At 41.4% G+C, this 144,179-nt stretch overlaps 3 protein-coding genes across 7 annotated transcripts; 2 read left to right on the top strand and 1 right to left on the bottom strand.

Annotated features, from left to right (window-relative positions):
* Positions 1–21,129: 21,129 nt before the first annotated feature.
* Positions 21,130–27,385, top strand: PSMD6 (proteasome 26S subunit, non-ATPase 6). Of its 2 annotated transcripts, none has more exons than XR_013775704.1 (8): positions 21,130–21,366; positions 22,262–22,467; positions 22,981–23,126; positions 24,092–24,311; positions 24,419–24,527; positions 25,536–25,708; positions 26,877–26,950; positions 27,082–27,145. XR_013775704.1 is itself a non-coding variant. In XM_079316823.1 (8 exons), exons 1-8 carry the CDS (start codon positions 21,222–21,224, stop codon positions 27,176–27,178), a joined length of 1,170 nt encoding a protein of 389 aa, XP_079172949.1. In that variant the 5' UTR covers positions 21,130–21,221; the 3' UTR covers positions 27,179–27,385. The 2 variants fall into 2 exon arrangements, 1 of the variants encoding a protein (XP_079172949.1); XM_079316823.1 differs by having other exon boundaries at positions 25,536–25,704; positions 26,873–26,950; positions 27,082–27,385.
* A 9,222-nt stretch (positions 27,386–36,607) lies between these two features.
* On the bottom strand, positions 36,608–93,025 carry ATXN7 (ataxin 7). 4 transcript variants are annotated; one of them, XM_079316652.1, is made up of 12 exons: positions 92,748–93,024; positions 92,351–92,605; positions 91,830–91,898; positions 68,711–68,815; positions 44,660–44,912; positions 43,763–44,025; positions 42,942–43,024; positions 40,979–41,244; positions 40,354–40,552; positions 39,360–39,481; positions 38,131–39,082; positions 36,608–37,008 (listed from the first exon to the last, which is right to left on the bottom strand). In XM_079316652.1, exons 2-12 carry the CDS (start codon positions 92,592–92,594, stop codon positions 36,991–36,993), a joined length of 2,574 nt encoding a protein of 857 aa, XP_079172778.1. In that variant the 5' UTR covers positions 92,595–92,605; positions 92,748–93,024; the 3' UTR covers positions 36,608–36,990. The 4 variants fall into 4 exon arrangements, with proteins under 4 accessions (XP_079172778.1, XP_079172779.1, XP_079172780.1 ...); XM_079316653.1 differs by having other exon boundaries at positions 92,351–92,602; XM_079316654.1 differs by lacking the exon at positions 68,711–68,815 and having other exon boundaries at positions 92,748–93,025.
* Positions 93,026–118,743: 25,718 nt separating this feature from the next.
* Positions 118,744–127,855, top strand: THOC7 (THO complex subunit 7). Its single transcript, XM_079316664.1, has 8 exons — positions 118,744–118,877; positions 119,191–119,308; positions 120,121–120,248; positions 120,606–120,692; positions 121,655–121,712; positions 124,638–124,704; positions 124,829–124,898; positions 126,092–127,855. Exons 1-8 carry the CDS (start codon positions 118,859–118,861, stop codon positions 126,157–126,159), a joined length of 615 nt encoding a protein of 204 aa, XP_079172790.1. The 5' UTR covers positions 118,744–118,858; the 3' UTR covers positions 126,160–127,855.
* Positions 127,856–144,179: the final 16,324 nt, after the last annotated feature.

Raw genomic sequence — 144,179 nt, 5'->3', positions numbered from 1 at the left:
AGGGGAGTCACTGGAGAGCTGGGGCCTCTTTCCTAAAGCATATCAGTGCAGGGAAGAGGAAGGGAGGGAAGGAAGGAAGGAAGGAAGGAAGGAAGGAAGGAAGGAAGGAAGGAAGGAAGGAAGGAAGGAAGGAAGGAAGGAAGGAAGGAAGGAAGGAAGGAAGGAAGGAAGGAAGGAAGGAAGGAAGGAAGGAAGGAGGAAGGAAGGAAGGAAGGAAGGAAGGAAGGAAGGAAGGAAGGAAGGAAGGAAGGAAGGAAGAAGGAAGGAGGAAGGAAGAAGGAAGGAAGGAAGGAAGGAAAGGAAGGAAGGAAGGAAGGAAGGAAGGAAGGAAGGAAGGAAGGAAGGAAGGAAGGAAGGAAGGAAGGAAGGAAGGAAGGAAGGAAGGAAGGAAGGAAGGAAGGAAGGAAGGAAGGAAGGAAGGAAGGAAGGAGGAAGGAAGGAAGAAGGAAGGAAGGAAGGAAGGAAGGAAGGAAGGAGGAAGGAAGGAAGGAAGGAAGGAAGGAAGGAGGAAGGAAGGAAGAGGAAGGAAGGAAGGAAGGAAGGAAGGAAGGAAGGAGGAAAGGAAGGAAGGAAGGAAGGAAGGAAGGAAGGAAGGAAGGAAGGAAGGAAGGAAGGAAGGAAGGAAAGGAAGGAGGAAGGAAGGAAGGAAGGAAGGAAGGAAGGAAGGAAGGAAGGAAGGAAGGAAGGAAGGAAGGAAGGAAGGAAGGAAGGAAGGAAGGAAGGAAGGAAGGAAGGAAGGAAGGAAGGAACTACTATAGTAATTTCTAATGGCAAGAATGGTTATCTGAATCTCTGAAGAGGGAAAAAAATTAAAAAGTTCAAATGATTTGAATTTTCTGCCTCTACCCATCAACAATGGACTCCAGTGTTGTGCTGTGTGTTCCCTCCCTGTTAAAGCAGCAGCTTCCTCTGCATCCAGGCTTCATCCTCAGCTGGAAGGAGCAGAGGAAGCCAGGTCACAGGCTTTATCCACCTATGGGACACTGGCCCTTAGGTCAGTGACCAAAGGCAGCTCCACCTTTCTGCTTCTTCACTTCTTATTAAGCACTCAGCAAATTACCAGTTTTCCCATTCTAGGAAAACTCAGTCAGTTGCTAAAGCATTCTCAGGAGAATTTTCCCCTTGTAAAAGCAAATATTTATATCTGCTATGCTCTTAGAGGCTCTGGATATGATCAACTCTTAAGGCAAGATTTAGCTGAAAGAGATGATTTATTAAAATGGATAAACAAAGCCCTGTGAAGCAAGTTAATTCAGTCTAAATAAAGCATTAAACTCTGAAGAGCACACATCAGATCACAGTATATATGTATATTATATATATCCCATGTAATTCCTGCAGTCAAAAGCTCAGCCCTCTGGCCTGGGATCCCATGTCAGCACCCAGGATAAGCCAGCCCTGAGCCAGGCTGGGTGTGTGTTAGGCCAGGGATGTATCAGCACATGCCCTGCTCTTTAACAAACCCAGTCAGGCAATCCACTGCCCCCAAACACAGGGATCCTTTCAGCTGCCAGCCCTGTCTGTGCTTTGTGCCTCAGCTTCCCCATCTCCAAACTTCCACCACAACGATGCTTTTAACAACAAGGAACTTAAAAATCTGGGATGAAGGAGGCTGGCAAAAGAATTCTGATTTAAACCAGTGGCCCTGGGTTTGAGCCAGCTTTGTTGGCACTGCATGCTAGCAATTTCTATCAGAGTTGTTTCCTCCCTTAGATCCTTGCTGCTATAGAGCTTGAACTCTATGCAACTTGGGATTTTTTTCTTCTTTTCTGTAAGTTGTGCCTTAATTGTCAATTACTTGCTCATGAGAACGCTTTCATGGCTGATGCTGGAGCAGACTCAAGCAGTTTTTATTTTGGTACTTGGATTAATTAGCTTTATTGGAAGAGGGAGGCAGGGCAGGGATTCATTCTTGCTGCTCATCACATATTCATTATTTACATTTTTCGGTATCCCAAGTAACTCGGCACAGAAAACAAGTAAATGAAGACTGAAAAATACACAAAACATCTGGAGCTGCTGCAATTCTGTAATTATCACTGCTGTTCACAATGCACTGAGTGCCTCTTGGAAAGGCCACTCATGTATTGGCCCAATGGAGATTTTTCCTGTCAGATGCTTCCAATGAGCCCTCTCCCATCCTCCTGCCCCATCTGCCTGGCTTAGGTCTGACCTTGACTCCCCACCAAAAGCCAAAGCAGCAAAATTGCTCCTTGTTGGAGCAGCAGCCTCTGGGGCTCCTGGCCCAGGACAGTAAACACAGCTGGGCACTTCAGGGCTGCTGAATAATTTATGTGATGACTCTTCAAAATAGTAAATCCTGCTCCCTCAATCCGCTCCATCCTTCATGTGCCTGCTGAGCAGTTTGTGAATATTTAGGAAGTTTTACTAAATTCATAGACTTGCAGCAAACAGTTTTAAAATGCTGAGTGAAACACTTGCATCTCACACTGCTCACTGTTCATGTGGCCACAGGGGAGGAAAGGGGAACCAGGGAGAGTCACTGCAAGATCCTTGTGGCTTAGATGAAAATTTTCAAGATTTTGGTCCAGCAGATGCAATGCTGCTCTGTGTCCCCCGTGCAGCTGTATGCCACACCCACCACTGAGGAGTTAAATTCAAACTTCTTCCTTGGGTAACACATAGGTGAAATGGCAGATTTTTTTATATTCCAGGAAGGCCAGGCTTCAGCACAGCAGGATTTGAGTGTGAGGAACCTCAATGAGACCCTCCAAAATTGCTGGTGTGGCCCCAGCCTGGGGTGGAGATGGCTCAGCACTGTGGGGTCTGCCAGCCTGAAGAAAAAGGAAACAGGGCTTAGGAAAGGGAAAAGAAATGGAAAGGGGAAAGGTAAATAAGGGTAAATGCAAAGGGAAAAGGGCAAAAGGGAAAAATAAATGGGAAAAGGAAAAGCAGAAAGGCAAAGGAGAAGAGGAAGGGGAGGTTTCTGCTCGCTGGGCACAGTGGGCACCCCCTGGGCAGGCACACCAGAGCAGCCTCCTCTCCCAACACTTGGTCTTCTGGCAGCTTATTTTGGAATCCAAAATGCTGGGAAATAAGTGTGTCTGGCTTCACCACCTGGCCCAGTTGTGACAGTAGAGAGTTTTACTCAGAGAAAGCGAATCTTCACATATTTAGGAACATAATTGCTCAAGGCAGAAGATAACAAAGAGGAGAAGTTGATTTGGGATGCACAGAGAACTGGAGCAAACAAGCCTGGCTCCCCACAGGGCTTCAGTGCAGCCCCAGAGATCCCTGCCTTTAATGCTCCTGAATAGTTAACAGTGGGAGACAGTGGGGAGAGCCTGTCTAGGGGGGAAAAGCAAAAATCTCCCAGTTTCACTTTCATAATTTGGAGTTTCAAACCAATGTTTATGACAATGTCATTATTGCTGAGCATCCACTGGGCTCAGGGAATAAAATTCCTTTTATTCCTCTCCAATGTCAGGATTTGCAAGTGCAAGAGATTTTCGAGAGCTTGTCTCAGTCTCTGCTTGTATGCTAATCATGTTGTAACATTTCTCAGAGTACAAGACCTGATTTTTGCTATCATCAGTCAAAGCATCTGTCAGCCTTGTCAGAAAAGAAAGACTTTGATTCTTTCAGGTGAAAACAACCCAAAATTATTGCTAGAATGTTGAGATGGGTTTAAGACACAAAGATTACAACGAAAATTGCTCAAACCTCATTTTTCCTTTCAATGAAATTTAAATTTTGATTTTATTTCCACACATAATGCTTTTTTTTTTCACAGCGGACATTTTTAAAATCAGAGTTAAATGCAATATTCCAGATCACCATAATCACCTTCAACTGACCACTGCTCACTGTGACCACCAGAGCAAGCAGCCTCTGCCCAGCACTGAGCATCTGCCTCAGAAAACAGAAAACAAATGGATTTTCATTTACAGAGGCACAAGGCTCTCTCTCTCTCCTGCACATACACACACAGACATCACACCCCCACCATTTATATGAGGAACTGTAAGAATTAAATGTTATAATAACAGCATGGATATATCCCTCAAGCTCTGAAGGATAAGGCAGAGTAATCATTTCACCAACGTGAAGAAAGATTTCCCAGGACTCTTTCCTAAAGATAAGTATGGGACCAGCATGATACCCTCTCCCCACCAGCATGCACAGTTTTCCAGAGAAGTGATGTTCCCAAAAACCACTGCATTAACCTACAGGCAGAATAGCCAGTCCAAATCAGCTCCAGATGTGCTCCCATCACAGCCCTGATAAACACCTTGCCTGTATTTTCACACTGTGTTCTTTATTCATAGCACCTTGGGAAATGAGGAGCCTCGGGAGCAGTGGGAAGACACTACAAACTCACAAAGTAATAATTCCCTCTCACTGATGCATTGCCATCACTTTCCCAGCACAGGACTGTGCAAATAGATGCCCACCAGCATCTTCCCAGGGCTCTGCCCACCTGCAGAGTGCACACTTCTTATTCTTCTCACAGACAACACAAGGGATGGGGGGCATTTTATCAACTCAACCTTAATGTGAATGCTAATTTCCTCCCTCAGACTGTGTGTCTCTGTATTTCAGAAGCCTGAATTTCTGAGGTTTGTGGCTGGCTGACCCTTCTATCCTGCCAAATGCCACTTGTACCAGCAAGTTTGAACCTTTGGATGGGCAAGGACTTGAGCAGAATGTGAACAGTCACTCCTGGGCTCTGCAAACACAGAAACTTAGAATGGTTTGGGCTGTAAAGGACCTCAAAGATTATCCAGTTCCACTTCCCCTGCCATGGAACACCTCCCACCAGAGGCCCACATGGTCCTTCCCACACACAGGATGAACTGACTGCTGCAATCATGGTATAATATTTTGATGCCACAGAATTTTGCCCTTCTTAAATTAAGAACACAAAGTGAGTAGATGATATAAAGTACAAATGGATCTTTGGTGGTGATAATTAAAAACTCTAATTTAAAATGGTAGGAAAAAAGTCCAATGGCTTTCCTTGACTTCCCCCACATTTTCAAGGTTAGTCACCCAGTCCTGAATACCAGGAGGGAAATGTGAACATCTCTCCAACTGTTTTTGGACAACTGAAAGATTTAATGCCAAGGCCATTTGGTCCTTGTCTTCAACTCTGAGCTAAAAATATACTGATTTCTAAAAGGCTTGGGTGAGAAAAGAGAATTTAAAGTTCTTTGCAAAAAAAAAAAAAAAAAAAAAAAAAGGAGATACAAATTCCTGTGAGATTTTTACCTTTTTCATGCCATAGCTTCAATCCCATAATTAGGTCTCCTGTCACTTCACTTGATGCTCTGTCCCATTTATCTGCAGCTTTTTGACCCTGTTTTAATATCAGGTAATATTTTTTTTCCATTACCATTCTCAAAAGAAGACAGAAAAAAAAAAAAAGATTCTTGACCTTCACTGTGATGACTGAAATATGTAAGAACTATTTTAACTTTCAAAAGAGGTGATCATAGAGTCAGAGTGGGACATTATAAAGTAGGAGATATATATATATATATACACAGATATATAAATAGATATAGATATATATATATAGATATATAGATAGATAGAGAGATATATAAAAAGTGGGATGTATATAAAGTGAAGGCATCCATAGAGCAGGTACATCCCAGTCAGTGCCCCAGAGGTCTGATGGACTCTCCTGAAACTGGACCCTGAAAGGAGAGGGCAGCACTTGGTGCAAGAAGTCTGATTTTTTGGGTAAACCACAAATGCAGGCAGTGGCTGCAGAGAAAAGCTGGGACACAGAGGACACCTGCTTATCTTGCAATTAAATCTCAGTCAAAATGTATTAACAGTGAAGGACCCTCCTGCCTGTGAAATGGCACACGCTTCCAGGCAAATCCAGGCAGAAACCACGTTCCCAAATGCCAAATCTCAGAATAGATGAGCCTGATGTCAACTGCCTCACCCTTTTATCAGTTTATTAAGTGAAGACAGGATATCTATTGCATAAAAGCAAGCCAAGCCACCTGCTGCCAAAGAGCCACCTTCCCTCTGCCACAGACAAATGTGTTCACAGCTAATTTATGCTCAGACTGTACTACAAGTCACACTGTGCTTGCCAGATTTTGAAAGACCAGATTTCTCAATGCTACAACACAACCCCAGAAGGAGTCACCTCCTCCTTCTCCTCTGGGTATAAACACTCAGTGACAGCCACAGCTCCCTTGGAGCAACTCCTGGCCAGGCCAGTGAGACCAACCTGCTAAAGGCTGGACCCAGGTTATTTGGGACAGAGATCTGGTGTAGCAAACCCCTCCTGTGGCCAATCTCTTTTTGCAAATGTAGATGTTAGATTTGTCTACATCACTCCCAACAGCTTCACCACTCTGGTGATGGTCCTGCTCCAGCCACCAGCACCTCTGATCCCTGCCTGCAGCACAATGTCCCAGGCTGAGGCTGCTGTTCCTCCAGCCCCAGTGTCAGGCTGTGTGGCCATGTCCCCCAGGAGGGATGAGCCAGCAGCAGCACGAGCACTTCACCTGGCTTACAATCAGTCTTGGCATCTCCATGGCAACTCCAGCAGATGCTGTATCCCTAATGGCTCCCAAGGAACTGCTGCACTCTCACAAGCAGCAGTTGCAATCAACTTATGTCTTGGTCATCTCCAAGGGAGCACGAGGATAATGCAGAAGAAATTAATAAGAGGCACTGAAACCACTTTGAACAGTGTAATTGCCTCAACAATTCCTCTGGATTGCAATTAGTCTGTTCCTTAAAATGCGGAGTATTTCTTGTGTCTCTCAGCTTTTGTTCTGCTGCTGCTCACTGCTGCCCTGTGCATATCCATGGAGGAGGCTGACGGGGACTGTATTGGTTTCAAAATAAATTTCAGGAGAAAATGTCCTGGAATTAGCATTTCCTCTAAGGATTAGGATTTCAAGGAAAGCAAATTGCACTGGTTTTAGGGTTAACTTGTTTGCATTCATATTCCAAGCCTTGCTTTCACATCTATAACTCATTTTCCAGCATCTTCAAGCAAATTTCACACTGTTGGAAAAATGTCAAGGGTTTAATCTGATATGTGTGATACTTACTGATGCCACTAGGGAGGGAGATGATCGTATCTTCCACTTCCCATCATATTTCTTGCAGGAGTGAAAACATGTCAGGAGAATTCACTGGGTTTCACTATACTTGGTACATGCAAATGAACACAAATCAAACTCTCTGAGGAGCACAGACAAATAACTTTGCATATGAGAGACCCAAGCTTATATGACTGAAAGCTTATCTGTTTTTTCCAGTTGCCTGAGATGCTCTGAGGGAATGGGAATGAGGATTTGCCAATGAGCCTTGCCATGGCTGTGACCCGCATCAGAGAGCAGGACCTGGAGCCCAGGACCAACCTCCTGCAAGGCTCATGCCTGGCTTCAACTGGATTAAGAGTGGAATAAAGACAGCAGGAAAATGATGAAAACTAATGAATGCATCAATACTGGGATTTTTGCTCAGATTAGTGTATTCCCTGCAATATCAACAGGAAAAGATTCCTGCAAGGATTCCAGAGAGAGTTTCCACATGCAGCACAGAAGTCAGTGGTAATCTCGTGCCACAAAACAAAGCAAGCAGAAGAAAGCAAGTGGGAACATTCTCTCTGCTCTGGATTGGTTTGAAACCCAGAGTTTAAAACTAAGTGGCTGCAGACTGGAAGTTAATGGTTTGCAGAGCTGTGGTGGGGCTGGGGCTCCTGGGGGGTGTCAGTGAGGGGGTGGCAGGGCTGGTTTGGGCACAGCTGCCCCGTGTTCTGGGCATGGTTACAGGAGGAGCAGCCAGTCTGCAGAGCCATGCAGGAGAGCTTGAGCTCTCCTTTGTGCCACAGAAACAGCTGAAGGATCTCAGTGTGCCCAGTGCCAGAGGGAGCAGGGATGTGCTGCAGGCTGGAGCCCTGGCTGCCCACACTGTGCTCAGGCAGCCAGGCTTGCACCACCTCACATCCCAGCAGAATGAAACAGCTCCAGTTAAGCCCTGTGCTGTGGGAAGCCTTTTCTCTACTGAGAATTTTTTTTTTATTATTTTCTCAGCTCTATTTTAAACGTGGGATGTGGCAAGCAGAGAAAAAAAAAAATCAATATTTGAGTTTTGGTTTTAGCCTGACCACCTGCAAACTCAGGGCAGGGCTGGAGGCAGGGACAGGCATCAGTACCAAATGGTGCAGAGGATGGATGGAGGAGACCAGGCATGTCAAATGTCACCCTGCCTGACCAATCCAATACCCACATTGCTGCTGGCAGCCCTCGTGGCATGTGGATTAAATTCAGCTATCACTAATGCATGGCATTACGCTGATACCCAAATATCAATCAATATTATTGACTGCAGTAAATTTTCCTCTGAGCTTATAACTGTAATTTAATTTTGCCCAGACCAAATTAGAAAAAGCAGGCTGCATGAAAGCAATATTCCTAAGGCTTCATTTCAGAAAGACATTTGGATCTCAGAAATAGGACTTGAAGTGTTTGTAGCAAGGAATATGCTTAATTAGATTCATGTCTGAGAAGTCCCCAGCTGTTCTGCAGACAAACAGAAATATCTGAAATTTCTTCCAGCTCTATGGAGACACAGAGATTGGCTCTTCTCCCTGTTGCCCCAGTCTGAGAGATTTGCACTTATGATTATTATCTTGTGCTGTTTCAGACAATACAAGATGCCACACAATCTCTGAGCACAGAGCAAATATTCCAGCATTTTGTTTCATGATTACTTCCACCCCGTTCACTTCAGCATCTGAAATATTCTTTGCTATTTTTTTCATGTGAAAGGCTTTCTGGAAGTTGGACGCAACATACATTCATTATGAAATGAAAATACCTCATGTGTTCAGGATGGAAAAAAATCCCTAGCTTTCAAGAAAGCTTTGTGAACTTATTAAAAACAAGAGTGCTCGCTATGCATGCTATTCTGCCAAATGAAAAATTCCCTCCTTGCTTCTCAGGCTTGTAATCTGCTTTGTGTGCTCAAGACATCTCCTTCCAGTGTCCAGCACATTTTCATCATTACTCCAACTTAGAATAAAATATTAGCTGCCTTGTACCAACAGAAAGGACTGCAGGGCAGCCACACCTTGGCTCCATCTTCATTGGAAAGAGATTGTGGAAAAGTCACCAGTGACAATGCCCATGCAGCCCTCAGACTTTGGAGCAGACCCCTGTGCCACAGGGAATCTTCACCCCCAAATCATACATCTGGGGAGAAGCTGAAACAGGAACTGTGTGCCAAAACCACAGCAGGTCAAAAAACACCACAGCTCAAGAAGAAGCAAGCCATGTCTGCCTCCAAAATCCACATCCCTGGGGCACTGAGGCAACTCCAGCCACACAGGGAAAGAGGCAGACTGGGAGCTTCAGTTCCAGATGAAATTTCCAGGCCCACTTCACCAGCCTGGCTACCTTCCCCTTCTCTTCGTTATTTCTATATTACTCATCCTGGCTTTTTTTTTTGGGTCCCAACTCCACTCCTGGCTAATGCTTCGAGACAAATCAGTGGTGCATGGTGGGGGCTGGTGAATGCACAGGTTGTTCCTCCACTGCCTTCTTTCCTCTAAATTCTTCTGCCATCACTTGTACTTCCCCACAGCCCATCCAACAACCCAGGATGGGCTGGGAAGAGGTGTGGATGGACACTGCCAAAACAGGGAAGCAGCCACTCACAGCCCATGCAGGAGTCCAGCTGGGCATCCTGGCACAAGCAGCTGCTGTGCTGCTGGGTACAGCCCTGGGCATGGGGCATTTTGGAAATGGAGCTCTTACCATGGTTGTACCAAGGAGCTGGGGCTGGATACACAGCAGAGCATGGGGTCAGGAAAACATCAAACATGAGTGGTCCTCAGGGAAGGAAGGTTAACCCCTTCCTGCCAAAGGTACCCACAAGGTCTCTGGTGAGGCAATCAGACAAGGAGCAGTGCCCCAAACCCTGCTGTATCTGGGCTGGATCTCATGGTGAGCAATACACAGTGCAAGGATCAGACTGACAAAGTGCATCCATGCAGATCACCTCCAGCAGCCAGTGGAACAAGTCAAGGAACTCACCCAGCAATTCACCCCACGTGACTGCAAAACCCTGCATTTCATCTGACTGGGGTGAGTAACAGCAAGTACAGGATGAGCAAACCTTTCAAGAGCTTTGAAGAGCTGCTCTCAGTAACCAGCAGACATATTCATTATCCCAAAGCCACCTGAAATGGGAGCTCTCAGTCTCTCTTGCCAACTACAAGCCAAGTCAGTGCATTGGTCAGTGGTGCCATTTGGGTGGGCAGGTTGGTAATTTTGGGTTGTTCATTACTGAGTCACAGCTCATGTGTTGTGGCAGATCACACTCTCTCTGCAAGAGCTCTCTTTCCCCTAGTTCTTCATTCCTATTTATCTTACAAACAATTAAAACACTTTAAGAAGATAATCAGTTTAGACTTTGAAGCTTTTTTCTCTGATCTGTGTTGTTTCCCTAAAATATAACTTCAAATATTGTGGCGTTCTGGATGTTTTCTGTTTCAGTAACAAGCTGCTAATTGTAATTAGTTTTATCATGTGGAAATTAAAAAATCTGCTCTGAATACATTCCTTTGAAATTAGTTAAAAGGTACTTTTTGAGAATCACTTTGACTGTAGCTTGTGAGAAAGAATCAAATTTTAAATTTACAGGAAAAGCTCATTTTACTGCAGGGCTGAGAATCCACTGTCCCAGAGCTCACTGGCATTGAGAGGTGCTAGTCAGAGCCAGAGCAAATATTTCTCTGGGCTTCCACTTTCAAGCAGTATGTTTTAGATTACACATAAGTGGATTCAGGAGAGGAAACTGGGGGTGGTGAGTGGAAAGGATGCAAGTAGGTAAGAATGAAAGGAGGCAGCACATGGAAAATTGGAAGGAAACAGTCAACTAAAGAAAAAAAAGATGAACAGAAAGGGTGAGGAGGTACTGGCAGGATTGAGAGTAGATCATACAGAAAGCTCAGTTTCATGTACCAGACTGAATAGATAAGGATAATAAGGAAATGTATAAGATAATATATCAAAGGATTGCTGCTGGGCACTTCAAAAATTGCTGTGAGTCACTAGAGGTGGGATGGAGAAAACAGGAAAGGGGAAATGAACAACAGGAAAACACCAAGATGATAATAACATTAAAAGATATTGAAATATATATTGAACAGTATACAATTCAAAATATTAAAAATACATTATTTTCATGTTTGAACAAGTGTGCAGAAAACAAGTGGCATCCTGTGCCCAGGAGGGAGGATGTGGGCAAATAGAGGCTGTGCCCAGTGGGGAGCTGGTGTTGGGGGATGGGGTTCTGCCCAAACCAGCACCACACATGGCACAAACCTGCTGTGCCCACCCTCCTCTTCCATCCTACCAGGAACCAAACCTGGCTGCACTGCACTGTGGGGAATTCCTCTTGGGCAGTGGGTTACCTGCACCTAATCTTAATCCTTTGTGTGTGTCCTGTGGAGAATGTCCTCCTCCACCAGCCAGAATCTGCTTCTCTTTTTAAGGATGGGCTGTCTCTGCCCTTCAGATCTTTCCCATGGCAATAGGCAGGATGCAATATATATTACAGCAACCTGCAGAAACCAAGCAGTGCCAGTGGGATACAGAGGAGCTATGAAAATAAAAACTTGTATTAGACATGAACTTCTGCACTCAGATTTTCAGATGGGCAAGAGTAATGGCTGCTTTGCAAAACAGCAACTGAGGGCAATGCTGCCTCTAACTCTGGGGATAATTGTCATGGAAACTACAAGTAAAGTAGCACAAAACACAAGTAGGTATGAAAAAGGTAGCTGAAAATAGCTGCTCTGGAATATTTCCTTTCAAAGGTTCTAGACATTAAAAGGCAACAGAATAAACAGCTCAGTAATTTTAGATGTTCTTGGAAAATGTATTTTAAAGGGAAAATTGGGGCAAACCACAAAACTGTGGCTCAGGGAACACTCCAGGAGAAAAAAAACCTCTGAGAGAAAAATGAGTGCAAGTATGACTCCTACAAGATTTCCAATACACATATATACAGATGTATAGACAGACAGATGAACTTTTGCACGTGTGTGTGATTACAGAGAGCACAGAGAGCATATTTCTAACTACATAGAGTGTGCATACATATATAGGTGTATACACAATATATGTACACATTTGTGAAGACAGCACAAATGAAATCCTTCCTGCATCCAACTGAAGATGAGAGGGTTTCTCAGAGGTTAACTTGACTGAAGTCCAAGGCCTTGAGCAGGAAAGCAAGTTGTCTGATGAGTTGGATCAGTGTCTAAATGGCATCTGCCCAAGGATGGCTGTGACCAGCAAACACACAGAGAGGGTGAGATCCAGCACCAACAGCAGAATGGATTTGTGCCAGAGAGCCACAGGGAGGCAATCAGCAATTCCCAGCAAGCAGAGATGGCCACAAACCAGACACCCTCATCTCTGCTCAAAAAAGCAGCAAACTGCATTTCACAAAGTGTTTTTCCTTGCTCCAAGGAACACCTCCCTGTGCCAGACGGATGGTGGCACATCCAGGGATATTATTCCAGCCAGAATTGCTGGTACAAGGAGCTGCAAGCACAGGGGAAGGAGCAGGGGTGCCAGTCCAGAAAGTGGAGCAGCTGGTCCAACCTCCATGTAATGGTGCTGGGTATGACAGGGCAGGATTCAGCATGAGCACAGAGGAAAGCAGGTGAGATGTGGAGGCACTGTCATGCAGGCCACACTAGGAAAACATTACAGGGTGGTTTATGCACTTGGAGAGGAATAAATTGTGTTGTAACAGAGAAAAATATTAGCTGGAAGATGCAAGAAGCAACAGAATATATGTTACATCCCTCAGCAGCACTTGCTGCTGTCTGGGACCAGGATAATCCCACCCCAATTCTTATGCCATGCTGGAATAAACAGTGAATTAACCATGAACAATCCTGCAACAGGAAATTGTATATATGCCTTAGTAAGTGCCAAGCAGTGGCATATAATTATCAGTAACTCAAATAACACCCCAAAAGAAGGCAAAAGCAGAAGAACCATTTCATTCACCAGAAGAGATTGCCACTCACAAGTGCAAGGAACCAGGAAAAAACAACGGTCCAGAGAGCAAAAGATGAGGAGGGGAAGGTCAAGGGAGAGGTGAAAGGAAAATGGAAATGGAGAGAAAGTAATCCTAGCTAAGAGGCAATTCTAATCAGCTACAGGGGGAGAGAGTTCAACACAGCCCCAGCTGCAGAGCAGTGTGCCACAGAGACAGGAGGAAAACTGACACAGCAGCAGAGACTGGATGCTGCAGCCAGTCAGGGCTTTACAGGGCATGAGCCAGGTATTTATGAAATACCATGAGGCATAGGTTTCTTTACTTCTGAGAGGTTACAACATAGAAAGATACCAAAAGGAATTAATTACATGGGATTTTTTACTCAGTAATGTCAAGCTGCAGCTCAGGAAGATTAAATATGCAACCAGAAGTCACCTACATTGACGTAATGCCTCTAATAACAGTAGCATTTATAGAGGGCTAAATCACACTTTCCTTGCTTAAGGCCTTTCTCTCTGACCTTTGAAGGTTTGATCTCAAGATGTGATGTAAATCATCTGGAGAGTTTTCTTCAGCTCTAATGGGTGAAAGATATTCCTACTCTGTGAAAGCAGAATTAGTTTTGCAAATAAAACAAAGAAATATACTGGAGGTATTTATCTTTCAGGGCACCTGGGTTCTCTGCTACCCCAAGTCACTCTGTGCAATGGCAGAGCTCTTTCAGCTGAGGAGGATCCTCTAGCACTGCACAGAGATAGACTCTCAATTCCAGATGGTTTGAATTTTCTGCTCACTTATTAAAACCAACATAAAACCCCCTAAACTAACAATCCAGCTATTTTCACCAAAACTGAAGTTTCTCAGGCTAGCAACTTGCCCATTAGTAAAAGCAAAACATTGAGGGAGATCAGTGCCTGGGCACAAGGGCACAGCACTGTGTGTACCCTGAAATCCCCCTCATTCTGGGACTCAAAGTGCACTCAGGAGAAGGAAACAAGAGCATCTTCCTCAGTTAAATGGGTGTTCAAGCCAATGGGCATTTTGCAGGTGCTCACCAGGTACTGCAACAGCCTGCAGAAACAGCCAGAGCTAAATTCCCACATATTTTAGAGAAATGCCTTGTCCTGTCAACTTACCAGGATGTTCAGACTGTGGTCACTTCAACACTGGGTTTATTTTAGAAAACAACACAATATTAAATCGCCACACTATTGTTTGTGTCAAACACCCTTTGCCTTAATTAATAAATGTGTGTCTGGTTTGCTGTGAGATCTCAGTAGAAGTTACACAACACTTCTCAGCCAAGTGCTTTTCCTTGCATGATGTGAAAATCACTTGTGTTATAAAGAGTGAAAAAAAACCCCAAACAAAAAACCCCAGGCTGTGTGTTTGAAAAGAAGCTGTGGAAAATACATCAATATTTGCAATTACAGTGGCAGCTGCTGCTATGTGAGCAGTCAGGGATGAAGGCTGCTTTTTCCATGGATCCCTTTTCCCCACTCTTCCCCATCCTCATTATGGTGAGGCTCCTAGCTCTTCCTTCCTCTGCTCCTCACTCCTATGTATTTCCCATCCCTTCATGCATCCTGCAATGGCCACACAGCAATCTTCACTGCTGGCCACATTCCCTAAACACCAGCTGAGCAAAAGGCACAGGAATCCACTCACTGCAGGGCAGGATGGTGTGGGTTAGCTAATCCTCCCAGTTTGGATCTGCCCTCCCTGATCTCATGAAACTTCGAGGAATTGGATGTTATTAAGAGCTCATGACATCTATCAGATTTGGCTCAAGCTGACCAAGAGGTTCAAAGGCATTAGAGCACAGAAACACAGGCTGATGGCAGAGGGTGTAATTGCATGAGACTATTGCTTGAGAAAAAGAGGCTTAAAAAAATCATCAAAGGACAAAAGTCACCCTGGAACCACAGGGAAGGCTGACAGGGCTGAGGTAAGGAGGAAGAAAATGGAGTAGCTTCCCAAGGAACTGAAAGATTATAAATTCCTTGCTCTTCATTTCAAGTAATCTTAGTAAACTGATAACTATCACATCAACCTGCCAACAACCTGAGGATTTAAATAAGCTTTTTTGCCACCAGCAGATATAAACCCTAATGTATTCCAAACAGATGGTTTATTTAAAGATCACATTATATGTACTACAATCAATATCCAGATTATGCCAGGGCTGCTGGAAGGAAAATGATATCATTTTAGGCATGTAAAACCCCTCCAGTTTGGACAGAGGCTGGGCAAGAGTAATCAGCACTTCTTAAAGTCTTAGAAATGTAGTGAAAGAGCTGAAGTGCATGTAATTACCAGTGAGAGGCATTGTAGCAAAGCAGATAAAGTTAATTATACAGTACAGGAGCGTTTTCAGTTGATGTGGTAGTAATCATAGTCAACAGAGAAGTGCCCAACAGAAGGATCCATACACAATAAAAGCAATCATGGGGTGAAAGTGTATAGCACAAATTACCTAGAAAACAAAGGAAGACACTGACACATAGCTGGAGCTGCCAAATTAATGCAGATTTGTGGATTTCTACATGCAATGGGATACCTTAAACAGCAGCACACCTTACCCTGTGCATGGTACCCCCTAAAACTGTCACATCAGTTTGGAGGAGGTATCAATATTTGTGCTCCATGTGGGTCAGATCCAGCACCAGCCTGTAATAATATTGACACCATTTATCATGGAAAACACTGGGTGCTGTTGCTGTGTATGAAACAAATACATCAGTGGGTTGGCCTAGAGTATCTGTTTTCTGAAACTAAATCGATACTTAGGAGACAAGATGCAACAAACAGACCTCACTTTGATTTCAGGCTCACAGGCTACATCTCCCATGGACCCTCCTTACTGAATTTTAACAGGCAAGCTGGAACACAGTGTCTGAAACAAAAGGATCAAGCATAAAACACTTGTGTGTGTGTGTATACATTTATTTACACATCTCCATAAATGTCATTTCAGTGTCTGTTGGTTTGATGGTGGGACAGACACTGAGCAGGATTCAATTCCTGTGCCAGCAGAGTCTCTCCCTCTCACCATTCCAGCCATTCCAGCCAGGAGCTGCCACTTGCTGCATGTCTGCATGGCCCCAAACCCACTGGGTTCTCACCTGCTCAGAAACAGCTTCTCCCCCGAGATTCCTGAGGCAATAGTGTTAAATATATCCAGCAGTAGTGTGTCCCACCCTTCCCTGCACTCGGGGCTGCCAGAGGTGTGGAGCAAAGGAGAGGCTCCTCCACTGCCCCTACCTGTCAGTTTGATTTCTCATGGCCATTACACATTAATGGCTTTTCAGATCTCTAAGTAATGATGCAGGAGTCCTCTCTTCCCAGGGTAATAAACTCCCCCAACATGTCTGTTTGTTTGAACACCCTGATTCTAATGCTGCAAAAGGCTTAATTTGGGAACTAGGTAAAATGTTGTCTTTCAAGACATGGATTTACTGATCTGAAAATATGCAAGGGAATAAAAGACACTAATTGATGTGAAACAAATACTTGGCTGATCAGATGCAATTAGTGACATGGAAAGGCTGACAAAAGAATATCAGGGAGGTCAAGAGATGCAGAAATCCCACTCCAAGGGCATTTTCTAGCTGCTCTTACACTGGTGCCAGGGCTTATTTAGCAGCAGCCAGCCTGTAGAGCTGCACTAGCAGAGGGCTCAGCCCTGAGCTTTTCACTCCTTGCTTTCACAGACTGTAGTTTCTGAGAGACTTCCTGATACAACAGCCATACCTATGCCAACAATAATTACCTAGGAAAACAGGCAGCTTCTAGGAGCTTATTCAGAAGAAATCAATGCCTAACACTTGTATGCTTATACAGTGCCACTGTGAGTATTGCTGTCAACACTTCCACTACTGAAGGGTGAAGAATGAAGCCAGATGTGATTCAAGTGCCATCTTTTCCCAAGTTCAGTTAAACCAGCCCTACAAATGAAACAAATGCACTGGCCTTGAAGATGCCTGAGGATGACAGCAAGGTATGAAAGCATAATTGGTATTGCTGAGGTGAGCCTGCAGCTCACAGCATGGTGGCTGTGCACAAAGAGCTTTTTGTTACAGCATGGACAGGTCCAACAGCTCCCAGGGCCCTTCCTGCCTTCTGCAATGGGAATTAAATTCACTCAGCAGCACCTGGGTCCAGTTCTGGGTCCTGGTGCACATTCTGATCTGCTGGCAGAGGATGCTCACAGTGCCAGGGTGGTCTCTGTCTCTGAAGCCTGGTAGGGCTGCAGGAACTCCTTGGAGAGGAAAGGGGAGCACTCAGTGACCTGCTGCTGGAAAGTGCCACATACCCTGAGTGATGGGAGCTTTTCCTTTGTGTGCTGGGAGAGAGGAGCCCCTGCACCCAGCAGGGCTGGACAAGCAGAGGGATTAGTGACAGACCCAGTCCTTGGCTCCTTTGATGGCACTGACAGGCAAAATACTCAGCTCCTGACACCACTTTAACAGATATGTTATACATCCCTGCCAGCAGCAAAGTGGTGTCTGGCTGGACACAGGGGTCTGCAAACCAGGCAGTGGCACACAGCAGGTTTTGTGTGGTCTGTGCTCCTGCAGAAGGCTGGCAGTTCCCAAAGATTTCAGCCATAGCAGAGCACCACTTGTGACCCTGAGGGGGGAAAACAGCCCAGCAAAGCACTCAGAAGGCAGAGACAGCGTGCAGTTACTGCTCTGAAACACTGGCACCTTGTGGCAGCTCAGCCCCAGCCAGACACGCTGTGTCTGCCTGTCCTGCTGGACTTTGAGGTGGCCTGGGCACAGCTCCAAGAGCCAGGACACAAGCAGCAGCAACATCACACAGACACATAAAAAAAACACCTTGCTCTGGGTAGCATTTAGTAACTAACAGCTGCTGCTGGGCAAGGAGGAGAAATGGAAATCTGTAGTTGTACTTCCAGCCCTGTTTGTGGCCTCCCACAGCTACAGAAATGATGATGAGGAGGGTGGCATTACTGGGATGCCCATGATCACTGTCTGGGGCACTGACCACACAAGGTGTGTCCAACCCAGGAAACTGCAAGGAGTAATCAAACCTCTTGATGTGTGAGCATCAGCAGGGCAGCAGCAGGTCTGGACCCCTCCTGCAGCACATCCACACTCAAGAAAGAGATACTAGGGGCCATCACAGGGCTCCTCACTGCCCTGGTGCATCTTGTTAGAAAAGAAACAATCATTTGATATCCCTTTAAAAAAAAATTTAAAAATTATTTGTATATTTTTGAAGGCTGTAAGACCACATTAAATTATGGTCACCCCAAGGCCTTATTTAACCATGTAAATAATTAAGATATAAGTACTTTCCCTAAATTTCTTTTTCACATTTAGATGTGAATATCACATGTGCATACCCAGCTCCTTTTCTCCCTGTTACTGCTGAAATACACATAAATACGAAAATGTGGGCAAATATTTACAGGCAATAAATGCTGTGTGGGGTAATTAACTAGTGTTTCATATGGTTACAAACTAAAACACGACATTTCAATAATAACTAAACCCAGGAAAATTAAAACTCAGTTCCCTTACTCTTCTCACACCTAACAGCTTATTTTTTAGCCAATTAAAAAGTGGCAAATCCAGAAATGGGAGAATGAAGAAATTTTTCTCTCACAGTACATAATGAATCTGTGGCTTTTACTGCCACAATGAGCTGAGGATACCAAACCCAGAGAGGCTGACAGGGTGTGGGTGTTTCTGTGGACAGTGAGAATGGCCAGAACTATAATGGTTATGAATGATGTGAATTTTGGAACAGGGCAGACCTCCAGCTGTGGCTGCAAACCAATCTTTATTAGGGATTAGGAAAAGAGCTGTGGTGACAGCCAGGTTATCTGCTTACAAGGGAGCTGCACATACTTTCCACCTTCTACCCGTTGCTGGAGGGACTGTCTGCAATAACTGTGTGTTGGAGCTGGTTCAATTTTTTTCGTCTTCAATTTTTGTGAGCTAATCCCAGCTCAGCCACTCACATAAGCAACATTCAGCCATGTGTGCAATGCCTGAAACATCAGCCTTACTTAGCAGTAAAAACCCCAACCATCCTTTTCTTCCCAAACAAGGCATGCAAAGAATAAACAGCATTCCTTAGCTCCAGAGCACACTGCCTAAGGAATAGAGCTGGGGACAAAATGTAAAAAAAAAAACCACCCAAAACCCAGAACATGCAAGATGCCTAAAAGTGTCTGTCATACATAAAACTAATTAATAGGCCTCTGAGCAAATGAAAAGGGCAACAGGCAAATAACATAAACAATGCTGCAAAAGATATGTGTGCATCAAAGCCACTGCTCCTTGTGCAATCGATACAAAAGTGATTGCAGCTCAAAAAGAGAAACAGAAGACAAAGAAAAAAATGACTGCTCTGAAAGAAACAAAGGAACTAGCCAACTTAAAACACAGTTTTTCCTTGATTTTATTCTAAAATACTATAACTACAAGCCAATAAATGAAGGGGGGGGGGGAAGTCAGAATCAAGGTAAAAAATACTAGCACGTATCAAAAACACAGCAGGCAACTGTTTCTTCCAGCAATCTCCTAAATAATTCATGCTCAATATACAGAAGCCAATCTTGGGAATGCACAGTGCCAAAACAGTCAAGGAAACTGTTTCTGCCATCACCCAGATGCAAAGCACATCTCCAAAATAGAGGCACTGGCCAAAAGTGTTGTACTTAAACCCCAACTCCAACAAATAGCACCAAAATGTGTCTGGAGGAGCTCAGCTATACAGCAAGTGTGGTCCAGGAGTCTGGGTGAGATCCTGCATCCTACAGGACAGCCCTGGGCACTCAAAAATGCCCTTTGCAAAATCCAAGCACCCTGTGCCAGCCAAACCACCCAGCTGTGTTCCATTCCAAAAGCACCAACTATGTTTTTATCTTGTTGTCAGTTTCCAAGGGAATACAGTGGCTGACAGAGAGTCATAAAGATAAAAAAAAGGGCTTGACTTCAGGTATCAACTGGGGATGAACCTCAAGGACTCCACACACAGGGCTGTGGAGGCACAGGCTGTGTCCCATCTGTAACATGTGGCACAATTTGTGGTAAGGAGGGAGAGTGCAGCAGGACTGGGGCAGTGGGCTGGGGTGACACTTGGGGACCACCCAGCCCTTCTGCCACCATCTCCACCTGATGTTCCCAAGGGAGGAACACACTCCAGCACTGGCAGTGTGAAGTCAGGAAAGACAAAAGCAACGATATTTAATGAACAGATGGAGAAACACCAAGAAAAGCTAAACGAGAAGTAGATGAACACAGGCTAGAGTCGGGTATGACTTCCCCACCATCCTGGATGAAAATACAACCAAAACCAGGGCTGTTTAGAGCCTCCTTTATTTCCTCCTACTTGTTTTGAGCCACAAGCTCAATGTAACACATTCAAGCTCCTTGCTGAAACTACAAAGGCCACAAACCCATTTTTTCCCGTGACCCCTTGTAGGCCTGCGTCCTTCCCCTGTGCTGCAGCAGCAGACAGGCTGTTCCAGGGCCGTTCCAGGGCTGTTCCAGGGCTGTTCCAGGGCCGTTCCAGGGCCGTTCCAGGGCCGTTCCGTTCCAGAGCCGTTCCAGGGCCGTTCCAGGGCCGTTCCAGGGCCGTTCAGCCGTGAGGAGAGGCCCCGGCCCTGTGTGTGTGTGAGGGGCTGTGCTCAGCTGACACCGGGCACCAAGCGATGCGCAGCAGCTCCGCCTGAGGGGGAGGAAAAACCTTCCTGCGCACAGCAACATTGTCCAGAGGGGCCGTGGAGAAAGCAGAAACACTCACTAGAAATACTGCAGAACTGTCTAACACCCCGCTGGGCGATGTGCTCTGCGATCATAGAATGGTTTTGGTTGGAAGGGGATTTTGAACATCACCCAGTTCCAAGCCCTTGCTATGGGAAGGAAGCCGTCACTAGACCACTAGACGCTTCCAGGGATGGGGCAGCCACTTTCGCGCTGCAGGCTGTGGCCGTGGCTGTGATTTTTTGCTGTTTTTGTGCCCCGTGCCCAGGCCCCGCCGCCGCCAGGGGCCGCCCCGCGCCGCGCCGCCCGCCGCGGACCTCCGCTCCGCCAGGGGGCGCCGCGCGGCGGAAGCGCTCGGCCGCTTCCGGCCGTCGCGGCTGAGTCACTGCGCCGCGCCGCCCGCCGCTGCCCGAGCCCCCCGTCCCGGCCCGCGGCCCCCGTCCCGCCGCCGCCATGCCGCTGGAGAACCTGGAGGAGGAGGGGCTGCCCAAGAACCCCGACCTGCGCATCGCCCAGCTCCGCTTCCTGCTCAGCCTGCGGCCCCGCGCGCCCGACCCCGCCGCGCGCGACGAGCTGATGGCGGCGGTGCGGCTGCACAGTGAGTGGGGCCTGGGGGAGGCTGTGTGTGTGTGTGGGTGGTCTGTCTGTCTGTCTGTCTGTCTGTGGGGATCGATCAGGCAGGGCTGTGTACACATCCCCCCGCAGTTCGGTATCTCTTTTCCCCCGGGTCTGACCCCCTCAGGGCATGGACAGCCCGAGCGCAGCGGGGCAGGGCGAGGCTCGCACCTTCCCGGGCCGTGCCCTGTCCCCAGCTCCGAACACTCTTACATCGTGCTGGGCACTAAGAGCTGTGAGTTGGGCACCGCGGGCTGCTGCAATCACAGTGGGATAAAGAGATAAACAGAACATCCTGAGCCGCAAGGATCATCAAAGTCCAGCTCTTGGTCTTGCACAGGGCACTCCCAACAATACCACTGAGAGCATTGTCCAAGTGCTCCAGGAGCTCTGCTTTGGTTAGCCTGTTCAGTGCCCAGTCACCCTCTGGGGGAAGAACCTTCTCCTGATATCCAACCAAAACCTCTCCTGACACAGCTCCATGCTGTTTACTCAGTTTCTGGCTTTTAGAGAGCAGGGATCAGTGCCTGACCCTCCACTTTGTCTCATGAGGAAGCTTTTAGGTCAGTCACCTCTTCTCTAGGCTGAACACACCAAGTGACTTCAGCTACTCCTTATACATCCCCTCCAAAACTGCCCCCAGAACTCGAGGTGAGGCCACCCCAGTGCAAGGTAGGGAAAGTGCAAATTGGGAGCAGTGTAAAGAGCAGTGATGAAAGGAAGCATGAGGGGCAAGGCCTGCAGAAACAGTGGCTGTGCTGTGTCTGGTACCTGGTCACAGAAGAGACATCTCTGGTGTTGACAGTCACCTTGTCCTTTTTGGAACAAACACATTCTTATTGCAATGAGCAGCAGAACCCTTCCTGCTTCTCTTTCAGACATGGCTCCATACTATGAAGCCCTGTGCAAGTCTCTTGAGTGGCAGATGGACACGGATCTGCTGAACAAAATGAAGAAAGCCAACGAGGAGGAACTGAAACGTCTCGACAACGAATTAGAGGATGCAGAAAAGATCCTGGGGGAGAGCGAAATCCGGGATGCAATGATGGCCAAGGCTGAGTACCTGTGCAGGATTGGGGACAAGGTTGGTGACACAGAGGCTTTATGGGCTCGTAGAAAACACTGCATGGGAACCCTGTTAACTGGGAAGGTCCCAGTAAGCACTGGGGGACTTGCAGAGTATTTTCTCTCTGGCACAGCTCACCATGGCTGGCAGAGAGAGGAGGGTCTTACTGAAATATAAATTATCTAGAAAAAAGCAGTCCTTGTAAGAAAACAACCTTTTTCTTGGCAAGGGGAAAAGTTTGCAGATATCATTATTCGCTTTCCTTGCATCTTTAGACTCATCCAAGCTATTTAGATCATGCAGCTGAATTTCAAGTTACAGAGTAAATTTTTATAGTCTTCAGCTTTAAAAGATACATGAGGAACAGCTTTTCTAACTTGATTTAAACTTGGAAAAGTTAAGATTATTCAAAATGCATAATGTGAAAGTCACAACTACTAGTGGGAAACAACACATGTTCTTACAACAGGTATTTTATGAATGATCTGGATGCTTTTAACATTCTTACAGTAGCAAATCCTGTTTTGCCAGGAGGGAGCTCTGAGTGCGTTCCGCAAGACTTACGACAAAACCGTGGCCCTGGGGCATCGCCTGGACATCGTGTTCTATCTGCTGAGGATTGGCTTGTTTTATATGGACAATGACCTCATCACACGGAACATTGAAAAGGCAAAAAGGTACTGCTTGGCTTGTCTGAGTGCACTAAAGCACTTTTGAAACAAGCTGGAACAAAAGAAATAGAAGATAAAGGCCTTTCTGTCCAGAAATGACTGGGACTGGTTGTGAATGAGAAGCAGAGTGATCTGGATTTTTTTATGGTGGGGGCAGAGAAAAGTTAAGATTTTGTGGTAGGTGTTTTCTAGCAGCTGGCTCAATTTGTATTTGTAGCCCAGCTCCCACTTCTATTTTGGGTGTGACTGTACTGTGCCTCTGCCAGCTAAGTCCAGCTGCTCCCAGTGGCAGCCAGCTGACTCTGTAAAGAGGGAGCTTTTCCTCTAGAAGCAAGAGCAGCCATGGTGTTTTGGTGCCACTGTCATTCTTGTGTTCCCATTACTTCAGTGTTTCTATGCTCCCAGTGTTTTGAACCTCAGCAGTTCCTGTAGAAAACTGTGGTTCAGTCTCTGCTGCTGCCATGAGACACCAAGGCAGAGGAGGTTCCTTCTTCCCTTGTTCTTTGGGCAGGGATATTTTGTGTTGCCTTCTCAGCAGTTTGGTCTCTTTCCTGCCCTTCTTACAGCCACACCAGTTTTGTGCCGATCCTTAAAAAGTGGCAACTTGTATCTTTTTTCTATGTTGCTGGTTAGACAGCTTTGATTTTAGCAGCAAATCTGTTGCCACAGTCTAGGCTGACAGTAATATTTATCTGCACATCCACAGAGACTGTTGTCACAGCTGAAGAGGCTGTAAACTTTTCCTTTCAGCTGAAATTTGCACTGTGTAAAAGGCTCTGGCCTCTCCTGTCCCAAGGAAGCCACTTCCCTAGCCAACAGGTGTAACAAAGCCTGGACTCTTACAACAAGCTATAACAATAAACCAAGTTTTTCTTTCTCTAATCTCATGGTATCAGTTGATTTGTAGTTGTTTTGTATAACTTCCTACATTACACACTTACATAAGTAAATATTCTTTGTTCTATTTTAAGTCTAATAGAAGAAGGAGGAGACTGGGACAGAAGAAACCGTCTCAAGGTGTACCAAGGCCTTTACTGTGTAGCCATTCGAGACTTTAAACAAGCAGCAGAGCTCTTCCTTGATACAGTTTCCACGTTTACATCCTATGAACTGATGGATTACAAAACCTTTGTAACATACACTGTCTATGTCAGCATGATTGCCCTGGACAGGCCTGACCTGAGGGAGAAGGTAAGGAGAGCACGTGGAAACACTGGTGCAAACTGTCAGAGCCTTTCCTTAACCTGTTCATGTGGAGGCTGCAAGGGATGGAGTTAAAGATGTGTGTTTGCTTTCAGGTGATTAAAGGAGCAGAGATCCTGGAAGCCTTGCACAGCTTGCCAGCTGTACGGCAGTATCTCTTCTCTCTTTACGAATGTCGTTATGCAGCCTTTTTCCAGTCCCTAGGTAAGGCTGGCTTGTGTCCCACAACTCTGTTCCAGGTGTTCCAGTTATTTGTTTCAGATCATACACAACTTTGGTGTAGTAGCTACAGTAGAGCTACAGCTATGTGCAGAAAAAATAAACTATAGGGATTTTTTTAACAGTGACCTTAAATTTTATGCTTTGATTTTTCAAACAAAGACAGGCAAATTTCTCATCTAATGAGCCTTCTCAAAGGTCACATCTGATTAGGTGAAAAAGCACTTTGGAAATGGCTATGAAACACCATCTTACCTGAGGAGTCAGATCAGGAAAGATTTGAAAGTTTTCTGTGTAAAAAGACACCAAAGAAAAGCTTTTCAGAAAACCCTCATTCTTGCCAGTTCTCAGACTGCTTGTTTTTCTTCTGTGAGATTTAGAATACAAGAAAGTAAGATACTTAGAAAAAGCAAGGAAAAACCCTTGATTTCAAGAAAAGACTAGGCCTGATGAGACTGAATTAAAGGGGAGCATCTTCCTATTGCCAGCCTCATCCCAAGCCAAGAACTTGTCGGGGGGGGGGGGAAAAAAATCAATTTCAGTGCCTGGATATTCTTGTAACTAATGTAAGAGCTAGTAGCAGAAAATTATTGTAATGTCCTTATACAGGTATGGGTAACAGTGTTTCTTCAAGAAGTTACATACCGAGCTGTGCGTGTTACCCAGCTCCAGGCTGCGCCTGCAGGCGGCAGATCCAGCTCTTGCCTTCAGCGAGGTGGTCCCTCTCCTTTTGAAAGATGCTGTGTTAATTACAGACTTTGCCACAATATTGTTTGCATGTTCTTACTGCTCATGATTCCATAACTGATACATACAGATTTCATGAATTTACTTTTCCTTAGTGCAGAATCCCTTTCATATCTTGAGGAGTGCAAGAATACAATGTAGTTATGGTCACACTTACTAACTCTGTCTGCTCTTATGTTTTATTTACATAACTGATATCTGACATTTCTTAGCAATTACTGACTTCTTTTTTTTTTTTCATTTCAGCTATTGTAGAGCAAGAGATGAAGAAAGACTGGCTGTTTGCACCTCACTACCGATACTACGTGCGGGAGATGCGAATCCACGCCTACAGCCAGCTGCTGGAGTCCTACCGCTCCCTGACGCTGGGCTACATGGCAGAAGCCTTTGGAGTCAGTGTGGAATTCATAGACCAGTAAGTTCTTTGGCTTTTTCAGTTCATAGAGATCTGCCTTTATGCCTTTTAAATATTGGTGATGATCTCATTTATGAGTGAAAATCTTTGTTCGCTTGTATTCTAAATATGCCAAGTTACGTTTCTATGGAAGAGTGTGACGAGCTGGTGTTTTAGTAATGACTTTGTTCTTTGTATTGCTGTATTTATTGACCTCCATGTACTATGAAATTTTAGATTTTAGGTAGGTTAGTTCACAGCTAGGCAAAAACTGAGCTCTTCCAACTTTGGGGATCTGCACATTTTTTGTACTCTGCCAGTCTCCCTCTCTCATTTTGCTTGGTTTCTGTTATGTGGACAGGATCTGATGTTTTTCACTTAATTCCATACCCTGCAGTCCCAATTTGAAATTCTTTTCTAGAATAAAACCAACATATTTAGATCATGATAAGAATTAAGCAGTGAGTGAAGTAAGAAACTGACTTTTACTCATGTACATGAAGCACATTATTTCAAATGCCTTCACAAGTTATTTTTATTTCAGATTTTCTAACATAGAAAACTTACAGAAATACAAAACTGCTTGAAATATTCAGAAATTAAGAAGTGTTTCAAGAGAAACCAAATACTATTTCATTCAGAAGTAATTTTTTTAAAGTCATACTAATTCTTACGCTTTCCAATATTTTATTATGAGTTGTAACTTACTGTTGAGTACAGGAATATTTTCTTCTACCATCAGTGCTATAGACCACCACTGATTAAACAAAATAATAACATTTTAAAAAGCATTTTTAAAAATTAAATATTATTGATATACTTTCCTAATTAATTGCCTGTCATGAAGATATTTACCTCAGGGTAAATTCCAAATAGCCACACTGCATTACTTCTGCATATGGATTTGAAAAGTATTTGATACAAAGCTCAGTGATAAATTTCACTAACTCAAGTACAACACTTTGGCCTGAGAAGAAGGAACTAAGAGGTTTTGTGTTCAGGTCATTAAAATTATTATTTTTGGGTGCAATATCCAAGCCTTAATAAGATGAGGATGTGTAAGACACCTTATGAAGATCCATAGGCTGTTGCTTCAGAAATAGAGTGTGGTGAAACAGCATTTTCAGTGCTCTTAGGTCTAAAAGTCCCTGGTGAAACAGGATTTAACCAACTTTTGTTCTTCATTTAGGGAGCTTTCAAGATTTATTGCAGCTGGACGGTTGCACTGCAAAATAGACAAAGTAAATGAGATTGTAGAAACTAACAGGTATGTAACAATTCCTAGAGGTTGATTTTGGAGTCTGTATAGTTTGATGACATTACTACAGAAATGTTTAATGCTTTGGTATCAATCATATTCTTAGTTCTAACCCCTTTTCTTTCCCCCATGATTCCTAGGCCTGATAGCAAGAATTGGCAGTACCAAGAAACCATCAAGAAAGGAGATTTGCTGCTAAACAGAATTCAGAAACTTTCCCGAGTAATTAATATGTAATTTTTTAATGCAAGGGAATGCAAAATTTAGAAGTTTAAAACATTTTGGAAGTAACCTATAAATATATTGCATAACTTGGTATACTGTAGGGAAAAAAATAACTAGCAAGAAAAGGTAGTGTTTTTACTTTCCACTTCATTATGTACACACTGTTCTGTTCTGGTGTATGGAACCCAGTTCATTTATTAAATGTATGATACCGTTGGTCATCTCTTGTAAAAGACTTTGTTCCTTTCCTTGCCTGTATATCCAGTGTTCCATATTGAACAGCAAAGCAGGCTCATGACCTGTGAACACAGAACTCAATGGCCATTTTATGCTTGCTGTTTTATGACTTTCACATTGGAATCAGAGGTGAAAACAATCACTTGCATAATAGTAAAGTAGCCAAAATGTTAGTGAATCCTGTTCAGTCAGGAGAGTCTTGCAATGAAGGGATTACAGCTTAAGGGAGAAGGAATAAGGATGCAAGTGTTTGGGGTGAAGCAATAATATAACCACAGAAACTGTGAGACTGAAACTTTGGGAACAGCTGTAACAGAAGTAGCCTCTCTTGTTTTGCAAACTGTTGAAAAGGAAGTCAGCATGTGAGCAAAGCATTACATTTGTAATTATTGCCTGAGGTAGATTTGCAGATGTCAGTGATGGTGGGAGCTGTGGAAGGGACTACTGCAGTCTGACAGAGCTGGTCAGGTGCTGCAGGGGTTACAGTTCCTTGCTTCACAGCTACTGAGGAGTGAATGTCTCACTAGGCTGCTGCCATGCTGATGACACGTGGTTTCTGGCTGGCAGAGCCTCCAGCAGCAGCTGTTTACCCTGCTGGCCTGCCTTGAGGGGTTTTTTCCCTCCTCCCAAAGAAGGTCTGTGAGTGAATTCTGTGAGCTTTTGATGCCACTGCATTTGGAACATTTACAGCCTGTATGCATTTCCCTTCAGTGCTGGAAGGAACCCCAGCAGGCAGGTGTACCCAAAGAGCAATCCTGGCATTTGGAAACTATTGTGCCACAGACAGGACAGCTTGGAATTTCCCCTGCCCACCTCTCAGTTCATAGAGGGTCTCCTGTCCTGGAACTGCTGCTGCCTGCCTGAGGTTGGACCCCTTGGTGCTGAGGGGTCATTACTGTTCTCTGATGAGCTTTTCTGAAACCCAGAATACAACCTCACGAGTTTGGGGGTTTTTTACTACTTACTGGAAGCTGTTTTGGGTGTTTGCCCCTCCAAGAAGCAGGTATTTAGCCAGTTTTTAAAGATTTACATTTCAGACAGTACTAATTAGAAGAAATTTCTGATCTTTTTTCAGAATAAGCAGAGTAATAAACAAGAACCCTAGTTCACTATGTGGTCAGCTATGACTCTGTTTTGTGTGTTTACACACATGCCATTTTCTATAAAGCTTTAATGGATAAAACCCAATATTCAGACTTTTCAGACCTGCAATAACCTCTCTTGTTCTTCTACATCTGTTCCATGCCAGGTAAGTAGAGGAAAGGTTTAATCAGTCTGGCTTTTGGGAACATCTCCACCTTCCATAGGTGCAGGTGTGAAGCCTGTCAGAAAATCATACTGATTTCATATCTCCACTGACTTGAGGAATTTCTGTTTGGTGCACAAATAAATTTTACTTTCCAGCAAATTTATACATGAACTGACCTTAATTAGCTACATCAAAGCTTCCATTCAGCATATCTATTACCATGTACTTTTTTAACTGTAAAGAGCAAAGAAACCTACTCAAGAAAAATTAGGTTAACAGGGGCTTCATGCTTTCCAGAGAAATCTTTCTGCTCTCTTAGTGTAGGTAGGAGCAGCAGAAAAAAAATGGAAATCTCTACTCTGTGGAAAATAAGAGCATTTCTAGGAGTTTTAGTGCTCTAAGATATTTGCACAGCTATCAACCATTTTATCCTAACCATGGCTGTCATCCTGTGGGAGCCAAGCATTTCAGAATCCAGTGTTCTCTGCTCAGGTGAGTGAAAATAATGCTCCAAACAGAAGTGTACAATCCTACTACAGCAAAGACCCCCCCTTTAAAGATCCCAATGTGCCTTCACGTTTCCTGATCTCAGCCTACATCCTGCAAAAGAGGATCCAGGGAAAGCCTGGATATCTTCTGGACAAAGACTTTTGTGCCAAGGCCTGGCAGGAAAGTCACAGCAATTTTAGCTGGACCTTTTAAGGCTTTGTGCAGCAGTTCAGCCTCTCAGCCATGCCAAATAGTGATGGGATAAAATTCTGTGAAAGGCAGCACCTCCTGAAGCCCACAGCTGGAGGCACACAGTTTAGCCAGTGCTTCTGTTCTGCTCTCCTGAATAAAAAAAAACCAATCTGATACACAAGTTTTCCAAAGAGTAGGAATGCCAAGGGCTCCAGAGTGGTCAAGCCTTAAGCTGATCAAGGGCATAATATTGTGTATTCTGGTTTTTTGTAACTGCCTTCTTCCATCTCCATGTCAAATCAGAAACATTAGGATTTCTACTTCCTGAAGTAATTTCAAGTTTTTGCTGTCCCATAATCATGTCACTTTTATGTTCTGTTTATCTGATCTCCTTATTTAACTCTGATTGTGAGCAGCACTCCAGGTGCAGGTCTTCATGCCTGGATTTTTGACACCTTTCCATGGATTTATAGTCCACATGCCAAAGTTGTACATTCTCTCTTGTAATTTAAGCTTGGGCAGTTCCTTGAGCTAATGCCATTCTCCAATTTCGCTTTGCAAGGCTGACTTCACCCTCGCTACAAGGTAACCAGAACCAGACTGAGATTTCACGCCACAGCTTGAACTTCTCTCTGCAATTCATTCCCTGCATTAATGGTGGGAAAGCAGGTGGGAAGGGCAGCACATGGGGTGGTTAAGATTTGTAGCAGAGCAGTGAAGCTTTGCTACAAAACAGTTGAAATGTTTCTGTGCAGTTTCTGGCTCACCTGCCAACACCTCTGGTGCTTCTCTCTCTGAACACAAGGTCCAGCCCTGCAGGCAAGGGACAAGGCACTGGATTTAGAAAAAAATCATGGACAGGAAAGGTGAAAGGACCTAAACTGCAAAATGAAGGACAAAAAAAGCTTCCAGCATTTTCAGAGACTACCAAGCCCAAGCAGCAACACAGTCGCTGCTGATGCTGAAAAAATGTATCAATTTGGGCACAATTATCAACACCAACTATTTCTAATAGGCTTGGAGAAAGCTTTTTTAGTGCATTTCTCAGGCTGCTTTTTCCTCTTTGGCAATAAAGTTTCAACCCACATTAGTTTGAACAAGTTCCCTAAAGGTTTTTGGAGTTTGTTGGGTCAGAAAAAGACCAAGCATATGCCACTTTTCCATGACAAAGCTCCCATGCTGTTTGTTAGGAACAAATCCAGCAGCTAACACAGCTCTGAGCCAAAACACTGAAAAAAGCATCCAGTCAAAATAAAAAGTCCCACGGTGGATCCTACAAGCCACATGTGTTTGATTATTTGTTGCAGCAGAACGTGATAATAATGAACCAACAGGAATTTGCATTTCAATAAAGGCAGGGCAAGCCCTGCTTTGGGTTGTTTGGGTGCTCGGTGTAAACAAGGCGCCCACGGAGCGGCGCTCCGGCCCTCGCAGAGCCCCGGGCGCCCGGACAATCGCCACCCCTGGGGGCTGCCAGAGCTCCTGCAAAGGCAGCCTGGAGCCTCTGAGCCCAGCACTGAGCCCAGCACTGCCCTGCAAAGGCAGCCTGCAGCCTCTGAGCCCAGCACTGAGCCCAGCACTGCCCTGCAAAGGCAGCCTGGAGCCTCTGAGCCCAGCACTGAGCCCAGCACTGCCCTGCAAAGGCAGCCTGGAGCCTCTGAGCCCAGCACTGAGCCCAGCACTGCCCTGCAAAGGCAGCCTGCAGCCTCTGAGCCCAGCACTGAGCCCAGCACTGAGCCCAGCACTGCCCTGCAAAGGCAGCCTGCAGCCTCTGAGCCCAGCACTGAGCCCAGCACTGAGCCCAGCACTGCCCTGCAAAGGCAGCCTGCAGCCTCTGAGCCCAGCACTGAGCCCAGCACTGCTCCTGCAAAGGCAGCCTGCAGCCTCTGAGCCCAGCACTGAGCCCAGCACTGAGCCCAGCACTGCTCCTGCAAAGGCAGCCTGCAGCCTCTGAGCCCAGCACTGAGCCCAGCTCTGAGCCCAGCACTGCCCTGCAAAGGCAGCCTGCAGCCTCTGAGCCCAGCACTGAGCCCAGCACTGCCCTGCAAAGGCAGCCTGCAGCCTCTGAGCCCAGCACTGCTCCGCCAGGGAAAGCCAACAGCTTTGGCTGCCAGGACACAGCTCCTCCCAGCTTTGGTGCTAAATGCAAAGGGCACTAAGATGCACAAATACACAAACCCTACACACAGGGAACCTCTGACTCTGGGGTTTCATTGAGGGCATTGGCAGTCTCCTACATCACCAAATACTGTCTCAAATATAAACTGGAGTATTTTCCTATGTGACGGTCACTGATGGGAGGGTTTTCCACCCAGTTCAGGGACATCTGTGCTTACTGTGTTCCACTTCAGCACCTGGTCAGAACCATTTTTCATCACAAACTCCTTTAGTGAACAGAGTCCCCAGAAGAGAGAGCCCAAGGAAGGAGCAGCTCTGCTCTGCCCCAGCATCAGGGCTCCCTGGCACTGCACTGCACCAAAGCTGCAAAGGAAGGGAAGAGGGGGATGCTCCAATTCCACAGAGCTCCAAGAGCTCAGGGTTACACATGGTTAATGCACCTTTTTTTCCTTTTCTTAGCCTTGCCAGTTTTAGAGGACACTGAGCCCTGTATTAAATGCAGTTACTCCTTCAGAGTCAGGAACCTGCCTGAACAGGATGCCAAGCACAGAGCCCTGCTCGACTCCCACACACTCCGGGCTGTGGTCACTTGCACAGCTCTGCAAAACCAGCTGCAGCTCATGCAGGAAGGCACAGGTGCTAGGAATTGCTACTAGGAAGGAAAAGGATTTACAAGAAGGCAAGACAAAAAAAAAAAAAAAATACTGAGTAACACAAAAAGTAAAAGTAGAACTACTCAAGGTGCTTACTATGAAAAGACAAAACAGAACTTGCCTGTTATCTGAACCCCATTTGTATCCTGTATTCCAAATTTTAAGAAAACCTTGTTATAAGAGGGAAAAAAAATCCAAATCAAAACAAAATAGAGACAGAATAAAGGAAGTTTTGCCACAGATGTCACTCTGAAGTCCTGTCCCACTAACAGCAGGTTTACTGGTTTTACAAGTGGCTCCAAAATTGCCCACTACACGAGTCCCAAGTCCCATGCAGAGAAAAGCTCTGCAGGAGTGTTTAACCTGCTGAATTCACACACTGCATCTTCAAACTCTGAAAACACAGAAGACACATTTTTTGGGAGGAAAAACAAATTCAAAAACCTCAACGTAAGCACATCTGGGGCTGTAAAGGCTGCTGCTCATTATTCTGATTAGAAATTAATATCAAGTGTGAAGTTTAAGTAAGAGAAGGTCCTTGCACAGGAAAATGCTGCAGAGGTGACACAGGCACTGCCCAAAACCAGGCACCAACCCCCTGTAGGATGGAAAGCTCTGAACTTACTGGGCTGACTCATGATGCCAAGGGACAGTGACAGAATTTGACCACATCCAATTCTCTGAAATTAGTTCACATAGGCACCGATACAGGTAATGTTTTCCTTTAATAGCGAAGGATTTTATAATGAAGCAGAAACATATAATATATTCCATGCAACCAACCTCATTTATTGAAAAGTCCTAATTTTATTGCCTTGTTTAGTAACATGTTTGTTCAACAAACTAATCTTTTTCATGAAGCAAAGCACAACTTTTTCTTATAAATAGTATAAATTATTTTATTTACAGAAACTTGTTACAAAACAAATAGACTATATATTTATTTTTCTTTTAAATATCCAAAGTAATTTTTCTATCCCATGACATTTGTTCATGTACTATACAGCAGCCAACACAGAGTTCAGCTGATCAGATGCTCTTGATTATGTATACAAATTATCAAACTATTCACACATTTTACACAGGAGATTGCTTTTAGAACCAGGCTCAACACCGAGCAAGATGCTTCCAAGGCCTACATTCACATTGACATTATGTAGTGCTCATTTCAAAAATTATCTTTAAAACATAAAATATCTCGCACAAAAGGTAAAAATGATTATTTTCTGCTGAACAGTGAAACATTTAAGAATCTTTCTAAGCCCAATTCCCTCCTCCAGGACAGAATGAGTAAAAGACAAGAGATTCCTTGGCAAGAGAACTCTTACAGGAAGACAACTGCCTTAGAAATGTCATTTGGATATCACATCTCAATTTTTTTCATGGTCTTCAGAGGTACTTACTTGGGGTTTTTTCTTCATTTTGGAATACCAACAATTTTGAACATTTTCTAAATTATTTAATTAATGAATATTGCTCTCCCCCCTTACCAAAATGAGACAGTTAAATAAACTGCTGGTTAAAACCATATTTCAAACCCTTGGCATTATCCTAAATATGAGTTATCAATGGGATTGTTCCAACACAAGGTATTCAAATTAAAAGATTTTACAAAAGCTACCAGCAAAATTTGCTTTCTTTTGTCAACCCATCTCATTAATTTCAGAAATATAGATATATGCATGTGTGCATATATATATATACACACACACATATATATTATATAGAGGTGGAAAAAGCAAGCTCCAAAATTTCAACTGAACATTCAAGTCTTTTAAGGAGAAGCTGTCTAAACAGTCCAAGCTTAAAACTAGTTATATCAGGCACTTTCAGTTTTTCCGTTAGTTGGAAACCACGCGAGACGCTCACGGATGCGCACGCACACACACCAACACTACAAAAGGAGAAGCAGAGTGTCACTTAGCTAATGGATCTGCTGGGAGTCAGGCAACTGATCAGCAATGCCACATCCAGCACGTGGGCTCCAGGCTCCCAGGAGGGGAGCTGGCCATCCTTGGCCTGGATCCACCCACTCCCCAGGCAGGGAAAAGGGACACGGCTTTCACAAAACGGAGGCATCCCTTACATTGCAAAGTAGGCATGTTAACTATTGGCTTGGCAGTGAACCACTTCAAATTATAAAAAGGTATTTGCTTTTTTTTTTTTTTTCTCTTTTTTTTTCTTTAATTAATTAATAAATAAATACTAGATGATCTCAATTGTACCAAAACTGGATATAAGAAAAAAAGACCTGTGCAAAAATACATATTTAAATATGTACAATCAATTAACAAAATATGTCTTCTGAAATAGGGATACTTCAATATTTATAATAGAACAAGAAATTCCAAAATAAAGATACAAAAGTATGTTTTTTTTTTCTTGTATAATTCTTTGTTCATCATTGCAGCAATTTTTTAGGTTAAGAAAACTGCAGGAGTCATAACGAGAAGTTGGAAAGACTATAAAAACTGTATCTCTTAAATTAATACCAAAATCTGTCTAGAAACAACCCAGCCACTGCAAATTCAATTTTGCAAGGAAAATTAATTGTAAGCTTCCTTAATTATTTACAGTAAGAACTATGTGACAATAAAAGCTTCAGGAACAATGTTCTGCTTATAACCAAGATCTAAAACATAGTATTGAGAGCAGGTCTAGGGCAGGCAGAATTTATGCTTGGGCTTTGCTCCAGTGGCTCAAGCCCACATGGTGCAGGTGGCTGCACACACAGGCTCTGGAGGAGCAGCCATCAGGAATTCACTTTGTACACATCTGCATGCTGCTGGAGGAGCACAGATTTGCCATCTTGCTTTCAGATCAACAGAACCTTAAAAACCAGAGGACAGTTCAATCACAAACTCGCCAGCATCCAATCTTGCCGAATTTTTGTTTCCTTTACCTTTGTTTCTACCAAGAGTCAAATTGCACTTGTGACTGATGCTATCCTGAAGTGGAAGCTCTGCCCCAGGGACTCCATCAGAGCATGGATTTCTCTCCAAACGTGCAGGATTTATTACACTTGGATTTCTTTTTGTGGCATTTCGCTTTGGTTCCTTTTACGTTAAACCAATTGCAGTTCTAACAAACCTTTCAACAGGGCATCCTATTAAATACAAATCCTTTTGTTCCTGAAAAGTTGTCTACTGGTTTTTTTTTTTTAAAGTTTGCATAATAAGAGTCTCTAGTACATTGCTTTCTCAGTGTGATCTTTTGTATCAATTCAAAGCTAAAGTGTCTGCATAGAGGCTTCTTGTTGTTTTGCTGTATAACAATGATTTCATAGGAAGTTCAGGAGAAACTGAAAGCATCGTTAGGTAAACAACTAAGCAACTGCTACTCAGAGTGGCTTTGGATTCCCTGATGTACTTACTACTTGCCACCAGAATGGGGAGAAGGCTGGGCTATGTCAACAGTTGGACAGGCTCAGATTGTCTCTTCTCAGCAATAGCTGATGCCCCTTTAAGGCAGAAAATAAAAATCTTCTTTGTTAGGATTTCATCTTCCTTTGCTTTGCCCCCTTAATAAAAGTTTAGTCAGCTTTGAGCCTTGTTTAAAAAACTTAAAACATCCAGATGAGTCAAACCATAATACAATGAGCCCTTTGGCGGAATTAATTTTTGAGGCGTTTTGAAGCAAGACAAAATACTTCATAAAAATTGGCTGGATTATACAAAAATCTAAAGCTCCCCATGCTCAGAAAGCCTGGGTGGGCCTGGGATGACTGTGATGCACAAACCAGTGCTTCACAGAGAACTCTGCTGTCAAATTGGCATTTATTCCAGAATTTTGATTTAAAAATAAATAAATCTGAGTGTAAAGGTGTCACACATCAACAATTTTGTTACACAAACAAAGCAGAAAGAAACTGACTTTTATGGTTGCTATAAAATATTTAAATATTTTAAAAACTCAGTTTTAAAAGGGCTAATTTTATCCGCTGGAAGAGGAAGACAAATCCAGCCTAATTTCACCATTACAGGTATTTTTTTTTAAAAAAAAACAAAGGCCTGTGGTATACAGTATAGGTCAATAAATACGTTCTTTGGGCACAGAGTTTTAGAGGTTATTTGCCTTTGTCTGTTTGATATTTTTGGAATTTTTAAGGAACAAAATTAACTTTTCTTCCACAATAAAATGTCATCCAAAAGAATAGAAAATAGGTTTTGTATCACACAAATACGGCATTTTTATACTTGTTTTCTGAGCAGTGGCCTCAAACAAGTTTTTCTGGTTTTGTTTGGTTTGTTTTGTTTTAAACTCCTGATAGCTTCTTATCCCAAATTACCTGCAAAAGGCTGGGCAAAACAGACTATTTTTTTGAATTGTGCTATTTTTTATATTCCATTAAAGGAACGTTGCTATAAAAACACTAAAGCCATATTCCCTTCTTTGAGGGCTTCTTTCCATTGTGCCTCACACATTTTTTCCCCTTGTCACGGGGTCCTCTCCATTGAGGGTGTCTGTCTGGTTAGCTATCACCTACAAAAGACACCATCAGTATAAAAATAAGTCCACAGTAATGTTTATTTCCCCCCAGAAAACATTCGTTTGCCCAGCCAAACTATGTCAAATAGTGGCAAGATGATGTACTCCTGTAAGGAAAATCTCACAGATTTGTAGCAAACAGTCCAGACCACTGTTAACACTGATAAGAGCAATTATGTGGCTGAACTTCATCCAGTGTCCATTTCTAGAATATTCACTGCTACAGACATGGCTTCAGGGAAATTCCTTGTTTAAGTGACAGTCCAGTAGATATCCACACCTGAGGACCATGGGAAGTTGGGAAAACTCAAGGCATCTTGGAGTCCAGAAATCCAGATGGAGGTTTTGCTTGTAGTGAAAACTGTCCAGTTTGTTTCTCACCGTGGTGCCTTCAGCTATCAGGGACGGGCCTTTGGCTTGGGGCAAGAAAAGAGACAAAGATCAGTGAGCCAGGCCCTCAGAGGCACTGAAAACAAACATTTTGTGGCTAACAAGGACATATTTGAGGGGAAATCTCAGGCACAAAGCATCCTTGATAACATGAGGCTGGTCTCTCTGACACCTGAAAATCCTTAACTAAACTCTTCAAAGCTATAATGGTTTCAAGCATGGTTTCCTTCTTAGTTCACTCAAATTAATATTTCTCTTTTACTAATAATGCATACTTGAAACAGTAATTATTAGGTAAGTCCAAAAATAAATTCAGCCATCTGAAGGGTTTTTTTTTTGGTTAAGTAAACACACATAAAGGTGAATCCTCCTCTGTGGCTGAAACTGAAAATTAAGAAACCACTCTCAAAAAATTCTTACTGACCTCCTGGCTCTCTAGCTACAGAGATTTCAGTTTCCAGCAGCAGAGAAAACAAAGTTTCTTGGATTTGTCATCCTGAATGCAGTGAGATCTACTTTTCCAGTGAGATTTGTTTTAAAAAAATCAAAACTCCAAACTAATTTTTAAAATGGGATCTTACATACTCCTGAGATCTGCTTCTTTTATAGCATATCTGTTTGCCTTACCAACTAAAAAGGTTTATTATCTGATTCATTATATTTAATCTCATTATTACTAAGAAGTTAGTCAATGACACCTTGGGATAATAGGCTTATTTTATCACAGTATCACAGTTCTGTTATCAGCATCATTATGTTCCACTTTGTAGAATGACACAGAAACAAGGAGTCAGGCTGGGGCACACAGCTCAGTTCCACGGCAGGCTGGCAAGATTCACTTTTAAAATAATAGTTTAAAAATAAGAGGAATTAATTTTATCTGAAAGCAATTCACAGGCTACAGCATCTAAGAAATTTTAAATACCCCATTTAAGGTTTCTTTCCTAAAGTGTAACTTTTTTATTTAGAATGTTTTTATAAAAGTCTTGCATAAATGTACCGTAAGAACACTCAAAATGAGTACTGGACAAAGAGAACTCCTTTTGCTTGAGCAGGATCTGGAGCTGGCTATCTATTTAATTCTTAACACAGAATAAGCACATGAGGAGGCATTTCATGCTGGCTTAGTTTGAGACAGGATTTCCTACCTGATGAAACAGAGAATTGTTCATCAGTCCTTGTGTCCCTGGGATTGCACCAGTGTGTTTTGCATGAACATTGTTCACCGATGTCAATTTGGCAACTTTGTTTGATTTGCTGCTGCTGCTGTTGATGCTGCTTGAACCAGGTGAGCACTTTCTTTTCTTTCCTATTAATTTGTCGAGGGAAGTGTGTGAATGTGAAAAACTGCTGTGTGAATTTACAGTCAGCTCACTGGACTGATGAACAAACGGCCCTAAGGAGAGCGTGGAGTCGCTGCTGTTCATCATCACACTCATTCTCTTTATGGATTCTGCAGGGCTCCCGGTTGGAGGCCCCCTCCCTGATTGGTCATGTTTGAGGCTAACAGAGTTAGCTTTGCTAGTCATACAGTTGAGGCCAACGCTGTGGGACGAAGCTGTCACTGAGGGATGATAGGAGGCCCCAGAGTTTCCAGAGTTAACCACACAGTTTTTTCTAAAGGACTCTGTGGAATGAGAAGGTGCGAGCAGTGCGGAACTGTTTTTACGCTTCTTTCCTGAGCCGCCGCTGCTACTGACGCTGCCGCTGCTGTTACAGGTGCCACTGCCAGCAGAAGATTCCTTAGGTTTAAAAGATTTGCTGGATTTCATTTTCTGAGGTTTGCTGGGCATAGGTGAAGGTACAGAGGAAAGCACTGTAGGTGTTGAAGGGGAAGAAGACACTTGTCTTGATTGCATACTGCAGACAGGATCCAGCGCACCCAGAGCGGCGGGGTTGGCGCTCAGCGTCGTCCCGTGGGACGGGACTGATCTGCTGTTCAGAGACAGGCAGGAAGGAGAGACCAGCGCTGGCGATGACATAACCGTGGTGGGCAAGAGGAACCCTGCTGCACTGACACCCTGCTGGGAAGCAGCAATCAGGTTTGTCCGATGGGGGGCACGGACTGATGCTGTGTTACTGGATGCTGGAGGAATTTTCCTGCAGGTGAACAGAAAAACAAAGATAAAACCCCACATAGCCACCATTCTTCAGACTAACACCCAGGCTAATAATGCTACCTTAAAATGATCCTGGAGTTGATTAATGCCTCCAAAAGATTTTATTAAAATGATAGCCAATTGTTGCAAAAAATGTAAAGCACAGACCATCAACCTTCAGTCTGAGCACAAAATTACTGTTCTTGAACTAGAATCACACATTTCCATGAACTTTTACAAACAACAAGAAGAATAAGAACTCTTTCACTTCTACTCACTTCCACATCTGTGAATTAAGATGCTTCTCCAACATGAAGTCAAGTGCACATCGAATATGGTTCCACCGCTTGTCGAACACGTAATAACCTCTTCCAATTTGCTGACTACCAAATGTGCAAAACTGAAAAGACATGATGTTTATTGGTGTTTTCTACTTTCAATGAAAATTCTCTGAACAACAATTTTTAAAGTATAAACATGCTTTTAGATGCTTAAATAGAGGATAAAAAAATATAAATTAGAGTTTTTATGTCTATGGCCCCAACAACTATTTAAAATTTTTGGCCTTGGTATACTGAAATAATTTTCTTGTCTTCTGATACTCCCATACTTAATAGAAGTCAAATTTGAACTCCTCTGATTAAACAGAGAAGGTTAGGAGTATGTCTGTTTATGTATCAATGTTATACACACACACATATTTATGTAGCATCTCCTTCTGAGGACTTATAAGCTAGAAGTCTGTTTTTAAAAAAAAGGGATATAATTTGACATCCAGGCTGGGTAATAAATTTGCTTTTAGTTATACTAACTTTTGTCAAAATTTAAATGTTAAAATACCTTACTGCTAACTTTAATGTGATGTTGGTAAGTTGAGTAAAAAAATCTGTGTAGGTGTGGAAGGGGGAGTCCAATAAGAAAATTGCACCAAAAAGGTACTGTTTACATGTCCTTATTCCAAAACCACAGTCCTTTAGAGCAGTTACTAATTTCACCTTCAGTATTCTGGCATTTTGGTTTCATTTGGATTGGGGAAGTGAGCAATGAATACATTTTTTTTAGCATGTTTATTTTGCAACTAGTTAAACCTTTACTGCCTACTAGGCCACTAAGTAATTTTTTCAAAATATAGAGAGGAGAAGAAAAAAAAGGCAAAAAAAAAAGAAAAAAAATAAATCACATGCCCTACAGAAAACCACCTGTAAAACCCCAAAGTAACTTGTTTACACAATTAGAGCCAGAGAGAGACTGAGGTTAACTTAGAGAACGTACAGCGGCTGGTTGGGGATGATGACCTGAATAATGACAATCCAGTTTTTCAACAGGCTCTTCTTTTTCATCACATTCTCCCTCATCACTGGATAACCGAGATGCTGGCTCAGCTGCAGGCAAGGGAGGGTGTGGGGACTCGTGGACAGAAGGAGACTCACTGGGGACATTTCCACTGTGCTGGGCTGGACAGCCTGGAGGCCTGGGCAAGGCAAGCAATAACCAAATATTGAACTAATCCCAGTTAAAAATCCCACTCTTTTAAGTGCTGCTACTACTGAGAGAAAGAAATCTACAGATTAACAGATTAATTAACAGATCCCTGATGTTGTCCAGTCTTGTAACCTGCCAAGGGGAAGGACAGAGGATGGTGGTACCCCTGGAAAAGCAGCGCTGCCCAGTTGTTGCTCAATCACTTCCACTGATTGCAAGTCAGCTTTTACTACAGCAAACACCAACCCTCCTCAGCAGGAGTTACCCTCAGAAGGTAATTGCTAATTGCAGACAGGCACCAGGCCTGGAGCAAACACACTGCCCCATCCAACAGATGTCTATCATTCCCTCAAAATCCACCTCACCAAGCTCCCAGTATTCATTTCACACCACTGCATCTGCAGATTTTCCTTACCTTGGAAGACTGGGGGGATGAGGTTTGGGTTTATTAGGTAATAAAGGCTTTGATTCTGTAAGAGTAACTCCATGAGAATTTTGGTGCAGCTCCTGGGAAGTTTTAGTAGGTGAGGGATGTGGTTCCCTGAGAGGGGGCATCTGCTGATGATGATCCGAATGTCGAAGAAGTTCCTTTTCCCTGGTTTTGCTTTTGTGCTCAGCTAATAACACATCAAATCGTTTTCTTCGACCCTGTACAGCCCTCCGCTGGGTTAAGGAATGTGTCTGCAGAACCAGGAATAAATCATTAATCCCAGGCTATGACATTTCTGCAAGTCAAACATTCAATATGTGTATCTAGAGCTCCAAAACAGAAAATCATCACAGTCCTGGTTTAGTAAACAAATGGAAATATGACTTAGAAAACAAATTTTAAAATTGCTTGGTGGGTAATTATATTCTTGTCTGATATAAAGTAATAAACCCATCAATTTGGTTAAAAGCTTCTTTCAAACTGTATTTTAAAAACCAAACTGCCAAACTTTTAGTAAGGTTAAGACTAGAACCAAAAACCTGTTTTTACATTGATATTTCAATTGCCAACTCCTACAAAACCAAAAAGAGAAAATATTTACTTTCACTTTAAAAAGTATTCAACAATATAACGTTTAAAATCAGACTTCTAATGGGAAAACTGAAAAATATTTATAAAAGTACTGTGCTGCCTTCTATAAACTAATATATTCATTGAAAACAAATGTAATCAAATAGATATTGAGGAATTCAAAACATCCAGCAGAATCCAGAGTCAGTCAGGACTCAAAGTTCTTTGAGTGCCCTGAACACTGCAGAGAGTAAGATGTGTATGTGTAAAAATGGCACCAGTTCTAAGGTGAAGTAAATGGAAGCTATTTTTCTGAATTGTTAAAGTCACACACAATACCTTTTTAATATGGCACAAAGGGTTTGATTTAGTTCTTTTTAGTAGGTATACATTTTTATCACATAATTCAGTTACAAACAGCAATTCCAAAAATTATTTTATGAGTGGTATGTTCTAAAGAATTGCTGAGAAATGTTTTTACTCTTTCACTTTTGATTTGCCCATTTCTCTTGTAAAATCCTGCAGCTTTTCCCTCCTCTATTAGCAAAAGTTTCCTCCCCTCTGCAATTCCAAAAGGGCAATGTGTTCAAGTTCAGTTCCTCTGGGTCATTACTGCCAGCTTCATTTACCTTTGTTCTGTAGGTGGTTTATTTACCAGATGTTTCCCAAACTGAGGGTAGAGCTGCTTTGCAGGAAAGCAGCAAAATATTACACAAGTGCTGGGGATCTGGATTCTTGGTTCCTTGGAGCAAGTGACAGCCCTCTGTCCCCCAGGCTTTTGGAGCCAGAGGATACAATTTGTCTGACTGAAAGTTTTTATGACTGTTTAATTTAGAGTTTGACCTCTAGGTGTGTTCCATGGCTCTTTCAGGAGCTGGCTGCAGCAGGTCATCCAGGAGCATTAGCATTTACACAAATTCTTACCAAGAACCTGCTGCAGACTCTGCTGGGGGGAAAGGGTGTGAGACAGGGAGAGCCTGAATTATTGAAATCCCTCAAAAGCAATATTTTCAATGCTTATGAGGAATTTTTAAATTTATGATCTGCATCCCAAAGGTTACCCCCCAAAGAGAGGGACATGCTGGCCCCTTGCTACCTACATGTGGAGTAACAGTTTGTCCCATGTCAACATCTGTGTTTAAAGGTTTACACGAAAATACAAATCTCCAGGTTACTTTGAGAAATACTTTCTGAATAAATAATTAACTGAACTTCAGAAAAAATTTCTTCCTGCTTCTAGGCAACATGTTTTGAGATGTACCACTTACAGTGGTAATTACCAACAGCACAACAGAAAACAGTTCTCTGTTTTCTATCATGTTCCTCAAGAATTTGAATAAAAACTTCAGATAATCTTATCCTGATTCAGATATCCTACCTTGCATGTTAAAGACCTAGTACAAGGTTTCCTGGTTTCCACATCAATGACACCACAGTAGATATCAGGATCAAATTCTCTCTCTGTCAAAGACACAGTATTGAAGTTATCAAAAGACATTTTTAAATACTAACATTTAATTTCATCATAAATATTAATCATATTGGAAACTTTTCAAATATGACACAGGCAAATGTACAAATAAAAATGCACAAGAAAATTGTACAAATGAATTTTTTTACACTCTCAGCAAGCTTATGGTGTGCTGGAATACAGATCTCAGATCTACAAACACCTATGAGTGACTTCAAAGGAGGATTTGATGCTGCCTGTTAGAAGTAGAGATTACCATTATGGATTGTGACAAATGGTGGGTTTTTGCTTGTTGGCATTGGTGTCAAGAACTTTTCTATATCCTACTAACACTCAAAATAATTGTGTTAAAAGGTCTGAAGAGCAGACTGGGTTTCCATTTTTGAGTTTATGAGGTGCTAGTTGTTCTGCTTTCTGTGTACATTTGGACATTCCACATAGAAAGAAGGAAACTAGAATCTTTAGAGATAGAAGAGTGTAATTTTAAAACTGTCAGAAGTGACAGGCATTTGAGATCTGTACTTTCTGAAAGGAAAAGGCAATTTCAAGGTATTTGCATCCTTAAAGTGTATGTCAAATTCAAATTATAGACTTAAATTATAATATTTAAAAACTCTTACTACAAGTTACAGTATAATAGGAATTTTAATTTACTTCTGGAACTTATTTCCATATATATATATTTCTACTAAGAGGAATATAGCTAATAATAATTTTTAAAAGATTACCTGACAATCTTTTATGTAAAAATTTCCTATTATTCGTATTTTCTTCAGGTTTCTTTTCCAAAAATGGAGGCACAGAGAGAAGACCTTTACCATTCAGTATCTGTCCAGGGGAAGGCAAGGGTGGCTTTGGTATTGAGGGACAATTAAGGCCAGTCTTTATTGAGGAACTCACAGTAGTAGAACAAGTTGGACCAACAGCAGCTTTCAGTTGGGCACCATCTATCTTTGGATGAATCTTTTCCACTTTGACAGATGGAGTCATACTGTTATTTATGAAAAAGAGAGAAAAATTGAAAAAAATAGCTAAAATATGCTATTGTTCAACAATACTTTGATCTAATATAAATGCAGACCGTCACCCTATTTTCAATTTTCACATTCTTTATGATATCCATAATCTCTTCTCTTCTGTTTTCCTTGACACTGCAGAGTGTCCAGGGACTCAAACTCTTATTTGCACTCATGGACAGAGAGTATCACTGCAAACTGTCCAAAGCAACTGCAATGGGCCCATTACATCCAGTGAGAAATGCACCATTCTTTAGCAGTAAATTTTATCAGCAGTGCTGTTATCTCACATGTGCAGGACAAAAATCACCTGAATCAGAGCTAAAATCCCCTTATGATCAAAGTATGCAGATTACATCAAAGAATTAGGAGCCTGAAGTAAAACGACCTTTATCCATGGTGATTTAAGATGCAGCTTTGATTCTTCTTCTTTAACACAGATGTGAGAATTAACTATAATCTTTGATTAGGCTGTGGGGAAAGATCTGGAGGAGTTTAAAATTATTATCTCCTAAACCAAAAATGCTCTGAAACAAAAGGAAACTTTCTTGACATAGCAGTGTCTATGGAAGTAATGACATGAAACTCTCTTTCAAAAGCCATACTCACATTTTGTCATGGGGAACTTTGCTGTGCTGTACCGAATGCATTAACCTGTTGTTTCCGCTGATCTGCAGCTTGTCTTTGGGTGATTTCAACAACTTGGAATTTGATGATGATGCACTAGTACCTCCACTGGATGAACGATTGCTCCCACTTCCACTGCTACCTTTGTTTTTTGATGGGAAAGATGAAATGAGGGAAAATACTGAAGAGGAGGGAGGAGTCAAAGGCGGCTTGCTGGAGGAGCTGTGTCTTCTTTCTGAAAGAGTGAAAAGGGGTTTTAAGCTCCCACATGGAAGCAATTTGTAAATACTTCATGTCATTTACTCCATTAACACTTTTCCTTTATTGGCTTGGGAGGTTCCCTGACACACTCAGAGCAGAGGATTCAAGCCACTCTGTAATCCCTGAGGTTCCACTCAATGCTGGTCTCCAGAGTGTCACTGGAATCTCTCTGAGCTTTGGGAGCTACATATCTCAGCCACTAAAGCTTAACTCTCCCTCCATCTCAAACAATCACCTCTGGACCTCAGAAAGCCAAGAGACTCCTATCCTCAGGCCAGGCAAGCTTAAATATCATATTCTCCTAGGTGATAAGAATTATCTGTAAGTATGTCTCCTAATTAACAAAATTATATTGAATCCAACATTTTCACTTTTAATTCATGACAAACTTTTGGAATGATCGATCCAGTATGGAACACCTCTGAGAACATGAGCTCAAATATTGACCTACACGGGTTTTTTGAGCACTGGTTGGGCTTTTTCCTTCTTGTTTCTATTTAGCAGCAGCATCAAAAGTAGCAACATATATTATATAAAAACTTGAGTATCTGAATTAAAAGAGGTCAGAGTCTGTCACTGGATGAGATTTTAAATTAACACCAAACCATGAAAACTTCTAAGGTGCTGGCACCATTTCAGGTAAAACAGTGTCTATTGTAAAGGCAGTTCTTCAGAAGCATGAATCCCTAAAACACCTGGCAGCTTCCAGCTCTGCCTGCACAGACCTGATACTGCTCACTGACACAGGGACACCTCGAGGGTCTGTGTAATCAACACCTACTTCAGAGACACTTCTGGCAATCAGGGAAATGAAAACCACATTTCTAAGAGGCACAAGAAAGAGGTGTGTCAGGGGACAGCAAAGGCAGTGCTAACACATCTTTAGCAGCCAAGTATTGTTAGAGGTGCCCAAATCCACCACCGATCAATCTCGGGATCACCTTACAGATTTTGACTTAAGTGAACCGTAAAAGCAGCAGGGTACTCGTGAAGCTACAACTACAGCCAAGACTGACAGCCAAGTCCAGTGCAGAAGCCTGTAATGCTCTGGGAAATGTAAATTAGTCCTGCTTATATGACCTATTTGGAAGGAGCACTTGAAATGTGTTCATCAGCTCCGAAAAATAAAAATAATGAATGAATATAGAGCGTGGACTAAGAAAGAAACTGAACCAACTCCTGTGTGTTTCCCAGTTTAACTGTGAAAATAGGTGCAAACTACCTTCTGCAAAACTTTGTAAAATACTCAGCACTTTGGAATGGGTAATTATAGTCGAGAAGTGAAGTGTGAAATGCCCAACAAAAATACCAAACAAATTCAGTAAGTTATCACCTATCCCAAGAACAATTGCTTTAAAACTGTAATATTTAAAACGATTAGCTACCAAAATCATCCACATAGTTTTCTAGAACCAGCTGCCACTGAAGAGTCTGTAAATGAAATATTTTAGCATATTTATGTTCTAGTAAATGCCTGAGCTTCTAATATGACTCAGTGCTTATTGCCAAATGGCTTTTTATAGCAATGGCAAGAATCCCTGAGCTCTGTTCAGTTACTATTTGAGGGCCATTAGAGTCCAGTGATGCTACACCCTGTGAGGTAATGAGAAACATTACTCAACACTCTTCCACATTCTGTGTATTTAGAAAATTCAAAATCCAAGTGGTTATCACAGTTACAAATAATCTCCAATAAACCAGTGGAGGACTATGCAATTTTTGGGAGTTTATGATGACTTTTGCTTTTTGAAGCAAGAGAGAATATTACTTTCTTGAAAAAAAACTAGTAGATGAAAAGAAGGGACTAGAATAAAACTGACAACCTCCTTGCATTCCATCATTAGGAAGAAACCAGACAGAACAGTAATCTCAGCAATTTATCTGGATGATAGGAATATTTCTCTTCTGGCAACTGTAACTGCACTGTTCTGCTACCAAACTGAGATGCTACTGCTATTTGCATCAATGTTCAGCAGCACCAGGCTCAACCCAGTGAGTTTAATAGAAAGTATTTTAAATTGGCAATAACAAAAATTACTTAAGAAAACTAAGGTTAATGGCTGATCACACACAAGTTTACAGTCTGCCTGTCAGAGAGGATTTCCATACACAGACACACACACACCCAGGAAAAAACTCCACCAAGCAAACTTTTTCTAGAATTCTGGGACAATTTCTGAAAGAGATATTGTAACAATGCAGGGCTGTGAAATCTTCACTTGCCACTTCTGTGCATACCCATGACTTATGTTGTCTATCAACAAATCAAGAATTTTCAGCTCATTTTTCATAACCTCCCCAGACCTATATTTTTTTTTGGTGACATAAGTACAAATTGAGGTAGGGCTGCTACTATAATTTGCTTATATTTGATGTTTCAGTCTTCTTATAACATTCATGACCTTAAGTGAAATCTACTTAAGAACTGTTTTGCAAACCATGTGAAAAGCATTGAAGTCTCATCTTAATAGACAAAGTTAATATTATTTTTGAAAGCAGACACGTTAAGAATTACATATTTGATCTAATGAATATAGTTACTGACTGACACAGTTTTTACTGGAATAATTACTACACAAACTGTCACTGAATAATCAAGACTACCATGCTTTTTCTGTTAAGCATATTACAATAATAAATTCTACTAATCATCTGCCAAATTAATGTAGATCTCATTTGTCATTAACTCTTGTCTCAGCCCAAAAACACAACTATCTCCAAGTGTTCAGTTTTCAAATTTTATAAGTTGACACATCCCTTCCCTTCACATAACTATTGAGAGGAAAAAAATGCTTCCATGTTGTGATTGCTCATATAGCATATCAAAGTGATATTTCCATTTCAGCAACTAAGTATGATGATTCTTAACTCTAAAATTTAAGGGAAGGAGGGGTTTTATTGTTGTTCCTTGGGGTTTTCTGTTGATTTTTCTGTTGGTTTGTTTTGCTTTTTAAATATCAGAAAAATCTAAGTTTTGGCTTTGGATAAAGAACCAGAAGGTTTTCCTTCATGTCACAGCACTGGAAAGAATCTGATCTAAAATGAAAGCTGTGTTCAACACTAAACTTTAACAGGTAAACTCCTCCTTAAATACCTTTGCATTTATACAACAGGTTTGTGACACTGTGAAGAAGAAATCTGTGAAAAGAGATGGCATCCCAGCAAACAATGTCTCTGCTCCAAACAATCAAGTTGGAAAAACAGCATCTCTGTGCTATAGCTGAGCAAGTATTATATATGCATCAGGCCAAAGGACACAGGACTTCCTGATAAAATAGATAATGATAATATAAATCTCTTCCAGAGCTTAAAAAAAAAGCTTCACCTGGCCCTTAGTCTGGCTGTCAATTTTCTTGGGTTTAAAAATCCTATTTTCCATTGTCTATTTCCTACTAAACATGCAGCAATCTCTGACAAAATGCAAAAAAGTAACCTGGAAGGGGCAGGGGAAAAAAGAAGAAAAAAAAAAAAAAAAAAGAGAAAGCTTTTCATTGTGTTTGGCTACTACTGCTTATTCTTCTATCAATGAGTAAACAGTTGGATGTACTATGATTCATAACTCATTGCTATATTAAAAGATGATACCCTTTTGTAGAAAAAAAAATTTGATTTTTCACAAAATGCTGCTTTCTTTGCTTCATGCTTAAAAACTAAGAAAAATATTAATTTAAGAGCAAAATTTTTCAAGACATTCCTCCCAGGTCTATGCTTATTTCCCAAAAGCTAGCAAGTATTTTGTGCTGTTCATTCTCTCTGGGCATCAATTAATAGCTTTGGGCAGCAAATACAAGATGTACAGATCAAGTTTCATAAACTCATTTTTTTTATACTGAGTCCTTACATAAGTACTGGGCAAAAAGTCAAAGTGCCCTGTGTCATTGCTGGTGCAGCTGCAGTAAAAATGAAGCACACCCAGGAGAACACACACGAGTTTGGATCAGTTAGACATGTTGGAACTTCAGTGAACATTCAGAAAAAGATTTAATACAGGTTAAGAGTATTGTGTAGAATAGGTGTAAGAGTACTCCTCAAACTACAGGATTAGACATGTATATTGATACAAAGCATAAAAAAAGCTTTTTGCTTAAGCAATTGTTATTTCATGTCTGTATCACAAAGTAAAAGCATGATAATCATGACACTTAGAACAAACTTGTCCTTTTCTCCATCATACTCAGCTACTGTGTGAGTTGTCATTTGAGAAATTTTGACAGGCATATTAAAACAAACATATTTTACCTAAGGATAAAAAATTTATTTCCTGTCAGTGAGAGTATTTCATTCCTAGAATAATGGAGAGCTAATTGACTTGGTTTTCTCATTTCTCCAGGAAGCTCAGATTTGTGATATGACAGCAGAGCACAGACCCTGCTATGGAAGGGCACCTCAACATAGCTCCAGATTTTACTCAGCAAGCAGCTAAAATCCCTTTTGCAGCCCTAGTCCACCAGCATTCTGATCTAACCATGACAAAGATAAAAATAAAAATAAGGTCCATGAGGATTTAGCAGGAGAAACTGGGAGCTAAAACAATCATAGGCATAGCAGGCAAATTACTCTTCCTTTGCTGCCACCCTGGCAGGGTGCAGCTGCTTGGTCTGTGCAGGAGCTTGATCTGCTGCTCAGTCACTTATTGCTGCTTCATTATCCTGCTCTAATCACGGGACCTAGATAGCAAGGATTCTGCCTTAATCTTCCACTGATGTCCCTTTAATCATGCCATCAATTCTGTACACACTGTAAGTCAGGATGAGGTCACTCCATCTTCATCTGTGTGGTGTTTGACCTTACACATTTAGCTGAACAAAGTCATCTTCACTTCAGCAGGAAGGGTACAAAATAGAATATTTATGGAGCCCAAGCAACCACTTTGACAGACCAACAAGGCCTGATGGGCACCAGTACTGTCTGTCATATCCTGAGATGCTTTGTCTCACTGTTTCATAAAAAAACTTTGGTTTGCATCTGGCAGCTGATATTATTGTTTATCACTCAGTGTTAGCAAAACCACAAGAAGAAGCCAACTGATAGTCACGTATGCTTGTGTCACTAAGAAACAACCACACATAATATCTTTTAAACAGATAATGGCCAAGCAATACTGATGCAACCTTATGTCTTGCACCTCCTCACTTGAGAAATAATCAGCACAGTAAATTAATAGCTTACCTAGACATTTATTTTGGAGAACTAAAATCCACTCACCAGTGATCACTGTGCAAAATATATTAAATAAAATTGTGTTAAATTATACATAAGCAGGGTAAGTTTTGTTGCTGCCATTGAAAAAAGGAGAAATGGAAAGTGATCATCCTCACTAGTAAGATTCTGAATGCCAGCTTCAGTATTTTGAAATATTTCAAAGAGAAGATAATTATGTAACTATAATTTAGGATAAATTATAATTTTTAAGGTATAACTATAGCATAGTCAGGATGGGTTTTAATTCTCTAGTAGCACACACTACCCAGGCAGGAATGCCCATCTCCTCTATGCTACCTGCTGCTAAACAGTCCCAAACCCAGCATACCTTCCCTGACAACCAAAATTGCCACCACAGGAAAGAGAGTGAGCAGCAGATTGTAAGCACAGTTATTAAGAATATAACAATAAATTAATGTATTGAAATAAATAGCATTCAAGTATTTCCCTTTCCCAGCTGCTGCCCCTCCACAACCAGTTTTTTCATTTTTCCTTATTTGTTACTAATCCGTTCAAAACCCCCTTGTAGTCAGCACACAAGTAGTTCTGTAATCAATTTCCACAGGATTTAAAATTCCTCCCTAAAATACATGGGTTTTCCCCCAAGAGATGTAAAATAGCCTTTGAAGCATCAAGCATAGTGCCATCCCAAGCCTGCAGACAGACTGGGGTTTTCTGTGTTGTTTAGTGGCAAACTGGAATTAAGGACACTCCCATCAGGTTTGCTTGAGCTATTCAGAGCTCCCTCAGACCAGTAAAACTACTGAGAATAGTGTGGGAAAAGGGATAGAAGCAGGACATTAAATTATTCATGGAGCACAAGCAAAAATGGAGCCAGGGAGACCAGCTGCTGTGGAATGTATCCCCTCTCCACCAGAGAAGGATGTTGACCCCATCCTCCTCCTTGCTCAGGAAAACCCAAATGCAAAGGCTTTAACATCTCAAAACCATTGTGGGGTAACAACCAAGCTCAAATCTCTGGTACTGTTGCCCAGTGAAGTTGCCAAGAGGTGTGGTCAGTAACTGTCCTGTAAATCTGTTAGGCACTGAAATACAAATATGGCAAAGTTATTATGGAAGGACAGTGGAGTGTCTTAGATGGTAATTGGGCCATGTGGAGATTATAACATCCATACTATGAACACTAATCTCTGTGTAGCCTGTTGATGACATGACAATACCTGCACCATCTGATTAAAAAGCAGGTATTGAGTAAGTCATTCTTTTGCTATTAAAAAACCGTAATTCTTATTTGAAACAAACTTCAGAAAAGCCACAGTGATGACAAACAAGAGCATCGAACAGAGTAAGCAGCACAGATCAGCAGTGCCTCAAGATGCACTATGGGTCAGCTTTCTCAAAAATATAAGACAACATTTTTCCAACTTACGTTTACCTTGAACAACAATAAAGAAAAGCTTCATTAAAAAAAAAAAATAAGTATAAAGCAAGTTCAAAATAAATACCACACCTCAGAATTACTGCAAAGTTTTTATCAAACTTTGGCAAACAAAGGATTCATAAGGAATGGTGTGTTGAAAGATACAAATAAAAAAGGGAAGAACCACCACCTTATTTCTGCTTTTCTCCCTCTCTGCCCACTCCCTACCCAGAAATTAGATTTACATCTTTAACACCATGTTCTTCCTCTTCAGCTTCAACAGTGTTCCTTAGAAGACCTAATCACATAGTATAATACTGTGTCATGACTTCAGATGAAGTCACCTATCCAAATGCTAGCCTGGCTTTCATCTTCCTAATGCTCCTATTCATGCCAGATTGGGAATTAAATGTTTTCCCCTGTAGCTATTTCTTTACACCTAGCAAACTTTAAATGTTGTGTGTTGACTATCAGACTAAGTTCTACTACAAAAGAAAAGATGCTGACAATGAAAACTTGCTTAAAAGCTGCTAGTGAACCGAAATACAAAGAGGGCTACAGCTAACTCCTAAAGTTCTGAAGATGGGTGCAAAAAAAAAGGCCTTGAAATGGAAAGCTCTGCACACAAAAGAGATCAATAAGAGGGAATTGACTCTGTTTTGAGCATGGAAGTAGGAGAAAATATCACAGGGTGCACACAAAAATAGTAATGTCAGCTAAGGAAATCACATTCTTTGATTAAGAAATTAGAGGATAAAGAGACACTGAGAACAAGTATTTTTCTTATGCATTACATGACTAACTAGTGACATCCACTGCCATGATACAAGAGCTATGTAAGATGAAAAACTAAAATATAAACACATATTTGAACTGGCCAAGTACAAAGCCCCTCTCTGCTGATGGAACTGAGGAGGGAGCTCCTGGGGCTCTCTCCGATGTCACACCCGTGTCTCACCTGTACCTGCACACCTGCAGGTGTGACAATCCATGTGCTTCCCTTAGGCCAACAGGACACTCCACACTGAGTGCCCACCTGCAGGAAAAACTCAAGAAATGAGACCAGCATGGGGTTCTGCCTGCACACCCAGCACCTCTCTTCCTTGTTCTGAGGTTTTAAGTGCAAAATTTTTAACTCTTTCACAATGGAAAAGGATGGTGAGAAGCAAATCAGTGGTATTGCAATATTGTTCAAATTTCCAAAATTTGAAATCTCTTGAAATGTAAACATGCAAATTGCAATTTCAATTGCATCAATTGAAAGCAAGTAGCTTGGTTTCTTCTTTTAAGTCAAATACTTACATTACTTTACCCCAATTAAACATCTTTGGCATTATTACGCTTTGAAGGATAAAAAAAGATCATTATCACTGGTCAATCACAAATGGCATAAAACAATTGTTTTCATCTTTAAAAACACTGACCACGTTAACTTTACACTAATTAAAAATTTACTGCAGCAAAATCCTAGGGAAATCACTAATACAGTCAAATGAGGGCACAGACCTACTGTGCCTGCACAATAGTGTCTTTCAAATTAAATATTACCAGCCTTTTCACACTTCCTTTTGAAAGAATGGAGCAACGCTGTAATTAGGATGTGCTAACTAAAATGTTTGTGCAGTTTAACCTTTTAAATGAAAAACATGACTGCACTTGACACAGGCAGGCTGTGGCTGCATTTCCCATTTCCTCGGGGCCAGACCAAGAGCACAGACCCTGCAGCCACGGCCGGAGCGGGGACCCGAGCGCGTCTGCCCTCTGATTCACACATCACACGGGGAGCACGCTCAGAAAAACACGCTAAAATGAACACGCTCTTGCTAGTTTCTTTAATTAACATTTTGATTAACAGCTGCCGGTTTATCTAAGGGGCTGAGAGGGCTGCAGTCGGCTGTGTAATGTTGGATTGCTGTTTTATTTCTCAGTCTGAGCTGCGGTTTTGGGGATGGTTAAGTTTCCGCAGGGCAGCCGCTCAAGGCCCTGCCTGTGCCCGGCCTGCGGCTCCGGCGGCCCCGGGCTCTGCCCCGTCCCAGCCCGCTGCCTGCTGCTGCTGGAGCGGAGCCACACGGCTCCGGTGACATTTCACAAGGGCTCACGGGGCCGCTCGCAGCGCTTAATCCCCGGCTGGGGGATTTTCCAGGCCGCGCACAGCGCCCAGGCAGCGCTGGGACACATCCGCCCGGGGAGCTGCGGGCAGGGCCCGGGCACAGCGCGGGCACCGGAACCATGGCCAGACTGGGCACACACACACACACACAGAGACACACACAGAGACAAACAGAGCCATGGGCAGGGCACACACACACACACACACAGACACACAGAGCCATGGGCAGGGCACACACACACACACACACACACAGACACACACACACACACAGACACACACACACACACAGACACAGAGCCATGGGCAGGGCACACACACACACACACACAGACACACAGAGCCATGGGCAGGGCACACACACACACACACACACACACACACAGACACACACACACACACAGACACACACAGACACACACAGACACACACAGACACACACAGACACACACACACACACACAGACACACACACACACACAGACACACACACACACACAGACACACACACACACACAGACACAGACACTGTGCCAGGCTCTGTGCCTGCTCCTCTCCTTGCCACAGACAGGGGCCAGGCCTGGCCAGCGCCTCCAGGGCCATTTCTCAGCAAACCTGGTTGTCACCAGCCCCCCCCCCCCCCGCCCCTTGGGCTGACATGGCCCAGCCTGGGGCACCACCATGCCCAGAGCTGCAGCTCTATGGGTTATCCATGAGCAGCACAGTCCCTGCCATCCCTGCATACTCCTGCTGTGCTTTTCCACTGCAAAAATCCACTGTTTACTGTCCTGAATCCAGATGGGTCTCCACAGCCTAAGTCTCCATGCTCTGAGGTCTGTCAAGGTTTTGGATTTCCACCCAAACCCAGCACATAAATAGTAAAATCTAACTTTTACCAAATAGTTAATTTCTGGACCATTTCCTAAATAATCACTTATAAAAATTACATATCTGCTGACAAAAGGAATAGGAAAAACCAGTTTGTGGCTTTTGGTCTTATTTTAAGTTACCATAATCAAAGTTGAAATTTTTGGTCTTCCCTCACTTATCAAATTACACACAAATTCATTTTTAAAACCAAGCAAATTACTTTTTCACTAAAATAAGAAGTTTGCCAAGAAGAGAGGCAGCTGGCTTGTACAAACACCTTTGTGCATTAGCATTGGTATGTTAGCATACTACTTTTCTTCATTAAGAGGGTTTAAACAGAAGAAGGGAATACCATTTCAGCAGACTGGGCTTTTTCAGGGTTGAAGGTTTTCCTTTATTTAAAGAAACTTGCAAAAACCTGGAGGTTACTGCTCCCATTACCAAGCTTAGAAATGAATACTAAATCCTAAACCACAGATACTAAATATTAATGTTCCCATGTCTATACACTCAGAATAGAGGACAACAACCAGCTCCTCTGTGGCTCCAAATTTCAAGTTGACAGCTCATGTTACCTATCCATTAATTGTTAAGGACAACTCAGGAATACAAAGCCATTTCCTTGGATTATGCTGTTTTTAAAATCCTACTCCTTCCACCACTAAAATTAGTACCAGAGGCATGCATGTTTTTGGAGGATTTGTTTCTACTGTACACTCCTCTACTTCACACCCATAATTAAAACTGGGTAAGTCTCCAGCAGATTTTAGTGGCTCACAAAATTCTTGACTTCAAAATACTATGTGGGAAACCAGCACTGATGTATTTGCTAGAAACTAGAATTCTTAGTCTTTGATTTGGCCCATTCTTATTTTAGGTACAAGAGGGCAAGTAAGTTTTATTTTGTTGCTTATTCCACAAATAAACTGACCAAGGCCAGGCAATGCAATTCCCACATGGAACAATGCAGAAAGCTGTCTTCCTTCTGGGTAAGAGTGAGGACAAAGAACCCAACTGCTCAGAAAGCCCAGCAGCTGGGCATCAAGGCAGGAGCTGGAATGGAAGGGAGAGGCATGACAGGACACTCACACAGGGAGAGCAGCCTCAGCCCTTGGGAAGGCACACAATGGCACACAGAATACAATGGGATTTTTTTTGCCTGCCTATGTTACAGCAGGAGCATAAATGCCAACTGCCTCGATCCATGCATTTTTACCTACTGTTTTCCAGTGTCTAAAGGCTTCTGAGTAACACTATGCAGTAAATATTCACAAGGTTTCACCTTGAAAAGGATTGTGTGTGTGGCACAGTGAAATCACGTGCTGCCAGTGTACTGTGACAAATGCAGAAGTAATTTTACTCAATGTAGTAAAAGCAACCCATTATGTAAGGCAATGAAATTACTAAGTTCTTTTCCTGGTACTAAATATTGCAAGAGGTTTTATTTTCTATCAACAGCACTTGAAGCCATTGAAAAAAATCCCCAAAACATCAGCAACGTTAGATTCAATATAAACACTCATACCATCAGCTAATACCTGAGTTCAGAAGCCTAAAATTAGCCCTGCAAGCTGTGATAATGCACTGTGCAGATCATACACAAAGAACACCCACCTGCACACACTGCTCACTCCCAGGGAATGAGACTCCTGCTCTGACATCAGGACAGTGCAGGAGGGACACAAGCAGCTTGATATGAATCACTGCAGAGAACCTAATTTCCAGGTCTTTGGTGTTACACAATCACCCAAGAAGGACAACTTGAACTGTGCCAAAAGCATTGCAATGGAAGAAAGTTTGCTTCCTACCACTCGAGACAAAGAACAGCATGAACCCCCCCCCCCCTTTTTTTATTTTCTCACTGAACACACATGACACAAAAAGGTATTTATATAATTTGTGATGCTATCACTACACACACACACACATACAGTTTCCTTTTATGAATGAGTACTGCAGAATGTCAAGAAACTGAAAACAAACAAACAAGAATAAAATTCGGGGAGTGGAAAGAATCAAGAAGTTGAAGAATCCCACACATTTTCCATTGCCAGGAAAATTGATTTTAAGAATAAAAATTCTCCGGCTAATCTTTTACTTGCATTACATTTCTAGTCTTGTTTTATAAAGTGAGATAAATGCAGCTCAATCACATCTCCTTCCACTTGTCTAGATTATAGTGATCTGTATTTCAAAATTAGGCTTATTTTAGTGAAACTGAAGACTTGGATTTGAGATGGTGCCTTCCCACCCCCTGCTGGGAGATGTCCTGAAGATACTGGTGTTTATCATTAACTGTAAAAGCACCATTCAGACAGCAAAGGTAGGAATTCTTGGTGCTCTTACAGAAGGAAGGCAAGAAGATCTTTGCTGGCTGGACACCATGAGCACATTCCAGCCCAGCTGTGCACATGTCTTATTAAACTGGCCACAAACATAAAGGGAAAAAAAAAAAAAAGGCAAAACACAACATGAAACCTGAAGCTATGTCTGCACAGAGCTGGATGTGCTGCAATGGGAGAGTGATGGCAAAACACACAGTACAAAGCCACAGACAACCAGGCTTGACTGTCTTCACTGCATATTAAGACTCACTTATCCTTTCTCAAAATTCAGCAAACTCAGGCACCAATTTCACAACCACTTTAAACTGGCTGGTGCAGGCTAATACTGCCACAGGCAAAAAGCATTGCTGCCCTCTCCCCCAACCCTGACCACTCAGCCTGAGCCTCTGCACCATCTGCTCTGTCCACAACAAAGAGCAGAACCATGTGCTCTAAGGGCCAGCACTGCCACAAACCAAACGCCTGCTTGTGCCAAAGCTGGCAGGGAACTGAGCAAGGACTAGCAAGAATTAAACTGTGACTTGATCCCAGGGAGAGGGCTGCAGGGTGTAACAACTGGGCACAAAAATGAGCTGGGCTGTGAGCTGCAGTAATGATCAGTTTGCCAGTTCTTAGAAGATTTGAGGGGTACATAGGAAAAAAAAAAATCAGATTTCCAAGGAATTCCATCTGATTGATATCAACAGTGCATAAGCTAGGCTTGCTTACACTGCAGCCTGCTTATGTTTACATGTAGTACTGTCTAAGATGATTTTCTTGTAAATATTTTGCTTTAAAGAGATTGTTTAGTTATTGGCTACTATTATTATTCTTCCTGGAAGGAAGAGAATAATGGGCCTTGAGCCAACATCAAATATTCTCAAGTTGATCAATTGAGGGCTCCACTGTGGTTACTTAGAAAATCAACTTTGCTGCTATGGGAGGTGCATGGAAAGAACCCCCTGGTTTGCTACATAACCACAAAGCCAGCCTTAGTAAAGGAGCAGCAAAATCATAAAAAGCATTTATGCCACTGCCTTGTATTTGGAAATGAGTGCTCTGAAGTACCAGCATGAATTAAATTCCCAGAACCTCCAGAACCACAAGGCAATGGATTTTGAAATACGTGGATTTGTTATTTTCTCTAGCAGCTGCCACTCTGGAGAGTGTTTTACATGCTGCAGAACAAAACAAATATATTGGGCAAGATTACTGGTTTTGATGTTTTCTTTTCCAAGTGAGCAAGCTCAGAAGTTCCTCAGGTTTCAGAAAACTGGAGCGAGTCCAAAATAAAATAGATGACTGAGTACAGAGGAACAACTTGACAGGCTTGTTGGTGCACAGTCAAGTGACAGCATTTTATGCCTTAGTATCAACTCCACTTACACAACATGCTTGTTTACACCAGAAATACAAAATATATCTGCTACTCATGCAGCACGTGTGTACACATCGAATGAAGGTTTCTGTAGAGAATGTAATTTCCAGTGACTAAAATCAGGAAAGGACATTGAGTCTATTAGATTTCAAGTGTACAGACACAGCTATTGTGAATGTCTGCCACCTGGACAAGTGGGACAGGGCAGAGGAAACAGCAAACAGCCCAGGAGCTCTGCAGGGCGTTCAGCACATCATAACTATCTTCAACTCCAGCTTCCTTGGACATGTTCTTGCAATTACAGAAAAAGGGGATGAGTATGGCCCTAAAGGTCAGTGCCCATCTTTAATCTGAATAGATACCAATCCTACAGAAAGAAAAACTTGGCATTGACCAGTTCCTAGGTGTCACCAGCTATCAGTCTGTGGCAAGCAAGATGTGAGCATCAAGCCTTGCAATGCCACACACATATATGTTTATATAATATCTATGGCTATTAAAGCAGTCCCAGGTATTTTTAGAAGCTAGCTGGTGGATTGCTTCTTGACCCACACCATGACCTTTGGTCAAACAGTACATGTCACTGTGATGGGGAGGGGACTGAACTGTGGCTGTTTAAAAACCTTCCCTCAGACCTGAGAGGGCAGGAGAGGGCCAGTGTGGCATCACTCCAGGCATGTACATGGTTACATGTGGCCTGTCAGATGCTGCAAGCCAAAATGAAACTGAGGAAAATAAGTGCTAGCTAGTCCCATGCCAATGAGCAGGGCCAGAGCTTTAACACAGTACTACCAGACTTCTCATTATAATCTAGAAAAGTGAAAGAAATAAAAACAATTGTTTCACAAAGACCACCCTAATATAGCATAAAATCAAAATGCTTAAGACCTCTGGTGACAACTTCAGCCACATAGCAACAAAAGAAAGAGTCGATTTTCCTCTTAGCAAGGAGAAGAGCCATGAATTCCATGTGAATACCATATGTACCATCACACAGTGGTGAACAGCTCTTAAAACTCTCCATCACTTAAAAGTGACAGCTCCAACCCAGCTCTACAGATAATCCACAAATATTGGAAAGTTTTAGGCTCAGAGGTGGAAGGGTGCCCTGGAAGGGGCACACAGAATTCACCACAGTGCTCCACAGAAATCAGGGCTTTTCCAAGAGCCAGACATGACAAACAGGTTCTTTGCAACCAGCAGGGTCACACAGAGAGGACACAGCACAAAACCACTCCTGGCCTGGCAGAGACAGAAAATCCTGTGGGGTAACAACATAACAAGGTGATCTGGCTAAAAGAGAATGCTTCCTTTCAGAAAGCTACTTGGTATAGAATTGTGAATTAAAGGTTTTCTGACAATCTTGCCAAACAACAAGGAAAAACTCAGTTTTGCAGGAACTGCTTCAATCCTGCAGGCACCAGGTCTAATTGCATCCCTTACAAAGCAGAGCAGAGGGAGAGTGTCATCCCAACCTGGGCAACTCATTATTTGGGGAAGAGAGAACAGAAAATAGGACAAGAATCTCTTGACAGGGGTCTTTTTTCTCTAATACAACTTGGTGATACAAAACATCATTGCTGCCTTTGTAGCCAGCAGCACTCTCTGACAGGGCAGAACTTGTATAAGGCACCAGAATAGGCAAAGTTTATCAGGACTAAACATATTAGACACACCATGGCTTTTTTTCCTACATTTTTTGGTATTGTTGAAAAAATTAGCCTGCTTCTCAGCTGCACAACAACTGTAGGAATAGCTAGACAAATCATAGAGTAAGAAGAATTATTTTCTATACAAACACTACATTATGTATTTGTTTCATCAAGAGGAGATAATAGGGCTTGGAAGTAATTTGGCTGTTACTGCCTGAGATAGCTAATGATGGCTATTAGACAATAACATTATCACAAACTTACATAAAATTACATATAATATTTATCTATTTCTGTTTATTTTCTACATTTTTAAAAGATATTTGAAACTGTTCCATTCTGTTACAGAACTCTCACATAGCTGGATAATGCAAGTGCTAATCAAAGACTACTACTACTGTTTGAATCTCTGTTACAGGTAGACAAAACACACCACTTAGAAATCTAAACTGCCTTCCAGGCCATTTACAATACTTGGATATAATTATTTAGTGTTAGACAGAATTAAGCCTAATGAGAAACTTAAAAAGGTGGCATTAATTGTATTATTTTGAAAGTGAATTTGACTCTGGAGTTATCTTTTAACTTAAAAACAAGCCATGTGGTTATTGATTGCTGTTCATCAATAACCTTACAGGTTTCATTGTATACAAAGTGTTATACACTCCCTCTTCTGGTTATAGCTCAAAAACACAGTTTCTAGACTTAAAGTGTATCATATGTTACATTTTAAGTGTATCATATTGTTTGGAAGAAAAAAAAAAAAAACCCTCAAGGCAGTATCATGTTTCTTTTCAAAAAGCCAGCAAGCTGGTGATCAAATAAATAACAGGTGAGACCTACTTGACATAACACCCAAATAAAGTAAGTAGCAGCTACTCTTTAGCTGTGCCTAAAACCAAAATATTACAGATTTTTTCTAATTTGGTAAGAAAAATATTGTTCAAAATTTTTTTCAAAAGTCTGACTTGTGCCTAATACCTGATTACCATTCTGTGCACTGTTGCTGTAGGTGAGAATATAGATTTTAAAATGCTGCTATCTTTTCCTGAGGTGGCAGATGAAGTTCCTACAAAACACTGTTTTTATATTGGTCCAGCATGGATAACTTTCTTCCACCTAATACACTACACCTTGTCTTCTCTGGGGGGCATTCTTCTAATAGCAAAAGCTGCTGAAGGCTACACATACATCCTACTAAAAATATTATTCACAGAAATGAGAATTGTGAAATAACATTAAAAAGGCCAAGCAGAAATAGTAAAAGCAATGCCTAAGAAACTATAAGTGCACACACATGCATATATTCATCTCTCCCCTTGATGCTCAGTGCCTGATAAAGCCAGGAGATGTCTCTCAAGCAGGACAGACCCTTGTTACCTTCACCCCCCACCAAAACATGCAAAATCCAAGAACACCATAGCAGTACACAAACCACATTAATATTATTGCTGCCAAAACACAGAGAGGAAAAACTTGTGAAAAAGCTTTTGTTTGTTTTGCCCTCTTTAGCCTCTCCTCCTTTCTACCACTTTTACCCTTGTTCCAGAGTAATAAAACCAGCACTGTACCTACTTCATTTTTCCTCCTCCAAGAGGAGGTCCTACCTTCCTTATTTAGCTTCCTCTTTATTGTCTTCATCTATTTCTTTTTGCATCTATTTTACTCAAGTTCCTTGTTTTACATTTCCCTTTTTAGCTATTCCCTGGTGTCCCCTCTTTCCCCTCCTCGGACACACACACACAGACTGCAAACACTTAATTCCAGCTGTGCTGGAATGCCAGCCCTGCCAAAGCTGGGCATCACTACCCCTGCCAGGTACTGCACAGCCAGCTGTGGGTATCTTTGCAAAAAGTAATGGAAATGGTGGTTACTGATGTGATTTCCTATCTGACCTATGAAGTTGTGCTTGCAGAGAAAAAGAGACCATCCCAAACACAGCAGTTGTTCAAGAGGCAGATGCTGGGATGAGAGGGTACAATCTGTGCAGCTGGAAACTATGTACTTCCATGGGGGGGCAAAAAAATAAAAAGGCAAAAAACCCAATGAAAATTATTTTCTTCATGACAGTTCAATACTCAAAACAATTTTACAAGCTTCCCAGAATACTCCTCCCTAGAATCACAAAGCGCTGTGGTATTCATCTGAGGTTTGCAGTTCTTGGAATAATCTACACAGTTCATGAGAACACACACTTCTCCCCAAAAAACAAATGAGAAAGTCCTTATAAATAATTCATCTGCATGTGGTTAGCTTTTGAAATTAAACTACTACTAACCCCACCCTCCAACACCATATTTGCATCTCCATGGCTCTGACACATTCCCATCTCTCCAGAACGGCAGAAATTTGGCTCAGGTGAACCCTCTTATAGATCTTATTCCAATCTACTGATCAACACACTTTCTCCCTCTTGCCAAACAACTATTTCTGTGATAATGAAAAAGGCACTGCTTCTTCTTTTCCCACAAAGATAAATATTTGTTTTTGTTTCTTTACACTTGTTCTTCCCCATCAACTTTTATTTTGAAAAGCAAGCAGTCAGTCCCAGTGTCCAAGCAAATACCCAGCAAGGAGATCACTATAAAGAAGCAGGGGTCTCATGGAACCTTTGCATAATTTTGCATGTTAGACTTGTTTTAAATATTTTAACATTTCAGTAAGAATAGAAGAAAAAAAAAAAAAAAAAAAAAAAAACTTTCTCTTCAGCCAATATTAAACCAAAAGAATTTTTGCATCTAGGTCTTCAGCTATAGCAGAACAGCATAAAATTCATTTCACATTAACCAAAGGTTAGAAAAGCCTAAAGCACGTCAAGCACTTGAATGAGTTGCATGATAAACACTTAACTGAATAATCAGTATCTCTTAAATCTGGAGCTGAACATCACCTTTTTTCTTAGCTGATACTTAAAAATTGCTTTATGTCTTCAACCAGAGCTTGACAAACTCCACAAAAAAGGAGGAAGTTTTACTAGAAAACTGCCATAAACTTCTCAAACAGACTCCCAGCTTTCATGTAATAAACAAAGACCACATCCATTCTGTGTACAAAAATAATCTCCTGCATGTGAACAGTTTGTGATGATACAAGTAACCACAGCACTGAACTCCACGCTCTAAAATCTGCATGGCACATTTGGTATTCAGCTAATGGCTTGGGGGTGCACATTTCAAAGCTCAAAATATGTTTACAGAGTTTATTTCCACATTATAATAATTTCTTATTTAATGATGCATTATTTAAAAATTACTAAACAGACAGCTAAATCTTTTCCTTCTGAAGCAAATCCTGTGCTGACCTCTGAGCACATTCCCTGCTATATGCCAAGATGATTCTTGCAAAAGCTACAGAATTTCACAAATCTCTACCAAGAAGTTTAACTAGTTGTTGCTGGACCCACAGATTAAGATGCAGCTGCTGGAACTTCGACTGTGTGAACTACTGTGACAGGATTGTGCATTTAAACAGAAGCCAATGATAATTTGTTAGAACATATACATTAAGTGGAGCCATAATATGCCAAATGCCACCTGTGCATGTTTGGCAATATGTCTGGCAGATTGCTCCAGCACATCTGTGCCACACCACAGAATATTCAGGTTTTATTTTGGTTATTAGGCTCCTACAGAAGATTAATGATACTCAAGAAAATTCTTATGATTCATGAAAAATCTTTTCAGACTGCTTTAAAAACATTTTAGTGAACAGTGGACATTAATTACTGAAACAAATTGCTTGCTGCCAAAAGTATGCAGGCCATAATGAAGGCTTATCCCTCCAAAATGAGGATGAGCTCAAGCAATCTCCCACGAGAAAAAAACCACACATACAAAAAAACCCAAAAACAACCCAAAAACCAAGCAACAAACAACCCAGTCCTCAGGTCCAATGGCTTTGGAACAAGATTCAGTACATTCCTTTCTTTTCTTATCAGCTTCAAATGCTGCCTTGTACAGACACTTTATCTGTGACTTTGTAATCCATGAATCCATGCTACTCTAAACAATACATACACAACAACTTAAAAACATTAAACACTGAACAGATTTTTCAGAACAATTAGCTGCTGCCAAACCTAACAAAAATACAGAAGGACACATTTGTATTCCATTCATCGTGTGAGAAGAACCCAAACATGTAACACCGCAGGAACTGTGATACTTGTTATGGATGATACACATCCAAAATACATCAGCACACCTGCAGAGGTAGTTAACAGATCATTTTTCTCAATTAAAATCACCAGCATCACGTGTTGTACTCTCTCTGAATCCAGGCACTTAACACCAACACACAAAAAACACCTTTAGTACTCTTGGAGACCTGCAAATGAAAGGTGGGTGTGGGCCCTAGCAGAGGTTACACAATTAGATGGAGACTCACAAAAGACCTCGAGCAACTCAGAGGATGGACCCAAGTAACCAGCAAACATCCCTTTGTCTTCTGCCAGGATCTGCCCTCTGAGTATAAGGTTATGTGATGCTCTGTTCCAATTCCACAACCTCCTAGAAACCACAAGAGATGATGGGCACATCTATGTAGCAACCCTACTTCTGACTCCTATACTTCAGGTTTAAACCTGCACTGATTGAAAAGCAAAATGTTTAAGCAATTCCCCATCAGCTCTCAGGTCAGCAGCAGCAGGCAAAGCTCACGGTGGTTGCTCACCTTTGCCACTGTGCCAAACCCATGGAAGTAAATTAAAACACTTGACATAGCTTTTTAATGACTCAACAGCCCAACACACTATCATCATCTCTTTCCAACACGTACTGTACTCAGGGTTTTCACAATCACTACATGAGTCACAGGCACTCTCAGTGTAAGTTTTACAGGTAGTCTTTATTATTACTGCTGAGAGTTTAACCCTATTTTGTATTCATGGGAACTAAGGCACAGAGGGGGGGGGAGGGGGGAAAGCCTCTGAAAAAAAAAAGGAAAGTTAGAAGGAAGAAACCCCACACATCTCTATGCTGATGGTACTTTCACACTGCTGAGTTCTCTCTGAGCCACAGAGCAGCTCAGCCAGGGCAGAGAAGCAGCTCTCATTAGCCAGGAGGCTGATAACCACAGGCAGATGAGATAAACCTGTGGAACAGCTCAAATGCCAACAAAAGGTCACACAGCCTGAAAACCACAGCACTTCAGGGCTTCCACCAACAACCTGAAATAACTGTCATGATGGCTTCCTCAAAGAGCAACCTTTGGGTGCAGCACTAGAACTGTATCTAACATGTCTCTGGGGAGGAGAGAATGGAAATCAAAGGGAGACAGGCACATCCCACTGTCCTGAGGAGTGTGACAGCTGGCACAGGATCACCCAGACTGCAGGGAAATACTCCTGGAGAATAACACTTTCTGGGAACAGGTCATCATGATAAGTGATCTCAGGTGCTTCACCCACAAGACTCAATGCCTGAACATTACATCTTTTTCCATCTTTCACCTCCGAAGTGATCTTGACTCACCCAAGGAAGATGCTGATACCATAAAAGTGCAGCCACTCACAAATCAACAGCAGGAACAGGAGCAATAAAGGGCTGCAGTCACTTGCCTGGCCCCCAAAAGAAAACAGCTGTGATCTGACAGAACAGAGGATTTGCCTTCAAACAACTTTTCCTTGTCTGGCTGGCATGCTCCTGCCTCACTGTGTCCCCAGCAGTGCTGCCAGCCTAAGCCAAGGGACTAAAGCCACTGGACTGCACTGCCAGGCAGTTGCTGTACCACAGGCTGGCTTCAGATATCTCACTAGATTAGATTGCTCTCAAAAACAAACCTGCACGTGGTGTTATCCACACCAGCTTTACAATTCAAGCATAGTACATATACCAACATCACTGAGTAAATTATTAAAATGGAAATTAATAGCCCAAACACATGCTTGGATTGCCTATAAAAGTAGAATTTTAAATTAGTGTCTTTTCTAGTCAAATGCATGAAATAGAAAATCAGTTACATACACAAATCTGTCATTTATATCAATAAATTATTTTACTAAAAAGGTGACATATTCTCATTAATAAGGCTACATTTAAGTTATTTCTATTTATTTATGGTCCAGAGAAAAAACCCAGCATATATATATCCTGCAAAGCACTTTTAGCCTACCTAGTTAAGTAGTTTATCACAAATATGCTTTGGAAGAAATTAATTAGCTCATTAGGTTTAACTAATAGTTTGTTTAGCTTTCCTACAACCAAAGGGACATTTTAACAGAGCATATTCTACTGCTACAGAAAACAAAATTCCACATGGTAAATTTCAAAAAACACCAAGTACAGAAACACACACCACCAGGAGCAGTAGAATATTTTAAGAGATTAATATTTCTTTGGCAACAATTAAAATAAAAGACCCTAAGAACATAACAAAAAGATACATTGATGGACTGCAAATTTTCAGAATTTTTAAATCCCTGAAATCATACCGTCAATAAAAAACTTAATTCAGGGTAAACTGACTGTGGTGAATCCAAATGGTGCTTTACTTTCTTGCTATTATGAAAACACACTTTTTATTTTAAAATAACCATGTGTTTTGAGCACTTCAGCAATTTCCTTCTCCCGAGTTATACAGTATTTAAAAAAAGATAATTGTCTGGTAATTAATCATCTGCCATATTTATCAGCTTTCATAAATGAAGGGACAACTGTGTAAGGATTTAAAAAACGGGAAGGCTGATATAAAGCTTTGAGAACTAGTGCTACACAAAACCACCAAGTCAGCCTTCTTACCTTCCTGAGGCTTTAGATTGGCAAACTGAGGTCCTTTAATGATGCTCACCCCACCCAAGCCTGTTTTTCTCATCAGAATGGCCCCGCCTGTTTCCTCTGCACGCCGAGACTCCTCATTGTTCACAACAAGCCTCAGAAACACTCAAAAACCTCACCATCCCTACAGGCTCCTCCTGCACCTCTCAAAGCATCAATCTGCCACTGATGCAAGGCTTGCATCAGAGAAATGTTCACATTTACAGATCACACTTCCACAAATTGATACAGAATGGAAACATTATGCTAGTATTTATTACGACTTTTAAAAATACTTTCCATACCTTCATTTTGCAGTTCACCCTGTTCACCCTGAGCCTTTTAAATTGCAAACAGTGCTTACAGAAGAGTTGGAATTAACTTCACATAACAAGTCTAACAGCAGTACAAGCAGCACTACAACATGCCATGCTTCCATGTCCATGCTCAAGACATAGTGCAGCTCCTGAGCTGCTTCTGCCACCTGTCCATAAGGACAAACACACTGCTGCTTCCTACCAGACACCTGTTTGTCACACACTGTTTGGAGATCACCTGCCCATTTCATAAAGACAGCCTTAAGTGTCTGCAGCTCTCCACAGCTCTCCATCATTACAATATTACTGACCTCAAGATGGAATATTCAATATGCCATCACTCAGAACTCTGTATCATCCAGTCCTCCCCCATAAATTTATTTTTAGCTGTCAGAATCAATTTAATATGATATTTTAGAAGGAGCTATTGGACATCTTACGTTGATATTCAGTGACACGTGAGGAATCTTACTGGCAAGATTTGCTCTTGGCTAGCAAAAAGCAAGCAGAGCAAGGAAAGCAAGAGGGCCTTTTCTTCTGGTTACCAACAGCTCTGGAGACTTATACCCACAAAACTGTGTTTAAAAAAAATTATTAGTACAGCCATCCACAGAATAACAAGCAAACTATTAAGAATTATGACACAAAACCTATTCAGGTTCTTCTCTGAGTCATGCTGTGACACAACTGCAGGATCCAGCAGCAAGGGTAGGGCTATAATCCATAAGGCAATATAACAAAAAGCCAAGTGAGAGAAAGGAGAAGATGACCCTCTGCACAGCCCAGAAAGGCCCTTCTCCAGTCTTGAAGCAGAAGTATCTTTTCTTGCCACAGCACTGGATTATTTAAGATGCATGAAAAGTTATCCCTTTTTCTCAACACCAGAAGAGGTTCCCTGTCCATACCCAGCTCATATCCTTATAAATACCAAGCCAACCAGTAGGTGCACTGGCCTAGAGATAGGAGACAGTGCACAAATACATGCACACACAGGGAGGAAGGACTAGCTCAGAAGATGCTTTGTCCATCACATCTATGAGGAGCTGGTCAGAAAACATCTCATTAATTTCTTAACAAATGAAAAGCTGAATTCCAAGAAACCTCCTATCCAAATATTGGCATTAAATTGTTTGAGGTTAATTTCTAATCTTGAGAGGAGCATGGAAAAGCAGAACTGCCAACCACCCTCAGTCAGGCTTGGAGGAAGTAACCAAGCACTTGAACTGGTGTAGCACTTCACATTTTCTCAGTCCTCTCTAAACACTGGCCAACCAACACAACAAGAGCTTCCTTACATAGTTTATATACAAAACCACTGGACCAGTAAAACAAATACAAATTGATAATTCTGAAAATAGATAAATAAGCTTACTGGCTATTGGAAGCTCACTACATTTTACAAATGTCACTGTAAGTTTAGCTTTCAGTTCAAGTTCACAGTTCACACTGTACCAGAACCCATGTAAAAATAATCTGTATAAATACACAAATAGAAATGACACACAGAGACACAAACACTACACATATTGGCTGTGAAATACATTAGATATGTCATTTTGAAACTGAACTGTAGCTATGCAGCATTTCAAGAAAGCATTAAAAAAACTAAAAAGAACAAGATCTTTATGTAATTGCATTACAACGTATATAAAATTATTAAATACAGGATATGTTCTTCGATATTTTTTATAATTTAATGATCTATTTACCATCAATTTAAAAAAAATTGCCAGGCTTAATCCTGATTTAACCTCACCCTTAATTATTAAAAATAGTTAAGCACTTACCATAATGTGATTGAAATGCCTGTGGTTTTACGACCTGATTACAGTGGTTACACATCACCAAATAGAAATCATCATGAGCCGGGCAAAGACCAAATATTGGCATATCTAAAAACAAAAAGACAAAATGGCATCTCTCAGCTGCTGACAATTATAGAAAAACAGTTTAATTACAGAGCCATGACACTAGTGTTGAATCGAAATTTTAGAGACATTTGTATCAAATTTGAAAATGAGGAAAAAAAAAAGAGCATATAATGCAATAGATAATTTTGTGCTGGAGTATTACAAAAGCAAAATCTTACTACAAAGATAAATGTAAAATGAGTGATTACTTGTAGAAAACATCTATTAGAAAACTGATTTAGGACTGATTATTTTATACCAGATGCAAGAATGTAATAAAAAAAGACTGACTTCAATTGAGACAAACATAACATAAGAGGGGATGTTATGTATTCTGAAAAGGGCTTTGGATTTTATTCCAATGTCATTAAATGAATTCAAAAGTGAACTTCATTTGCTATTTAATTTTTTTAAACCATTTTAAACACACAGTCATTCACTGGGCAGAATTACATGCCTAATGGTTTTATTTGTTTAACAGTGCATTATAGTCCAGCCATCTGCTGCCAGAGATCCATGGAACAGCTACACAGCAGAGAGAACCAGAGATAACAGCATGTCAGAGCATGTGTGGATTGTGGAGATAACACACATACTTGGAGACTTTTACAAATAAAATTGGTTTCTACAATTTTGTTTTTAAGAATACAGTTTGTTAAGAATATATATAACAGTTATAACTGCATTCAGAGACTACTGGAGCAATAAATTCAGCATTCACTACACAACTTAAAGGTATATCAACATTTTTAGTTATATAAATGTATTCAATCATTAAAAGACAAAATGGAAACTGCAAACATAATATGTGGAGGACCTGTAACACTATTTAAAGGTTAAAAATTGACATAAGCAAACTTATTTTCTAATAAAAACCCTCAAGTAATAGATTTATCTTAACAGAAACTTAGAAAACAAGTTAATCCTAATTACTCTTATGCTAAAACTGACCCCAGAGTTTTGTTTTACAGCTACTAATTTGCCTATGTATACATTTAGCAACATCCACTGCTTTGTTCATTAATAGAACAGCAATTATGAAATAAATTGAGTGTGTTACACATTGAGTGTGCCATAATTCAAGGCAACTGCTAACAGAAAGACACCATCAGCCCTATTCACTTTTTTTTTCACAGAGGACATATCCACACCATAACTACTTCCAGAATTGGTATGTATTGTCATAATAAAAATATTAAATACTTTTATTTAAAAGACATAAGGCCTATCCCACATCTTACTAGTGCTATGTCAGAATTAAGCATGACACCTGCAATAACAGCCCCAACTGGATTTTGCAATGGATGCAAATGCTATGAGTGAATCTAGCTTGGCTGAGAGAGATCACAGCTACCTTCACCTAAGTCACAGGCACCTTTTCACAGCTGAGGTTACATCTGATAAACAAATAATCTGGTTTGCACTTCTTTAAGGAGCAACTCTTGCTTATTTATATGATATTTATTGAAAAAAACATCAAAACCTATAGCACACCCAACTACCGCAAGCCAGGTGAAATTAGTAAATATATGTTGAGGGGGAAAAAAAAAAATCAGATGGGAATAATAAACTTCTATTTTTCAATATCTGCTTTCTGTGATGTAATATTAAGCTATGGAAGAAAACAATTATAAGCAAAAATAGTCACTGCTAACATTTCATGCAGGAGTATTCTCTTTGGGTATCCCATGTATCAAAGTTCTACACTGAAGCAAATCATCCAGGTCACTTTCAGCAAGTACCAATACCCTGGATGAATGGGACAGTAACAGCAGGCACTGCCTGATATTTACATTGTTAATAGCCCACTCCTGAGTGATGCTGAGGCAGCTGTAAATGCACCCCCTGAACCTGCCCCCAGAGCTGTGCCTTGCAGACTGTGCTGGATTCTCAGATTTTACACCAGCTTGTACTGAATGCAGGGGGAATGGTTAACAGGAGAGAAGGAATGCAAAGACAAAGCACTCCACACCAGTCAGAGACACCACATCCATGTACCATCACTCTAAGAAACCTTCTATGAGTATTTGTTGGAAATACAGAACTGCAATTTTAAATGGCAACTGCAATTTTGAATGGCAACTGAGACAAATTGACAGAAATGGATGTAAACAAGTGTTTTCCTAGGTCAGTTTGAGGATCCCAAGAAATCTGAATAATTTACAAAGGTCCTTTACAATGTGAAACACCTTCAGTTTTAAAATCTTAGCTCCAAATGACAGAAAGCAAGGGCAGAATGCCAGGAAATACAATCTCACAAAGGACAATTCTAAGAGTAAAACCACTTGACACAGAGAAAAGGATTTGCTGCACACACAAAATCACAACCTGATTTCCATATACAAGACTCCAGCCAGATCACACAAATCACCCCACAGTGATCTCCTCCAGCACTGATATGAGAACAACCTCTCAACATAACCAGTGAGGGAGCAGCAAAGGTTAGAGGCTCAAATGCAATTTAACAATGGCTTTGAGACTGTAAGGATTGTCACCCAACCAAGATCATTTAAGGCAACTGGAAGAGACCTGAGTTCACACTTCCCAATCCAGGAGCCTCATTCTTAGACAGGTAAACTGTCACATCTTTAATGTGCCTCTCTATCATTTGCTGAGCAGGGCAAGAGCAGGTTTCAGGGAAATCTCACTTCTCATTCTGGGCTCCAACAGGACAAACACATGTGGTACAGTCAGGGAGTGAAAAATTAGATAATGAAAATTTAAGAGGACAACATACAGAACAGTTTAACAAAACTTACATAGCATGTGTATACCAGGAGTAGGTGATGGATGCCTAATATTTCTGTCCCACATCAACCATTTATCAAAGTTCACATATATCTTGCAGCTGGTATTCTAACATCTAATACTTCATACTTGATCCACTTCATGACATGCACATTCTCTATTTAGAAATCTAATGAAGTTTCTAGTATTTCACCAGTGTCATCTCAATGCACTGTTACTCTGGGTTTGAAGACTACTTTTTGAAATATTTCACTATGCAATGCCTGTGCCTCCCAAGGAAGAGCCTGGCAAGCATGATTCATATGTTCCTCCTTCAAAGCTGGGCTCATTTAACTCTCTCCATCTGGGAATGTTTTTCAAGGTCAAACTAAAAATTTAAATCAAGACCTCAAACTTTCCATGTATTTTTGTTGTATCAACAAACAGATACTATTATAAGAGCTGTTAGTTGCATTAATTCTATTAACACCAGAGAGAAAAACTTCATTTACCTCCATAAGAGGAAGCCTCTGATCTCCAGAATTCACTTCTCCTTTCAAATGTAACTGAGTTTTTTTAAAAAAACACTTCAAATAATGCATTACTGCACTCTTTACCAAGATCAGAACAAGCCTATGCCATATACAATTCTGAGATAACATGCTCAGTTGTTGAGCATGTAATAAGGAAAATGCTTCTTATTTGGAAAAGGTCAAAGTAGCATCTTTTTCTAACAAAAAAAGAAAATGCAATAATGGATAATTTGGCACATTGTGCATCAAGTAAAATGGAGCTCAGCATGCCTCATCTGGAAAGTTTTCTTACACTGATCTGCCATCTCTTCTTCTCTGAAACACGCAAATGATTGAATAATTTCTTAGTATTTCCAGCATTCTCTTTCAGGACACTAAAGAACCTCATGCTCATTAAAACTAACTGTGCCTGCATACTCTCAATCTCTCCATTCTGTTACTTAATATCACACAGAACAGAACAAATAAAACAGGCTAAAACTACCTCAGCTAGAGAACAGACCAGCAGCTTGCATTTATTTAGCCACTAGATTTCAGTGACCATGACAGCTACTTATTTTAACTGGATTTTTCTAACTCCCTAAATTTATCAATTTTCCTACAAATCTTGTTGCCTCTTTTCAGACTGGGACCATTGCACAGTCTCTCTACCCTAGTATCTAGTAAGACAACATCCCTTCTAGAAATTAAATTAAATATTAACAAAAAAAAAAGTGAGGATAAGATCTTCTCCAGGACAGCAACTGCTGGAGGAAAAGAATAAAGGGAGCCTGTGTGCAGAGACCAGAACACCAGTCTCCTATTTGCCAGAAGTCTGCTTATTGCAATTCAAAGGAGGAGAATGAAAACTGAAACAGAGGAAGAGAAAGCAAAACTACCAAGAGGTGAAAGTGCAAAGAACAAACTACGTTATGACAAAAGAATAGAAAACTTGATCAAAAAAAAAGCAAACAGAGTATGTAAAAGCAGAAATATTTTTAAGCCAGAACATTGCTAATGCTTGTTCTCCCCATCCATTCTCAGCATAAACATCTGCTTATTAAGATTAGTTTTTAAAGTCCAAGCCTGATTTATAACAAAGATGTACATACTACTCACCACTAAGAGTAATTTGATAATGGACATTGTAGGCAGATGCCTGATGTGAACAGTAAAAGGTTTTTTCTACAAAGATTCCACAGAACACCATAACAGGCCTTCAGCACTACACCAACATGGTCATACTTCCAGAATAATTTTAATCACTATGGTTAACAATAGATGCATTAAAAAATCACATGTTCTACACTATTAAGTTTATACTGACATTTATACTGATAATACTGACTGTATTATCTTTGCAACCTCCCAAACACAGAATTAAATTTTTTTTTTTAGTGGAGTCTGATCCAAATCTACCTTCAGTAAATGTACCAACTTTTACCAATTTATTAGGTTTTCCATTGACACATCACGAAGCTGTTTCAGAAGTACTGTATAAGGAAACTGTAAATAGATCCTATTATTTTGAAATGTTGCCAAAATCTGGATTATTTGAACTATTTACTTCAAGTAAGTTTAAATTATGTCCACCAACAGCTATCTTGAATACATTTGCTCTGTACTAGCTGGGTTTTCTCTTCTCATTAGAAGGTAATTAGTCTTCAACATACTAAGGCAAAAAATATGCAAGTACACCTTGTTTTAACTTAACTGGTAGATCTCTTTCTCTACGGACACTTCTACTAGAACTTTCATTTAAGATAACACAGCTCTCCACTAATATCTAGAAAGTGTTAGAAAAGGGGAGAAAACACCACAGTTGTAGTAACAAAGTAACTGACATCTCAGAGAAAAAGAAATTTTGCGATAACTCCCATAATTTGCTTGTAACACGTCTCAGGTACTGTCAGATCCTGATAAAGTAATAAAAATATTTCTATTGTTTTACCCTTTCTGGCTGTGGTCAGCATGTCATTTAGCATCTGAAAGCAGACAAAACCTCCCAAATGACTATTTTTAAGAGCTTGTGATCTGAGGGAGAAGGAAGGGGACCAAGCAGCACCACATGGAATAGACTGTGCCAAAACCAGGCAAATTTCAGACAGAAACTTCAGCTCTGTTACCACCAGACCTGCAAAAAACTAAACTTCTGTCAAGAAATCTGCACAGCAGGTAAGTCCTGTTGAATCTATTGCTGGCATTAATTGTCAATACCAAGCAATCTTCAGGCAGAAGGAGAATCTTGCCTGCAAACTGAGACAGCTACAAACAGCACAGCAATGTCTCTTAAATAATCTGGTTTAATCTTAAATAAAACTCCCATCTATTTAAAGTAATACAGGCCCTTATTTTAACTGATATGAATGTTCTATTAAAAAAAATTAGGTGATCCAAGTCAGGTCCTCAAAACTTCCCTTTTATACACAGATACTTCACTTTCTGCAGTGAAACCATTATTTTCTAAACAATATCTTCCAAACTATTTTGGAGAAACACTCAAGTGCTTATCATTCATGAACAGATGTGTTTTTGTATACTTATCAATGCTGACGTAAAATTAAACTACTGCATTTTTTTTTTTTTTTTTTTTACTGTGTACCATGCAAGATGATAACAAAAGAAGAATATTTCTAAACAGATATTGTGAACAAAATAACTAAACCCATATAGAAATTAGTTCTCTGGTTCACACAAATTTTGAACCAAAGGAAGATTCTAGTAAAACATACAACTTGAGGGTTTTCTGCAAAATTTCAAGTAATGAACACTTAAATATTAATAGAACACAAGTATTTTATGAACCATATGTGCAGGCCTAATGAATTTGTGCTTGCAAAGAACATATACATAATCAAACAAAACATAAAATGATCAGATCTACACAAAGAAACACTGTTTTGAAAAAAATCTCTCCCACAAGGTTTATGCTCATGCTGCCTCAGATACAAAACAGCCTTTTAATACAAAATAAAACAGACCAAATGTACATTCCCATATCTGAGCTGTTTCATTTAGGTTCAGAGAGAAGCATTGCTGAAGTATTTTCTTCAAGGTTACCCATTTTTAAAATTCCTTGCCAACTCTGCTGTGTACATTAAATAACTTACATTTCCTGCACATAGAGCCTTGGAAGTCCAGCTACTTGAGGGGACATTTGAAAGGCAGAACTGTCCCTGGGTTCTGAGAATAAGTGCATGAACTTTGTTTCACTGAGTAGCTGCTGATTGATCAGCTGAAGGAAGGAACAGCTGAAGACTTGATTAACTGTTTTGACTGTGTTTTCCACTTCAGCAAATACAGCAATTACCCAGCATTTTACTGAATATTCAAACCTCAAAGTTTTGGCTCAGAGAACTGACTTTCAGTTCAAGACCAAAATCCCCCACAATCTGGTTTAACTAGGCACAGGAGCACATTATGAGATTTGAACACTCATAAATCTCTGCTAGTGTCAGAATGTTTGGTTCATCTCTACAAGGGGAGTCCTCTCTGTCTGTCTGCTTTCAAAAGGATTTTCCTCTCTTTCTCCTCTCTGTCTCAGTCTCCTTTCACAACTCATGGCACTTTGTCTTCCCAAAGCTACATCTCTGTAGATTTTACTTTGCTTTTCCCAAATTCAAGTCACATTGCCCTGGTGCAGGGGCAAAGGATAACCTACCTCTTTTCCATAGGTTCAGCCTTGTTGCATTCCCAAAACCCCATCCCCTGGAGCTCCACTTCCAGCAAAAGGCACACACAGGTGGCAAATCCAAACAGCAATCCCCATGCAAGGCTACAGGCATTCCCCCAGAGCCCTCCCTCTCTCTGCCAGGATGTAGAATGAAACACTACATTTTAGTTCTCTAAAATTTAACAGCTCTGGGAAGCCCAAGGATAAAAACTGAGCAGCAGATACCAAAGAGAAATGTGTCATGCACACGTGCACCTGCAGCCTAGTGCACAGCTGGGAGTTCTAATTTTAGGCTCCCAAGATTTCAATGTTCCTGTAATTATATACAAAGCATATTAAAGTAGACATCTAAGTATTTAGTTAAATTCTTTGTATATGAATCCATCTACATACAATTTTTTTCAAAATCTAACACAAAATGCATGTCAAGTTCTTCATTCAAACTATTAAAGAGGTTTTCTAAGTTTATTGTACAGAATAATAAATTATTTCAGTGGCAAAGTTAATAGAAGATTCTGTAGAAAGACTGATGAGTAAATTTCTCAATGAAACACAAGTAGCATATTTAATCTGCTGAAAAGCTTGATAAGTCTCCCCACTCACATTGTATCCTGTTACATCAATTTTTCATCAGCAATTTGAATGAAGTCAGTCATCTTCAAAAACCATTCCCATACTCTTTTTAATGAGTTTTCAGACCTAAATATATTTTTAGTTCCTCCAACCAATTTGTATATTACACAAATGTTGAACACATCATTTGTCATGTAAGATATCTTCATTCAAAGTCATGCATTATTCTTAGTTGGCATGATCTCATCGTGTCACTGCTGTATTTTAGGAAAGCCAACAAACTATTATTTATATTTTTCTGTACAAAAAAAACCCCAAACCAATTCTAAAATAGCTTAGGGAACCCTCAAAAATGAATTGAGTTTTGCAATTAGGACACCAAAATGAAACTGAATTCAGGGAATGAAAACCCTATAATTTGCACAGTAAAATTAAAATCTGGACTAAACTAATATGAAAGTGTACACAGAAACACTTCAATTATTATGCAGAAAACCTATGAGGGGGGGAGAAAAGTTCTGGAACAGCTACTAGACAAACACAGCATCAATTAGACTGAAATAAATCACACAGAATATTCTAAAATGTATCTTAAGTCACCCAGCCTGAAGCAAACTACAATTATGAATTGTTCTAGCATCAAGAGGTTGGGTATTTTTCTCCTGTTTCACACACAGCACTCCGTGTACTCTGCAGCAGCTGTACTTCTGGAGTAGGAAAAAGGAAGTTTGTTTTATTTAAACCTAAGCCCACAGTTTACACAAAACTGCTCGTGGCAGCAGAAGTATTTTGATACGACGTGACTGCAAGTGGTGAACATGTTCCAGGCTTCCAAGCCTCTCCCATCTCCTACCTAGACATGATTTTAAGGGAAAACAAACCTGCCATATGTGTGGCAATTTTTGCCACTTTGCTGTGACTGTGCATATCCAGCCATGGGACTGGGTGCTGGCTGTAACTCAGGAGCTGATGGAGCACAGCAGGAACAGCTTTTTTACACATTTTCTTACTAATGGCAACTGGAGGAACACACTGTGCCCATGACTACATCTTCTGTGATAGGAGAACATCCCAAAATTTAGCAATAATAAAGTGCACCTTTTTCCCTGCTGCCTGGGACATGCACAGTGCTCATCTTTCCACTCTTCCCTGCTGGCCACAGCCCCATGTGACAGCAGCATGGTGTTAATTCCTTAACTGTGCAAAGACAACACATCTTTGTGCAAAGGACACTCACCTGATACCTGAGGGAGCAAATCAGCATATTCAAAAAATAAAATAAAAAAAAAAAATAAGGAAAACAATAAACAGGACCTGTCAAACTGAATTGTATATCAATATTTTCTTTTATTAGGCAAGCCAACTACCTAAAACCACCCCACCCCTGCCACTCCCATTCTCCATGCACTGGAACATCCACCTCAAAAATAAGACTGTTTCAATCATGCCTCATATAGACATAAGGAAACTGATGCCTGTTGATTTTCACATACCAGCTTACACTTCCTCACTCCTCTCAATTTGGCAGGCACTATTAGTTTTCCCATTAAATTTTACTTCCTTTGCAGATTTACTGGGACTTGATTTGATACAATAAAAAAATGTAAGCTGCACAGCAACAGGCATATAAATGTTCCATAGCAATAAAAAAAAACAAAACCCAACAGCACTGTGATAGTTAATAAGATCAAAAGATAAAGTGGAAAATAAGTGTTTTTGTTGTTATAGTGCAGTAAATGGGGTAACCCACTTGTTATGTATTTGAACACACATGTAGCTACACAAAATATTTTGAATTTAGCTATTACATACCTTTAGACAAAGAAATATGACTATTTCAATTATCTAGCTGAGGAACTGGTAAACCCCTGAGTCTTTACTTCTCATAGTTGATATATTCCAGCACATCCAGAGCTACTGTCATCAGAGCTTTCCTCCCAAGAGGGGATCCACCTGTTCAGATGGGTCAGGCTTTAAATCTGTGCTAACTGGCCTCTGACACACAGTTTTATGAATTAAACAGGCAAGCAGGGAAGAAAAATCAGGCTATCCACTCATAGAATAAGATCAGTAATTTCACTGCTGGTTATTTGTGATGCAACACAAACACAGTTCAGCCTAAAAAAACTTTGTGGAAGTGAATTTTTTTACTATTATGGAATTTTGAATTTTTCTAAAGAAGAAATTTAGGTTTTGCCTTTGCATGTCACCTCCTCTTTAGAATAAACCTATTGCTGTCCTTATTCCAAGATTTATTTCTTCACTGTTAGGAGAGATTTGTCTTATTTTTGGAGCCTATCTTCACAAAATCTTCCCAATTTCCATCTCCACATAAAATACATTATATGTGTGTTACAGAGAAAAAAAAATTTAAAAAAAAAAAAAAAAAGCTTTAAAACACTGAGTGTACAAATCTGCATCAGGTATTATTCTTCCATATCTGTCATAGCTCTCCACTACTGAAATCACCCATTTCACTCTTCAGCAGAAACAAGTTGGGAAGGACTGCAACTTTTAATATTTTTATATTAAGATGTGTTAAAAAGTTAAGATAATTTAGATCATATTATACATGCAAAAGATCTGAAAGGACTGAACTGTTTAAAAGTAGTTTTTCTGCTCTTTCATGGTCTGAGCCTCTTATAACCAGAACACCAGCCCACTTGTGATGTACACAGAAGGTAACACCTTCAGCAGAACAAAAAGGAAAGGAGAAAAGAATTTGCTCAGACCACTCAATGTTTTGATTTAGTTGGTTTGGCCCAACTCACCTTTTTGACAGATATTTCTAAGACCACTTCCCTTCTCTGGTCTCTCTGCAGATAACAGCACTCACCACATTTGGGAAGAAGGTATTGGATATGTATGAATGGACCTAAACACTCATGGGAGGTGAAAAAAAGAACTTTTCTCCTTTCTTAGGCCAGTTAGGGAGCAAAATGCTCTAGTCTTTGGAAAATGTACTGAAATAGCTTTAATTTTTAGACATCTCATGTCAAAAAGGACATAAAACCAATAAACCTGATTATATAAGCAGCACAACAAAGTCATCCTTATGCAGATACAAGATTAGACATATTCAGAGCACAACTGTGCAATGAGACACAGCAAGTGGTGTCCTGCTCCCCCAGGCATTGAGGGGTGGTCCTGTGCCATAGGATGAAGCCTATTTGCAAAGGGAAAGTCACAGAGGACATGGGGTCAGTATTAAGGAACAGGCACAACAAAGAACACGGAGTTGGTATTTCAAACACACACAGAAAAGCACCAGAGCACCAGTTAAATGTCCCTAGGTGACTCAGGATGAAAACACTAAGATTAAACAGACAACAGAAAACTGAAAGGTAAACAGGATCCTTAGATATTTTAACAAATTTGTAGCGTTTACCACCCTCCAGTACACTGAAAACAAATAGAACATCCACCTTCCTACAGCAGATAAAAGATAACTATTGCAAACACGTCCAGGACAACAAAACCATGGGTTTACAACAGAAGCAGATCCTCTGCCAGGCACAGCAGTTGCACACACATGACTTTCAGGACCTGGGCTGGGACCTTCAGCTCAAACTCACTGGAGGCTCAGGCAATCTCTCCTGGTGCCTATCCAGGGTAGGCAGGAAGCCAAAGCTGCTGCTGCCAAACTTGTTGATCCAGTCCTCCCAGGCTGGCCCACAATGCACTGCTTTGTGTTTGGAAATTGCTCAAAAGCTTTTGCTTCCAGCAACAGCGTGGAACACTTGGGGAAAAATGCCAAAGGAGTCCAGGAAAGAGCACTGCCAGGCCACCATGAGAGCAGGGACACCCCAAATGCCCCGTGGGAGGGTGACAGCGCCGCGTCTCCTGCGCGAGCTCGCTCACAGCGCTCGCACACCGGGCAGGAAGAGTCCTGGAGGGATTCACTTATAAATAAAACTGCTGATGCTGCACCTCACCATCACTCTTCCTATTTCACAATGAAGGGCACCATCTACCCAGGCTGTGATTTTTGCCCTTTCCTTAGCATTGTTGTGGTTGTCCATGACAGTTTTGGATGGTGCCAGCAGGAGGACAGAGAATGGCACTGCTGCACAGAGAACCCCTTTTGCATCCCAAGCAGTTGTAAAGAAGCCTCAGATGAGACATTTTGACAGCACACAAGATTTTACTCTTGTGTTCTACTCTGAGGATAAAAATAGTATTCTTATCTCCAAGGCTATCAAGCTAACACTTCAGATTATTAAATTCGGGCCACAAAAAACAAGAAACAAAACTTAAATTTTCTTCCAGTAAGTGACACAGTGGCCTGTGCTCCTACATTTCAGGGCACAAGGTGGGAGTCAGGCACAACCAAAACAAAACTTCCCAAAAAAGGACTGATAGGACTGATTGCTTAGGACTTCTGCAAACACCCCATGGAAATAGTGGTGCTGAAACAGCCAGGTACAGTCAGCTGTTGTTAAAACAGGTTCTACAGAAGAAATAGCAGACAAAAAGGGCTCTGTCCAGCCTAGATACAAGCCATAACCAAATTGTATCAGGTACAGCTCACACATTGATATTTCCCTTAAAATCTCACAACATAACTGGTAGTAAGAGCCTTCCCTCAATCACCTGGCTACAAAAAGCCTCAACCTGTATTTAGGACAAAAATTATAAGCATATATTAGAGCACCTTTGGTAGATAACACAGATTATATTGAATTTGGCCCAAAACTCCTCTTCTATAAACTACAAACTACAACATGGAACAGAAGCTCCTTAACTAGAAGGATTCTTTTTTTTTGTGTTGAGTAACACAACTTCACAGAAACAAAAACCAAAGTTGCTTTTGGGAATTCATCTTTAAGTACTTTTATGAAGTAAATGCTGCCTATCAGGAAATTAATTTAGGCCTTTCCTCTCAAATAGTTATGTTAGTACCAGGGAGAGCAGGACAACTGCCATCTCTCTTAGCTGAGCAGAACAGCCACATTCAAATACAGATTCTATGTTTTAAAAAATGAATTATCTGAACATCTGGGTTGGTTTTGCACAGCCTAGTTTTGCTAGTGGGGGAAACACAGAGGTGATTACAGAGGTGGCTTCTGAGAGAAGCTGCTGGAAGAGTCCATGGTGTGCAACAGAGGCAGCCCCTGATGGCTCTGAGGATGGAGATGCTGCTGGCCAAGGCTGGCCAGTTACAGAGGGTGGTAATGCCCCTGTGACAGCAGAGGAAGAAGGAAATCACAACACAGTGGGACAGGGGGTCACTAGCCAGAGAGGAGGAAGAGGTGAGAACATGTGAGGGAAACAACCTGGAGACACCAAGGACAGGGGAATGAGAAAGGGAGGAAAAGGAGTGCAGGGACAAGGGGACGAGAAAGAGCAAAAGGAAAAGGAGAAGGAGGGGCAGGAGGTGCTCCAGAGGCCAGAGCTGAGATTCCTCTGCAGGCTGTGGTGAGGCTATGGGGAGGCAGCTGTGCCCCTCAGCCCCTGGGAATCCATGGGGATGCAGAGATCCCCCCACAGCCCCTGGGGATCCATGGGGATGCAGAGATCCCCCCACAGCCCCTGGGGATCCATGGGGGATGCAGAGATCCCCCCACAGCCCCTGGGGATCCATGGGGGATGCAGAGATCCCCCCACAGCCCCTGGGGATCCATGGGGGATGCAGAGATCCCCCCACAGCCCCTGGGGATCCATGGGGGATGCAGAGATCCCCCCACAGCCCCTGGGGATCCATGGGGATGCAGAGATTCTCCCACAGCCCCTGGGGATCCATGGGGATGCAGAGATCCCCCCACAGCCCCTGGGGATCCATGGGGGATGCAGAGATTCTCCCACAGCCCCTGGGGATCCATGGGGATGCAGAGATCCCCCCACAGCCCCTGGGGATCCATGGGGATGCAGAGATCCCCCCACAGCCCCTGGGGAAGGTGCCCCTACTGGAGTGGGTGGATCTCTGCATCCCCTGTGGATGGATGGGTGATGCCTGGAGGATGCTGTGACCCAATGCAGACCCAGTGCAGAGAGGAGCCCTGGCCTCAGCTGGAGCAGCCTGTCCCTGGAGCACTGACCTCGTGGAAGAGTGACCCACACCACAGCAGTTTTGGGAGGGCTGTGTGCCCTGGGAGGGTCTCCCACTGCAGCAGTTTTGGGAGGGTTACTCTTGTGAGATTGGTCCCACACTGGAGAAGTTCATGCAGAGCTGGTTCCCATGGGAGGGACCCCACAGTGTCACAGGGAAGGATTCCTCTCCCTGGGCAGGGGAAGAAAACCTCAGTGATGAAGTGACCAAACCCCCAGGCTCTGTCTCCCTGTGCTGTCCTGGGAAGGAGGGAGGGGCTGGGGGAAGAAAAGGTGTTTTAACAGCTTTTTTTACTTCTCATTATCCTCCTCTGACTTTGCTAGCAATAAATTCACTTTGTACCTCTAAGATGAGCCTGCTTTGCCCTTGGAGTGTTTTCTTCTGGTCCTTATCTCCACTCAGGAATCCTTCATTAAATTTTTCTCTCCTCTGTCCAGCTGTGTCAGGGGAGGGTGAGTGACTGTCATGGGTACCTGGCATTGGGCCAGTGTCAAACTATGACAATATCCTAAATCCCAAAATCATATTCCTTATAAACCAAGGCCTAGCAAAAGTTTCTAGTCATCAGAGGCAAGTTAAACTCCTTTAATATATTTCTAGAGCCATTCTAATTGAACAGGAATGAAATAGATGATTTTAACATTTCTTGGGAAAAGTGGAGAAATTATTTGGAAAATGTATTATTTTGAAAAGTGCTTTCCAAATTATTTTATATGGCTGTCTCAATAATCCAACACCCACACTGTCTGACTATTGGGAACACTTATTATCCCTTTGACATATTCATCAAAAATACTGCCAGTTAACCCAAATCTTTGCAGCATTTGAGGCTTCTGGATATTCCACACAACTATAGATTTGTTCTGAAGGGATAAAAAGAGTATTTGGTATGGAACACATTTATGTATGTTGTATAAATGATGCTTCTTTCTCCTTTTGGCATCATTTGCAATTGCCCTCCAGTAAGAAATAAAGATAAATGATGCTGTAAGTTTTGTTTAGCAGAGTAACACAAATTCAAATGGTATTTTCTCCAGTTCACAAAGTTACTGGGAAGCACCTCAGGAACCTTAGAAAAACTTTCAATTTCTATTACCTGGCCTCCTAACATAACTAATTATGAAAAAGGAATTAAAAAAACCCAACAAAATAATAATAATAATAACAGCTAGTTCTTGCTAGTTCACAATATAACACTTACAACTGGTCCTGACTTGCACTCTGCTTATTCAATGAGATGACATCTTTAATGCTCAAAGATAACCAAGGTACAAGATCTATAATGCTATGCAGTCTTGTAGGCAGACATGCAAAAATCGGATCAGATTCACTCTGAAAAGATACATAATCAAGCACAGTCATTCTAGATTTCCAGACCAAACACGTGATGGAAATTTAAGGTTCTCCTTTAAGCAGCCATCACCTTGTTTTGGAAACAACTTTACAGTTAGAATTCAACTATTATTTCACAAGTGTTTCACTCAGCAGAGACAGAGGAGCTGCTTAATCCAGAATTACTAGGAAGAAAAAAAAAAAAAAGATTGCAGAACCACACCCTAGGTGTAAACTGATACAGATTTTCCTCCATAGTTTCGCCTGAAACAATAGCCAGAGGGTGTAATTTAGGGTATATGTACCTTGACAAAGCCACGGCTAGAATATCTAGGGACTGACAATTAAATGTTTGCATAGTGAAGCACCTTTGGTGTCTGATGTGAGGTTGCAGTGAACATGGCTGTCTCCTCTGAGCCCCACAGCCTGGTCCTACATTCTCCTTCCAGTCACAAGAAAAACCCTGCTGACTTCAGAGGATCACAACAAGACCCCACATTCCCAGGTAACACTTAAGAAACCATCAGAACTCCCATTTTCCTACTCACAGCATCTACAATGCCACTTAGGCAGTCAGTGAACAAAACCATAGACTGAAAGTTAAATTTTTATGAAGGGTAAAATACAACAGAAATTTATGCTCATTGAAAGCAAATATCCAATTTACTGTGTATTCATTACAGGACTTGATTTTCAAATTTAACTCATTAAAACCTCCACACTTCATTTTAAGGCAAGCTGCTGTAGGACTTCCAGGCAACTGTATCAGTGAGAAAGCATCCAACCAACTTGCTTGCAAAGAAAACAATGAGGGCTCTAGATTTCAGAACCAAAGCAATATGGACTTAACCTCAAAATTGCTCCCTACAGGATTTTAGCCCTTCAGCTCTTTTTTCAGTTGAGAAAGCTGCATTTTCTGTTGCACTACAGTCGATGAAGATTCAAGTCCTGCTTAGCAACAGAAAAAGAGCAGATAAGAACATTACATGTTTTCTGCCTAATATAATCCCCCCAGCAGAAAAACAAGGCATAACCAATTACCCCTTTCCCCTTATATTATCAATGAAGTTTATCCATGGGCAATGCCAAAGCTATCAGAAGTGGAGATCAGGATGGGGGTGAGCTTGTAAATGAACAATCTTTCTCATTTGAAACACATCCTTCCACAAACCAGTTTATTCCATAGGGTTGATGGGCTTGTGCACACACAAGTAACTGAGCATTTGAGTATTCCTAATCTACCTGAGCCAATAACCCTGAATATTTGCCATTTCCAAACCTAGCAATCATGACTCCAAGCAATGTGGCAGCAGCTGTGTGTGCAGTTTACTTTGATGAAGTCACATCCTGTCATACCCTGCAGTATCTGGGGTTGCCATGAGTGTCTGACTTGCCACAAGGATCACTGAGAGAGCCACCAGCACTGGTCCTGGCTCACAGCTGCACACAGCCTGCACAAGCAGAGACAGCTTTTGACTTGCAAAGCCTTCTAGCAGTGGAAACACAGATTACAATAAATTTACTGCTTTCTGTGACAACTGCTTTTATAATCATGCTACTCTGCTGCATTAGACTTTGAATTCCCTTTGTCAGATTTTAACACTTGCTGCTAAAAAACTTGAAGTGTAAGTACAAAGCTCTATTCATCTCTGTGCTGTCACCTACACTGTAAGAATGCCTAGGAAATAACATTATGGTGAACATCCACAGCAGTGGATTATTTCATTCATTACACAGGAAGAGAAACTCAAGCATCTTAGAGATTAATTAGAATAGATAATTACAAGTCAAATATTGCAATGGTTTGTGAAAGATGAAATCTTTTCTGTCTTCTAAGAGACAAGAGATCACATCTATCCCCAGATAACCTTCAGCAGCTCCAGCCACAGGCTTGGCATAGCCAGGAAAGCAGCAAGAACTGGACACATTCATTATCACAGATCTGCTGCAATGGCAGAAACACCTTTTAAAATAGTTACCTTAGAGAGAGTAATCTGCATCCTCTTAACCCAATTTATTTAAAAGTATCCTTCACTAAGCCTTTTTGTTTTTCCTCTCTACTTGGATAACAAAGTTACCACCTTGTATGAAAGTGACATTTCTACATATTTATTGCATTGTTGCTCTCTCAGAGTTTTGTTGTTAAATATAGCACAGAAAGGATACAAAACCCAATCTTTAACCAAGTATTATCAAGACATCACTTTTTCTGCACAGGAATAACCTAGCTAATCATACATATCACTTAAGAAGCATTAGATAACAGTGAATTCCTGACTGTTACATATGTGGACTGACAAATTTCCAAAGGTTCTTATAAAAAAGAAAATATCCTGCCTCCTCACATATTATGGACAGATCAAGACAGTTTTGTGGCTGTGGCTCCAGCTAAAGTCCCCATGGCCCTGCAATACCACACTAATACTATGGTAATATCTAAAACCTGCAAAGTATCTTTAAAGCATGAGAGATGACACAGTTCTAACTTGCAGTGTAACATCACAATATTCTATTTATAACACCTGACTCATCTCGCCAGAAATAATTAAATATTGTAAACAGAACTTAGATTTCAAGGAAAAAAATAACTAGAAAAAAATGAGGGCTAATCACTGCACAGGATTTCAGAAGTAAGATCCTTTCAAATTACACGTTTTTCAAGCAATCTCATAAAACCTCCACAATTTTCCTAAACAGTCCAATGCAATTTTAAAGTCTCCCTGTAATTGTTTTACGATAACCAGTCCACAAAACTGTGAAACAATTTGTGTAAATAGTCAATTAAAATGCAATGAAATGAAGAAGAGATTTATCTAATTACAAACTGTGAAGAGCTATGCAGAATGTAAAAAAAAGAAGCATGGGACGTTGTACTGCTACCCTAAAATATTTATTTCAATGTATTAAAAATCCTCACAAGTGTTTTTGCAGGTAGTCAAGGACTATAGAGCCCTCGAAGCATCTCTCTGATATGATCTGACATAACAAAAAATCAACTCAACTAAGCACCTCCCAAGGCTGAATAAACACAAATTTATATTTGAAATAAGATTCTGTCCCTGACTTTTATTTACAATTTAATATTGGAACAGAAGTTTCACCAGTGCTTTAATTATTCATGATACCTGCTGCTGGGAAAACCCTAGACCTTGGGTCTATGTGATAAAGATGCTTCTAGTGAGCCTCCCAGGCCTGGATTTCACTGCTCAACCCTGCCTAGAAAGAGCTCAAGAAGAACAAGGCTCTTAGTACTGCCACAGCTCTGGTAACTTCCATTAATAGCAATTAATATAATCAAACCTCAAAGCTTCTGCTGAATGCCCTAGAGGTTCACAGAGCTTTTTTTTTTATCCCCAAGACATATTAACTGTCAAAGACCAGAAGCTGAGCTGTTACCAGGTGACAAGATGCTGAACAGAGTTTGCTCCCACCTCCTGATTCCTACTGTCACTAAACCTTCCAGGATGTCTTCTGAAGGTGCCTACCAAAAATTGCCAATCTGTATTCCCATAGAAAATTCAAGGCTTGCTTTATTAAGACAGTACATTCTAAAAGCTGGTACTGTGTTACATCACCCTACAGTCAACAGCAATTCTGATTTGTGACCCAAGTTACAGATGTTCTGTCCTCCTCCTCTACTTTGCTGCCAGTTAATTCTAAGCTATGACAGCAGTACGAGTGAAATAGACAGTACCAAGGGATTCACCTGTCAAAGGGTGTAACACACACAAAAATATTCAAACAAACTAAAAAAGGGGCTGGATGTGTAACTGAAAGAATGAGGTGCTTAAGCTCTAGTAAAGACACCATAGTTTCAGCATGCACTGAATACACTGTTAAAAAGAAATAATTTTAAATTGTCTAACCAAATCTCTTTTCTGCTCTCCATGCTTTTCTTTTCCCATCTGAGATGCTATCATTTTCTTTCTTGCAAGTTTTATAATTTTAAGTATTTCAGAAACATTTATTGAGTCAGTGTAAGAATCTAACAGACTTTTATCCCAACCACTTCAAAAGGGTTGCACAAATTAATAACTAATGGTACATGTAATGATGATGCACATGGGTTGCCTCTCTCTGACTCTCCAGCATAGATTTGGGGTGGGGATGGCTTGGTTTTGGGTTTCTTATTTTGGATTTTCTTTCCCATGTTTTTGTTTTATTTAAAGGAACATACATGATAACCTTTAGCAATTGAAATTTTACTGTGGGGAGAGTCAAGAGTTCCTTGAGTGGTGGGAGAGGGTTAGGCACCCAGCCCCAATAAACAACTTTGGTCCTCAGTGTTTCCAGCTGTTATCCACAGCTTCTCTACTCTTTCAGAGAGCAAAATGAGCCAATTTGTTGTCAAATTTTGCAAGAAGCAACAGTTGCCTCTGTTGAAGCCTGTCAAAGTTACCACGCATGAACTCTACACTCACACACACAGTTCTATTTAGAGATCCTCTTTGCAACAATGGGCTAGAAAAATTCTTGAAAGAAAATTAAATCCAGCACAAGTTAGCAAGGATCTCCTGAAAAATTGTTTCAAGCCCTGATTATGAGGTTTGATATAAAGAGTAATTTTTTTCCAAATCAAACACTGTCAGGTACTACAGACACATCAACCTCCTTTTAAGATCCACTGCACCTCCAAGATGAACTGAGTGTCTGAAAACATTTTGGCTGCATCTGATGACACTTGCTCCCACTATCACACAAGTTTGGAATATGCACTTCAGCAAAGTTTCATTTTAAAATGTAGGAAAAATGTATGGAGAGGATGAGATTTTCTGCCTTGCTGTTTAGGAATTCATCTACATATTATAATGTGACATGCTATCCTTCCTTCATCACAGCACAAGTGAGTGGCAGGGGATTCACACCTTTAGCTGGTTCACAAAGCAGTAAATTATTAAGTGACTGCATGAGCCAAAAGATTCTGTCACATCAATTACACATGAAAATAACTAATAAGCACAATTGCTTCTAACATGTCCATACCTTGATAGGATTGCTCAGCAGAAGGAGGCTTCAGTGTACAAAGTCAAAGTAAAGTTTAAGGCTTATTTTAAAGTAAAATTTTCCCATCCAATTGAGTATCCCTCTCTCACTTCCATCTCCTGGGAATTTTCCATACCAAGAGCAAGTCAAGTCCATTGGGCCCATATCTTATTCTTGCAGCTCTGATTTCTACATCAAAGCTCAGTGTGGACTGTTACTGTCTCAAAAAGCAACATATAGGAAAGTATCCAGTGAGTTTCTCACTTTGATGAAGGTCAGTGAGGATCCCAGCAGGAATGATTTAATATTATGTATTAGCAGAACAGAAAGCATATAAGAGCAGTGAAAAAGAAACAGGGAAGTACGAGATACAAACACTGGGAGTTTGGGAAGCTCAGATTCAAATTCTTACTTCAATGTGAGCTTGGTTATGACAAGAAGGGTTAGATAAAGGAAAAAAAAACATGTTTGAGACATGCTTTCTGATCCCTGCATGGAACTAGCATCATTGACAGGTATTAGGGACTCATTAGGCTTCACAACCACTACAATGCTGAGAGGAGCTGCCTGATGAGCAAATAGAAAGCGCCACTGACAAAGGTGTGTCTGAAATCCTGCAAACAGCTTGCAAACATTGCCCCAGAATTACAGTTACAGCCTCCTTTATTCCTTTAAAAGAAATAGCATGCATCATTCTTTGCCTTTAAAGTTTAACAAAAGGAGAAGCTGGCAATGTTAAGCCCCTTTTCTAATACAGTGTTACAAAAAGAGGAACACTCACTCTTCATTCAGGAGACTCAGACTCAACTGCCTGGGAGGCTGAAATCCACCTCTTGCCACCAGGCAGGCAGAGGATGAGGCCATTCCCACCAGGAGGAGCAGAGAAACACATGGGAAAAGAAAAAACCACCACCCATACCCCAGTGGGGACACAGCCTGACAATGGTTAAATAAAGAAAATGGTTCTTGGTTTTGAACCTAATTCTAATACATAGGCTGTAAAGTCATGTTCCTTCTTTTGCTCCCTCTCCAGGCCATGAATATTTAATTCTTTTATGCAAACTGGAAGAGTTGCAATGCAAGGTTAAATTAGCCTAAATAACCTTGAAATCCTTTTGTGAAGTTGGGCCTCAGAGTCAACTCCCAATCTGCAGAGAAATAACTTTCTTACACAAGGAGTTCTGCTGTTACTTGTATTTAAAGTACTGTGGGGTACCACGACAAAAGCCTTGAGGTTAAAGTGGATTTAACAAAATTTATACTTTTGGTTCACCTTCCTCTATGAAGAACCAAGGTTTAGAAAGTCCAATTATTTAATAAATGTTTGTTCCTCAATATTGAATGTAAAATTCTTCCTGGGAAAAGGAATAATTTACAGGATTTTCAAAGTTTTATTTGATAACACATACGTATCTGGCATGTTTGCTGCTTCCCTAGTTCCCTAAGTTAAGTTAATCTAAATGTAATTAATACTACTTTAGCTTTATTTTGCAGCAGGCCAAGCTCCCTACAGACCAGCTACAGGTATATGTCAAGTCAGTGTCTCATTCATTTGTCATAAAGCAACCAAAATAAATAGACTTCTGGAAGCCTGACTGGGCTACTAAGTTTCACTTTTAATTGTCTAAATATTTTATGAACTTCCTTCAACTCATAACCCTACAAATCATGCACATAGTTGGAGTCTGTGCACAAAAGCTGTGTCTCAGTGATCAGCCTGGGCAAAAGCAGTTCCATGATCTCTGTCCATTGGGAAAAAATTAGGATAGATTATTCTTTACCCCACCAGCTAATCTTCAGAATCTGGAAACCTTAGATGCTTCTGTTTTAAGAGATAGAAATAAGAACAAATGTTTGAAAATCCTTATTGGTAAAATCTTTACTAGGGTAATGTGTATGTTTATTGTTGTAAATGCTTTTTAGCCTTCGAATGATTTGCCTGTTCAGAAAAATGAATTACATATCCACCACAATGATTAGATTGCAACTTGCCAATGAAGCAATAAAGTGATTTTTCAACTGTCTAAAGACTCACAGATACACTTAAGATGGCAAAACAACACAAGTGAATCTGAACACTGCAGCACAGCGACCTACTGCATCTTTCTTCCATGCCACTGACCACCAACTCTGATCCTAGAAACTGTATTTTCCAAATTTTAGCAACATCAGGAATTCTACAAAAAATAGCCATTTGGATTCAGACTCAATATGGACCACTGCCTCCCATCCTGCTAGCCTGTGCCACCTTGCTTTAGGTTTCATCTGCTGCTTGCAGCTCACAAGTCAGTAAGTGCTGAATCAGATCATCTCCTAAGGTCGCTGGCAAGTTCTGCTTCCCATGATTGTAAACCATAACTACAAACTCAGTCTTCCATTTCTAACAAAATCAAATAAATGACTTGGGTCTAACTGCTCCAGTATTTAAAACAGCTGGGCCTGTTCTCTGGCACGTCTCAGGCACTCAGAGGGAAACAAGAACCAACAATATTAAGATTATAAAAACTTTCTCTGTTCTAAAACAATCATTAAACTAGAAAAACAACAAATAAAATTAACATAATAAATCAGGCTCATCTCATCCTTTTTTTTCCAGTGTCTGTTTGAAAGTAAATAACAATCTATAACTTTCATTCATCATCTGCTTACAGCTCCAAGTAGCATTGTTACTCTTGCAAGAAACTAGGCCGTAATGGGCTTTTGCTAATCACAGGTGAAAGGTCACTCTCATTTAGCAGAGTACCAAGTAATAAACATAAAGCATTGACATGAGAGAGGAAAGGATTGGTATTGAAATACTGACACGGATTATACCAAGAACAAAAAAAAAAATGTAACGCAAGAGAAGATTTTATCAGTGTTGGTCACAGAACTTCCTTAGGACTATTTATAGTCTAAAGAAAAAAAAAAACCCAAACCATACAGAAACACAGTAAAGACAGTCTATGCCCTAAGTCGTAGTTTTGAAAATACGTAGTAATTTAATAATAATGCTAATAACATCAGCCACTGACAGGCCACCAGTCCTAAACCCAAACCGATAGAAGACTCTGATCCTTTCTCCTTCCCAAGCCTGACCCTCTGCTAAGTAGTTATAAGGAAGAAAACTTCTCCGTGCACTTTTCTTCAAGAATGAATCGCACTCACCTTCTCGGCAAAGTCGCATCGCTTCTCGGTTTCTTCCGTATTCCTTGTAACTTTCTTCTAATGCTGTTCCTAAAACCAAAAATCCACAAGATCTCAATCCGTGGGAAAGCCAGAGGGTAGGACTGACCCCCCGCTGGTGACCTGTAGCCGCTCGCCCGCGGGCACAGCACAGTAAACACGGCGCGGAGGGACCGGGGCTCCCGGGCCCCGGCGCGGGGCGGCCGCTGTCAGCGGCGGGGATGCCTCACCTGCGGCGGGAGCTGCCCGCCCCACGCCGCGGCTGAATCCAGGGCAGGAGGTGCCGGGCTCCGGGGAGCGTGTCCCGGATTACAGGAACTGGGGCAGGCGCTGCCCGCTCCCGAGCCGGCCCGGGGGGCGCGCACCGCGCAACGAACGCGGCCGCGAACGCCGGGGCTGGGAACGGACCCAACCTCCCCGCGGGCCCGCTCCCCGCCGCGCGTCCCGGGGCACCCGCGGGGAGCGGCGGGGGGAGGGGGCGGCGGTGCTCGGCGGCCACTCACCGTCGTTCCCGTGAAGTTTAGCAGCATCGACCCAGTGGCTCCAGGGCTGCCCCAACATCGCCTCGGGGCTGGGCAGGGACCTGCGCTCCCCGACGGCCGCCATTGCCGCTGCGGTGGCGGCGGGGCCGGCGCCGCTCCCGCCTCCTCCGCCTCCTCCCTCGCCGTGGCGGGGCCGCCGCTGCCGCTGCCTGGCGGCCGCGCCGCGCTGCTCCCTCCTGACGTCACCCGCGGCCCGCGCCGACATTCTTTCCGCTGCTACAATGTAACGAGAAAAGTCAGCGGCCGCTTAAGGTGGCGCCCCGCTCTTAAGGCAGCGCCGCGGCGCTGTCAGCCCGCCCCGCTCGCTCTTGCTTCCTCCCCGCGGGGAACCTGCGGCCCTGCGGCGGCGCCGACTCACCTCTGCGGCGGCCCGGGGGGCAGCGCCCGGGTGCCCATTATTGTGCGGGGAGCGCTGCCTTCCTCTTCACCGTGTAGGTGAGGCGCGCTTGTGTTTGCGCTAACAAAGCGGCGGAAGGGAGCGGGGGGGGGGCGGGCAGGGCTACGCCGCCTGCCAGGCGTACCCCAGCTCCATGGGCCGCCTCGCTACCTCCGCACCGCGACCCTACAAAAACAACGGCCGCATCACAACCCCGCCTGGCACCCGCTGCCCCGGCCAGGGGGGCGGACCGCAGAGCGACGCGGCGGGCGGGGCCGGGCGGGCGCGCCCCGCCCTCCTGCCGCTCCACCTTAAACCCGGCGCCTCCTTAAAGGCAGCGGCGAGCAGGAAACTCGCTCCGGGCGGGCGCGTCCCCGTCCCCCCGGCTCCCTCCCTCCCTCCTTCCCTTCCATCCCCTCCTTCCATCCCCTCCCTTCCATCCCCTCCTTCCCATCCCTCCCTCCGCTCCTCGCCCGGCCCCGGGCACACGGGGGACACCGAGCGAGTTTCCTGCGCGCTGCTGCTCTCGTTATACCCGTAACCTGTCTCCCAGGGAAAGGGCCTTCTCATTGTCATTCCACAGTTCTTTCTAAAATAGCTTTTTTTTTTTTTTTTTTTTTTTTTCCTTGCCTAAACTTTGCGTCGTGTCGTGTCAAAAGCGAGGTTTAAAGGATGCTGTCGTACCTCCTAACTCCAAGTAACGAAGCCTAAGCTTTGCAAAATCAAGTTCTTTGATAAAAAAATCCGTGAGTTTAGAATTCATTTATTACAGAGTTTTCTCCACTAGAGTGTTCAAGTATCAATGTCAAACTGTCAGGCCATGAACTGCAACGATTTCTGTCCATGCTTGATGCCACTGTCAGTAACAACATCCTTTTATATTCCATATAAAAATATGGAAATCTGATGTGCTGCCTCCTCTACAGGTACTCGAGAGCACGGGACTGGCACTGTCAGTGGAACTACTCATGGATCCCCTACATGTATTTGCAAAACCACACAGCAGAAATCAGAACTGTAAATAAATTTGTTTAACCTGCAAAGGTGCATATACACGCAGGCTTAGCTAATTTACATTTTCTGTTTTCATTTGAAGTGTGGGACTATACAAGCTAGAGGTGTTTCTTTCCAAATTTATGCATATAAAAGATCTATAAATTCAAGCTCATCAAACCATAGTCATATGGGATAGCATAGGCTGTAATTATAATAATAGTTTCAGTGTTCCACCCAACTGATAATTTATGTCAAACTCAGAACATCTCATAAAACTGCAGATCTAATACAGAGCAGCATGATTTTCTCTCCCCCTGATCAACTTGAAGTCTAACTTAGCTCCTTCACAAAAGGCCAACACCATAAAATTTAAGTAAAGAGACCAACACTGACTTCTACTGCAGACATTTACAGCATGATTAATTATCAAAGGCCATCAGCCTCTTGAGTTGGGCCCTGATGTTTCAGACAACTACACTGGCTCTTTGCTGCTCTGTCTGTAGCTTCCCAAAACTCATCATCTTCAGCATGAATAAAGAACCATGGAACCAGAGTCTAACGATAAATGGAGTGAATTATTGTTTGAATAATTATCAAATAGCATATTTTATAATATAGAAAACTACTTATAATTAAAACAAAGAACATCACTGGAGAAAAATGTCTCTCAGGTGCTGAACAGTTTCTGAACAGAGCCTCAGCTTTTTTTGTTGTATAGAAGCCATATGGGAAAAAAAGCTATGCCTGATTTCTTTCAAGCTTTCAACAGTGCTTCACAGAGTCTAAGACAGTATCCATAGCTGAATGCAGACTCCAGGTATAGGATAAAGCAAGTTACAGACAGATCTATATTCTCTGTGTCAAATATTCTCATTTATATTATAAACTTCATTCATGCAGCTTTCCTTTGTCCTGAAGTAAGCTGTCAGAAAGCTGCCTCACCTGCACTCTGAAAAAAACCCCCTTGATATGTCCAAGTATCCATCAAATTCATAAAGGTTTTTTCTATTATTTACTCTACATAAATCATAAAGCAAATACAGTGATAAGTGACCAAACAGAGTTACAGAACACCATTATTTATCCTTGAACAGTGACAGAGCTGACCATGGCAGATCAATTTCATGTTCACACATCACATGATTCTTTTCTTTAAACATTACCAATGTATTTGTCAAATTAGGCAAAAAAAAATTCCAAAATTACATCAATTAACTAACTCCATTAACAAGCCAATAGATTATCAGCTTCTCAGTTTCTAAAGTTGACACTCATCAAGTTACTCAGAAGTGCCTCTTGCTCCAGAAGTGCCAGCCACACAGGTAAAAGCACACACCACTGTTATTTCATACAGCTTTGATTATCCTCTTTATGGCTCTTCTCTGCTCTTTCAATCTGCCTGTTGCATTTTTAGCCTCCCTCTTTCACAGCTTTTCTTCTTTCCCTATATATTCCCACTCAAGATCTAATTCTGCAGTCTGGGCCTCAGGCTGTCCTTTAGCAAACCTTCAGCTACTGAAATATTTTCTCACTGTGCCGTGAGTACATCAGTATTCCAGCAGAGGGAGGGAAGTGGCAGCAGAAGGATCAGTTCATCAGTTCAGTGCACAAGACTGATTAGTCAGACAGCAGCAATAGAGGCAGATGAAAAACTAATTTCACAAGGACTGGAAGTGGCGAGAACTTTCTTTCCCCACAAAGTCATTAGGCTGAATATGTTGTTTAGGCTCCTAAAGCACACTAGTTCAATTTTCTTACATTGTTTCCATACTGCTGTACGTGGATGCATTGATTATTTTAGGCAAAAATAGGGAAAGCCCTGAAAATCCATGGTGTTAGTAGGAGATCAGAATTGAAAACACATGTACAAGCAGCAGACTTTAGCAGAGGTGACTGTTACAAATCTGAGACATCCGGTAAGAACAGCAGTCATCCAAAGCTCCCTTGGTGGTCAGTGGAGAGGGAGAGATACTTTTGGGATCAGTTTGGTCCCTCCTGGTGCAAACCACTATTTGAAGAAGCCCTTCTCTTCCCACTGACCACAGAAGTGGTCATGGATGGCCACACACATAAATTAGGCACCTGCATTAAACATCCAGAATATAGCAGGGTGAGCCTGACCAGGAGTGGGGAGAACATACAAGTGTGTAAAACTGCCTAGAAGCCAACACTTCTCTTTAACAGGATAAAAAGGAGCTCAGAAATGTCACTTGTTCTAAGGACTTATATGAGGAAGCAAAATAGCCCAAGCAGTAGCATTGGGACTGAGACAACATGGGAAAAACCATGAACTGCTCATACCTGTGAACGAGAACAAGTATTTGGAGAACAGAGAGAAAATAAGAGGAGGAGTTTAGCTCAAAGAGAAAGTAGAGAAGGAAAAATATGAAGAAGGAAAACAGCAGAAAACAGTGGAGGATGTAGAGAAAACGCTCAAATAATGATGTGAAGAAAGCAGAAATGAACAAAACATATAAAACAGCCTGCAAAAGCAAAGATAGGAGACAAAACCATGAAACAAAACACACAGAAAAGGAAAACACAGTTTTAAAGCTCAGTAAGTAGATTTAACAATATATTAAACATGGCTGGCAACACTAAGATGAAATGTATGCCTACAAAGAGCATGCAACTGCTGAAAACCACAGCAAATGGTTTTTCATGGCATGACACTGCAGGCATTTTTTCACCTGTACCAGCAGGTTTCATTCTTTTGCCAGGTGGTCCAGGAAAGCCGTTCAAACAGGGAACACCTACTTCAGCTGTTCAGTTAGAATCTGTATGACAGCCTCTGTATAGGACCTGAGATATGACAACTCTTAACTGGAATGAAAAAGGAAGGATGAATCTGCAGCCAAACTCTTTTAAGAGCAGAAGTACAATGGTACAATTCACCGATGATTTTCCACAATGGAAGTGAAAGGATGTGAGAGTTGAAGTGCAAAGAGAGAGACAGGGAGAATCCACAGGAATGTCACTTTATCAGTACTCAGAAGAAAGGAAAGTAGTGAATTCACAAAAGGTCTATCAAGGAGAAGCTCTGAGGGGCATTATGGCACTAAACGAAATCAAGTAAGTTAATTGTATCTAGCCAGAGGTATGAAATGACCAAGAAGGGCATAAAAACTAAGAACAAATGTCATTATTTTTTGGTAGGTGGGATTCAGGATGAATCAAGCAGCTGATATGCTGAAGTCCTGACTCTCCCATCAGCTCCTGCTGAAAATGCTGGAGCATTTTCATGTATTTCCAGTAAGAGAAATATAAGACTGTAATAGGGGAAGTATGGAAGCAAGAGATAAAAAGTTCACACAAATCAAACTACCCAGCCATAACAAGCAGACCATTTAATTTAAGACTCATTATGGAAAAATATTAATACACTAAGAAAAACACATGATGGTAATCTGCAGTTCACTCTGACATCCAGGAAATCTGCAACTTCTCCCTATACACAGGATTGTGATCCTGCAAAATAATACTAATCATAAGCAGCACACAATAAAAAATTATATAAGAAATCATGCTAGGCTATTATCCTTTTTCCCACGGATCCTGGGAACAGGTTGATGTGTATAATTTTATTTATGAGTAACACTTCAAAGGTGAAACTTGAGATGCTTAGAAGTGTTGGAATACAGCTACTTTAAATGCTGGAATATAAATTATTGTGCATACCTACCACAAACCACCTGTTCCAGGGGAAAGAATAATATTGTTAAGACTAAAAGACCAACTTAAGGTATCCTTTTCTGAGAAGGGAGAATTGGGGAATGGAGGATTATAAGTAAATCTGTAAAGAATTCTGCATTAGGATGAGAATGCAACAGATGCCCTTATGTGTTTATACAAACATCACAATAACCCTTTTACACCCAAATTATATGACAATGTTATTAAGAACCTAGCTAAAGACTACAGCCACTTCCTTCTTTAGTTAACTTCCAAATATGTTTTGCATGTGTTTTGCAAATATGCAGGAATTCACAACACAGTCATCTGAAGCAGAATAATGAATAGAGGAGCACAGATCTTGCCTTGCTTAATGACACCACATACTGTCAATTCTTGAAGGGAAATTTACAGAGAAAATACTCTAATGATACGAAGTTTCCAAGTGCTAAAGGTAAATAGGCAAAACTACACAAAATACACCCAGCTAATGATCTGGAAATCAAGCTAATGTTCACTAATTTTACATAAGGTATTGAAATTACCTTTTGAATTTGGAAATGTTAAAACAATTTCAGCAACCTAGCTGTGCAGATGAATCATTTTAATCAGAGGAATCAAACAGGTATGACCTTTTAGATTCTCATTTATACACAGAGAATATGATATTACAACTTAGAATTATTCAAGTACACAGCCATTCAGGCCAATTCGTGCTGGATTTCCATTTATTGAAACCAAAGCACTTGACTGGGGACAATTTGGTACTACTGATCCTCTGCTGGAACCTGACTACCATGCAAGGTTTCATAACTTTGCCTGGTTTCTTGCCAGTTTAAGACTCTGGGTCCAAGCACAGCTCACAGGACTCGAGTTCCACACTATCTATGAAGGGAAGCTGCTGGGGCCCCATAACCTCTGATGTGCTTTGAACATCAGACTAAGGATTCTAAGAACCCTGGTGCAAGGAAATTTAAATTGAAACTTTCTTCTCATGTTTGACTGCTGCCTGCTGATGCTTTGCTGATGCTACCTGCTCTGACCACATACTTAGCAAGCTAACAACAAAATATTACACAAACTGGATCTGGGCAGGTCTGTGGGACTTGACAGGATGCACACAAGGGTGCTAAGAGAGATAGTTTGAAAGGTCACAGAGGGGGACTCTGAGACTGCCAGCAAACTGGCTAAACTGCTGTGCTCAAAGGGTGGGAATGGCTCAAAATCAAATGGCAGTCAGTCACAAACAGACAAACAGAGCTCCTTGGGGATCAGTACTGGGCTCAATCCTATCTGATATATTTTAGAATTATGTGGATTATTAGAATAACTACATTGTCAAGTTTGCAGGTGACACAAAAACAAATAGATCCACACAAAGTATCCCTATGTACAGAGACTGAGCCACTTCAAGACACATAAAAAAACCGGACAGTTCCAGCAGAGAGCCAACAAAGTGATTAAAAAGTTAGAAAAATTTATGAAAAAATTAAAAGGAATTGGATTTGTTCAGCCTAAAGAAGATAAGATTCAGGTGAGATGTAATCACAGTCTTCCAAGAAGTAAAAGACAATTATAAAAAGATTAAGGTCATACTCTTCACAAGGAACAAGGTGACAGGGCAAGAGGCACAAGTTGGTTCAGAAGTTCTGTCAAGATACAACAACAAAATATTTACTGTGAGGACAATTCCATATTGGAACAGGCGCCCAGAGAAATTGTGAACCTTCTCTTGCCAAAAATATTTAACCCTTAGCTTGACCAGGCCTCAGATAACCTGCCTTAAAGAGAAAGTTGGACCAGATGATGTCCAGAGGATTGCTCCAATCTAGACTTCCCTAGGAGTATATGAAAGCCTGATAGATGTTGTGGCCCTATTCAGTGATGAGGAGCAAGGAAGCAGAAAGAACAAAGCCAATTTTTGCAACCCAGACACTCTGGGTTTACTAAGACAGCCACCTCTCAGGTTGCTGGAAAATCCAGGGAAGTATTTTGCTATAAAAACTTCAGATATTACAGCTTCACATGTTACATATTGCAAGATCCAGGCAGTAACAAACATTTCTCATAATTCTTGAGCCCAGGTTAATTCTGCCACTTAAATAAGCTCTGCAGGCCAGATCCATGCCAACCATAATGGGCCTTTCTGCTGGGATCTATTTTAAAATATATGAAAAGCTGATTTGCCCAGAAAATGCTGGCCAGGCTGTAATAGTCTGCATTCTTCACATCTGTGCATATAAGAGTGAAGTCTTTTTTTCCATGGAGTTAAGCAAAAATATACAAAATGGTGAAATGCACATGATGATAAAGAGTAAAGATAAATGTAAGGGAAACAGAGAAAGAAACAGATAATCTTTCAATGAATTAGCAGTACCTGATAAAATAATCTGCACTAGCAGCCCTTCAGACAAAATTTCAATTTATTATCATAATTTTCTCTTTTTTCTAACATTCTGCAATGAACACTAGTCATGCAGAATAAACCCACTGTGTTAGACAACTGTACAGTCTTATATGACATTACAATTCCACTTTCTGAACTTGTAAAATAATAGGACTGATGCAGTTTGTAGGCTATAGCATATGCCAGAGCCCAACAGCCTTCAAATGCTTTAACATATTATGGAAACATGTAAACAGAAAAAATAATTATTCAGAAAATGAAGATTACTTCTTCTAAAATATAATAAATAAATAAAATTAAAATATTGATTAAACTATATTCCCTGCCACAATTTACTTTTCCAAATAATTTTACCTAATTGATTGAAAGATATAATCCAGTTTAATCTTTTTAAGTTTGGCAGTTGCATGCCAAGTTGAACTCCTTTTAGATTCACTGTAATGTCACTTTATTTCCCATTGAAACATACATTAAACATCTGCATTTAAAAAAAATCTCCCTGCTGCATCTGGTAACATTTCAGACTTTGCAGCCCTGCTAATATCCTGTTCTCTATGCTTCTCACATCTACAGAATGAGAATCTTATGCTTAAGGAAAATATGTGGTTAAGCATGTCACAGTACCTTGAAAGTATGGTGAATCGCTGGGTTGATTTATCAATTGATCTTCATCTGTTCAGATTTTGGAAGCTTTTCCTAACTTGTACCTGATTAATTCTGAAAGAAAAGAAAAAGAGTACACCACTAAGACATTTGAAACCTTAACTCTGTTTCCTAACAATATATGTGTCTATTTAGAAACTCATAGGAAGCATTCTCTCAATTTCACAAGCACAGTTTGTGCAGTGGATTGCAAATTGAAAGGTAAGCAGGAGCTGTTATGGTGTGTTCTGTAGAGAGCAGCTCTCTAAATGGCAGCCTGACATTACCAGAAAGGCATGCACTGGATGAAACCTCAGTCTTCAGCCCAGTTACCACACTTGCATGGACTCTTACTGACCAGGTTCCCAAGCACATGGCTGGGTCTGTATCACACACCCCAAATATGACAGTGCTGCATTTTCTGCACAGGATTTCCCTAAAATACAGCACAACTCCAAGAACAGGGGCTCTCAGGATGCAGCCACTGACAGCTTTGACAACACTGACAACACAAAGAAGCAAAAATGATCCTTCATGTAATCAACATCAGGGACTATCACTGTACCACTGATGAAGAATTCAGAGAAATGTACAGATTGAAGCCTTCCCATAAATGGGACCTTTATCATCTCAAGCTCACGTTTTTAAGATCCTTTCAATTCAATGTTTATAAACCTGTTTTTATAAACTAAACTTAATCCCAGTTTGCTTTGGTTTAGCATAAATCAATGCTGAACTGGTTAAAGCTAAACTAAAGCCCTGTTAAAACTTAGAAAAAAGTTCAACTAATTTTTTGCACAAGTTATATTTGAGATCAATTAATAGATTTTTACAAATGCTTTAAAATTAAACTGGTGATTTTTTTTTCATCACTAAAAAGCCATGAAAATACATATAAATAAACCAACCTAGCACTGGATCTGGATGACACTTCAGAGAAAAGTATTTTTTCCCCTCAAAGGACTAAAGTCCAGACAAGAGGAATGCAGTCCAAGAGGGCATCCAAGCTGCTCCCCAGCCTGTAGGGCTCTGCTCCAGTGGAAGGTGATGAAGGAAGCTTTTCCTGGCTTCTGGCTGCTCCTCTGGGAAAGTGTCTGCCAACTAAGTTTATATCTTTAAAGTCTTTTTATGCACTGAGGATAAACCCTTTTCTCATCTTTTCCTTTAAAGTGCAGCTTAGCAGCTAACATTACCCTTACTGAGATCCTCTAGAGATATATTTACTATTTCTAAGATTGACTTTGCCCAGTGACATAGATGATCCTAAGAAGAACATCCTCATTTAATTATATTCTAGTTACTGCATAAAATCCAAATTTTTCTTGTTTTCAATGGACAAGACTTGAGAGCAAGTCCAGTATTATTTTTTCTCCTCTCTGCAAGCTTTGCTTTATGATTAATAGAAGTGATCCTTAGCAAATTTCTACACTAGTAAAAGTCTCAGAAAACACTGTATTTCCTTGTTACACATACAAATCTCACTGAATACTACAGTATAAAACTTTCTCTTCAACTCCTGCTGCTGCTAACTAAGAAAATGCAGTGTTTACCAAAAATCCTTTTTGTCCTTCCTTAGTTTAGGACAAGAGAGTCTGAACTGATATGGATCATCCCCTCCCCAGAAGATCATTCAATGTTTAGCCTCAAAGTCCCAAGCCCTTTGACCTACCTGCTGTGGAAATAATTCACTCTTCCATCTCTACCCCAATTTCTTTAGGGGATATGAGAGCTCTGCATGTAAAATACTCTTTCTTTTATCCTGATGTAAATGGCACTTTTTCATAAAAGGCAAGTTTTGTTGCTCCGTGCAAAAATGAAAACAAAGACTATAAGGCAGAAGACATCTCCAAAGACTTACAAATCTAGAAAAAGGGCAGTAAAGAAATGGAAAAGAAAGGGTGAAGGAAGGATCAGGAAAATTTTTATTTCAGTATATGAAAGATCAGAGCATACTATGTCACCACCTGTGAATTTTGCTGTAGGGATTACACCTGCAGTTGAGTTTAAAAGAAGCTAAAAGAGTAAGTCTCAAAAGAATAAATTGACAACTTAATGACCCTTTAAAGAGAACTCTTTCTCTGGATAATGGGTGGCAGAGAACAGGAATTATTCTTGTTGAGAATTTACAGCAGGTCAATTACAACCACAACTGTCAGCAGAGAGTAATGCAAGGAAGTCGTGGGATGATTGAGAACAAGCCAGGTGGAGCTCTCTCCTTAGCACCCTGGAAAAGGGAGAGTAGTTGAATGCTGGAAAAATGATAAAAAAAGCCAAAGCAGCAATCCAGGAAAATGGAAAAAGGTCTGCATTTCCAAACCAGTGAAGCATTATGTCACTCTCATTGACTGACTATCAAAGAAACTTGGACAAAATTGCTGTTTAATACTTTGAAAAGTTACTGATATGCAAGAGAAGAAACCACAGCCTGGAAGAGCAAAAGCTATACCCCAGTCAAAACTGTATCTACACAGATTACATATAATATAGGCAGAGTTACAATTAAAAATGCACATTATGTATTTAAGGGGAAACACATTTACATGGAAATTGTAATTGCAAATCAACTCATTAAAATAAAGAAAATGGAAATGTATGTGATAGAGCATCCCCAACTTTTGAAAGCATCAAAACTAATGCCTCAGCACTCCAAGGTCATTTAACTGTTTCTTCTCAGGTGCCAGAAATATACACCAAAGAATGTACCTAAATTTTGGAACACACTTTTGCCTATGTTACCTACTAAATATTCAAATTTAAGATAATATACAAAGGCTATATTGATGTAAACAAAGATGTGGACATGCAGGGTACAATCACACCCAGTACTGGGCTTCATTTTGGCATTTTGTAGGTCTGGGGACAACCTGATGAGGTCTCACTCTGCCCTTGGAGAGGCAGGAAGGGGTGTGGAGGGAGCAGCATCAGGCCAGGGGCTGCTGCCATGGTCAGCTCAAGGGCAAACCCCAACTCTGGGCTAATCACAGCTGTGCTAGAGACTGACTCTGAACCCACCAACTACACAACCTCAGGGGCTCAAAGATGGTCTCAGAACCACCCACTAATATATATATATAATTATAATTATATATTAATATGTGGGTTAATATATGGACTATATATATATTAATAGTTCACAGTTAATAGCTAGAATGATCAAACTTTAATATTTCAATTACTACATAACTAATACCTTTATCAATGGAGAAGCAATAACACCTTTTGGATAATTGATAAAAATTACAGAATAATTATGCATAGCAAAGTGCATTTGATGGGCCTTAACTTTGACTACTATAATTTTCCTTTGTCAATGACAACAGGCAAAGACCAGCTTTCATTATCTTCCTCAACAAATCATGTCATCACTAATTTCATCTTCCAACAATTCCTCTTTTAACTTAGAAGTCTTCTTCAGCAGTAAGATTAACAAAGTCCTTGTTTGCACATTCCACTTCAACAATTTAAGTGAAACCACATGAAGCATTGGACAGAAAGGTAAAAAAAACATACCTTGTTTGAGAAATAATGCAAGATTTTCTATAAACAAGTATTTTGTCTTATATTTCAAAACACCCACATCTTGCAGTATGATTTGTGCCACTATTTATTTGAAAGTTCAATCTCTAAAACACATTATCTTACTGCAGCAAATTAAGACAAATATGGATGGTTGAAATCATATTTATACATTTTTTTAAAAATGGTATTTATATATACATCTGTAGAGAAGAAAAATATATACTCTGCATTTTAAGCCACGGGAATATTTCATGCCAATTACAACTTGTATTACATCAGAAACACAAACAATGAAAGCCTGGTAGCTAACAGTAAGACACTGGACATCAGGATTTTCTATTTTTAAAATAAAAAAAAAAACTGACTGGATCATTTAAAAGTGTGCATGAAGTAAAACAGTAACAAAGCAAAAAAACTAAGAAAAATATACAAACATATAAACATACTTTTCTAGATAGAAAGGCACAGCTAATCAAGGCAATTGAGAGTACATGATTAATAGGATTTGCAAAATTTATTACTGAGCTTCCCTGTTAAAGGTAACATTATTCAAACGACACCGTCACAGTTACTGCAGATTAAGGATTTCAAATTAGCTCCTTGTGTATATCATTATTTTGAGTAGCTGCATTTTATCTGTCTAATTTCCAATTACTGCAGGCAGATGAAAGTCATCCAAAAATCTGACTCATAATTCAGGTACCATACCACTAACCTTAACAGAGATGCTGGTTCCTACACAGGTACAACACTATTCCCAATGTAAACAAAGGACACTGGCATGCACCCCAGGCTAAGGATGTCAGCATTTTTCAAACACCTTTCTGACTGTTCCATTTTATGGTGATGCAATATGACCTACATTTTCAACGGCCAAAGAGAGACAGAGAGATAGGAAGGGAGGAGATAGAGAAAATAAAGACAGGCAGACCTTTGCTGTCCTTATCCTCTACCAACTACAGCTTGAACTGTCCTTCATTGGGGTAGCAATGGGCAAGAATAAAAGCAGAACAGCCTTATCATAAATTCTGAATGAGAAGTTGAAAGATAGGTAAGTGTAAGAAATAGCAAATTTTTTTCCTACAATCCTGTGAACAAGTACATAGTGACACCCTCAATAGGAAAGAACAGTAGAATCAATAATTTTATAATCAGTTGCCAGAACAAAGCTGTCTGCAATACAGATGCTTATTTTACTACCTTGTATTTCCTCTCATGTTCCTACCACTTCATTTCCATGTATTCCCTTAAGATCTCAAAACAAAACACAATACAATCCACATCATTATCATCACTTTTATAGACAGAGGAATTGAGGAAGCAGGAGTGATTTAACTACAGTTATATACCAGGCCCAAGGAAGGCTTGGGAACACAAAGCATCACTCTTCATTATCTCTGTCCTCAGCAATCTATTAGGCACTGTGATACCTGCCATCCTAATATATACTCTTGACATAATACCACAATTCTCTCTATCTTGTTTTTCTTGCACATGAACTTCACACAGAAATCTGTACTAAATTACTCCTAACTCTCAGAAAGCTTTTTCTCACAAATGATGGTCCACATTTCTCAAGCTGGCTCTGGAAATGCACTTGACTGAGCTGTAAAACTTGGCTCTGGAAATGTTAACGATCTTTATCATAATAAACATGAGAAAATATATTGGGCAGGTTTTTTTGGGGTTTTTTTTGGTGGTTTGGATTTTTTATTCTTCTGCAGCTAAAGCCTCTTTCTTTTAAAAAAACCTGTACTTTTCCATAGTTAAAGCTAGTATGTTAATAAATTAAAAGCTTGTTGCTAGGCTTATATTAAGGAAAAATCATGATATTTTGGTTTTTGATTACACTCTTTAGTGCAAAAACATCCTGCAGAATATCTGCAAAGCACTTGGAGGATCATAGTCCCTTTACTAGAGCTGGTAGTTAATACAATATGCAAAATAACAGTAAGTAATTTATCTATCTTTAAAACTGAAAGCCAAAACATGATCTTAAGTATCTCTGTACATCCAGAATTACTTCAGCTCTTTCCAAAGAGTTTCTTGGGATTTGCACATGGGTAAACAAGGCTGTAATTTGGCATGGTATTTGAAACTAGAGATCAATAAAATGTATAGACTAATCCTGGGTTTGAACTGTGATTTTATGATAACAGCAGCTTTCTTATCAAGCAGCATTCATCTCATGGAGTGCAATCAGCCCTGCACAGCAAGGGGTGAGGAACTGTTGCTCATTTGCTTGAGTGCTGCTGCCTTTTCCAACAGCAAATTTCTATCAAACTGTCCAGTAGTGAGGAGTAGGGGAGGCAAACAGCACCTATAGCAAGAGTGGGAAAGAAAAACCTTAAAGCCCATCCTAATTTATAGAGAAGAGACATTGTGGAGAATTAAGGGACAGGCAGCTAACAAATATGAAGGAAAGGAATTACCAGTATAAGGATGGGAATGAGCTTGGAAATTGAGAAAGGATGGACAGTGCAAAGGGAGGGTGGAAGACACAAGGTCTTAAGCTAAAAAGAGAACTATTTCTCCTGCAGCACTTGCCCATAAGACTGTGGGGAAATCCTTACTCAATTAAATGAAATTACAATCACACATTTCTCCACTCCTATTATCCCTGACTGCACTTCGGTCAATCTATTCTACTCTTTGAAACTGAATTTAGTGAAAAACTGGTATTTCTTCCATTATAAACAGATTTCTGTCTGTTAATCTAGGACAGGAGTCGTGCTGATATAAAAGAAATCTCTTCCATACTGTCAGCATTACTAAAGGACTCTTCTGTGAATATTTTACTGCAATATTTTCTGTCCTTTTTTTTTAGTTTTTTTTTTCTTTCTTCATAGTATCTCTGTTGCAGTTCTGAAGGGAAAGAAGCAGAAGTGACACTTCTATTGCTGTGCACCACCATAAAAAATAAAAATCTCAGCTGGAGAATCCAATCAGTGCAGGGAGCAAGCCCAGCATCCATCCCAGAACGAATCTTCCCTTTGCCTACCAGTGACTGCCACCTAGAGCCAGAGTGCACACACGGGCAGGGCAGAAATGTTACAGCAGCAGCAGCAGAAATGTCAACCCCAGCCAAAAGAAAAAACAACTCACACTCTAGCAACTTCAAATATTAAATTATTTAGGTTTTTCTTCTTAACATGCCTTCAGAACAATAAGCATTTGGCCCATGTCTCTGTTTTTCTCTGAAAACTGCTATTTTGTTATATATATATATAAATCACTTTTGTGGGAAAATATATATAAAATGGCACTATACTGTTTTTCAAGTAAATACTGTGTTTCAGTTTGTTTGCTAAGAAATATGCTGGGCCATGCTAAGAAGCTGAGTACAGAATTTCATCATTAGCTGAAGATGTAACAGTGAAATGTCAAAGATTACCTGTGTTAAAATGCTGACAAGACTTAAATATTCATTACATTAGTGATATTAATAAGACAAGAAATGTCTTTTTAGTGGCCTGAAACTTAATTTTAAAACCCAAATATTTACATTTTAAGCAATAAACTCATACTGACCTAAATATACCAGTGGCTTTAATATCTTCAAAAGCCCACCCAAGCAAACAGCACCTCTGACACACAGTAAGCTTAACACATATTTATAAACTTATTATACTACATAAAATCTTTTTCTAATTACTACTTATGTAACTATTAATAAGGTGCCTAATTCTCAAGCATTAATCAAACAACCACTAGATACTCTTTAACAGAATAAAAGGAAGGAATTTTTTGTTATCATTTACCTGGAGAATATAATAATTTGCATTTTAAAATATTCCCAGTAGCAGTTCCCTTCTCTGCAAACTATAGACAGATGCAAAGCCAAAGCTGTGTGAGTGTTAGCATATTCTTCAGCTATTAAAATAATTTATTAGCTATGACTAATAATGCCTTGTGAAGAAATCAGTTCTCCAGTTTCCTCATTCTGCTGCTCATGGACAGGCTGGTAATGAGCATTAGAAAAACAGAGGATTTCTTCTCACACTTATCATTCCATTAGATACACAACCTCCAGGTTCCACAGTATCCCTCCTTTTACTGCTAGTCCTGCTTAGAAATTGATTTTTCCTAAGGGGATACATGTTCACAGATAAAATGAAATTAAATGGAATTACAAATCTCACTGTCAAACACGGCTACCTAGAGATGAACTAAATGTCAAGCTGTCCTTACTGAAATCAACAGTTTGAATGCAGCCAGCTGGAAAAATTGCTCATTCTGATCCACACTCAGGACATGCTTTCCCCCACAAGGCACTACATGAATCCCCATTATTTTCCCAAGCAGAATAACTATTCTGCAATTGGCCTAGATGCAACATTTCAGTAGAGAAGAATATTTAAACAGAAGGATGACAGGAACTCACTGTAGAATTGTCCTGGAGGATGACATGAAAGAAGCACTGCCAAAAAACCCACGTTGAAAAACACAACTGGCCTTGACAACTACCACAGCTTTTCTTACAGATACAACAAATTCCACTTGAAATAAAACTGATGACCAGGTTAAGAGAGAAAATTGCAGCTGGAGAATTTCAGCATGATCCTGTTAAAATGTGTCCAATGTGGAGTCAGAGATCTGTTAACCAAAGGAGAGATAGAAGGAACCTCCAGAGGTCAGCCAGTTCATCCCTCAGCCCCAAGACATGATAACTAAGCTACCTGGTGGGAAGAACACAAGTAATCAAACCTGTTCTCAAAGACCTGAGGCAATGGACAAGCCACTGTCCCAAGGGTGATTATTCCAGCCTTTCAATACTTCCACTAGAGAACTGTGTTTGTCCATGATCAATCTTCATTGCCTGAACATGACCTATTTATTTCTCCACCTGCCACAAGCCCCCTGCTTTGCAATGCCCTTCAACAGATCTGTGTTCTCACCCTCCCACTCCCCTCTTTTTTACTGTAAGGAATTGCATTCTTGTGGCAGGCACACATTGTTTATGCATCATGGTTTTTTTCAGATCTTCAAGCAACTGCTCTGGCTTCTCCACACCTCCTCTTTCTTAATTTCATTCAATACAGACGAATGTCCTCGATCTGTGCAGTTAATGAATATTTTATTTCAAAACTAAAGCAGATCAAGCAGACTTATTTTCACAAACTCAGAATCCTGAATATTATACAGATTTACTTTGGTTTTTTTGTCTAAGGAAGTACAGGAAGCTCAGATAGAACACAGCATGCATCCCTACCCTATGCATATAAGTAAAACAAATAAAATCATAGATGATATTCCTATAATTTTAAAAATCCAAGTCTTGTTCATGAGTTAATAAAATGTTATTTTTATGGTGCGAGCACAAATATAAAAAGGAGGTTGGCCCCATCACCCTGCAACAAAACTGCACAGTTCCCCAATGATGTCAGAGATGGTGCTCAAAGAAGAGCTGTGAAAAACCAGAAACACAGAAAAATGTTCATCAAATGGCAAGAAAATTAAAAGTCATAAATTGATTGGAAAGCTTCAAAGTAAACCTTCACAAAATTTGACCACATGAAAATGAGGTTTTTCTTTTACATAACCCCCAATACTATATTATGAGCATAAAGTCTCAATACTTATTTTTTCTCTTTTTGAAGTATTTATTTTTTTAAGGAAAATATCACTCATAAGCTTTAAATTCTCTGACAACAGACAACTGTATCTCATATCAACATTGCTCTTGATGAGAGCCTGGGAAGATCTTTGACTCAACACCAAAGATCATGGAATTTCCAATTTCTCCGTCCTCCTTTCTCAACCAAAAGGATAATGGAGCATAGCCAGGTCTGGGCCCTGCTGACAACTGGATTAGTACAAACCATTCCTTTAACTGCCCTGACACATAGTTATGGTAATATTTTCCTATTTCTATGGCTTTGTAAAAAAAAATTATTACATTTTGTTGTGAATTGCTGTACATTTCTCAACAACACACGGTGCTGTGCCCCTATCCACATCTCCCAGAAGGTGCCCTGTGCTAGGGCTGCTTGTTACTTATTTTTCCTCAAACCATGACAGTTACTGCAGCTGCTTAAAAGACACCACCTGCACAGAAGCCAGCAGAGAACAACTGCTTATTCAAAGACAACTTAACTTTTAGAGGCTTTTGCAAAGAAGCAACACATTCTCATAGCATCCAACTCAAAATAAGATGCAGAATAGCAATTTTGCTAACTGCTATTAGCAGAAAGAGAAAAAAGTGTAGATTGCAAAATGGCTGTCTTAGAGTTGAAACTCTCTGTGCCAAATTTAGTAGGCCACTCCTAGAAAGACTTGGAGTCAATTACAAATCAAGATTTGATAAGAAAGATCCAGTCATTGGGAAATTTATTACCACTATTATCATGATAAGTCTATGCCAACATTGGAGAGGATGAGTAAGGTTCAAAATCCCTTCAAGAGCTTATAAGACCAGGACAGATTTCTGTAAACATTTGAAAACAACAGCTCTTGAGCTATTTCCTTCCATTTGTTTGATGACATGAACTACAGTTACAGTCAGTCACTGCTGCTTGTGCAAGCTTTTCATAAAGCTACAGGATAGAAAAGTTCTACCAGAAGATCTGACAATAAATATTTTCCTATTCCAATCCAGACAAAGTGGCTGCAGCTCAAGTGCCATTTGTGTACTTCTAAAATTAAATTTCAAACTAATGGCATTTACAAAAAAATAAATCTCATATGTTTCATTTTAATATACACGTGCACAAGATGATTTCAGGATATGTTACTGTTCAACACCAGCCTAACTATAAACACACACACAAACACACCAAAAACCACAAGCAGTTCTCAAAAATGAAAAAAACCCACCAACTCTCAACTGCCAAAGTGACACTGGAATGAAACTGAAGTGAAAATATTTACCATGAACCACAAAATCACAGGTGCATACTTATTAATAGCATGGCTTTGTTTTACTCTGATCTCCTACAAGCCAATCTTTATTAATCTAAGTTATAAAATCCAATTTATCTGCCTTGCCTCTTTTATTAGTTCCATTCTCTCCACGTATAATCAAAATTTAAAATGTTATTAAAATAAAAGCAAAAGGCAGAGGACCAAAAAGAACTCGTGGTTTTCAAGCATTCTGCACTAATGCTTTGCAAAAAAAAACAAACAAAAAAAAACTTACAAACAAAACTGACTGCTTGCTTATAAAGTGTCTACCAAAACATTATAAGAAAAGGTTACCTTGTAACCTACTTGAATCAAAATATTTTGAAAATAGATACATTGTCACCTAGTTTAACAACTAATACTAAGAGAAATAACACTTTGGGCTTGGTGTTTTGGGCACACATATATCCACTGCCATGTCTCAACTGAAAATGTGCATGTATGTATACATACATATGGATATACACATACTTCTTAGATAATGTATTTTGTGTCCAATTACTATTTTTCCTGATGCTTGATATTAGCTTGTCTATTTACCTCTTGTAACTCACCAAAACATTTTATGAAGCAGATTATTTTATTCCACAATACGTTGGGGTTATTTTTTCTGTTCCTCGTACTTTTCAAGCTCAAATTCTATCCCTACTTGAAAATAAATTACAGATATCACCAGGGAGGCACTCTACATCTTTGAACAGAATCTGACCTGCAATGCAGAAATTATCTTGATTGTTCTTTTCTTGCACTTCTGAAATAACTGGTTTGCTTTTATGAATTACTCCCTTAAACACCTTAGTCCTCAGTCACTGAATATCTTTTGTGTTGGGTTTCACTGCTGTGTTCAGTCTATCATTCTGACAGCAACACCACCTTGTACTAGTCAACAGTCTGGTGATTACAAAATTCACTCTGATGGAAAGAATTACAGGCATTAATCCCCTCAGGAAGGAGGATAGCAGGGCTGAAGTCTCCCACACATGTGGCGAGCAGTCCAGCAGACAACAGCTCTGCTAATGATGAAAAGGGAACCAGAACCACCACCACCTCCTGGGTTTTGAAAGCAAAGATTGACCTTTGCTCCCTTTTTGAAAGAAAGGGCTTATGATCCTGATTTCAAGAGAGCATGAATTCAAAATGCTCCCTGGAGAAAGGTGCTTAGCCCTGGAAAGAGGCAGGATTTAAGCACATTCCTACTTCAGCTACTGCGCACAAAATGTGCAGATTCATCGTCTCCTTCAAGCCTTTCTGCCTGGTATAATTTTAACAAAAGACCAACAAATACTGAAGAATTTGGCTCCCTTACCTTCACGGAAACATGACCCAACTGGCCTCAGCCAGACCAGCCTTCCCTTTTGGTACAGGTTTGGCTGGAGCCACAGCCTAGATCTGCCCCTTCTGACAGTCTCTGCTGCAAATGCCCAGTTATCCTCTCATCACACTCCTCTTGAAATATTTGTTAAAACCATCTGTTTAGACAGCAACTGAAGCAATAGTTTAAAAGCTACATTTGGTGCACCAGAAAAAGAAAGTGAAGAGAATATGCCACCCTCCTAAAGGCCACAACTTCACTTTGGGGTTTTACACTTTTTTCAGTCCTTATTGATAGATTAACAGTAGTCAGAAAAAAAGTTCAGTGTCTTCACAGGATCACAGAATAATAGAACCACTGAATATTATGAGCTGGAAGAAACCCACAAGGACCATTGAACCCCATCTCCTGATCCTGTTCAGGCCAACCCAACAATCCCCCCAGTGCCTGAGAGTGTTGTCCAAACTCTCCTTGAGCTCTGGCAGGTTTGGGGCCATGACCATTCCCTGGGGAGTCTGTTCCAGGGCCCAACCAGTGCCACCCATACTTCATTCAACATTTTACAAACAAAAACTTGAGCAGGCATCACCTAAGCATGCAATCATGCCTCCAATTATTTCTATTTCTCTGCTCAGGCTTGTACCTCTGAAATCAGGGGTGAGAACGTGTCTCAGTGTATCATGTTTAATGGGAACTGTAAATTGTAGTTGTGCTTGAACATAACCCACTGGCAGAGTTTCTCTATTATAAAAAAATAACCTATGAAATAATCCAAAGCAAAATATAAACCCAAGAAACAGATGTTTATCAATAGACCTGATACTCTTTTTCATCTTCTGAGATAGAAACCTTTCTTTCAACACCTCTCCATGATGTGGCCAAGCTCAGTCTTGTAAAATTCCTATGTCTTTTTTTACAGTTTGGGACTGCTTTTAAAAAAATAAAGAAAACAAACTTAACCAACCCATTTTTTTAAACTTCAAAAAGCTGACTCAGAAGCTGTGCAATAGCTCTGATTCAGCTTTCTTAGCTGAGTCAAAGCATCTGGCCACGTGATTCAGAAAACACCGCTCTGAAGTCGGGCAAGAGCTGCTTTCCAAAGGAGGAAATGCCTGTTTTCCCTTCTAATCATTGTGCAAAATTTCCTTGGTAGCACTAACAGTATTTATTTAAACTTGATACAAGTAAATATGATATTCACAGCTCTCTTATTGTTCATTGAATGTCTCAAACCACAGTTAAATAAAAATATTTACCATTTGGCCCAATGCCAGCAAAGGCAAATTCTTCTAAGTCAGTGGTAAAACCTCATTAAATATCCACTTCTTCCTCTGAAAACCCTGGCACAACACTGATCACTACCACAGCCATGAAGTGAAGGACTGGTGAAGGAAAAAGCAAAAATATCCTCTTTTTCCTTAGTAAAATAAAAGAAAGTCACCCTGCAAATATCCTGCCAACAAATTAAGAGAATGCTAGATAACCGACTAATCCTGTCAAAAAACCCTCAAAAATAATAAATGTCTGCTTTCTTACAAAACACATGAAACAGAACCACAGAACAGCATGAAATGCCACCCTAAAATTACCTGAGTCACTTTAAATCACAGAATGCAGACATCATGTGGGATCTCCGAGCCATTGCACAGGCAGCTCAAGTCTGGTGTTAATGATTTTTTAGATTAAAAGGAAATTCTAACCAGCTAATCTGTTTCACAGTAGCTTCATGACAGAGTTTCTCAAGACTCCTGTTAAAACACCTTGACTTTCTTGCTAAGTGGGAAATCTCCCAAGCCCCTGGGAACAGGTATCATGACCCACAGTGCCACTCCTGCTAATTCCACTCCTCAAACTGAGCTCCTCATTTTTCCTTTCCATCCCTGCACCTGAGCTCTGCCTTCTACACTCAATAAATACACTTCCAGTAACGTGAAATTTCAAGCTGAATTTGACAAGCTTTAATAAATTAGTCACAGATCATCCTAAAATGTATAATAATTGATCCTCAAGCTTCATAAATATTCAGTAGGATCTGGATATGAAATTTGGAAAGCTGTTACATAATTCCTCTGAAGATGGCTGAAAGAGGACAATATCAGAATGCCACCTGTGTAATTGAGATTAACTAAGACACAGAGCCCCTACTAAAGAAAAAATATTTTGAAGAACCATGAGTTAATACTTTTTTTTAATCATTAAAATAAGATTTTCTCCCTTCAGGAGAAATGTAGTAGTGATAAAATGTCTTTCTAATGAACAAAAATAATTCCAGGACTAATATTTTGCCAAGTGCTTCTGTCAAAACTTCTGCAATTTTACATGCTTCTTTCAGGTACAAAATAAAAAATAACAAATAAAACCAATACTGTAGACCACAACTTGTGGTTACACTATTATCTGATAGGAGCCTGGTTTTTGAAGTATGGGATTAACAGCACACTTAATCAATCTTGGTAACACAGACAGTAGACTGCAAAATTGATTCTTGTTCAGGATACAAAATATTGCATTTTAAAATTATTGGTATTATCACTACAGTCACAATAAGTATTTTTACCTTCCCTTCTCTTGTTCTGCTGCTATTCTATGAAAATGGACTGGCTCTGCAGAAACACAAGGGTCCATGTCAGGAAAGCTTTTTACAAGGCTAAGAACCACTCACTACTTTTTTTACTTCAATCACTGGGTTGAAAAATTTCGGGTTATCTGCCAAGAGTGACTATTTTAATATCTGCCAGTGTCTTAGAATTTTTGCAGAACGAGATGACAAGCTCTTGGAACACTGATGCTAATTTTCAGTAAATGCTGAGGCTACAGAAGTCTGCAAAGAAAATAAAACACTAACATAATTTAAAATGAGAAAAACAGCCTGATAGGTTAGCTTGGTGTCAGTCTTGCACAAAATCCTGATATATAATCAACAGAAATATAAAGGATGGTGGTAAAAAGTAATGCTAAACATAGGCTTACAGAAAATAGGTCTCACTAAATAAATTTGGTATGGCTTTCTGACAAGAATATAGGTTGGACTGGATAAAAATACCCTGCAGTTTCTGACCTACTATACTTAGATCTCTCTAAGATTTAGTGCTACACAGAAGTCTGATTTAGAAGTTAGTCAACATGAAGAAAACCTGGAATCTAAAACCACCTCATAAATTATTAGGGAGGCTAAAGAAAAATATTTTAAATCCACCTGGTCAATACTTACAGCTGTTTTCTTAGCTCTTAAAAATCATTGCTTGTTATAGCCTGGAATACTATAAAAAGCTTCTTCCCCTCTAACTTTTTGTGTGGTTGGGAAGAAAATCATATATATACACATAGTTAAAGAAAAAGGGAGGAGGTGTAAAATCACTTTAAACTTTTACTCTCATAGAATGTTTTTCAGGAAAGAAAACTTCAGCATTAACAGATTTCCTCAAGAAAAAAGAAAAACACAACAACAACCAAAAAAAACCAAAAAAACCCCAAAAAAAATCCCACCAAAAACCCACCAAAAACCAAGTGCACTTAAAAGCCATATTTTCAGGAACAAAAAAAAGTATACATATGAAAAATCAAAGCCAGTTCCACATACGTGTAACATCTTGCAGTACTAAACTTACCTAGGTTATACTTCTTGCATCCAAAGTCACCTGGAAACATTACAAAGGATTATTTAACACTTTTGACAAGGACAGATGTGAAACAAATTATTATGTATAAGCTGCTCCAGGGTCTTGCCATATGGCACACATAAAAGAATTCAAGGAAAGAGGGAAAACTGCATAATATTTTAGCTTGGTTAAAAGCACACACAGGTACTTATTTCAAAAGAGCTGGCACAGAGTCAGGTGCTATCCTCTGTCCAAAACATTTTTTTTTTCTGTTGTGTAAATCTCCACTCCTGATGCTTAAGGGAAGGTCCAGTGCTACTCAGTGTTTCTGCTGGTCACTTAAAGGATTATATAAAAGACAACAGCTGATAGAATCTGCACAGAATACCTAAAGTGGTGAAGGACAAATAAGTAAGAGTAAGTCAATTCTGTTCCAGAGATCTACATCATACATGACACTGAATTAATGGCAAAGACAGCTGTATACAGCACAGTGCAAAAGCCTCCACACAGGAGAAACAAGGGTTGTTTCACACTTATAAAATGAGGAATTCTACTTGGAAATGGAGTAAAGCAAAACAAAAACTCCTAAGACACAGTGAATTCACAAATGCATATAGAAACCCAGTAAAACATCTCATGGATATTTAATATGTCAAAATAGAGCAGGAGAGAGAATAGGCTGTTGCATCAAAATCTAGCCTTAGTGAGATTCTTGATGATGTATTTACCAAGTTCTACATCATTCTAAAGGAGAAAAGTTAATGAACATCGATAATGCCTGAAAGCCCTGTCTTAAAAAGAAAAATAATGGCTTTGTTCTCAAAATTGTTCTTCTGAGCCTAAGACCCAGAACAAAAAAATTCATAAAAGCTCGTAATTAGTAACACATGAAGAATGGCACAAAAGTCATTAAATATTATTAACTAGTCATATGTACTGCTGTATTCCAAATTACTCAAGGACTATCTATTTGTCATTGTGCATGGCTTAATAAGAGTATCTGACCAGGAGTGGAATTAAGAACAAAAAGTGCAATAAGATTGTATTGCATTAAATGACAGAAAACCACACAGAAGTTCTGAGATGATTAAATAAATAATTGTGGATATTCACCTACAATAGTCTTTAGTTTGGACCAACTTCTCTCTGTGATAAAAACCAAAAGGACTCAGAAATGGAAAGAGCTCAGAGAGGTGTAAGAAAAATATTAATTCTTGATTTAACTGGATGTTTCAAGATGCTTAAGATTTCCAAAAGGAAATAAGTGGATAAAGAGAGAAAGGTAGTAACTATACAAAATTTGCATAGAGAAGTTCAGCTAGGTCTTCTCACCCTTTGGCAAAATACTAGGCTGTACCACAGTGACCTAAGGGTTAAGAAAAACAAAGTTTTTAGTGAAACTGCCTAAATGGCAGCATAATCAGAGCTCATTAAAGTGAGTATTTTCAGTAGTGCCTACACAGTTCATGAACACATAGCCCATTCTTTGGTCCAAACCTGGGTAACTGGATAGATAGGTTTCCATATAAAATTGTATCACCCACCAATCACATAAGACTAGATAAAAACTTCAAGAACAGAAATCACTAATCCAAGTTTTCTGTGTTGGAAATGCTTTATTCCTAAAAGTTCTGGCAGAGTTTCAGTGACCACTCCCAGTAATGCTTCCCCAATAGCACCTTCCAAAGGACCTGAATACTTGCCCATTGAAGACAAAGTAGTGACTTGAAACGACCTACAAATCCTTAAAGAGCTGTTAAATGCTTCTATCCAGAAGAAAAAAAGCACCTCCTAATCACTCACAGCTCTAAAACCAGTAACTAACAGATTACAGCACATATTTACATCGTTCTTTTCTCACCCTGATTTTCCCCACCAGCCTAAAACTGTCAACGAATAGCGCCAAGCAGAACAAGACCATAAACCACTTAACTGTCCAAACCAACATGAGGAGGGAATAGGAAGGTGTGAAGGTGTCAGGCTCTGGCAGCTCCTCAGGTACTGTGAGCTACAGCATATACACCACAGTGACATTCCCAGCATCCAAACCTATGGACCAAAAGCCTAAAACTCAACACATGGAAACACCTTGACATCTCTTTTCTCCAGACACCTCTAGCCACTTCTTCCAGCACCAGCTTAGTTTGCCAGGACGGGAAGAAGCAGGTATGGTTCCTATCTGCTGATCGTAGTGAAACTCACTAGGAAACATCAGAATAATGACTTTTTGCACAGCCCAGGCCCTGCTGCTTGTCCTCCCAGCATCGAGTGGGGATGAGCCCAGGGGAGGCCAGCTCAGCTCCGTGACAGCAGTGCATGGGCACATCCTCCACCCCCTCAGCAGGGAAAAGGCTCCGAGGAACCAGCACTCTGCTCCCTCCAGCCACAGGGGCTGGACAGCCACCCCAGGGGATCCCACCATCCTCACAGAGCCACGTCCATGGCACAGGGAACCGTGACAGGACTGACCAACTGCTCCCTTGTGCCATCACTGCAAGCAGGACTATCCACCAGCTCCCTTGTGCCATCGCCACCATCACTGCCGGCGGGATGACACGGCCGCGGCCGTGCGGGAGCCCAGCGCGGGGAGGTCGGGAGCACCGCGGGCGATGCTGAGGGCACCCCGGGTAGGACAGCCCGAGGCAGGGCCGTGGCGGGAGCGCGGCCGAGGCGCCCCCGGCCCGGCGGCCTCGATGGCGCGGGACCATGTGCCGGGGGCATGGCGGGGCGGCCGGGCGGGGGGCGGCGGGGCCGGTGCGGGTGGCGGGGGCGGGGAGGTGGAGCTTGGCTGCGGGACCGCCGCTTCCCTCCCCCGTCGGGCGCTCACCTGGCGGGGCCGCCCCTCGCCAGGGGGCCGGTTCCACGTGGGGCGCGGGGCTCGCCCGCCCGCCCTCCCCGGGCCGCGCGTCCGCCGCCCGCCGGCTCAGGCCCCAGCAGCCGCCGCCTCCCCCTCCATGGCCGCCGCTCTCGCCGGCTGCATTGTGGGAAGCTGACCTCACTCGCTGCTGCCGCCGCCCCGCCGGCTCCGGCACTCGCCGCCATGGGGGCCGTGACCGACGGTGAGACCTCCCTCCCTCCCTCTCGCCATCCTCCCCTCCTTCCTCCGCCCCGCGCCGCGACCCCCGCCGGGGCTCCCCGCAGCGCCGCGCCCCCCGCCCGCCCTCCGGGGAGCGGCTGCCCGCGTTCCCCGCGCCCTGCCGGGGCCGCTCACCCCGCACGGCGGCCTCCATGGCGGCCCAGCCCCGCGGGCTCCGTGCGGCCCCGGCTCAGCGGACCCGCCCGCTGCGGCTGCGGGATTCCTTCCCCGCGGGCCCGGCGCGGCGCTGGCGGGCGCCCGCCATGGCGTGGGGCTGAACCGCGGTTTCTCCTCAGATGAAGTTATCCGCAAGCGGCTGCTGATCGATGGCGATGGAGCTGGCGACGACAGGCGGATCAATTTGTTGGTGAAGAGTTTCATTAAGTGGTGTAATTCCGGATCTCAGGAGGAAGGGTATCTGTTGCTTTGCTTTGTTTTTTTAAGTCTTGGAACTGTTTAGCTTGCGTTTCCGTGGAAAGCGCGACTCGATCCATTCGGAAGAGATCCGTGTTCAAATGTCCAGAGCTGCTTTTCCTTGGCTCTGTGGCGTTTGCAGGACAATCGCCCGGGCCTGTGCAGGGAGAGGAATCGCCGCGGCCGGGGCTGTCCCGTGGAAGCTGCGGCAGCGCTCGGTGCCTCCGGTCGCTGCGGGATCCAGCCGGAGTCCGCTCCTACAACACGAGCCTGGCCCCGATATTTTACTTGGCAGTTCTGCGTTTGTTCTGTTAGGGAAGGGAAATACTGCCGGTAGTTCTGTCTCTCTCGCTCGCTTTTTTTTTTTTTTTTTTTTTTTTTTTTTTTTTTTTTTTTTAAGTCGAAATTAGTAAGTTACGAGTAACAGCCTTCTGTGAGGTCTCTGTTAGTAATAGATATAAATTCTTAGAGGACAATTTTGTCCTCTGAGTGTGTATACAGAGAAGCACTGCAGTATTAAAACACTGTTTTGGTAGTCACAGAGCCAACCTTAGCGGCAAATTTATATATCTTAGGTCAAAGTGCTCACTGCTTGAATACTCACTTTACACTGATACACGATGGTGGAATTAATGTGTACAGTGTTCCTAACTGCACTTCCAAAAATTATACACAAATCTCTGAAGTGTTTTCTTTGTTGGATAATGGTTATTTAGCTGTCCCTTATGCTACATGAAGTTTTGTTTTCTTGCTCTGTAAAGTTAGGAACTCTTTTCATGCTGCTTGTGGTTAAATGTCTTGTCTGTTTTCAGATACAGCCAGTACCAACGAATGCTGAGTACTTTATCACAGTGTGAATTTTCAATGGGAAAAACTCTTCTGGTGTATGACATGAACCTGAGAGAGATGGAAAATTATGAAAAAATCTATAAGGATATAGGTAAACATAAGAAAATGTTACTGATTTTTGTTTGACAGTTTCTCTTATGAACAAGCACAAGCCAGTTCTGGTGAACACAATATATAAATCTGATGAGTGGTTTAGAGGTTTATTTGGCTTGGGTTTTTCCCTACTAGATAGCACTCATATATGTGCTATAAGCATCTTATAATTATATAGAATACATACAAATAAGAGCTTTTTTAGCTGTTGAAGTGTATATAGTTTTTAAGCTGATGAAGCTAGCCAGCCACCATGTCACAAAAAGCTCTTCTATAGTTTAGCAAATAGCTTATTTTCCTGTATTGTTTGAGTTCAATATAACTCTATATCTTTGCTTCTTTTTCTTTTCTAAAGAAAATAGTATAGCTGCAGCCCATGAGAAGATCTCTGAATGCAAGAAACAAATCCTGCAAGCAAAAAGGATTCGAAAAAACCGCCAGGGTAAGGCACCATATCAGTATTTACAGTGGTGGGCTTCATTGTTTTCTTATCTTTTAGAATACATTGCATTGGAAAATAGATTCTAAATTTTTGAAAGTACAAGGCATCATGATTACTACATTCAGCATGGTGGATTCCACTCACTACTCAAAGATAACTCACAGACAAGATAGAACCAGATCTCAATGACATGCAGCATCAGTAAAACCTAAACCAGTGTCCTTTCTGAACACCTATTTTAAGAGTGGGTTTTTTTTCCCTACTTTTAAAATTAAATACTCATAATTCATTGAAATCTAAAACACTCTAAAAGATGAGCAGTTGAGAAAAAGCAAAAAAATAGTTTTTTCATGATAAATGAAATGACAAAACTAAATTTTAGAAATATATAGTGAAAGGTTTTAAATACAACTCTTTGATCAATGCTGTGTATAATTTTGAACTCTACTGGAAATTCAAATAACCTTAACCAGTAGGAATGTGGAGTTCTTACATCTTCACAAACACAGGTCTGAATCTGTTTGCTTTTTCATATGTTCTGTCCAGTCTGCAGCACAATTTTTTTCAGATGAATGAGGTAGTTGGCATATGTGGCATATCAGAAATGGCTGTATTAGTTGTCTATATAAGCATAATATTGTTCTTAATGTCTAATAGTTTTTTAAAAATCCTAAAAATTAAAAAAATCCATGCATCATTTTATATTCTTTCTAAAAATTGTTGATGTTCATGTGTAACATCAGCACCATTTTCTGCACATATACATTTGATTTTATCTAAACCCAGTGTTTATGAATCAGACACAAAAGTGTGCAGCAGTGCAGAGCTATCTTAAGGTGTTTTGAAAAACCTTATAACAGTTTTGCAAGGAAAAAGAATCTGCCATTCTGTGGTACCTGAGTTTGGGTTCTTGAATCTGTATTTTCAGAAGTATTTAGATTAACTGTTTAAATGTCTTTCAGAATATGATGCATTGGCCAAAGTCATACAGCATCACCCAGACAGACATGAAACACTGAAGTAAGTATTAAACTACACTGAATTATAATAGAGCAGTAAACTAGAAGTCACCAGACTTGACATTTTCTTGATTTCAATTTGGCTTTTCCCATCTGTATGGGTCAGAAGCATTGCTAATTGTTCTCTAGTTGAAAATTTTCCACTATTAAGGAGAATAAGTGAACTGTAAATGCACATCTGATGTAGTTTACCTATGAGTTGCTCAGAAAAGGGTGATGGTGGGAAGTCTTTTAACTTGCACCAGCCAGAACCAGTAGTCACTCAAAATTCATAACACACAAACAAGTAAGGTGGAATGAGAGAAATCAGGAGAAAGCTCCTAGGGTTCTATTTTATGTTTTCCTTCAGTTTGCTGTTCCTGCATGCCCAGTTATAAAAGGCTGTGTTGTGAACCACACATAACCTGCCCTGCCATGCAGGTCAGACCTTCCTTTTGTCCAACTCATCTTTCATGTAACTCACAGTGCTGCTTGTCACATTCTGGTTTGCATCACTATCTGTGCTTTTGGGGCACAGTTGTGGGGAGATTAACTTTATTGAGCCATAGAAGCATTCCAGGACTTATTGCATCTGAGTTTGTTGTTCTTAAACTGATTAAAGATGCAGTGTGGGATTACTGTTCCCATTTAAGTGCAGCTGTGCACTTACTATGTTCCCACTTTGAATGAAATTGCCAAGGGAGGCTGTCTTTTCACATTCCATAGCCTTTCACAGCAAATGGAAGTGTTTTGGCTATTCTATTACCCTAATAATAGCATTTTAATAGCTATAAACCACTGACAATATTTCACACATTTCTTTCTTGTTAGTTGTTTTTCTGTGCCTTGATTTCATTACCCCAACTTTGATTATTACAGACAATTCTCATGAGCCTTGAGTACTTCTTACTTCATTACCCAGCATGTGATATTGATCAAGTGAGGCTTTAATAAAGAACTACCAAAAATGCAGTTTTTCAGATAAGCCAATTAAGAATAGAAACAATCAAATGAGATAAGTTGTGACTGTCCCTGGAAGTGTTTAAGGCCAGTTTGGATGGGGCTCTGAGCAATTTGGACTTGTGAAAGATGTCCCTCCCCATGGCAGGGTTTTGGAATTAGATAATCTTTATGGTCCCTTCCAATCAAAACTATTCTATAATTCTGTGATAAATGATAATTTTTTTATCTTAGAGGATGCTGGTTCTTTAGATTTGGAAGGATTATTCTAATTTTGCTTAACACATCTAAACATAAGTTTCATAAGCAAAGCTAGAGAGAGTACTGAGTTACAGGTGGTAAGAATGCAGTCTATAAGAAACTATACAGAAAATGATACAATGAACCAAAGGCCACCTTTAATTCAGAAGAGAGGAAGTCTCATTAACAATGTCACACTCTTCATGGACCTCCTATTCACTATATAAACACTTGAGAAAACTTGTGAGAAGAAACAGAAGGGTTTGTTGCAAGAGTTTCATTTATAGCTTTTGCAGGTTATGTGGCACAATAGGATAAAGTTTAGAAAAATACTTTCTTTATGCTTTTAAGAGTCTATTTCTTGGAACAATGAGTCATACAGCACAAAAGAAGCTGTTAACATCTTAGTCACAAGTAGTACACAGGAGCCAATTCAGGAAGTGATAGGAGCTGAAGTACAAAACAACTGTGCCCACAATGTAATTAGATGCAGTATCAGAAGAGCTGTTCAGAGGACCAAGAAATGACACTGAGTCTTAGAAAAGGAGATATGAAAGTAAGAAGGCTAAGCAAAGATTCTCTGGAATGTAGTGAGTAAAATTCCAGATGTAGCCTGGATGTTACTAGCAAAAAAAAGTCTGTCCTCTCACAGTCTGCTTACACCTAACAGCATAGTGTAAACAGGAAGATTTGGCCAAATAGAAGTTTTTCAGAAACTAGAAACCAAATGCTTCCAAAATCAGTGTATGAGCCTGTTAGCTGCTTCCATCAAAGAAAGGGATGTCACACACAACTCTCTCAAGTAAGAAGTGCCAAGCATGCTGACTCAAAAAAAGAACAACACCCTCAGGTAGCACTAAAATAGACCTTTTTCCATCCACAGTGAGGTACTTGAGACTGGAGGGCTTTTTGTGTTTCCCTACCCATGCTAGTTGTAGCAGCTGTCAATGGCTTCAGGAAAAAAAGGTTAATTTCCTTGCTGACCCCTCTATGACTCTGCCTGCTAATTAATCAGGGATGATCAGCCTCAATCCACTTCACTTTTAAAGGAGCAATTTGCTCTTATTGCATGGTGCATAAATTATGATAGGCATTAGAAGCAGAAGGACCACACTGGAGGCTTGGCTGTAAGAGCTGGTGCTCCATCTTCATTTGAAGGGTATATTATGGTACCTGCTATTCTTTGCCTCAAAAAGGATTGTGGTGGTCCATGGTGAGTTCAAGTGAGAGCAGAAAGTTCTTCCCCCAGAGGGTGGTGAGGCACTGAACAGACTCCCCAGGGAGGTGGTCACAGCACCAATCCTGACAGTTCAAGGAGCATTTGGACAATGCTCTCAGGCACAGGGTGTGACTCTTGGGGTATCCTGTGCAGGGCCAGGAATTGGAGTTGATGTTCCTTGTGGGTCTATTCTGGATCAGGATATTCTAAGACTATGAATCTGCTTCTTTAACTTGTATTGTAGGGTCAAGTAAATAACATGTTGTGTCAGGACTGAATTGTTACAAATGCCCAGGGTAAAACTGTATTCCAGCTTGGAGGCCTAGTTTTTTGTAAAAATTCTGAAATTACAAGTTAAGAATATAATAGTTTAATAGTTACATGAAGTGACCTTGCCTCTAAATTGTTTCATTTGTTTTGTTCTGTTTACATAAACAGTTTATTTTATAGTTCTTCTCTACTTTGGCAAATCTGTTTTGCAAGAATTTTACACACTTTTTAAAGAGTACTCTGACAATCTCTTTTCAGGCAGCTAGAAGCTTTGGGAAAAGAACTGCAAAATCTTTCTCACATTAAAGAAAATGTTGAAGATAAGGTAGGTTTTTCATAGAGATGGTTATATAATAATTTATTAGGAGTGCAGTTAATGTAGAATCTGCTATGGGTTGTTTGGCTGTGTGTGCTCTCTGTTTCCTACAACATGTATTTTATCATTCCAGTTGGAGCTGAGAAGGAAGCAGTTCCATGTTCTCCTGAGCACCATCCATGAACTTCAGCAAACTTTGGAGAGTAAGTGCTGTTCTTTGGTAATAGAACCAAATAGAATAGGTTTTAGCAGATCAAAAGGAGCCACAACTTCCAGCAGGGAGATAGCTCTGTGCTATTGAGGCTGGTGACCTCTTGCATTGGCAGATTTTTTTTCCCCAGTAGTAGTCCAAAGCCTGTGATTGTTCTCATTTTTTTTTTTTTTTTTTTTTTTTTTTTTTTTTTTTACCTTCTACAAGCTACCCACTGTGCAATTCCCTGACTAGCTTCAGGTTAATTTGTAGACAGCAGAATTCTTTAAAATGTGAGGATGGAGAATAGCAATTTCCAAATTTAATTTTATGATTCCTATTTCAGTAGTTTTGAGCATGTCACTGCTATCATGGTATCATTTAAGGCTTTACTAAAAAGAAATTGAAATACAAGGAAGGTAAATGACAACCTACTCAGATTAAATCTGTGATAGAGCAGGGACTAAAACTGTCAGACACCAGAGCTAAATTCAGGAATTAGTTGTACTCCTCTTTTCTCATACCAATACTTAATGTTTTCAAATCAGCACTAACTTTTTGTGCTCTAATAGCACTTTAATAAATGATTATTTGCTATATATTTGCTGTATCTTTCAAAGACAAAATGACTGGTACAGCCTCTGAGCATGATTAAATGCAGAGATGGCTGTAAGAGCAGCCTTTCATTCTGTAAGGCCATCTAGATCTTCTTAAGCAGAATGAACTGTTAATCCTAGGTGCACTTTAGCAGAAGGTTATTGTTAGTATGTGTTACTAACACTTGCTTAAGTATTAGTCTTGAAAATGCATTTTCATTAGAAAATAGATTATATATGTACAGATTACCTTTCAGGATTTTGTGAAGGAAATAGAAGTTTAGTGCAAAGCACAGCTTCAATATAAAATAAATAAACCATTAGGAGGCAAAGAGAAAGAAGGGGCAGAAGTAATCTGGTACAATTTATTTCAATTGATACTATAGAATTTACTCCATATTTCCAGTAACAGCTCTTAGAGATCCTTAAAAACATCCTTAAAAACTCTGAAGGATTTTTTTGATTGTTTGAATATAGCATTTTATAGAATGAGATACTCAACTACACATTTAAGGCAGTCAAAATAAAATATTAAAATGGGACAAAGTTCTGCAATACAGTCTGTATATGTGACCAAGCATGTTTGACTAACAGTAATATTGAATTTTAGATGATGAAAAACTTTCAGAAGCAGAGGAATCCCAAGAAACTCAGATGGAAGCAGAGGCCAAGCAGTAGATGTCATATGAAGACTGACAATACTACTTAAGAAAATCCAAGAATCTTCACTTTCTGTTGAAGTCAACAGTAAGAGATGGAGCTGGAAATAATTTTCTACTGCTGCTGTGAAATTTTATACAAAAATAGGCGTTTTTCATATGGTTCAGGGGAAAACAGTTGCAGATATTTGCAGACAGGCACTCATTGTTAATCTACAAACTTTGTAATTTGTGACCAATATACTTTGTTTCACAAAGGATAAATCTTTTACACCATACTTGTGAACTAAAGTGTTTGCAAAACTTTGCCAATAAAAGGTGTTTTCACAGATTCTCCTATTTTTGGTAGGGATTGAGCCTTATAATAAGAGCTCTTTTTCTCACATGACAGCAAACTGAGGGCAGTGCATCTTTTCATGAATCCCAGCTTCCATACTCTATTCTAGATGGGACCTAAATCTGAATTATGTAGTTTTTTAGTTTTCCAAAGTAGCTGCCATTTTAGAACTTACTGTGACTAGACTAGAATTTGATAAATTCCTATAAAATAAATTACTTCTGTAGAATTAATGCTTGGTTATGAAAAACCAAAAGTGATATTGTACCAGGTTTAATTTTTTTCTCAAAGTGATGCAAAGAGCTGCAATGATCCAAGCCTTGCTCTGCTGTGTTTGTTGTACCACGTCAGTAGTCACATTTTCAAATGGCACATTTAAAATTTCAATTTAAAAGCTTTGCTCTTGAAGAACCAGGAATCTAATCCTGATACCATTAATAATCTGCTTCTGGATTTTATCTGTAAATTGACTTTATCAAAATACATCACAATTTCTGAAACAGATGGTGGAACCCTTCTTTTCTCAAGATGAAAAACTGAAGCAGTAAAGCAATAATCGTAATATTAAAGAATCAGAGATACTTTTGTTATTAGTAGGCAAAGTGGGATCCATACATCCATCTGGATCATGCTAATGTCTGCCCAATCTGTTGGGAAATAGGAAAAGTTTCAACATTCCCAAAAAGAGCAGAGAATAGAATATGCTCTATGCTTTAGTAAGGCAGGGAGGAAGGAACAAGGGGCAAGAATAGATCATGTTCTAAAAACCTTCAAAGGGTTTGGGTAAAGGAAAGCATTTTGGATCTCACACAAACTGTGCCATAAGCATATGTGGTTCAAGTGAAATAGTGTTACACAGAATAGAGCTGCTGTCTCACTAGGTGACAGCTGAGGGGGATTTCTACTATTGAGACTTCAGATATTTATAACCTAGATGCTATAATTCCCTCTCTCAGTGGCTGTGGATCTGTGTGGATTGGGCTGAACAGACATATCTGAACTTGTTTTGCTCATAATCCAAGTTTGCTAAAGGCAAGCCAACTGAAGAAGTCACACAGCTTCAGTAGGGCAGTGCAGCCCTGAACTAATAAAAGTCTTCTGCTTCACAGCTGGTCAGCTCAGAACACAGGGGAAGCTCAGGTTTGCCTGTGCAGACATGCAGTGCTTCTCATGCACTTGGCAGGTTGAGGGATGGCTAAGCAAACAACAGGCATTTAATAGGAGAAGTACACCATCAAAAAGTATTAAGTGTACAGGGTTTTTCCCCTCCTAACAACAGGGAATGATAAAATACTTTGTAAAGCAGCAACACTAAATTATTGCCAAATCAGGGAGGAGTCGTCATGAATGTATGAATTATGAAGATCATAAGTGACAAGGACTCAAGGACAATTTTAAACATGTTATTTTCCTTTCCATGGTGGAAATGGCCTCCATGAGCTATCTGGACTCTATTTTGGTATAGAGGAGGATGATATTCACCGGTTAAAAACAGTCTCTGTAACAGTGAAAAACTCAAATTTTCCATTCATTGTTTTAAACAATTCTTTGGAAATTACTTGGATCAATCAAGTTTCTTATCATAGAACTTGCACTGCTCTGTATAGAACCTGACCAGACACATCCTGATGCCTAAGTCCATCCCTGTGATAAGGAAGATTTACACAGAAGTAAGAGTTGTACACAACAGAAGCAATAAAATGCATGCAAAGGAATATATTCTAGTTCAAATTACAGTGATGCAATCTTGAAAAGAATTTACTGCCCTAGAAAATCAAGTTGCCCTAGTGCAATGTGGCAGCAAGAACATGATGTCACCAGTCCAAAGAAAAAAGTAATATCAATTCATTGCAAACACAGCCTCAGTGGGACACCCTAAATATTTGCTGCTATTTTTTTCAGTGTTTTTACCTTTAACCTCTCGAACATTAGATTTGTACCATAAAAGAAGCAAAGCCAAATGGAATTCATATATCAGCCAGTATTTAACCTGCTTTATTACCAAGACTCAGATTTCAGCTTTGAATCTGCCCTGCATATGCTGGAAATGTGTATCTGCATGTTCTTTAATCTTCTGTTCCAGAAGTTTTCTGTGTGTCATGTTTGCAAGGCACACATGATGGTCACTGTTACATCACTGCCTAGAAAGCTCCCCTGTCATGCTGCTTACCTGCATTCACTCTAAGTGTACATGTATAAAAACATAGGTACATAAATTCAGAACCTCAACAACCATACTGCTTTAAAAAACTGTTTCCTGGATTTATGATTTGCCTTGACCCTATCTAAGATGAAAGATTATTTTATGCCTAAATGATTCATCTCAGTGCCCTTGTCATGTGGATGCAAAAATACAAGCAGAAAGAGAGTTGCTGAAGTGATAAACTGGCATTTTCAATGGCAGGACTTGTTTTTCTGTCCTGTCCAAATGAGAGCAGCAGAGGGAGAGTTGAACATTGGACAGAACTGGTAACTTGGGCAGGATTTGTTAAGCCAGATTTAGCAAGCTTCATGAAGGGATGGAAGAAGGAAGAGAAAGAATGTTACCATGACAAATGATGGGATATCTCTGTAACCATGTTAATTTGAAGAAAACTGCTGCCAGCGAAGAAAATTGCCAAAACAATATATATCCCAAAGATTTATGAGCTAGAAATTATGAGTTACTTGAGATACTTATAAGTTTTTCAGATGTCACAGCTGGCTTGTACCACGCTTTCCCTCCTTTATGAAAGTCTCAGGTGAGTTTCCTTCTCATGAGAGTGAAAAACTAAGAAAAAAATTCAGAAATGAAGGCAAGGTCTATTAGATCTACTCTGGAAACCTGTGTGGCTTTTTCTTTCTAGATTAGCTGCATTAGGGACACATCTAATGTATGAACCACTTTATAGATCTATATGCAATAGACCTGGGGACAGCAAGTTAGCAACAGAGAAGTGCTGCTCCTTTTGTGCCTCATCCTGATTGTCAAACATGTTCTTGGGTTACCTCAGCCTTGGTTTCCCAAGTCTATTTTAATAAAGGTTGGTAGCACTGTTGCAGAATTCCCTGCACTCATAACCCAGGGACTATGCAAAGGTAGAAGAGAAAGGCTGTTCCTGTGTGTTGGGCAGGAGGCAAAGCCAGGTTTGGCTTTGTCTCGTGTCCATCCTGTCCTCCTGTGATTCACCTGCCTGCTGGCAGCAGGAAAGTACCCAGCAGAGCTGTGTGAGGCTGTTCTGAAGGCACTGGGGGAATGGGACATCAGGACATCCCGGGAAAGGAAACTCAGCATCCTTGTACCAAGGTGCTTCACACATATTCAAGAGTGATCCTAAAGCCAGGGGTGCAGCATGATGACTAGCAGAGTCCTGAAGGGGAGGATGAGGGGCCTTACTCGTCTATGCCAGTTGAAACGATGGAGGGCTTGTTTCGTGGAAAGAGTACCTCGGGACCTGTCCTGGCCAGAGGCAGCGCTGGTCGTGATGGGCAGGAGCTGGTTTAACCGAGAGGCGCGCGAAGGAGGAACTTGGGAACAGACTCGTTTTTCTACACTTGCTACATTTGTGTCTGCGTGGCTTTTGTGAGGAGCCGCACGTTCGGAGGACACAAACCAGGGCAGCTCGAGGGAGCCGCTGGAGCGATCCCGATCCCGAACCGGCGGGACCGCGCCCGGCTCGGGCCCCGCTCCCGCGGCGGCGGGGCCGGCAGGGGGCAGCAGAGGCCGGGCTGGGCGGGCGCGGCGCTGCCCGGGACCCGAGCATCGCTCCGAACATCCATCCGAGCATCCATCCCACCGGCCCTTTGCCAGGACCCGAGCATCGCTCTGAGCATCGCTCCGAGCATCCATCCCACCGGCCCTTTGCCAGGACCCGAGCATCCATCCGAGCATCCATCCGAGCATCATCCCACCGGCCCTTTCCCGGGACCCGAGCATCGCTCCGAGCATCCATCCGAGCATCCATCCGAGCATCCATCCCACCGGCCCTTTCCCGTGACCCGAGCATCCATCCGAGCATCCATCCCACCGGCCCTTTGCCAGGACCCGAGCATCGCTCCGAGCATCCATCCGAGCATCCATCCCACCGGCCCTTTCCCGGGACCCGAACATCGCTCCGAGCATCCATCCCACCGGCCCTTTCCCGGGACCCGAGCATCCATCCGAGCATCCATCCGAGCATCCATCCCACTGGCCCTTTCCCGGGACCCGAGCATCCATCCGAGCATCCATCCGAACATCCATCCCACCGGCCCTTTGCCAGGATCTGAGCATCCATCCAAGCATCCATCCGAGCATCCATCCCACCGGCCCTTTCCCGGGACCCGAGCATCGCTCCGAGCATCCCACCATCCCTTTCCCAGGGTCTGAGCATCGCTCCGAGCATCCCACCATCCCTTTCCCAGGGTCTGAGCATCGCTCTGAGCATCCCACCATCCCTTTCCCAGAGTCTGAGCATCGCTCTGAGCATCCCATCGGCCCATTCCCGGGATCTGAGCAAACCACTGGCCCTTTCCCGGGTTCCATGGATCCCACAAACCTGTTCCCTGCCCTTCCCTGCCTTGCGACCCCTTTTCAGATCTTTTTTTCATTTCATTACTGTTTCCCATGTGCAGCCAGTCCTACCACTGTCTGGAGGGGTTAAACCCCTAGAGAATAAATATCCTGAGTTGGAGGGACCTGCAATGTTCATGGAGCCCAAGTCCTGGGCCTGCACAGCACAGCCCTAAGAGGGTTTTCCCTGCTCACCCTCACACTTCATTTTCATTGTCTTGCCTGAACCACCCTGATTCTCAAAGCCTCTCTCTAAAATACCCCAAAACACATAAAACACTGCCAAGGAGCAGAAGGTGCAATCCCAAAACTTCCACTCTTTGGGATACCACATGATGTGACACAAGTGTATCCAATACTTCATTTTCCTACTGATGATGACAGACCCCAAACCCTCCACGCTGCCTCTCCCCTGCAGTCTGACTGTCTTTGCAGCAGGAACAAAGCACCTCTGGCTGCAAGATTCTGCTGCCTCCAACACATGCAGCCCCATCATCCTGAAACCAGGGCAAGAGTTGTTTCAGGATCATTACATGCTGGGTTGCTCTGAATTTACATCATCACAGTGAGAAACCTGGCAAAAGTTTGCTAAAAGCGTTATAGTGCATGAGAGTTCCTAAAATATTTAATAGCAAAGATATGTTTTTAAATTGCTCTCACAATAAAGGGAAAATAAAAAGAAAACTACCCAAAAACCCTTTTTTTTTAATGTTTTGCCAGTTTGCTTGCAATGAAAGGTCATCATCAAGAGAATTTAAAAGGAGGGTTTATCTCCAAGGAGGAAAAGATTTGGCTCTTCTCAACACAAAAGTTTCATCAGAAGTGTATATAGAAAATAACAGAAATAATTGTGTGCTGCATGTGACAAATAGGCCCCACTAGAAGTCCATTTGGAATAAAAAGAAAATATATAATTTATGATCTAGCAGGGCAAGTTGACTGAAGACACCTTCTCAAAGATTTACATAAAATATTACTACACTTAAATCTTATATGTGCCTAAAGGAAATTCGTATTTACATTTGCTGCACTAAAATCCCGTGCATGAGCTGCTATTTCAAACTGTCTTCCCAAAAGTGCTGTATTGTTGCTAAAATCTCCCAAACAACACTGAGCTTCAAAGTTGCAAACAGAAGCCTCTTGTAGATTACTAAGCATAAGACAAAAATATAGACACAACACATAGGAACAACCATCACTGCTCAGTGCAGCTTCTCCCAGTTACATTAAGGAAACTTTTGCAACCTAGTGGAAATTCAGAGGTGAAGATATTTTAATTTATATGAGAGAAAACACAGGGGAAAAAAGTCTTGGGTTTTTTTTAGTGCCTATTAATGTCAGTATTTTCTGACTCACTGTGCATGAATTCACAGAGAGCTTTCAGATCAATTCTCTTTTGCTGTGTTATTGTGACTGCAAGAGATGGGAAGGGTCATGGAGCACTGGGACCACCACACCAGGTTATTAGTGTCCCCTGTGCCCAGCAAGGTGCAAAACTACAGTGGGAACATCTCCTGCAGTGGGAGCATCCACCACCTGCCCACACACCCACGAATGCCCTGGTGTCAGGAGAATGGTTATGCTGGAGCTTTTCCCTCACTGGCTGGTTATTTTTCAAAGCTTGTGCATCTGTGTGAGATTCCTGCCCTTCTGACATACTGGTATGTCCTGTTATTGAGGTGACTTGAGGAGTGATTGAAGGCAAACTGGTGGTTTTGATGACAGAAACCTTCCCTGGGACACCTGTGCCTCAGTCAAATAACATGTGAGCAGCACAACTCTTTTCTGGTCTGTAAGAGCAGCAGGATTCACTGAAGGAATGAAATAATTCTGCACCTCAGGACCCAGCTTGTCAGGGGCACATACTCATTCAATTTCTTATACAGAAAAACAGGTTATTCCCAGAACTTCAACCAACCTTTCCCAGCCCACAGCACTCAGGAGAGTGAAGGAAAACTCTCCTGTGTGGGTTCTGGCAATGCCTGTGGGTGCTTGTGTACATGGGGCACAGGGTGGCAGTGAGGGGGGACAGGAGCTGTGCTGGCCAGAGGGGCACTGCCCTCTAGACCTGCCTGAGCAGAAAAGCAGTGCTGAAGAGCTGGGAGAGCAGAGAGGTTATTTGGGATGTGTTTGGGTTTGACTTGCCAGTACTACGCATTCAGGAGGATGGTGTAAGTGTTAGAAAATCCCTCTTTGAATAGACAGATTATATTTGTATTTAGCTTGTGATGGTTTCTCTCCTTTTATCTTCTTTGCTGCTTAACCCACCAAACCTGCCAGCTGCTGCACTAAGCACACCAAGTGATGGCAAAGGATCTCAAGGCACATGGGGAAAAACTCTTGTGTGATCTTGTTCCAATACAGCAAATAGCCAGCATATTCACTGAATGTAGAGAGGTAAAAAGGGGATTTGTGCTCCACTGCATCATCTCTCAAGATGCAGGTGGAGACTCTCCCTAAGCTTGATGGGACTAAACCTAGACCCCAATTCTACAAGAATATCAGCTAACACTGTGCCATCCTACACCAAATCAATGAAAACTGTTCACCTCTATTTCAGCCTCTCACATAGTGCTAATTTGCTAGGTGTCATATAAGGGCTGCAGCTAGCACCCAACAAGAAAGTTCTAGGAAGGAAATCACACAGCTCCTGCAATCTGGGTAAGGGGCTGTGCAGGGAATGGTGCAGGGAGGTTGCAAAACTATTCAGATATTAAAAAAAAAAAAAAAAAAAAAAAGAAAAAAGAAAGAAAAAAAAATCACAGCATGATTAGAAACCAAAACCCTGAGGGAAGCAGCGTTGCTGTTTGGCAGCACAGCATTTCCCTGCAGTTTGACATGCAGCAGGGCTGTGCTGTGCAAACCCAGCCTTGGTGACACAGCCAGGGACTGCAGGCTCTGCCTGGGGCTGCCTGTTCCCTGCTCCCAGGCCTTGCCAGTGTTTGCTTGGCCTCTGGATCCTTTGGAATCCAATGTCATGGGCTTTTAAAATGTGCCAGTTGCTGCTGTAGCCTGCTGCCAGCTGATAGATGGTTTGTGCCACTAACAGTGCCTGAGGAGGAGAATTGCTAAAAAGCAGTGGGAATATTTATTTTCTCCTGCTAATGCAAGTAGCAAGCAGAGGATTTCAAAACCCTTGTAACCTGCATGTAGTCAGCTGCAGACCAAGCCTGGCTGGGGGCAAACAGAAACCACGGGACACAGCACCATGGGGACAAACAGCCAGAGCACAACAAATGCTGAGGGCAGAGGGCTCCAGGACAGGCTGCAGCTCAAACCAGTGCACTGCCTGCAGGGAGTGACCAGGGAAGGGATGGGAGCCAGCAGGCTTATTGTCTTGGAAGAGCAGAAGGGAAGCAAAAAGAAAGGAAAAGCAAAGCCAATTAACTGTGAGCTGATTGTCCATTCCTCATTCCCAGCACCTATAACCTCTCCATGTGCAGATATCCAGGCATATCTATACATTTGCAAACGCACACAGCCCCTGCAACTGCAAACCTTGCCTGGGTGCACTATACAGTGCACATCTGAAAGGTTAAATTGATTAAATCAACACACATCTCAGTGACTCCTGTTTTCTGACTGCAGCTCTCAGCCTCACACCCATCAGCTTCTCAATCAAGCCAGCCCAGAGCCCTCTGCTGCCTCCACTCCCACGCTCCCACCAACAATAGAAACACAGAACCACTGTGGAGGAGTAAATACTTGATATTATTTGTCTTGACACTTGGGGAGGCACTGGAAAGTTCAGCTACCTTGCTATTTCACATTGCCCTGTTACCACCCATTGTCAAACATCCTCCTCCTGTTTGCTTTACAATTGCTCATCCCTTGGGGGAGCAGCAGGAAGGAGTCTGGGCACACAGAGCAGAGAGCTGCAATTTCACTGAGAAATAACAGCAACCGACCAAAATGTCCTGATTGCAAGGATGCATCAGTGTAAATGAGACAAGAAACATTCCCAGTTGTGTTATTTCCAAATTGCTCCCTGCCAGTCTCTGTGCCTGTGATTAACCACGTCAGACTCAGCAGGCTGGGCTCAGCACCCCGTCCTTCTCCTGCTCATTAATTTCAGCAGCCATTCCCAGGGTGTGAAAGGGCAGCAAGTTGTGTTCGTTTGCTAAAAGGCTGCAAAGCTCAGTGGATGGTGTGGTCAAGACAGAAGGACACTGAGTCACACTGAGCTGTCTCCTCCTGGGGCTCCACAGCAGCTCTGTGTGCTCACCAGGTCCCACAATTGCTGTGTGGATGCTGCACATCCCCATCCCCTCCTGCACCTGCTCCTCTTTCCTTCTCTTAACTCACATGTAAAAGTAAGGTACCTTAACTGGCATACAGGATCATTCAATTATTCCAGTTGAAAAGACTTTTTGGAGGTCTCTAGTCCCACCTCCTGCTCAGAGTAGAGCCAGCTTCACTGCTCTAAGCCTAAACCTGGGTATTTGAGTGTCCCCAGGGATGAAGGTCCCACTGCCTTTATGGGTCCTGGTTTCAGTGTTTGACCATTGGGAAATTTTTAACCCCTAAGTTAGAGTACAAGTCTGCTACTGCTCATTTAGACAAAGCATGGAGCAGGTTAAAAAAGCTCCTCTATTGATTGTGCTCTGTTTTTCCTTGTGGCAAAATAGGAGATGAAGAGTTAGAGCTGAGCTCTCAGGCAGTGTTATTATCTCCCTATCATCAGTGCAGCCATCCCAGCTTTCCAGCAGCCAAGGGGAGAGACCAATCACAGGATTTATCATGTCAGATTCTACTCTCCCATCAGACTGGATGGCTGAAAACCTCACCCTGATGCTTTTCTTTCTGGAAGCAGTTTTGCCTGCAGAGTCACCTGCTGAGCACTCACACTGTGCTTTCCACACTCCTCCCATCAGAAAAGTGACACAATGAATGTGTCCTTTCCAATAATATTTTATTTGAAAATCTTGAAGCAAAATAATTATTCATGCTTCCCATCAGAAAGGCAAAAAAATTAGAGTGGTGAATGATATTGTAGCAGTGCCTGTAATTAAGGAACTGCCAGCATTTTAATTATAAACTAATATCTTCACTGGCTGACAATCCAGCTGTTCAGCAGACATGATAAAAGTGAGATTGCCAGTTTCCGAGTTACAGACCAGCAATTAAAGTTTTAGGTAGATTTTCTGTACTTCTTGCTTATTAAGATGTGTTTCTTGCTTGTGAAAGACTTTGGGGAAATTTCGGTAAAGTCCTTATGTGTATGAGTAGCAGCTTTCCTGTCACTTTCAGTAATTCCTCTGTCACAACATTGGGTGGGGATACTCTGAGGCCAGCAAGTGTCTCACCAGACTTTCTCCCTAAAGCCAGCTCAGTGCTGCTTTAACATTTTCCACCTTTAAATTATTGGTCCAGCTATTGCCCAGTGTGGCCAAGGAGCACTTTTAGAGGGAACCTCAAGCACCAGTGGGGATTTATTTTGTTATTACATAAGATTTAGAACTACATTTTAAGCACTGAAATATCACTAAACATAACAAGGCTAAGCATTTTGCAATATTAAAAATACTGAAAACAGGATGAAGATCATCCCTTCCCCAGCTTCTGCTTTTGACCCACTGCAGAACAAAACTATGGTTCAATTTATGTTGTTCTTCTTTCAGGAATTCAGACAAAGTGTCTCTGGGCTGACCTAAAAACCCTAAAAGGATTCCCACTCTCCAAGCCCAGGCTTGGCCCAGCAGTGGGGCAGGTCAGGGGGGCAGAGCAGCCACCAGAGATGGCTCTGAGTGTGCAGGCACCAGAGCAGGATTCTGCTGGCTGCTCCCAGCACACAGCAGGAGATGCTCATGGCAGCTGATGTTACCTGCCTGCAAGGTGGGAGATGCAGCCCTCTCCTGACAGCCAGCATTGTGAGCTGAGTTGTGCTGGGACAAAACCCCAGCCAGGGCAGCCCAGCCCCTCCTCCCCTCCCTGCCTGTTCCAGCACAGGTCTCCAGTGAGGAGCAGCATGCAGGCTTTCCCCTCATCCCTTGCCTGGGGCACCCAGGGATGCTCACACTTCCCACAGACACCAGAATCACCCACACTGGCATGCACTTCTGAGAGCTCATTTCCATCCTGCAGGCCTGGCTCAAGGGAAAGGTCCCCACAGAGCTCAGCAGGCAACCTCTGGGAATAAAAACCTGCTGAACGAGACAGGCTGTGTCTTAATCACATGGAATCAGTAATCCCAGCATCAGCAACACCAGGATGGGAAAATAAAGATGGGAAGGCTGGCAGGCAGTGAGTTTGCCACAATGCACCCAGTGCAGGGGTCCCTCAGATGGACTAGCATTGAACATCACTGCAGCAAAGCTTGAAGAAAGCTCTACACTGTAAAACTTCATTATAAGGTTTTACTAATATGAGAACTAAATTCCATGGCGAATGTTAGGGCTGACCAGTGTTCTGAGATGTAGTTATGCAAAATCTGCTGCCAGTTCAAATTAACATGTCTCATAACTAGCCCTGGAATGAGAAGTGATCAGCTGAGTGATGAACAAGCCCCAGTTTCTGTCCTTGCTCATGACCTGCCTCAAGGCTAATCCTCCTTCCTTCACCACAGCTCCAAACCTGGTGAAAAGGGTGTCAAATCATGGTTCATAAGGTTTCAGCAGAAAACAAAAGTATTTTGTTTATAGTTTAAATGTCACTAGTGCCTGCTAGAAGCTCTCATTTGAAGTGCATTTGGTGCCTGCATTCTTCTGTGGAAGGGAGACAGACTCCTGCTCCCCCAGCAGAGACCAGTTCTGGGCCCTAGGGTTATCTTTGTCTGGACAGCAGGTAACCTCTGTACCTGTCATCCCAGTGCAGGGCTCAGTGCTGACAGCAGAGACTCATTTGTGTCTGGAATAAACTGGAAGATTTGTGAGGTACTGGGTGCTACAACAGACCCCTGCATGTTTGGTGTTGGGGCTCTCCAGCACAGAAAATCATGCTTAACAGCCTGAGGTTTAGAAAAATACTCTGAAATGTTGAAAACAGGTACTTTGCATTTCTCTTCTAACTGGAAAAAAAACCTCTTGGACCCTAAAGTTGCATCTTAAAAAGACTGATGAAAAACCCTGAAGTCATTCATTTCTTCTGCACATACAGCTCCTTAGGCATTACAAGGTTCTTACCTACTTACTTCCAGATCTCTGTTCAGGCCCCTTATCTCCTATTTTTAAAATAAAAATAACCAAGAATCAAGCCTGTGAAATGACTTGTTTTCCTCTGTGCTTTGTCTGTTGTCTGCATAGGGCTGCCTTGCCCTTGGCCATCTTCTCTCCACTCACATCTCAGCAGCATTTGGAGCAGAGCTCTTCTATCATCCCTCCCAGCAGGAAGCAGAGATCCATCCTCAGGTGCCAGTGACCCACCTGCTGCAGCCTGGCAGGCTCCTCTACTTGCTGAGTAATGACCCACAGTCCTGAGTGTAAAAGAGCAGCAAAAACCAGGAGAAAGATTGCTGCCCTTTGCTCATGCTAATTATGGATGGGACTTCTAAGCACAGGCACAGTGTTAATGTCAGGAAAGCACATTTCTGTCCTGTAGCTTCCCTCACTTATTCAGCATTCTTCTTAGGATACAGGAGAGAGCAACTCCTACATGCAATTTATATATATATATATATATATCTGTAGATATGCGTGAGAAATTTTTATTAAAAAGAGGATGGCAGCTGCCACAGGAAATTATGAATACATTCATGTATACATTCACTCAAATATGCACCCTGAGCCTTTGAGACCTTTCAATTTCTTCAAGGAAATACTATTTAAAGGAGTGTGATGCCCCTCTCTTAGATCTCACTGAAACCAAGACCTCAGCAGCAGAAAAGTGGGTGAAACTGAGTCTTCCTCAAGAGTTCTGATATAAGAGAACATGTAACAAAAAACACTTAAAGGGAACATTTTGTGATATGGGTATGTGAATAAGTTGTCTCCAAGTCAACCACAGCACAGCTACTCTAATTAATATGCATTTACCCTCCCATTTCTGCAAGGCAGGACGTGGGGGTGGCTGCTTTCTGTGAGATCTGTGTGCACCAGCTGTCCTCTACAAGAGGGGAGAGGGGCTTCACATCATCCTCACTTTCAGTGCAGCCAACAAAGATATGAGGCAGCTCCACCTGAGATCCAGTCACTGACTCAATATTACACTGAAAACCAAGGGCTTTGTGTTCTTCTAAAACTCCTATAATTGCTACAGAAAAAAAAATCAGTTTGGTGTAGAGTGGTTCAATCAATCTGGCCCTGAGAAAACACAAAACAATAACTTCTGTGCAAGCTGCAGAGTCCTTATTAAAAAACTACATCAAAACCTGTGTCCAGTCCAATCTATTCGTGTCACTGCTCTTGTTTTAGCCATGCTCATACACCAGAGAGTCCTGATGGATTGGAGCTGCAGGGGGTAGAGCAGCAGATTGAAGAGGTTAGATGTATTTCTTTGTTAATGGGGCTGATGCTGTTCAAGGCTCCCATGAAAATTCAGCATGAAGATCTTCCTAAGCTCAGGGTCTTCATGATAATTCAGCCTTTAAGCAGATACAAAGAAAATTTTTCTCTGCCTCTTTCTGAATATATCCACCTCCTCAGAAGCAAGGGAAAGACTTTTATAAAGAACTTGATAAAATTCCTGAGACAGCTCATTAATTCCAGTCACTTCAGCAGTGACTTCTCTGCCACTTGTGGCACTCAAAGAAGTTATAGATTGCCTTAGTAATAACAAATCCTATTCATTAGCCATGTCTCTGCACTTTCATATTAATATTGTCTGGCCTTGTTAAATATAGAAGCCTATTCTCTTAAATCTGTTTTTAACAGGCATTTTTTTTCCCTAAGGTTAGTCATGAAATAATTAATAATGATAGTCATCCCACCTCCAAAATGCTTGTGAAATTCCTTAAATGGCCTCTTATTGCTGCTGGGGAGTTGGGGCAGGCCATCTACCTCTGTAGGTACTGTGATTTTACCCCTATTTGATGTGAAATTTAGAATTTTTTGGTACTGTACACTCTCTTCTCCACTTTAGGGACACATAATTTAATCAGTAGAACTTTTATCTCCATTACATGTTGCATCTAAACAGAAACCAGTGGTGGAAATAGGAGATACTCACAAACAGAGCAAGTGGTGTGAAGGACTTTGCAGAACTCCTTATCCTCTCTAGAGCTCCACTACACACAGCACAACCCAAGAAAACACCATTCCTCATACAATTACAGATGGCTTGGGTTGGAAGGGACTTTAAAACTCATCCAGTCTCAACCTCCCTGCCTTGGGCACCTTTTACTAGAGCTGGTTGCTCAAAGTCCCTTCAACCTGGTCTTGAATAATTCCAGGGATGGGGCAGCCACAACTAACTCAAGATGCTCTCAAGTAACTCAAAAGCAGAAAGACTTGGCAGCAGTGGTAGGTGAGTGGATACCAAAGTCTCTTCTATGGGGTAAAGAGGGTTGTGTTCACTTACTTGTCTAAAATGAGAGCTGATTGAAACCTCTCAACTGTGTTCTATTGAGCAAGGCTTTCCATGTAGACACAAGTTTTGAAAGACCTTGGAAAGAGTGTGTTGAAGAGAATATTGCTTTCTGAACAACAAAAAACTTTGGAGGTTTCTGTGAAAATTATGCCTCTTGTGCTGTTAACTGCCTTAGGAACAGTGCTATACCATGAAATAAGAAATGGGATTTTTCATCTCTTCTATCAGCTTCCAGGATCAGTAGCTTTACAAGAATCTGGTAATTTCAGCAATCCATCAAAAATATTTCCCTCTTGCACCTTAGATTAGACAGAAATAAAAAAAGTTATTTTTTTACTATGAGGGCAGTGATGCACCAGAGCAGGTTATCCAGAGGAGCTGTGGATGCCCAAATAGCAAAATATTCAGGCAAAGTGGACACACAAAAACTTAGCCCTATTTTGAGATAATTTGGCCACTCTGACAAGACTGTAGGAAAAGAACTGAAGACAGAAATATTACAGGGGAACTCTCAATTATCTGTTGTCTGCCAAAACCTCCCCCTGTTACTGGCAGTGCACCACAAACCAGGAGCAGTTCAAACCCATGGCTGCTGCTAAGCTCCTGATTGTTGGTGTGGCAGTATTTTGTTTTCAATGTTTTCAATATTTATTATACTAAGGAGTTCCTGATGAACTCTTGCTGCTGTTTATAGCACAAGCCCAGGTATAGCTCATTTTCCAAGAATAACTTTGGCAAGATATCAGTGTCTGTTGCAGCCTTTTGACAGCTTATAAATATGGTTGAAAGAGCAGTCGAGCAGTTTCAGACAGCAGAGCAAATAATTTCCCAGAGTTATCCACTAGGGCAGAACCTTCCCCATCTGAACACCCTTGGAGAAAGGAGCATTCCCACTGCTAGAGCTCCTGCAGAGGATTTGCATGAGGAAAAAAGCACTTTTTTCCCTTAAGGAAAAAAAAAAAAAACCTTTCAGTTTTTCTCTCCTCTACAGCCTTTAGTGATTTTCTGTGTGCTAAAAATACACCAAAAATCCCAGTGTTCCTACACAGCACAATTGTGACTGTCAAGCTGAGTCCTCAGGATCCCACAGCTGTGTGCTGGAGCACTGATGGTGAGCACTGCACTTCAGCTTTTAATTCTGCACTCTCAGTGACTCACCTTTTGTCTTCTGACTCAACACACACAGAGTCATGCCAAAAGTCCCTTTCCTGCTCTTTTGGGAGTCTCTGCCCACCCTCAGTACCTGTGCTGGGTGCTTGATTCACTCCATTAACAGAGAATCAGGTCCTCTGTGTTTTCTAGAGATGGCCCTTCGTGGGGCTGCACAGACAGCTCTGGGACAGCAGAGCAAGACACAGCATCATTTTAATAATTTTTAATAATTTAAACCATCTAAATCAGTGCTGACTTCAGCACGAGAACAGCTGAACCTGCAGCCAGCAAATTTCACCACTAGGCTGATGCAAGACTGACATAAATGCAATCACAAGTATGATTCATCACTTTTAGAAGCTTTGCTGTGTTTTTCAGGAATCATGACGCTCCCCCAGACACATTTTACCAAGAAATCAGTTACCTGCTAGCAATTGCATTTATCAGAACAAGTTCCCAGTGATGTAAATGAGCATCACCTTGCTGGAGCCATGGCAAGCACCAAGCCCACCCACACAAGCCAGGCAAGCAGCCTGTCTCCTGTGAGGATGGATGGCAGAACACCAGCCTGGTACAGCTGACAGACATTTATGGAGGATAATTATGGGGACTGCAAGTAAATCAGTTACCTTGACAGGTTAATGGTTTATTTTTAATTAGATGCACAGGCACAGGGGTGACTGCAAATAATTTGATTGTGTCTTTACCAGGACAGGTCCCCAGATGTACTTTATTCTGTGCCAGAGAGCAGTCCAGCAAGTATGGGTAAGCTCTTCAAGCAAAATAAAGGCTGGGAACACCATCTGTGAAGTCAAACTTAGCCCAAGTGCTGTGTTTGCAAAAAACTACCCAGTTTATGGTGGTGCCCAGCCTGGCCCAAGCCCACACATAGCTGGAAACAAGGTAGATATGCACAGAGCAGCTGGTGCTACATGGTTTGGGTTCATGGCTGCAGCAGGGAAAGGAGAGATACCTGGGGAAGGGGATGCTTCTGCTGGGGATGGAGATGGCTTTAAACAGCAGATGGATTATTGCCTCTAACATACTATTTTCAGAGTTAAAAAACCCCAAACATAAATGCTCTTGGCTTTTAACCTCAGATATGAATACCTCATAGAATTACCTTGTCATTATATAGAATATATTTTTAACAGCCACCTAGAACTGGAGGTCTGGTTTGATTTATCAAGCTCTCAAGGTCACTGAGGAGTGAGTTTATGAGGATGCAACTGAAACTGCAGGTGTCAATGGACATGAAATGATGGCATCTGTAATGTGACATGAGGCCTTTCCACACAGGAATATTTTTAATACTCACTATTTAAAAATCCCTTTTGCAGGCCCATCTGATTTTCCTATCCTTCATACCCATCAGCTGGATTTCACCAAAAATTCAATCCCTTTCCAAGAAAGTTGGCCCATGGAGCAGCTGCCACTCCAAACCCTACGTCTGTGTTACTGTGACCAATCCTCATCCCCATGTTCCACATCCCCAGGAATTTCTCCTTTGCTGTCTGCAATGAATGCTGCCGAGTAAAAGAGAGCAGTGAGTTTTAGATTGGTATTTAATCCCTCGTTCCTAGGAGTAGGATGCAAAGTTGGCTGCATTTCCAGACTGGATGCTGACTCAATGAGTGTTTCCAGAGTCCTGTAACAGTCCCATTGGCAAACACCATTCCCTACACAGGCACCTCGAGTGCCTGGACACGTGTGAGTGCAAAACCTCACGGTTTCAGCTTTTCTTTTTAACCTAAATGAGGATAAGGAAGCATGGCATGGAAAATCCCAGTTTTGCTGAGATTTAAGGCAAGAAAATCCCCCTTCATCCCCCTGCTTGCCTCCAGCAGTCTCAACAAGAAACTGATCTAATTTGTTTAGTGTCAGCCATCCTCGCTCAGAAAGAAAATATTCTTTCAAGGCATACAATTACTACACATGGCACTCATAAACAATGCCATGTTTAGCAATCTGTGGCATGGAGCATTGAAAGGAATTTTCTCTGGTGGAGTTTGACAATTCTGTAAAAAAAAAAAAAAATCACTTCTGTAAGCTGCAAATAGTCTTTAATGGAAACAGATTTAAATAAAAACTATAGTTCCTTCACACTGTGCTGTAAACCACAAGGGAAACATAATTCATTTGCAGCAGTTTTCAACAAGAAAACTTGGCAGTCTTTCAGCAAGTTTCATAATTGCTCTATTTTAAACTTCATCTTGAAAAAGCTCAAGATAGCTTTTAGTTTTATTGAAAGGTTAATTTCACACCTACAGAAAAATATCAGCTTTCCATTAGATCTAACAGAGTGTAAAATGCAAAAATTACAGTCCCCTCTCTATGAATGTGCAAAGTTTGTTGGATTTTTAACCCACCCTGATTTTCCATTCTTTCCTGGTGGAGCCAAGGCACAGAAGTCACAGGGCTGCCTGGAGCACCAACACCAATCCCAAACCAGCCCTGGGTGGGATCTGCAGCACATCAGAGCTGCAGGAGTTTGGGTGCCAGCTCTGCAGGGTGAGGGGCTGGGGCAGTGCACACCTGAGGAACACCCAGCACAGAA

Source organism: Erithacus rubecula (genome assembly GCF_903797595.1).
Source record: "Erithacus rubecula genome assembly, chromosome: 13".
Taxonomy (NCBI): Eukaryota; Metazoa; Chordata; class Aves; order Passeriformes; family Muscicapidae; genus Erithacus; species Erithacus rubecula.
This window is presented reverse-complemented; position numbering and strand designations above follow the sequence as displayed.

Coding starts and splice junctions, on each gene's coding strand:
- PSMD6 (XM_079316823.1), top strand. CDS start 21,222: ATGCCGCTGGAGAACCTGGAGGAGGAGGGGCTGCCCAAGAACCCCGAC. Junction 22,468..22,980: donor TGTGCAGGATTGGGGACAAG/GTTGGTGACACA, acceptor CTGTTTTGCCAG/GAGGGAGCTCTGAGTGCGTT. Junction 26,951..27,081: donor GAGATTGTAGAAACTAACAG/GTATGTAACAAT, acceptor CATGATTCCTAG/GCCTGATAGCAAGAATTGGC.
- ATXN7 (XM_079316652.1), bottom strand. CDS start 92,594: ATGTCGGCGCGGGCCGCGGGTGACGTCAGGAGGGAGCAGCGCGGCGCG. Junction 44,913..68,710: donor GGCATTTCAATCACATTATG/GTAAGTGCTTAA, acceptor TCACTCTTTCAG/AAAGAAGACACAGCTCCTCC. Junction 39,482..40,353: donor ATCATCCCCAACCAGCCGCT/GTACGTTCTCTA, acceptor ATGTCTTTTCAG/TTTTGCACATTTGGTAGTCA.
- THOC7 (XM_079316664.1), top strand. Junction 121,713..124,637: donor GACAGACATGAAACACTGAA/GTAAGTATTAAA, acceptor ATCTCTTTTCAG/GCAGCTAGAAGCTTTGGGAA. Junction 124,705..124,828: donor AAGAAAATGTTGAAGATAAG/GTAGGTTTTTCA, acceptor TTATCATTCCAG/TTGGAGCTGAGAAGGAAGCA.